Source organism: Anopheles funestus, unplaced genomic scaffold, assembly GCF_943734845.2.
Source record: "Anopheles funestus unplaced genomic scaffold, idAnoFuneDA-416_04 scaffold_19_ctg1, whole genome shotgun sequence".
Lineage (NCBI taxonomy): Eukaryota > Metazoa > Arthropoda > Insecta > Diptera > Culicidae > Anopheles > Anopheles funestus.
Genome location: NW_026045356.1, coordinates 11,684 through 145,291, shown reverse-complemented (window position 1 = coordinate 145,291; position 133,608 = coordinate 11,684). Strand labels below are relative to the sequence as shown.

The window sequence follows — 133,608 nt, the reverse complement described above, 5'->3', positions numbered from 1 at the left end:
CTAATGTGTCTTGGCTAAGGTGTCTTGGCTAATGTGTCTTGGCTAAGGTGTCTTGGCTAATGTGTCTTGGCTAATGTGTCTTGGCTAATGTGTCTTGGCTAATGTGTCTTGGCTACGGTGTCTGGGCTAAGGTGTCATGGCTAATGTGTCTTGGCTAATGTGTCTTGGCTAATGTGTCTTGGCTAAGGTGTCTTGGCTAAGGTGTCTCGGCTAATGTGTCTTGGCTAATGTGTCTTGGCTAATGTGTCTTGGCTAATGTGTCTTGGCTAATGTGTCTTGGCTAAGGTGTCTTGGCTAATGTGTCTCGGCTAATGTGTCTTGGCTAAGGTGTCTTGGCTAATGTGTCTTGGCTAATGTGTCTTGGCTAAGGTGTCTTGGCTAAGGTGTCTTGGCTAAGGTGTCTTGGCTAATGTGTCTTGGCTAATGTGTCTTGGCTAAGGTGTCTTGGCTAATGTGTCTTGGCTAATGTGTCTTGGCTAATGTGTCTTGGCTAATGTGTCTTGGCTACGGTGTCTGGGCTAAGGTGTCATGGCTAATGTGTCTTGGCTAATGTGTCTTGGCTAATGTGTCTTGGCTAATGTGTCTTGGCTAATGTGTCTCGGCTAATGTGTCTTGGCTAATGTGTCTTGGCTAATGTGTCTTGGCTAATGTGTCTTGGCTAATGTGTCTTGGCTAAGGTGTCTTGGCTAATGTGTCTCGGCTAATGTGTCTTGGCTAAGGTGTCTTGGCTAATGTGTCTTGGCTAATGTGTCTTGGCTAAGGTGTCTTGGCTAAGGTGTCTTGGCTAAGGTGTCTTGGCTAATGTGTCTTGGCTAATGTGTCTTGGCTAAGGTGTCTTGGCTAATGTGTCTTGGCTAATGTGTCTTGGCTAATGTGTCTTGGCTAAGGTGTCTTGGCTAAGGTGTCTTGGCTAAGGTGTCTTGGCTAATGTGTCTTGGCTAATGTGTCTTGGCTAATGTGTCTTGGCTAATGTGTCTTGGCTAAGGTGTCTCGGCTAATGTGTCTTGGCTAATGTGTCTTGGCTAAGGTGTCTTGGCTAATGCGTCTTGGCTAAGGTGTCTTGGCTAATGTGTCTTGGCTAATGTGTCTTGGCTAAGGTGTCTTGGCTAAGGTGTCTCGGCTAATGTGTCTTGGCTAATGTGTCTTGGCTAAGGTGTCTTTGCTAAGGTGTCTTGGCTAAGGTGTCTTGGCTAATGTGTCTTGGCTAAGGTGTCTTGGCTAATGTGTCTTGGCTAATGTGTCTTGGCTAATGTGTCTTGGCTAAGGTGTCTTGGCTAATGTGTCTTGGCTAAGGTGTCTTGGCTAATGTGTCTTGGCTAAGGTGTCTTGGCTAATGTGTCTTGGCTAAGGTGTCTTGGCTAATGTGTCTTGGCTAATGTGTCTTGGCTAAGGTGTCTTCGCTAATGTGTCTTGGCTAAAGTGTCTTGGCTATGGTGTCTTGGCTAAGGTGTCTTGGCTAATGTGTCTTGGCTAAGGTGTCTTGGCTAATGTGTCTTAGCTAAGGTGTCTTGGCTAATGTGTCTTGGCTAAGGTGTCTTGGCTAATGTGTCTTGGCTTATGTGTCTTGGCTAAGGTGTCTTGGCTAAGGTGTCTTGGCTAAGGTGTCTTGACTAATGTGTCTTGGCTAAGGTGTCTTGGCTAAGGTGTCTCGGCTAATGTGTCTTGGCTTATGTGTCTTGGCTAAGGTGTCTTGGCTAAGGTGTCTTGGCTAATGTGTCTTGGCTAATGTGTCTTGGCTAAGGTGTCTTGGCTAATGTGTCTTGGCTAATGTGTCTTGGCTAAGGTGTCTTGGCTAATGTGTCTTGGCTAATGTGTCTTGGCTAAGGTGTCTTGGCTAATGTGTCTTGGCTAATGTGTCTTGGCTAATGTGTCTTGGCTAAGGTGTCTTGGCTAAGGTGTCTTGGCTAAGGTGTCTTGGCTAAGGTGTCTTGGCTAATGTGTCTTGGCTAATGTGTCTTGGCTAAGGTGTCTTGGCTAATGTGTCTTGGCTAAGGTGTCTTGGCTAATGTGTCTTGGCTAATGTGTCTTGGCTAATGTGTCTTGGCTAATGTGTCTTGGCTACGGTGTCTGGGCTAAGGTGTCATGGCTAATGTGTCTTGGCTAATGTGTCTTGGCTAATGTGTCTTGGCTAAGGTGTCTTGGCTAAGGTGTCTCGGCTAATGTGTCTTGGCTAATGTGTCTTGGCTAATGTGTCTTGGCTAATGTGTCTTGGCTAATGTGTCTTGGCTAAGGTGTCTTGGCTAATGTGTCTCGGCTAATGTGTCTTGGCTAAGGTGTCTTGGCTAATGTGTCTTGGCTAATGTGTCTTGGCTAATGTGTCTTGGCTAATGTGTCTTGGCTAAGGTGTCTTGGCTAATGTGTCTTGGCTAATGTGTCTTGGCTAAGGTGTCTTGGCTAATGTGTCTTGGCTAAGGTGTCTCGGCTAATGTGTCTTGGCTAATGTGTCTTGGCTAAGGTGTCTTGGCTAATGTGTCTTGGCTAATGTGTCTTGGCTAATGTGTCTTGGCTAATGTGTCTTGGCTAAGGTGTCTTCGCTAATGTGTCTTGGCTAATGTGTCTTGGCTAATGTGTCTTGGCTAAGGTGTCTTGGCTAATGTGTCTCGGCTAATGTGTCTTGGCTAATGTGTCTTGGCTAAGGTGTCTTGGCTAACGTGTCTTGGCTAATGTGTCGTGGCTAAGGTGTCTTCGCTAATGTGTCTTGGCTAAGGTGTCTTGGCTAATGTGTCTTGGCTAAGGTGTCTTCGCTAATGTGTCTTGGCTAAGGTGTCTTGGCTAATGTGTCTTGGCTAATGTGTCTTGGCTAAGGTGTCTTGGCTAATGTGTCTTGGCTAAGGTGTCTTGGCTAATGTGTCTTGGCTAAGGTGTCTTGGCTAAGGTGTCTTGGCTAAGGTGTCTTGGCTAATGTGTCTTGGCTAATGTGTCTTGGCTAATGTGTCTTGGCTAAGGTGTCTTCGCTAATGTGTCTTGGCTAAGGTGTCTTGGCTAATGTGTCTTGGCTAAGGTGTCTTGGCTAATGTGTCTTGGCTAAGGTGTCTTGGCTAAGGTGTCTTGGCTAAGGTGTCTTGGCTAATGTGTCTTGGCTAAGGTGTCTTGGCTAAGGTGTCTTGGCTAAGGTGTCTTGGCTAATGTGTCTTGGCTAAGGTGTCTTGGCTAAGGTGTCTTGGCTAATGTGTCTTGGCTAATGTGTCTTGGCTAATGTGTCTTGGCTAAGGTGTCTTGGCTAAGGTGTCTTGGCTAAGGTGTCTTGGCTAATGTGTCTTGGCTAATGTGTCTTGGCTAAGGTGTCTTGGCTAAGGTGTCTTGGCTAAGGTGTCTTGGCTAAGGTGTCTTGGCTAATGTGTCTTGGCTAAGGTGTCTTCGCTAATGTGTCTTGGCTAAGGTGTCTTGGCTAATGTGTCTTGGCTAAGGTGTCTTGGCTAATGTGTCTTGGCTAAGGTGTCGTGGCTAAGGTGTCTTGGCTAAGGTGTCTTGGTTAATGTGTCTTGGCTAAGGTGTCTTGGCTAATGTGTCTTGGCTAAGGTGTCTTGGCTAAGGTGTCTTGGCTAATGTGTCTTGGCTAATGTGTCTTGGCTAATGTGTCTTGGCTAAGGTGTCTTGGCTAATGTGTCTTGGCTAAGGTGTCTTGGCTAAGGTGTCTTGGCTAATGTGTCTTGGCTAATGTGTCTTGGCTAATGTGTCTTGGCTAAGGTGTCTTGGCTAATGTGTCTTGGCTAATGTGTCTTGGCTAATGTGTCTTGGCTAAGGTGTCTTGGCTAAGGTGTCTTGGCTAATGTGTCTTGGCTAATGTGTCTTGGCTAATGTGTCTTGGCTAAGGTGTCTTGGCTAAGGTGTCTTGGCTAAGGTGTCTTGGCTAAGGTGTCTTGGCTAATGTGTCTTGGCTAATGTGTCTTGGCTAATGTGTCTTGGCTAAGGTGTCTTCGCTAATGTGTCTTGGCTAAGGTGTCTTGGCTAATGTGTCTTGGCTAAGGTGTCTTCGCTAATGTGTCTTGGCTAAAGTGTCTTGGCTATGGTGTCTTGGCTAAGGTGTCTTGGCTAATGTGTCTTGGCTAAGGTGTCTTGGCTAATGTGTCTTAGCTAAGGTGTCTTGGCTAATGTGTCTTGGCTAATGTGTCTTGGCTAAGGTGTCTTGGCTAAGGTGTCTTGGCTAAGGTGTCTTGGCTAAGGTGTCTCGGCTAATGTGTCTTGGCTAATGTGTCTTGACTAAGGTGTCTTGGCTAAGGTGTCTTGGCTAAGGTGTCTTGGCTAAGGTGTCTTGGCTAATGTGTCTTGGCTAATGTGTCTTGGCTAATGTGTCTTGGCTAAGGTGTCTTCGCTAAGGTGTCTTGGCTAATGTGTCTCGACTAATGTGTCTTGGCTAATGTGTCGTGGCTAATGCGTCTTGGCTAATGTGTCTTGGCTAATGTGTCTTGGCTAAGGTGTCTTGGCTAATGTGTCTTGGCTAAGGTGTCTTGGCTAATGTGTCTTGGCTAAGGTGTCTTGGCTAATGTGTCTTGGCTAAGGTGTCTTGGCTAAGGTGTCTTGGCTAATGTGTCTTGGCTAAGGTGTCTTGGCTAAGGTGTCTTGGCTAAGGTGTCTTGGCTAAGGTGTCTTGGCTAAGGTGTCTCGGCTAATGTGTCTTGGCTAAGGTGTCTTGGCTAAGGTGTCTTGGCTAAGGTGTCTTGGCTAAGGTGTCTTGGCTAATGTGTCTTGGCTAATGTGTCTTGGCTAAGGTGTCTTGGCTAATGTGTCTTGGCTAAGGTGTCTTGGCTAATGTGTCTTGGCTAAGGTGTCTTGGCTAAGGTGTCTTGGCTAATGTGTCTTGGCTAATGTGTCTTGGCTAAGGTGTCTTGGCTAAGGTGTCTTGGCTAATGTGTCTCAACTAATGTGTCTTGGCTAATGTGTCGTGGCTAATGCGTCTTGGCTAATGTGTCTTGGCTAATGTGTCTTGGCTAAGGTGTCTTGGCTAATGTGTCTTGGCTAAGGTGTCTTGGCTAATGTGTCTTGGCTAATGTGTCTTGGCTAAGGTGTCTTGGCTAAGGTGTCTTGGCTAATGTGTCTTGGCTAATGTGTCTTGGCTAAGGTGTCTTGGCTAATGTGTCTTGGCTAAGGTGTCTCGGCTAATGTGTCTTGGCTAATGTGTCTTGGCTAAGGTGTCTTGGCTAATGTGTCTTGGCTAATGTGTCTTGGCTAATGTGTCTTGGCTAAGGTGTCTTGGCTAAGGTGTCTTGGCTAATGTGTCTTGGCTAAGGTGTCTTGGCTAAGGTGTCTTGGCTAATGTGTCTTAGCTAAGGTGTCTTGGCTAATGTGTCTTGGCTAATGTGTCTTGGCTAAGGTGTCTTCGCTAATGTGTCTTGGCTAAGGTGTCTTGGCTAATGTGTCTTGGCTAAGGTGTCTTCGCTAATGTGTCTTGGCTAAGGTGTCTTGGCTAATGTGTCTTGGCTAATGTGTCTTGGCTAAGGTGTCTTGGCTAAGGTGTCTTGGCTAATGTGTCTTGGCTAATGTGTCTTGGCTAATGTGTCTTGGCTAAGGTGTGTTGGCTAAGGTGTCTTGGCTAAGGTGTCTTGGCTAAGGTGTCTTGGCTAATGTGTCTTGGCTAATGTGTCTTGGCTAATGTGTCTTGGCTAAGGTGTCTTCGCTAATGTGTCTTGGCTAAGGTGTCTTGGCTAATGTGTCTTGGCTAAGGTGTCTTGGCTAATGTGTCTTGGCTAAGGTGTCTTGGCTAAGGTGTCTTGGCTAAGGTGTCTTGGCTAATGTGTCTTGGCTAAGGTGTCTTGGCTAATGTGTCTTGGCTAAGGTGTCTTGGCTAAGGTGTCTTGGCTAAGGTGTCTTGGCTAATGTGTCTTGGCTAAGGTGTCTCGGCTAATGTGTCTTGGCTAAGGTGTCTTGGCTAAGGTGTCTTGGCTAATGTGTCTTGGCTAATGTGTCTTGGCTAATGTGTCTTGGCTAAGGTGTCTTCGCTAATGTGTCTTGGCTAAGGTGTCTTGGCTAATGTGTCTTGGCTAAGGTGTCTTGGCTAATGTGTCTTGGCTAAGGTGTCTCGGCTAAGGTGTCTTGGCTAAGGTGTCTTGGCTAATGTGTCTTGGCTAAGGTGTCTTGGCTAATGTGTCTTGGCTAAGGTGTCTTGGCTAAGGTGTCTTGGCTAATGTGTCTTGGCTAATGTGTCTTGGCTAATGTGTCTTGGCTAAGGTGTCTTCGCTAATGTGTCTTGGCTAAGGTGTCTTGGCTAATGTGTCTTGGCAAATGTGTCTTGGCTAAGGTGTCTTGGCTAATGTGTCTTGGCTAATGTGTCTTGGCTAAGGTGTCTTGGCTAAGGTGTCTTGGCTAAGGTGTCTTGGCTAATGTGTCTTGGCTAATGTGTCTTGGCTAATGTGTCTTGGCTAAGGTGTCTTCGCTAATGTGTCTTGGCTAAGGTGTCTTGGCTAATGTGTCTTGGCTAAGGTGTCTTGGCTAATGTGTCTTGGCTAAGGTGTCTTGGCTAAGGTGTCTTGGCTAAGGTGTCTTGGCTAATGTGTCTTGGCTAAGGTGTCTTGGCTAATGTGTCTTGGCTAATGTGTCTTGGCTAATGTGTCTTGGCTAAGGTGTCTTCGCTAATGTGTCTTGGCTAAGGTGTCTTGGCTAATGTGTCTTGGCTAAGGTGTCTTGGCTAAGGTGTCTTGGCTAAGGTGTCTTGGCTAAGGTGTCTTGGCTAATGTGTCTTGGCTAAGGTGTCTTGGCTAATGTGTCTCGGCTAATGTGTCTTGGCTAAGGTGTCTTGGCTAAGGTGTCTTGACTAAGGTGTCTTGGCTAAGGTGTCTCGGCTAATGTGTCTTGGCTAATGTGTCTTGGCTAAGGTGTCTTGGCTAAGGTGTCTTGGCTAAGGTGTCTTGGCTAAGGTGTCTTTGCTAAGGTGTCTTGGCTAATGTGTCTCGACTAATGTGTCTTGGCTAATGTGTCGTGGCTAATGCGTCTTGGCTAATGTGTCTTGGCTAATGTGTCTTGGCTAAGGTGTCTTGGCTAATGTGTCTTGGCTAAGGTGTCTTGGCTAATGTGTCTTGGCTAAGGTGTCTTGGCTAATGTGTCTTGGCTAAGGTGTCTTGGCTAAGGTGTCTTGGCTAATGTGTCTTGGCTAAGGTGTCTTGGCTAAGGTGTCTTGGCTAAGGTGTCTTGGCTAAGGTGTCTTGGCTAAGGTGTCTTGGCTAATGTGTCTTGGCTAATGTGTCTTGGCTAATGTGTCGTGGCTAATGCGTCTTGGCTAATGTGTCTTGGCTTATGTGTCTTGGCTAAGGTGTCTTGGCTAATGTGTCTTGGCTAAGGTGTCTTGGCTAATGTGTCTTGGCTAAGGTGTCTTGGCTAATGTGTCTTGGCTAATGTGTCTTGGCTAATGTGTCTTGGCTAAGGTGTCTTCGCTAATGTGTCTTGGCTAAGGTGTCTTGGCTAATGTGTCTTGGCTAAGGTGTCTTGGCTAATGTGTCTTGGCTAAGGTGTCTTGGCTAATGTGTCTTGGCTAATGTGTCTTGGCTAATGTGTCTTGGCTAAGGTGTCTTGGCTAATGTGTCTTGGCTAAGGTGTCTTGGCTAATGTGTCTTGGCTAATGTGTCTTGGCTAAGGTGTCTTGGCTAATGTGTCTTAGCTAAGGTGTCTTGGCTAAGGTGTCTTCGCTAATGTGTCTTGGCTAATGTGTCTTGGCTAATGTGTCTTGGCTAAGGTGTCTTGGCTAATGTGTCTCGGCTAATGTGTCTTGGCTAATGTGTCTTGGCTTATGTGTCTTGGCTAAGGTGTCTTGGCTAATGTGTCTTGGCTAAGGTGTCTTCGCTAATGTGTCTTGGCTAAGGTGTCTTGGCTAATGTGTCTTGGCTAAGGTGTCTTCGCTAATGTGTCTTGGCTAAGGTGTCTTGGCTTATGTGTCTTGGCTAATGTGGCTTGGTTAAGGTGTCTTGGCTAAGGTGTCTTGGCTAATGTGTCTTGGCTAATGTGTCTTGGCTAATGTGTCTTGGCTAAGGTGTCTTGGCTAATGTGTCTTGGCTAAGGTGTCTTGGCTAAGGTGTCTTGGCTAATGTGTCTTGGCTAATGTGTCTTGGCTAATGTGTCTTGGCTAAGGTGTCTTCGCTAATGTGTCTTGGCTAAGGTGTCTTGGCTAATGTGTCTTGGCTAAGGTGTCTTGGCTAAGGTGTCTTGGCTAATGTGTCTTGGCTAATGTGTCTTGGCTAATGTGTCGTGGCTAATGCGTCTTGGCTAATGTGTCTTGGCTAATGTGTCTTGGCTAATGTGTCGTGGCTAATGCGTCTTGGCTAATGTGTCTTGGCTAATGTGTCTTGGCTAAGGTGTCTTGGCTAATGTGTCTTGGCTAAGGTGTCTTGGCTAATGTGTCTTGGCTAAGGTGTCTTGGCTAATGTGTCTTGGCTAAGGTGTCTTGGCTAATGTGTCTTGGCTAAGGTGTCTTCGCTAATGTGTCTTGGCTAAGGTGTCTTGGCTAATGTGTCTTGGCTAAGGTGTCTTGGCTAATGTGTCTTGGCTAAGGTGTCTTGGCTAATGTGTCTTGGCTAATGTGTCTTGGCTAATGTGTCTTGGCTAAGGTGTCTTGGCTAATGTGTCTTGGCTAAGGTGTCTTGGCTAATGTGTCTTGGCTAATGTGTCTTGGCTAAGGTGTCTTGGCTAATGTGTCTTAGCTAAGGTGTCTTGGCTAAGGTGTCTTCGCTAATGTGTCTTGGCTAATGTGTCTTGGCTAAGGTGTCTTGGCTAATGTGTCTCGGCTAATGTGTCTTGGCTAATGTGTCTTGGCTTATGTGTCTTGGCTAAGGTGTCTTGGCTAATGTGTCTTGGCTAAGGTGTCTTCGCTAATGTGTCTTGGCTAAGGTGTCTTGGCTAATGTGTCTTGGCTAAGGTGTCTTCGCTAATGTGTCTTGGCTAAGGTGTCTTGGCTAATGTGTCTTGGCTAATGTGTCTTGGCTAAGGTGTCTTGGCTAAGGTGTCTTGGCTAATGTGTCTTGGCTAATGTGTCTTGGCTAAGGTGTCTTGGCTAAGGTGTCTTGGCTAAGGTGTCTTGGCTAAGGTGTCTTGGCTAATGTGTCTTGGCTAATGTGTCTTGGCTAATGTGTCTTGGCTAAGGTGTCTTCGCTAATGTGTCTTGGCTAAGGTGTCTTGGCTAATGTGTCTTGGCTAAGGTGTCTTGGCTAATGTGTCTTGGCTAAGGTGTCTTGGCTAATGTGTCTTGGCTAATGTGTCTTGGCTAATGTGTCTTGGCTAAGGTGTCTTGGCTAATGTGTCTTGGCTAATGTGTCTTGGCTAAGGTGTCTTGGCTAAGGTGTCTTGGCTAAGGTGTCTCGGCTAATGTGTCTTGGCTAATGTGTCTTGGCTAAGGTGTCTTGGCTAAGGTGTCTTGGCTAATGTGTCTTGGCTAATGTGGCTTGGCTAAGGTGTCTTGGCTAAGGTGTCTTGGCTAATGTGTCTTGGCTAATGTGTCGTGGCTAATGTGTCTTGGCTAATGTGTCTTGGCTAATGTGTCTTGGCTAAGGTGTCTTGGCTAATGTGTCTTGGCTAAGGTGTCTTGGCTAATGTGTCTTGGCTAAGGTGTCTTGGCTAATGTGTCTTGGCTAAGGTGTCTTGGCTAAGGTGTCTTGGCTAATGTGTCTTGGCTAAGGTGTCTTGGCTAAGGTGTCTTGGCTAAGGTGTCTTGGCTAAGGTGTCTTGGCTAAGGTGTCTCGGCTAATGTGTCTTGGCTAATGTGTCTTGGCTAAGGTGTCTTGGCTAAGGTGTCTTGGCTAAGGTGTCTTGGCTAATGTGTCTTGGCTAATGTGTCTTGGCTAAGGTGTCTTGGCTAATGTGTCTTGGCTAAGGTGTCTTGGCTAATGTGTCTTGGCTAATGTGTCTTGGCTAAGGTGTCTTGGCTAATGTGTCTTGGCTAATGTGTCTTGGCTAAGGTGTCTTGGCTAAGGTGTCTTGGCTAATGTGTCTTGGCTAAGGTGTCTTGGCTAAGGTGTCTTGGCTAATGTGTCTCGGCTAATGTGTCTTGGCTAAGGTGTCTTGTCTAAGGTGTCTTGACTAAGGTGTCTTGGCTAAGGTGTCTCGGCTAATGTGTCTTGGCTAATGTGTCTTGGCTAAGGTGTCTTGGCTAAGGTGTCTTGGCTAAGGTGTCTTGGCTAATGTGTCTTGGCTAATGTGTCTTGGCTAAGGTGTCTTGGCTAATGTGTCTTGGCTAAGGTGTCTCGGCTAATGTGTCTTGGCTAATGTGTCTTGGCTAAGGTGTCTTGGCTAATGTGTCTTGGCTAATGTGTCTTGGCTAATGTGTCTTGGCTAATGTGTCTTGGCTAAAGTGTCATGGCTAAGGTGTCTTGGCTAAGGTGTCTTGGCTAAGGTGTCTTGGCTAATGTGTCTTGGCTAAGGTGTCTTGGCTAATGTGTCTTGGCTTATGTGTCTTGGCTAAGGTGTCTTGGCTAAGGTGTCTTGGCTAATGTGTCTTGGCTAAGGTGTCTTGGCTAATGTGTCTTAGCTAAGGTGTCTTGGCTAATGTGTCTTGGCTAAGGTGTCTTGGCTAATGTGTCTTGGCTAATGTGTCTTGGCTAAGGTGTCTTGGCTAATGTGTCTTAGCTAAGGTGTCTTGGCTAAGGTGTCTTCGCTAATGTGTCTTGGCTAATGTGTCTTGGCTAATGTGTCTTGGCTAAGGTGTCTTGGCTAATGTGTCTTGGCTAATGTGTCTCGGCTAATGTGTCTTGGCTAAGGTGTCTTGGCTAATGTGTCTTGGCTAATGTGTCTTGGCTAAGGTGTCTTCGCTAATGTGTCTTGGCTAAGGTGTCTTGGCTAATGTGTCTTGGCTAAGGTGTCTTGGCTAATGTGTCTTGGCTAATGTGTCTTGGCTAATGTGTCTTGGCTAAGGTGTCTTGGCTAAGGTGTCTTGGCTAAGGTGTCTTGGCTAAGGTGTCTTGGCTAATGTGTCTTGGCTAATGTGTCTTGGCCAATGTGTCTTGGCTAAGGTGTCTTCGCTAATGTGTCTTGGCTAAGGTGTCTTCGCTAATGTGTCTTGGCTAAGGTGTCTTGGCTAATGTGTCTTGGCTAATGTGTCTTGGCTAAGGTGTCTTGGCTAAGGTGTTTTGGCTAATGTGTCTTGGCTAATGTGTCTTGGCTAATGTGTCTTGGCTAAGGTGTCTTGGCTAAGGTGTCTTGGCTAAGGTGTCTTGGCTAAGGTGTCTTGGCTAATGTGTCTTGGCTAACGTGTCTTGGCCAATGTGTCTTGGCTAAGGTGTCTTCGCTAATGTGTCTTGGCTAAGGTGTCTTGGCTAATGTGTCTTGGCTAATGTGTCTTGGCTAAGGTGTCTTGGCTAAGGTGTCTTGGCTAAGGTGTCTTGGCTAATGTGTCTTGGCTAAGGTGTCTTGGCTAATGTGTCTTGGCTAAGGTGTCTTGGCTAATGTGTCTTGGCTAAGGTGTCTTGGCTAAGGTGTCTTGGCTAAGGTGTCTTGGCTAATGTGTCTTGGCTAAGGTGTCTTGGCTAATGTGTCTTGGCTAAGGTGTCTTGGCTAAGGTGTCTTGGCTAATGTGTCTTGGCTAATGTGTCTTGGCTAATGTGTCTTGGCTAAGGTGTCTTCGCTAATGTGTCTTGGCTAAGGTGTCTTGGCTAATGTGTCTTGGCTAAGGTGTCTTGGCTAATGTGTCTTGGCTAATGTGTCTTGGCTAAAGTGTCATGGCTAAGGTGTCTTGGCTAAGGTGTCTTGGCTAAGGTGTCTTGGCTAATGTGTCTTGGCTAAGGTGTCTTGGCTAATGTGTCTTGGCTAATGTGTCTTGGCTAAGGTGTCTTGGCTAATGTGTCTTGGCTAATGTGTCTTGGCTAAGGTGTCTCGGCTAATGTGTCTTGGCTAAGGTGTCTTGGCTAAGGTGTCTTCGCTAATGTGTCTTGGCTAAGGTGTCTTGGCTAATGTGTCTTGGCTAAGGTGTCTTGGCTAATGTGTCTTGGCTAAGGTGTCTTGGCTAAGGTGTCTTGGCTAATGTGTCTTGGCTAAGGTGTCTTGGCTAATGTGTCTTGGCTAATGTGTCTTGGCTAAGGTGTCTTGGCTAATGTGTCTTGGCTAATGTGTCTTGGCTAAGGTGTCTCGGCTAATGTGTCTTGGCTAAGGTGTCTTGGCTAAGGTGTCTTCGCTAATGTGTCTTGGCTAAGGTGTCTTGGCTAAGGTGTCTTGGCTAATGTGTCTTGGCTAATGTGTCTTGGCTAAGGTGTCTTGGCTAAGGTGTCTTGGCTAATGTGTCTTGGCTAATGTGTCTTGGCTAATGTGTCTTGGCTAAGGTGTCTTGGCTAAGGTGTCTTGGCTAAGGTGTCTTGGCTAATGTGTCTTGGCTAATGTGTCTTGGCTAATGTGTCTTGGCTAAGGTGTCTTCGCTAATGTGTCTTGGCTAAGGTGTCTTGGCTAATGTGTCTTGGCTAAGGTGTCTTGGCTAAGGTGTCTTGGCTAAGGTGTCTTGGCTAAGGTGTCTTGGCTAAGGTGTCTTGGCTAATGTGTCTTGGCTAAGGTGTCTTGGCTAATGTGTCTTGGCTAAGGTGTCTTGGCTAATGTGTCTTGGCTAAGGTGTCTTGGCTAAGGTGTCTTGGCTAAGGTGTCTTGGCTAATGTGTCTTGGCTAATGTGTCTTGGCTAATGTGTCTTGGCTAATGTGTCTCGGCTAATGTGTCTTGGCTAAGGTGTCTTGGCTAAGGTGTCTTGACTAAGGTGTCTTGGCTAAGGTGTCTCGGCTAATGTGTCTTGGCTAATGTGTCTTGGCTAAGGTGTCTTGGCTAAGGTGTCTTGGCTAAGGTGTCTTGGCTAATGTGTCTTGGCTAAGGTGTCTTGGCTAATGTGTCTTGGCTAAGGTGTCTTGGCTAATGTGTCTTGGCTAATGTGTCTTGGCTAAGGTGTCTTGGCTAATGTGTCTTAGCTAAGGTGTCTTGGCTAAGGTGTCTTCGCTAATGTGTCTTGGCTAATGTGTCTTGGCTAATGTGTCTTGGCTAAGGTGTCTTGGCTAATGTGTCTCGGCTAATGTGTCTTGGCTAATGTGTCTTGGCTTATGTGTCTTGGCTAAGGTGTCTTGGCTTATGTGTCTTGGCTAAGGTGTCTTCGCTAATGTGTCTTGGCTAAGGTGTCTTGGCTAATGTGTCTTGGCTAATGTGTCTTCGCTAATGTGTCTTGGCTAAGGTGTCTTGGCTAATGTGTCTTGGCTAATGTGTCTTGGCTAAGGTGTCTTGGCTAAGGTGTCTTGGCTAATGTGTCTTGGCTAATGTGTCTTGGCTAATGTGTCTTGGCTAAGGTGTCTTGGCTAAGGTGTCTTGGCTAAGGTGTCTTGGCTAATGTGTCTTGGCTAATCCCAGTCATGCAAAAGCGAGTTCATGCGGTCGGTATTCTTTTGTTCTCATGGTCGGTAACGAGCCCGTATGGAATCCACCGCGGAGTCCCGCAGGAAGACATTTACCGACCTCACGCACACACTCAAACCGGGTTGGTATATAAAGCCCCGCGTAGCCACGCCCGCTTCAGTCGCCCGCGAGCGTTCGTAGCGTGAGGACCTACGCCGGATTTTAGCAAAAAAATTAATGAATTCCAGAAAATAAAAACGCCTGGGGGGTTCCTCAAATTCACTCTCTCGTGAGAGCGTGAGAGAATCTTTTTTGCCCATACAACTTCCTTGGAGCTTTTGCTGAAATGATAGAGAACATTGGATTAGAAATTGGTGTAGAAGAAAGTCATGCTTACATTTGCGCCATCCGACCAGTCGTTGAGGGGGTACGTTGTGTACCGTATATAAATGAAGCTGAATGGGAATGGATTTCACTGCCCGTATGATGCAAAAAATAATTCCTTCGTGCTTTTTGGTTTTTTTTTGGGAAAAAATATTGCATAACATGTTTGTTTCCTACCATCCAGCCGTTCCGATAAAAAATATTAGACCGCTGTTTGGTCCTTTTTAACTACCCTCAAGGTGTAGTTTTATGGAAAATCTCTTTAAACACACAGAAATACGAGGTAGCTGGTACACGTGCTATTTTTTCCCATGAGCGTTCAGACAGACGACAGGTAACTAGCACTGTTCGTTGTCGCTACGCGCCTATATATGCGGAAGGTGTTACTGGTTCTTGTAGGCAGGTAATGAACACAGGATGCTATGTAGGTGCGACTAGGGGAAACCGAATACCTCTGACAAGAATTGAGTCATACCACAAACCATTGCTTGGCCAAGAAATGCTTACCGGCTAAACACCGACTCGCGTACCAGTGATGCGTTCGGGTACATAGGTAAAGAATATGAATGTAAAAGGATGCGTCGATTAGGTGTCGCACGATGGGACTAGAGGCAGTGAACGATCAATTTAAAAACTGTTCAAAAGCCCTAAATTTTTCAAAACAATTGTTCATAAGTAGTTTTAACACTGTCCTTTACATCTTTATCCAATCTTTATCCATGTTTGAAAGAATTTAAAAATTAAATTTGTGACGCTGAAGCAATCTTCGACATATTAAATCAAATAACATGGTTAATTAACTGTTTAAAAATCTGCAAAAATCTTTAAAAGATACGAAATGTTATTCTTTACAACTTTGTAGAACATCATTTTCGTCTAGCTCTTCAACTTTTTTAGTTATTCGCTAAAAACCAAAGCCAGTACGTTACGGGCGGCCGCGAGGAAATAGCTAAAGCAAGGCATAGAATTGTAGCGAAAAATACCTCGTTTTTGTAATTGAATTTTAATACTATTTTATTTAAATATCTCACGGGAAAATCTTGCAACTATTAGCCCAAAGTGTGGCCAACATATTGTAATCGGTGGTTTGTAAATAAATAATAATTTTAATACAAATAAATGAAGAAAACTTAACGCGCTTTTGCACGCTACGCTACGACCATCGCGACCAAAACACCGTCCGCTGCGAGCGGCCTTGTAGCTTTCCACATTGACCCGTAAGCATTCATCATTCACCCGTACGCTGCGGACGCGTTGCTTTCCACATGGACTCATTCACCGACCTTAAACATTCACCCGTAAGGATCGAGCAAGCGCCCGTACGCTGCAGACGCGTTGCTTTCCACATGGACGCCGTGAGGATTCCACGTAAGGATTCCACATGGACTCGATAGCCGACTGGATCGTGCATGCGCCCGTACACATCGACCCGGGTCACGCCCCTAGGATCGTGCAGGCGCTCGTACGCTGTGTACACACATGGTGTCTTTGAATGTGTTAGTGTGTATCGACGCGCGATCCCAACACGCATTCTCGCTTTAGCAGGATGATCGTTAGTTAGGTAGAGGGAGAAAGGGCTAATTGGGATCGACAGCGTACCGTGTATATGCGTATGTGCACGTTTTTTATCTCACTTCGCCTGTAGGCCAGAACATAGCGGCAATAGTATTTATTAGCAGGCGTGGTTGAATTGCACATTGGGATGTGTCTTGGCTAATGTGTCTTGGCTAAGGTGTCTTCGCTAATGTGTCTTGGCTAAGGTGTCTTGGCTAATGTGTCTTGGCTAAGGTGTCTTGGCTAATGTGTCTTGGCTAAGGTGTCTTGGCTAAGGTGTCTTGGCTAAGGTGTCTTGGCTAATGTGTCTTGGCTAAGGTGTCTTGGCTAATGTGTCTTGGCTAAGGTGTCTTGGCTAATGTGTCTTGGCTAAGGTGTCTTGGCTAAGGTGTCTTGGCTAAGGTGTCTTGGCTAATGTGTCTCGACTAATGTGTCTTGGCTAATGTGTCTTGGCTAAGGTGTCTTGGCTTATGTGTCTTGGCTAAGGTGTCTCGGCTAATGTGTCTTGGCTAATGTGTCTTGGCTAAGGTGTCTTGGCTAAGGTGTCTTGGCTAATGTGTCTTGGCTAAGGTGTCTTGGCTAAGGTGTCTTGGCTAAGGTGTCTTGGCTAATGTGTCTTGGCTAATGTGTCGTGGCTAATGCGTCTTGGCTAATGTGTCTTGGCTAAGGTGTCTTGGCTAATGTGTCTTGGCTAAGGTGTCTTGGCTAATGTGTCTTGGCTAAGGTGTCTTGGCTAATGTGTCTTGGCTAAGGTGTCTTGGCTAAGGTGTCTTGGCTAATGTGTCTTGGCTAAGGTGTCTTGGCTAAGGTGTCTTGGCTAAGGTGTCTTGGCTAAGGTGTCTTGGCTAAGGTGTCTCGGCTAATGTGTCTTGGCTAATGTGTCTTGGCTAAGGTGTCTTGGCTAAGGTGTCTTGGCTAAGGTGTCTTGGCTAATGTGTCTTGGCTAAGGTGTCTTGGCTAAGGTGTCTTGGCTAATGTGTCTTGGCTAAGGTGTCTTGGCTAATGTGTCTTGGCTAAGGTGTCTTGGCTAAGGTGTCTTGGCTAATGTGTCTTGGCTAATGTGTCTTGGCTAATGTGTCTTGGCTAATGTGTCTTGGCTAAGGTGTCTTGGCTAATGTGTCTTGGCTAAGGTGTCTTGGCTAAGGTGTCTTGGCTAATGTGTCTCGGCTAATGTGTCTTGGCTAAGGTGTCTTGGCTAATGTGTCTTGGATAAGGTGTCTTGGCTAAGGTGTCTCGGCTAATGTGTCTTGGCTAATGTGTCTTGGCTAATGTGTCTTGGCTAAGGTGTCTTGGCTAATGTGTCTTGGCTAATGTGTCTTGGCTAAGGTGTCTTGGCTAAGGTGTCTTGGCTAAGGTGTCTCGGCTAATGTGTCTTGGCTAATGTGTCTTGGCTAAGGTGTCTTGGCTAAGGTGTCTTGGCTAATGTGTCTTGGCTAATGTGGCTTGGCTAAGGTGTCTTGGCTAAGGTGTCTTGGCTAATGTGTCTTGGCTAATGTGTCGTGGCTAATGCGTCTTGGCTAATGTGTCTTGGCTAATGTGTCTTGGCTAAGGTGTCTTGGCTAATGTGTCTTGGCTAAGGTGTCTTGGCTAATGTGTCTTGGCTAAGGTGTCTTGGCTAATGTGTCTTGGCTAAGGTGTCTTGGCTAAGGTGTCTTGGCTAATGTGTCTTGGCTAAGGTGTCTTGGCTAAGGTGTCTTGGCTAAGGTGTCTTGGCTAAGGTGTCTTGGCTAAGGTGTCTCGGCTAATGTGTCTTGGCTAATGTGTCTTGGCTAAGGTGTCTTGGCTAAGGTGTCTTGGCTAAGGTGTCTTGGCTAATGTGTCTTGGCTAATGTGTCTTGGCTAAGGTGTCTTGGCTAATGTGTCTTGGCTAAGGTGTCTTGGCTAATGTGTCTTGGCTAATGTGTCTTGGCTAAGGTGTCTTGGCTAATGTGTCTTGGCTAATGTGTCTTGGCTAAGGTGTCTTGGCTAAGGTGTCTTGGCTAATGTGTCTTGGCTAAGGTGTCTTGGCTAAGGTGTCTTGGCTAATGTGTCTCGGCTAATGTGTCTTGGCTAAGGTGTCTTGTCTAAGGTGTCTTGACTAAGGTGTCTTGGCTAAGGTGTCTCGGCTAATGTGTCTTGGCTAATGTGTCTTGGCTAAGGTGTCTTGGCTAAGGTGTCTTGGCTAAGGTGTCTTGGCTAATGTGTCTTGGCTAATGTGTCTTGGCTAAGGTGTCTTGGCTAATGTGTCTTGGCTAAGGTGTCTCGGCTAATGTGTCTTGGCTAATGTGTCTTGGCTAAGGTGTCTTGGCTAATGTGTCTTGGCTAATGTGTCTTGGCTAATGTGTCTTGGCTAATGTGTCTTGGCTAAAGTGTCATGGCTAAGGTGTCTTGGCTAAGGTGTCTTGGCTAAGGTGTCTTGGCTAATGTCTCTTGGCTAAGGTGTCTTGGCTAATGTGTCTTGGCTTATGTGTCTTGGCTAAGGTGTCTTGGCTAAGGTGTCTTGGCTAATGTGTCTTGGCTAAGGTGTCTTGGCTAATGTGTCTTAGCTAAGGTGTCTTGGCTAATGTGTCTTGGCTAAGGTGTCTTGGCTAATGTGTCTTGGCTAATGTGTCTTGGCTAAGGTGTCTTGGCTTATGTGTCTTAGCTAAGGTGTCTTGGCTAAGGTGTCTTCGCTAATGTGTCTTGGCTAAGGTGTCTTGGCTAATGTGTCTTGGCTAAGGTGTCTTGGCTAATGTGTCTCGGCTAATGTGTCTTGGCTAATGTGTCTTGGCTAAGGTGTCTTGGCTAATGTGTCTTGGCTAATGTGTCTTGGCTAAGGTGTCTTCGCTAATGTGTCTTGGCTAAGGTGTCTTGGCTAATGTGTCTTGGCTAAGGTGTCTTCGCTAATGTGTCTTGGCTAATGTGTCTTGGCTAATGTGTCTTGGCTAAGGTGTCTTGGCTAAGGTGTCTTGGCTAATGTGTCTTGGCTAAGGTGTCTTGGCTAATGTGTCTTGGCTAAGGTGTCTTGGCTAAGGTGTCTTGGCTAAGGTGTCTTGGCTAAGGTGTCTTGGCTAATGTGTCTTGGCTAATGTGTCTTGGCCAATGTGTCTTGGCTAAGGTGTCTTCGCTAATGTGTCTTGGCTAAGGTGTCTTGGCTAATGTGTCTTGGCTAATGTGTCTTGGCTAAGGTGTCTTGGCTAAGGTGTCTTGGCTAAGGTGTCTTGGCTAATGTGTCTTGGCTAAGGTGTCTTGGCTAATGTGTCTTGGCTAAGGTGTCTTGGCTAATGTGTCTTGGCTAAGGTGTCTTGGCTAAGGTGTCTTGGCTAAGGTGTCTTGGCTAATGTGTCTTGGCTAAGGTGTCTTGGCTAATGTGTCTTGGCTAAGGTGTCTTGGCTAAGGTGTCTTGGCTAATGTGTCTTGGCTAATGTGTCTTGGCTAATGTGTCTTGGCTAAGGTGTCTTCGCTAATGTGTCTTGGCTAAGGTGTCTTGGCTAATGTGTCTTGGCTAAGGTGTCTTGGCTAATGTGTCTTGGCTAATGTGTCTTGGCTAAAGTGTCATGGCTAAGGTGTCTTGGCTAAGGTGTCTTGGCTAAGGTGTCTTGGCTAATGTGTCTTGGCTAAGGTGTCTTGGCTAATGTGTCTTGGCTAATGTGTCTTGGCTAAGGTGTCTTGGCTAATGTGTCTTGGCTAATGTGTCTTGGCTAAGGTGTCTCGGCTAATGTGTCTTGGCTAAGGTGTCTTGGCTAAGGTGTCTTCGCTAATGTGTCTTGGCTAAGGTGTCTTGGCTAATGTGTCTTGGCTAATGTGTCTTGGCTAATGTGTCTTGGCTAAGGTGTCTTGGCTAAGGTGTCTTGGCTAATGTGTCTTGGCTAAGGTGTCTTGGCTAATGTGTCTTGGCTAATGTGTCTTGGCTAAGGTGTCTTGGCTAATGTGTCTTGGCTAATGTGTCTTGGCTAAGGTGTCTCGGCTAATGTGTCTTGGCTAAGGTGTCTTGGCTAAGGTGTCTTCGCTAATGTGTCTTGGCTAAGGTGTCTTGGCTAAGGTGTCTTGGCTAATGTGTCTTGGCTAATGTGTCTTGGCTAAGGTGTCTTGGCTAAGGTGTCTTGGCTAATGTGTCTTGGCTAATGTGTCTTGGCTAATGTGTCTTGGCTAAGGTGTCTTGGCTAAGGTGTCTTGGCTAAGGTGTCTTGGCTAATGTGTCTTGGCTAATGTGTCTTGGCTAATGTGTCTTGGCTAAGGTGTCTTCGCTAATGTGTCTTGGCTAAGGTGTCTTGGCTAATGTGTCTTGGCTAAGGTGTCTTGGCTAATGTGTCTTGGCTAAGGTGTCTTGGCTAAGGTGTCTTGGCTAAGGTGTCTTGGCTAATGTGTCTTGGCTAAGGTGTCTTGGCTAATGTGTCTTGGCTAAGGTGTCTTGGCTAATGTGTCTTGGCTAAGGTGTCTTGGCTAAGGTGTCTTGGCTAAGGTGTCTTGGCTAATGTGTCTTGGCCAAAGTGGGTATATAAGGAGGTGTAGTCATGTAGAACATTTGGTAGGAAAAAGAGGATCGACCCCAGTTGTCAAATCCCATCCGTTTGTTCATGTGTGTTGGTGAATGGCAAATGTTTACATCCGTATTTATATCGTTGCCACAATCAAAACACTGATGATCACATAAGCGGTAAATGCGTAGAGTAATGTGTAGGATCCAGAAGAACGACGACACGCCACATTCTTGGCCGAAGTTCCACTCAATACTTTACAATTATTGTGGGCACCTACTGTACTTACATGGATCGTCAACAATAACATCACTGTATGTGTGGCCTCCCCCGGTATACATATATCGACCCCTGCTGTCAAACTGAAATTCAAAATGGCAATATGTCAAATGCTATGAATACACCTCCTTATATACCCACTTTGGTCTTGGCTAAGGTGTCTTGGCTAAGGTGTCTTGACTAAGGTGTCTTGGCTAAGGTGTCTCGGCTAATGTGTCTTGGCTAATGTGTCTTGGCTAAGGTGTCTTGGCTAAGGTGTCTTGGCTAAGGTGTCTTGGCTAATGTGTCTTGGCTAATGTGTCTTGGCTAAGGTGTCTTGGCTAATGTGTCTTGGCTAAGGTGTCTCGGCTAATGTGTCTTGGCTAAGGTGTCTTGGCTAATGTGTCTTGGCTAAGGTGTCTTGGCTAATGTGTCTTGGCTAAGGTGTCTTGGCTAAGGTGTCTTGGCTAAGGTGTCTTGGCTAATGTGTCTCGGCTAATGTGTCTTGGCTAAGGTGTCTTGGCTAAGGTGTCTTGACTAAGGTGTCTTGGCTAAGGTGTCTCGGCTAATGTGTCTTGGCTAATGTGTCTTGGCTAAGGTGTCTTGGCTAAGGTGTCTTGGCTAAGGTGTCTTGGCTAATGTGTCTTGGCTAATGTGTCTTGGCTAAGGTGTCTTGGCTAATGTGTCTTGGCTAAGGTGTCTCGGCTAATGTGTCTTGGCTAATGTGTCTTGGCTAAGGTGTCTTGGCTAATGTGTTTTGGCTAATGTGTCTCGACTAATGTGTCTTGGCTAAGGTGTCTTGGCTAAGGTGTCTTGACTAAGGTGTCTTGGCTAAGGTGTCTCGGCTAATGTGTCTTGGCTAATGTGTCTTGGCTAAGGTGTCTTGGCTAAGGTGTCTTGGCTAAGGTGTCTTGGCTAAGGTGTCTTGGCTAATGTGTCTTGGCTAATGTGGCTTGGCTAAGGTGTCTTGGCTAAGGTGTCTTGGCTAATGTGTCTTGGCTAATGTGTCGTGGCTAATGCGTCTTGGCTAATGTGTCTTGGCTAATGTGTCTTGGCTAAGGTGTCTTGGCTAATGTGTCTTGGCTAAGGTGTCTTGGCTAATGTGTCTTGGCTAAGGTGTCTTGGCTAATGTGTCTTGGCTAAGGTGTCTTGGCTAAGGTGTCTTGGCTAATGTGTCTTGGCTAAGGTGTCTTGGCTAAGGTGTCTTGGCTAAGGTGTCTTGGCTAAGGTGTCTTGGCTAAGGTGTCTTGGCTAATGTGTCTTGGCTAAGGTGTCTTGGCTAATGTGTCTTGGCTAAGGTGTCTTGGCTAAGGTGTCTTGGCTAAGGTGTCTTGGCTAATGTGTCTCGACTAATGTGTCTTGGCTAATGTGTCTTGGCTAAGGTGTCTTGGCTAAGGTGTCTTGGCTAAGGTGTCTTGGCTAATGTGTCTTGGCTAAGGTGTCTTGGCTAATGTGTCTTGGCTAAGGTGTCTTGGCTAAGGTGTCTTGGCTAAGGTGTCTTGGCTAATGTGTCTTGGCTAAGGTGTCTTGGCTAATGTGTCTTGGCTAAGGTGTCTTGGCTAATGTGTCTTGGCTAAGGTGTCTTGGCTAATGTGTCTTGGCTAAGGTGTCTTGGCTAAGGTGTCTTGGCTAATGTGTCTCGGCTAATGTGTCTTGGCTAAGGTGTCTTGTCTAAGGTGTCTTGACTAAGGTGTCTTGGCTAAGGTGTCTCGGCTAATGTGTCTTGGCTAATGTGTCTTGGCTAAGGTGTCTTGGCTAAGGTGTCTTGGCTAAGGTGTCTTGGCTAATGTGTCTTGGCTAATGTGTCTTGGCTAAGGTGTCTTGGCTAATGTGTCTTGGCTAAGGTGTCTCGGCTAATGTGTCTTGGCTAATGTGTCTTGGCTAAGGTGTCTTGGCTAATGTGTCTTGGCTAATGTGTCTTGGCTAATGTGTCTTGGCTAAGGTGTCTTGGCTAATGTGTCTTGGCTAAGGTGTCTTGGCTAAGGTGTCTTGGCTAAGGTGTCTTGGCTAATGTGTCTTGGCTAAGGTGTCTTGGCTAATGTGTCTCGGCTAATGTGTCTTGGCTAATGTGTCTTGGCTAAGGTGTCTTGGCTAAGGTGTCTTGGCTAATGTGTCTTGGCTAAGGTGTCTTGGCTAATGTGTCTTGGCTAAGGTGTCTTGGCTAATGTGTCTTGGCTAAGGTGTCTTGGCTAATGTGTCTTGGCTAAGGTGTCTTGGCTAAGGTGTCTTGGCTAATGTGTCTTGGCTAAGGTGTCTTGGCTAAGGTGTCTTGGCTAAGGTGTCTTGGCTAAGGTGTCTTGGCTAAGGTGTCTTGGCTAATGTGTCTTGGCTAATGTGTCTTGGCTAATGTGTCTTGGCTAAGGTGTCTTCGCTAATGTGTCTTGGCTAAGGTGTCTTGGCTAATGTGTCTTGGCTAAGGTGTCTTGGCTAAGGTGTCTTGGCTAATGTGTCTTGGCTAAGGTGTCTTGGCTAAGGTGTCTTGGCTAAGGTGTCTTGGCTAAGGTGTCTTGGCTAATGTGTCTTGGCTAAGGTGTCTTGGCTAAGGTGTCTTGGCTAAGGTGTCTTGGCTAAGGTGTCTTGGCTAAGGTGTCTTGGCTAATGTGTCTTGGCTAAGGTGTCTTGGCTAATGTGTCTTGGCTAAGGTGTCTTGGCTAATGTGTCTTGGCTAAGGTGTCTTGGCTAAGGTGTCTTGGCTAAGGTGTCTTGGCTAATGTGTCTTGGCTAAGGTGTCTTGGCTAATGTGTCTTGGCTAAGGTGTCTTGGCTAATGTGTCTTGGCTAAGGTGTCTTGGCTAAGGTGTCTTGGCTAAGGTGTCTTGGCTAATGTGTCTCGACTAATGTGTCTTGGCTAATGTGTCTTGGCTAAGGTGTCTTGGCTTATGTGTCTTGGCTAAGGTGTCTCGGCTAATGTGTCTTGGCTAATGTGTCTTGGCTAAGGTGTCTTGGCTAAGGTGTCTTGGCTAATGTGTCTTGGCTAAGGTGTCTTGGCTAAGGTGTCTTGGCTAAGGTGTCTTGGCTAATGTGTCTTGGCTAATGTGTCGTGGCTAATGCGTCTTGGCTAATGTGTCTTGGCTAAGGTGTCTTGGCTAATGTGTCTTGGCTAAGGTGTCTTGGCTAATGTGTCTTGGCTAAGGTGTCTTGGCTAATGTGTCTTGGCTAAGGTGTCTTGGCTAAGGTGTCTTGGCTAATGTGTCTTGGCTAAGGTGTCTTGGCTAAGGTGTCTTGGCTAAGGTGTCTTGGCTAAGGTGTCTTGGCTAAGGTGTCTCGGCTAATGTGTCTTGGCTAATGTGTCTTGGCTAAGGTGTCTTGGCTAAGGTGTCTTGGCTAAGGTGTCTTGGCTAATGTGTCTTGGCTAAGGTGTCTTGGCTAAGGTGTCTTGGCTAATGTGTCTTGGCTAAGGTGTCTTGGCTAATGTGTCTTGGCTAAGGTGTCTTGGCTAAGGTGTCTTGGCTAATGTGTCTTGGCTAATGTGTCTTGGCTAATGTGTCTTGGCTAATGTGTCTTGGCTAAGGTGTCTTGGCTAATGTGTCTTGGCTAAGGTGTCTTGGCTAAGGTGTCTTGGCTAATGTGTCTCGGCTAATGTGTCTTGGCTAAGGTGTCTTGGCTAATGTGTCTTGGATAAGGTGTCTTGGCTAAGGTGTCTCGGCTAATGTGTCTTGGCTAATGTGTCTTGGCTAATGTGTCTTGGCTAAGGTGTCTTGGCTAATGTGTCTTGGCTAATGTGTCTTGGCTAAGGTGTCTTGGCTAAGGTGTCTTGGCTAAGGTGTCTCGGCTAATGTGTCTTGGCTAATGTGTCTTGGCTAAGGTGTCTTGGCTAAGGTGTCTTGGCTAATGTGTCTTGGCTAATGTGGCTTGGCTAAGGTGTCTTGGCTAAGGTGTCTTGGCTAATGTGTCTTGGCTAATGTGTCGTGGCTAATGCGTCTTGGCTAATGTGTCTTGGCTAATGTGTCTTGGCTAAGGTGTCTTGGCTAATGTGTCTTGGCTAAGGTGTCTTGGCTAATGTGTCTTGGCTAAGGTGTCTTGGCTAATGTGTCTTGGCTAAGGTGTCTTGGCTAAGGTGTCTTGGCTAATGTGTCTTGGCTAAGGTGTCTTGGCTAAGGTGTCTTGGCTAAGGTGTCTTGGCTAAGGTGTCTTGGCTAAGGTGTCTCGGCTAATGTGTCTTGGCTAATGTGTCTTGGCTAAGGTGTCTTGGCTAAGGTGTCTTGGCTAAGGTGTCTTGGCTAATGTGTCTTGGCTAATGTGTCTTGGCTAAGGTGTCTTGGCTAATGTGTCTTGGCTAAGGTGTCTTGGCTAATGTGTCTTGGCTAATGTGTCTTGGCTAAGGTGTCTTGGCTAATGTGTCTTGGCTAATGTGTCTTGGCTAAGGTGTCTTGGCTAAGGTGTCTTGGCTAATGTGTCTTGGCTAAGGTGTCTTGGCTAAGGTGTCTTGGCTAATGTGTCTCGGCTAATGTGTCTTGGCTAAGGTGTCTTGTCTAAGGTGTCTTGACTAAGGTGTCTTGGCTAAGGTGTCTCGGCTAATGTGTCTTGGCTAATGTGTCTTGGCTAAGGTGTCTTGGCTAAGGTGTCTTGGCTAAGGTGTCTTGGCTAATGTGTCTTGGCTAATGTGTCTTGGCTAAGGTGTCTTGGCTAATGTGTCTTGGCTAAGGTGTCTCGGCTAATGTGTCTTGGCTAATGTGTCTTGGCTAAGGTGTCTTGGCTAATGTGTCTTGGCTAATGTGTCTTGGCTAATGTGTCTTGGCTAATGTGTCTTGGCTAAAGTGTCATGGCTAAGGTGTCTTGGCTAAGGTGTCTTGGCTAAGGTGTCTTGGCTAATGTCTCTTGGCTAAGGTGTCTTGGCTAATGTGTCTTGGCTTATGTGTCTTGGCTAAGGTGTCTTGGCTAAGGTGTCTTGGCTAATGTGTCTTGGCTAAGGTGTCTTGGCTAATGTGTCTTAGCTAAGGTGTCTTGGCTAATGTGTCTTGGCTAAGGTGTCTTGGCTAATGTGTCTTGGCTAATGTGTCTTGGCTAAGGTGTCTTGGCTTATGTGTCTTAGCTAAGGTGTCTTGGCTAAGGTGTCTTCGCTAATGTGTCTTGGCTAAGGTGTCTTGGCTAATGTGTCTTGGCTAAGGTGTCTTGGCTAATGTGTCTCGGCTAATGTGTCTTGGCTAATGTGTCTTGGCTAAGGTGTCTTGGCTAATGTGTCTTGGCTAATGTGTCTTGGCTAAGGTGTCTTCGCTAATGTGTCTTGGCTAAGGTGTCTTGGCTAATGTGTCTTGGCTAAGGTGTCTTCGCTAATGTGTCTTGGCTAATGTGTCTTGGCTAATGTGTCTTGGCTAATGTGTCTTGGCTAAGGTGTCTTGGCTAAGGTGTCTTGGCTAATGTGTCTTGGCTAAGGTGTCTTGGCTAATGTGTCTTGGCTAAGGTGTCTTGGCTAAGGTGTCTTGGCTAAGGTGTCTTGGCTAAGGTGTCTTGGCTAATGTGTCTTGGCTAATGTGTCTTGGCCAATGTGTCTTGGCTAAGGTGTCTTCGCTAATGTGTCTTGGCTAAGGTGTCTTGGCTAATGTGTCTTGGCTAATGTGTCTTGGCTAAGGTGTCTTGGCTAAGGTGTCTTGGCTAAGGTGTCTTGGCTAATGTGTCTTGGCTAAGGTGTCTTGGCTAATGTGTCTTGGCTAAGGTGTCTTGGCTAATGTGTCTTGGCTAAGGTGTCTTGGCTAAGGTGTCTTGGCTAAGGTGTCTTGGCTAATGTGTCTTGGCTAAGGTGTCTTGGCTAATGTGTCTTGGCTAAGGTGTCTTGGCTAAGGTGTCTTGGCTAATGTGTCTTGGCTAATGTGTCTTGGCTAATGTGTCTTGGCTAAGGTGTCTTCGCTAATGTGTCTTGGCTAAGGTGTCTTGGCTAATGTGTCTTGGCTAAGGTGTCTTGGCTAATGTGTCTTGGCTAATGTGTCTTGGCTAAAGTGTCATGGCTAAGGTGTCTTGGCTAAGGTGTCTTGGCTAAGGTGTCTTGGCTAATGTGTCTTGGCTAAGGTGTCTTGGCTAATGTGTCTTGGCTAATGTGTCTTGGCTAAGGTGTCTTGGCTAATGTGTCTTGGCTAATGTGTCTTGGCTAAGGTGTCTCGGCTAATGTGTCTTGGCTAAGGTGTCTTGGCTAAGGTGTCTTCGCTAATGTGTCTTGGCTAAGGTGTCTTGGCTAATGTGTCTTGGCTAATGTGTCTTGGCTAATGTGTCTTGGCTAAGGTGTCTTGGCTAAGGTGTCTTGGCTAATGTGTCTTGGCTAAGGTGTCTTGGCTAATGTGTCTTGGCTAATGTGTCTTGGCTAAGGTGTCTTGGCTAATGTGTCTTGGCTAATGTGTCTTGGCTAAGGTGTCTCGGCTAATGTGTCTTGGCTAAGGTGTCTTGGCTAAGGTGTCTTCGCTAATGTGTCTTGGCTAAGGTGTCTTGGCTAAGGTGTCTTGGCTAATGTGTCTTGGCTAATGTGTCTTGGCTAAGGTGTCTTGGCTAAGGTGTCTTGGCTAATGTGTCTTGGCTAATGTGTCTTGGCTAATGTGTCTTGGCTAAGGTGTCTTGGCTAAGGTGTCTTGGCTAAGGTGTCTTGGCTAATGTGTCTTGGCTAATGTGTCTTGGCTAAGGTGTCTTGGCTAAGGTGTCTTCGCTAATGTGTCTTGGCTAAGGTGTCTTGGCTAATGTGTCTTGGCTAAGGTGTCTTGGCTAATGTGTCTTGGCTAAGGTGTCTTGGCTAAGGTGTCTTGGCTAAGGTGTCTTGGCTAATGTGTCTTGGCTAAGGTGTCTTGGCTAATGTGTCTTGGCTAAGGTGTCTTGGCTAATGTGTCTTGGCTAAGGTGTCTTGGCTAAGGTGTCTTGGCTAAGGTGTCTTGGCTAATGTGTCTTGGCCAAAGTGGGTATATAAGGAGGTGTAGTCATGTAGAACATTTGGTAGGAAAAAGAGGATCGACCCCAGTTGTCAAATCCCATCCGTTTGTTCATGTGTGTTGGTGAATGGCAAATGTTTACATCCGTATTTATATCGTTGCCACAATCAAAACACTGATGATCACATAAGCGGTAAATGCGTAGAGTAATGTGTAGGATCCAGAAGAACGACGACACGCCACATTCTTGGCCGAAGTTCCACTCAATACTTTACAATTATTGTGGGCACCTACTGTACTTACATGGATCGTCAACAATAACATCACTGTATGTGTGGCCTCCCCCGGTATACATATATCGACCCCTGCTGTCAAACTGAAATTCAAAATGGCAATATGTCAAATGCTATGAATACACCTCCTTATATACCCACTTTGGTCTTGGCTAAGGTGTCTTGGCTAAGGTGTCTTGACTAAGGTGTCTTGGCTAAGGTGTCTCGGCTAATGTGTCTTGGCTAATGTGTCTTGGCTAAGGTGTCTTGGCTAAGGTGTCTTGGCTAAGGTGTCTTGGCTAATGTGTCTTGGCTAATGTGTCTTGGCTAAGGTGTCTTGGCTAATGTGTCTTGGCTAAGGTGTCTCGGCTAATGTGTCTTGGCTAAGGTGTCTTGGCTAATGTGTCTTGGCTAAGGTGTCTTGGCTAATGTGTCTTGGCTAAGGTGTCTTGGCTAAGGTGTCTTGGCTAAGGTGTCTTGGCTAATGTGTCTCGGCTAATGTGTCTTGGCTAAGGTGTCTTGGCTAAGGTGTCTTGACTAAGGTGTCTTGGCTAAGGTGTCTCGGCTAATGTGTCTTGGCTAATGTGTCTTGGCTAAGGTGTCTTGGCTAAGGTGTCTTGGCTAAGGTGTCTTGGCTAATGTGTCTTGGCTAATGTGTCTTGGCTAAGGTGTCTTGGCTAATGTGTCTTGGCTAAGGTGTCTCGGCTAATGTGTCTTGGCTAATGTGTCTTGGCTAAGGTGTCTTGGCTAATGTGTTTTGGCTAATGTGTCTCGACTAATGTGTCTTGGCTAAGGTGTCTTGGCTAAGGTGTCTTGACTAAGGTGTCTTGGCTAAGGTGTCTCGGCTAATGTGTCTTGGCTAATGTGTCTTGGCTAAGGTGTCTTGGCTAAGGTGTCTTGGCTAAGGTGTCTTGGCTAATGTGTCTTGGCTAATGTGTCTTGGCTAAGGTGTCTTGGCTAATGTGTCTTGGCTAAGGTGTCTCGGCTAATGTGTCTTGGCTAATGTGTCTTGGCTAAGGTGTCTTGGCTAATGTGTCTTGGCTAATGTGTCTTGGCTAAGGTGTCTTGGCTAATGTGTCTTGGCTAATGTGTCTTGGCTAAGGTGTCTTGGCTAAGGTGTCTTGGCTAATGTGTCTTGGCTAATGTGTCTTGGCTAAGGTGCCTTCGCTAATGTGTCTTGGCTAAGGTGTCTTGGCTAATGTGTCTTGGCTAAGGTGTCTTGGCTAATGTGTCTTGGCTAAGGTGTCTTGGCTAAGGTGTCTTGGCTAAGGTGTCTTGGCTAATGTGTCTTGGCTAAGGTGTCTTGGCTAATGTGTCTTGGCTAAGGTGTCTTGGCTAATGTGTCTTGGCTAAGGTGTCTTGGCTAAGGTGTCTTGGCTAAGGTGTCTTGGCTAATGTGTCTTGGCTAAGGTGTCTTGGCTAATGTGTCTTGGCTAAGGTGTCTTGGCTAAGGTGTCTTGGCTAATGTGTCTTGGCTAATGTGTCTTGGCTAATGTGTCTTGGCTAATGTGTCTCGGCTAATGTGTCTTGGCTAAGGTGTCTTGGCTAAGGTGTCTTGACTAAGGTGTCTTGGCTAAGGTGTCTCGGCTAATGTGTCTTGGCTAATGTGTCTTGGCTAAGGTGTCTTGGCTAAGGTGTCTTGGCTAAGGTGTCTTGGCTAATGTGTCTTGGCTAAGGTGTCTTGGCTAATGTGTCTTGGCTAAGGTGTCTTGGCTAATGTGTCTTGGCTAATGTGTCTTGGCTAAGGTGTCTTGGCTAATGTGTCTTAGCTAAGGTGTCTTCGCTAATGTGTCTTGGCTAAGGTGTCTTGGCTAATGTGTCTTGGCTAAGGTGTCTTGGCTAATGTGTCTCGGCTAATGTGTCTTGGCTAATGTGTCTTGGCTTATGTGTCTTGGCTAAGGTGTCTTGGCTTATGTGTCTTGGCTAAGGTGTCTTCGCTAATGTGTCTTGGCTAAGGTGTCTTGGCTAATGTGTCTTGGCTAAGGTGTCTTCGCTAATGTGTCTTGGCTAATGTGTCTTGGCTAATGTGTCTTGGCTAAGGTGTCTTGGCTAATGTGTCTTGGCTAAGGTGTCTTGGCTAATGTGTCTTGGCTAAGGTGTCTTGGCTAATGTGTCTTGGCTAAGGTGTCTTGGCTAAGGTGTCTTGGCTAATGTGTCTTGGCTAAGGTGTCTTGGCTAAGGTGTCTTGGCTAAGGTGTCTTGGCTAAGGTGTCTTGGCTAAGGTGTCTCGGCTAATGTGTCTTGGCTAATGTGTCTTGGCTAAGGTGTCTTGGCTAAGGTGTCTTGGCTAAGGTGTCTTGGCTAATGTGTCTTGGCTAAGGTGTCTTGGCTAAGGTGTCTTGGCTAATGTGTCTTGGCTAAGGTGTCTTGGCTAATGTGTCTTGGCTAAGGTGTCTTGGCTAAGGTGTCTTGGCTAATGTGTCTTGGCTAATGTGTCTTGGCTAATGTGTCTTGGCTAAGGTGTCTTGGCTAATGTGTCTTGGCTAAGGTGTCTTGGCTAAGGTGTCTTGGCTAATGTGTCTCGGCTAATGTGTCTTGGCTAAGGTGTCTTGGCTAATGTGTCTTGGATAAGGTGTCTTGGCTAAGGTGTCTCGGCTAATGTGTCTTGGCTAATGTGTCTTGGCTAAGGTGTCTTGGCTAAGGTGTCTTGGCTAAGGTGTCTTGGCTAATGTGTCTTGGCTAATGTGTCTTGGCTAAGGTGTCTTGGCTAATGTGTCTTGGCTAAGGTGTCTCGGCTAATGTGTCTTGGCTAATGTGTCTTGGCTAAGGTGTCTTGGCTAATGTGTCTTGGCTAATGTGTCTTGGCTAATGTGTCTTGGCTAATGTGTCTTGGCTAAAGTGTCATGGCTAAGGTGTCTTGGCTAAGGTGTCTTGGCTAAGGTGTCTTGGCTAATGTGTCTTGGCTAAGGTGTCTTGGCTAATGTGTCTTGGCTTATGTGTCTTGGCTAAGGTGTCTTGGCTAAGGTGTCTTGGCTAATGTGTCTTGGCTAAGGTGTCTTGGCTAATGTGTCTTAGCTAAGGTGTCTTGGCTAATGTGTCTTGGCTAAGGTGTCTTGGCTAATGTGTCTTGGCTAATGTGTCTTGGCTAAGGTGTCTTGGCTAATGTGTCTTGGCTAAGGTGTCTTGGCTAAGGTGTCTTCGCTAATGTGTCTTGGCTAATGTGTCTTGGCTAAGGTGTCTTGGCTAATGTGTCTCGGCTAATGTGTCTTGGCTAATGTGTCTTGGCTAAGGTGTCTTGGCTAATGTGTCTTGGCTAATGTGTCTTGGCTAAGGTGTCTTCGCTAATGTGTCTTGGCTAAGGTGTCTTGGCTAATGTGTCTTGGCTAAGGTGTCTTCGCTAATGTGTCTTGGCTAAGGTGTCTTGGCTAATGTGTCTTGGCTAATGTGTCTTGGCTAAGGTGTCTTGGCTAAGGTGTCTTGGCTAATGTGTCTTGGCTAATGTGTCTTGGCTAAGGTGTCTTGGCTAAGGTGTCTTGGCTAAGGTGTCTTGGCTAAGGTGTCTTGGCTAATGTGTCTTGGCTAATGTGTCTTGGCTAATGTGTCTTGGCTAAGGTGTCTTGGCTAATGTGTCTTGGCTAAGGTGTCTTGGCTAAGGTGTCTTGGCTAAGGTGTCTTGGCTAATGTGTCTTGGCTAAGGTGTCTTGGCTAATGTGTCTTGGCTAATGTGTCTTGGCTAAGGTGTCTTGGCTAATGTGTCTTGGCTAATGTGTCTTGGCTAAGGTGTCTCGGCTAATGTGTCTTGGCTAAGGTGTCTTGGCTAAGGTGTCTTCGCTAATGTGTCTTGGCTAAGGTGTCTTGGCTAATGTGTCTTGGCTAAGGTGTCTTGGCTAATGTGTCTTGGCTAAGGTGTCTTGGCTAAGGTGTCTTGGCTAATGTGTCTTGGCTAAGGTGTCTTGGCTAATGTGTCTTGGCTAATGTGTCTTGGCTAAGGTGTCTTGGCTAATGTGTCTTGGCTAATGTGTCTTGGCTAAGGTGTCTCGGCTAATGTGTCTTGGCTAAGGTGTCTTGGCTAAGGTGTCTTCGCTAATGTGTCTTGGCTAAGGTGTCTTGGCTAAGGTGTCTTGGCTAATGTGTCTTGGCTAATGTGTCTTGGCTAAGGTGTCTTGGCTAAGGTGTCTTGGCTAATGTGTCTTGGCTAATGTGTCTTGGCTAAGGTGTCTTGGCTAAGGTGTCTTGGCTAAGGTGTCTTGGCTAATGTGTCTTGGCTAATGTGTCTTGGCTAATGTGTCTTGGCTAAGGTGTCTTCGCTAATGTGTCTTGGCTAAGGTGTCTTGGCTAATGTGTCTTGGCTAAGGTGTCTTGGCTAATGTGTCTTGGCTAAGGTGTCTTGGCTAAGGTGTCTTGGCTAAGGTGTCTTGGCTAATGTGTCTTGGCTAAGGTGTCTTGGCTAATGTGTCTTGGCTAAGGTGTCTTGGCTAAGGTGTCTTGGCTAAGGTGTCTTGGCTAATGTGTCTTGGCTAAGGTGTCTTGGCTAAGGTGTCTTGGCTAAGGTGTCTTGACTAAGGTGTCTTGGCTAAGGTGTCTCGGCTAATGTGTCTTGGCTAATGTGTCTTGGCTAAGGTGTCTTGGCTAAGGTGTCTTGGCTAATGTGTCTTGGCTAATGTGTCTTGGCTAATGTGTCTTGGCTAATGTGTCTTGGCTAAGGTGTCTCGGCTAATGTGTCTTGGCTAAGGTGTCTTGGCTAATGTGTCTTGGCTAAGGTGTCTTGGCTAATGTGTCTTGGCTAAGGTGTCTTGGCTAAGGTGTCTTGGCTAAGGTGTCTTGGCTAATGTGTCTCGGCTAATGTGTCTTGGCTAAGGTGTCTTGGCTAAGGTGTCTTGACTAAGGTGTCTTGGCTAAGGTGTCTCGGCTAATGTGTCTTGGCTAAAGTGTCTTGGCTAAGGTGTCTTGGCTAAGGTGTCTTGGCTAAGGTGTCTTGGCTAATGTGTCTTGGCTAATGTGTCTTGGCTAAGGTGTCTTGGCTAATGTGTCTTGGCTACGGTGTCTCGGCTAATGTGTCTTGGCTAATGTGTCTTGGCTAAGGTGTCTTGGCTAAGGTGTCTTGGCTAATGTGTCTCGGCTAATGTGTCTTGGCTAAGGTGTCTTGGCTAAGGTGTCTTGACTAAGGTGTCTTGGCTAAGGTGTCTCGGCTAATGTGTCTTGGCTAATGTGTCTTGGCTAAGGTGTCTTGGCTAAGGTGTCTTGGCTAAGGTGTCTTGGCTAATGTGTCTTGGCTAATGTGTCTTGGCTAAGGTGTCTTGGCTAATGTGTCTTGGCTAAGGTGTCTCGGCTAATGTGTCTTGGCTAATGTGTCTTGGCTAAGGTGTCTTGGCTAATGTGTCTTGGCTAATGTGTCTTGGCTAAGGTGTCTTGGCTAATGTGTCTTGGCTAATGTGTCTTGGCTAAGGTGTCTTGGCTAAGGTGTCTTGGCTAATGTGTCTTGGCTAATGTGTCTTGGCTAAGGTGTCTTCGCTAATGTGTCTTGGCTAAGGTGTCTTGGCTAATGTGTCTTGGCTAAGATGTCTTGGCTAATGTGTCTTGGCTAAGGTGTCTTGGCTAAGGTGTCTTGGCTAAGGTGTCTTGGCTAATGTGTCTTGGCTAAGAAGTCTTGGCTAATGTGTCTTGGCTAAGGTGTCTTGGCTAATGTGTCTTGGCTAAGGTGTCTTGGCTAAGGTGTCTTGGCTAATGTGTCTTGGCTAATGTGTCTTGGCTAATGTGTCTTGGCTAAGGTGTCTTCGCTAATGTGTCTTGGCTAAGGTGTCTTGGCTAATGTGTCTTGGCTAAGGTGTCTTGGCTAATGTGTCTTGGCTAAGGTGTCTTGGCTAAGGTGTCTTGGCTAAGGTGTCTTGGCTAATGTGTCTTGGCTAAGGTGTCTTGGCTAATGTGTCTTGGCTAAGGTGTCTTGGCTAAGGTGTCTTGGCTAATGTGTCTTGGCTAATGTGTCTTGGCTAATGTGTCTTGGCTAAGGTGTCTTGGCTAATGTGTCTTGGCTAAGGTGCCTTGGCTAATGTGTCTTGGCTAATGTGTCTTGGCTAAGGTGTCTTGGCTAAGGTGTCTTGGCTAATGTGTCTTGGCTAATGTGTCTTGGCTAAGGTGTCTTGGCTAAGGTGTCTTGGCTAAGGTGTCTTGGCTAATGTGTCTTGGCTAATGTGTCTTGGCTAATGTGTCTTGGCTAAGGTGTCTTCGCTAATGTGTCTTGGCTAAGGTGTCTTGGCTAATGTGTTTTGGCTAAGGTGTCTTGGCTAATGTGTCTTGGCTAGGGTGTCTTGGCTAAGGTGTCTTGGCTAAGGTGTCTTGGCTAATGTGTCTTGGCTAAGGTGTCTTGGCTAATGTGTCTTGGCTAAGGTGTCTTGGCTAATGTGTCTTGGCTAAGGTGTCTTGGCTAAGGTGTCTTGGCTAAGGTGTCTTGGCTAATGTGTCTTGGCTAAGGTGTCTTGGCTAATGTGTCTTGGCTAAGGTGTCTTGGCTAAGGTGTCTTGGCTAATGTGTCTTGGCTAAGGTGTCTTGGCTAAGGTGTCTTGGCTAATGTGTCTCGACTAATGTGTCTTGGCTAAGGTGTCTTGGCTAAGGTGTCTTGGCTAAGGTGTCTTGGCTAAGGTGTCTCGGCTAATGTGTCTTGGCTAATGTGTCTTGGCTAAGGTGTCTTGGCTAAGGTGTCTTGGCTAATGTGTCTTGGCTAAGGTGTCTTGGCTAATGTGTCTTAGCTAAGGTGTCTTGGCTAATGTGTCTTGGCTAAGGTGTCTTGGCTAATGTGTCTTGGCTAATGTGTCTTGGCTAAGGTGTCTTGGCTAATGTGTCTTAGCTAAGGTGTCTTGGCTAAGGTGTCTTCGCTAATGTGTCTTGGCTAATGTGTCTTGGCTAATGTGTCTTGGCTAAGGTGTCTTGGCTAATGTGTCTCGGCTAATGTGTCTTGGCTAATGTGTCTTGGCTAAGGTGTCTTGGCTAAGGTGTCTTGGCTAATGTGTCTTGGCTAAGGTGTCTTCGCTAATGTGTCTTGGCTAAGGTGTCTTGGCTAATGTGTCTTGGCTAAGGTGTCTTCGCTAATGTGTCTTGGCTAAGGTGTCTTGGCTAATGTGTCTTGGCTAATGTGTCTTGGCTAAGGTGTCTTGGCTAAGGTGTCTTGGCTAATGTGTCTTGGCTAATGTGTCTTGGCTAAGGTGTCTTGGCTAATGTGTCTTGGCTAAGGTGTCTTCGCTAATGTGTCTTGGCTAAGGTGTCTTGGCTAATGTGTCTTGGCTAAGGTGTCTTGGCTAATGTGTCTTGGCTAATGTGTCTTGGCTAAAGTGTCATGGCTAAGGTGTCTTGGCTAAGGTGTCTTGGCTAAGGTGTCTTGGCTAATGTGTCTTGGCTAAGGTGTATTGGCTAATGTGTCTTGGCTAATGTGTCTTGGCTAAGGTGTCTTGGCTAATGTGTCTTGGCTAATGTGTCTTGGCTAAGGTGTCTCGGCTAATGTGTCTTGGCTAAGGTGTCTTCGCTAATGTGTCTTGGCTAAGGTGTCTTGGCTAATGTGTCTTGGCTAAGGTGTCTTGGCTAATGTTTCTTGGCTAAGGTGTCTTGGCTAAGGTGTCTTGGCTAATGTGTCTTGGCTAAGGTGTCTTGGCTAATGTGTCTTGGCTAATGTGTCTTGGCTAAGGTGTCTTGGCTAATGTGTCTTGGCTAATGTGTCTTGGCTAAGGTGTCTCGGCTAATGTGTCTTGGCTAAGGTGTCTTGGCTAAGGTGTCTTCGCTAATGTGTCTTGGCTAAGGTGTCTTGGCTAAGGTGTCTTGGCTAATGTGTCTTGGCTAATGTGTCTTGGCTAAGGTGTCTTGGCTAAGGTGTCTTGGCTAATGTGTCTTGGCTAATGTGTCTTGGCTAATGTGTCTTGGCTAATGTGTCTTGGCTAAGGTGTCTTGGCTAAGGTGTCTTGGCTAATGTGTCTTGGCTAATGTGTCTTGGCTAATGTGTCTTGGCTAAGGTGTCTTCGCTAATGTGTCTTGGCTAAGGTGTCTTGGCTATTGTGTCTTGGCTAAGGTGTCTTGGCTAATGTGTCTTGGCTAAGGTGTCTTGGCTAAGGTGTATTGGCTTAGGTGTCTTGGCTAATGTGTCTTGGCTAAGGTGTCTTGGCTAATGTGTCTTGGCTAAGGTGTCTTGGCTAATGTGTCTTGGCTAAGGTGTCTTGGCTAAGGTGTCTTGGCTAAGGTGTCTTGGCTAATGTGTCTTGGCTAAGGTGTCTTGGCTAAGGTGTCTTGGCTAATGTGTCTTGGCTAAGGTGTCTTGGCTAAGGTGTCTTGGCTAATGTGTCTTGGCTAAGGTGTCTTGGCTAATGTTTCTTGGCTAAGGTGTCTTGGCTAAGGTGTCTTGGCTAATGTGTCTTGGCTAAGGTGTCTTGGCTAATGTGTCTTGGCTAAGGTGTCTCGGCTAATGTGTCTTGGCTAAGGTGTCTTGGCTAATGTGTCTTGGCTAAGGTGTCTTGGCTAAGGTGTCTTGGCTAAGGTGTCTTGGCTAATGTGTCTCGGCTAATGTGTCTTGGCTAAGGTGTCTTGGCTAAGGTGTTTTGACTAAGGTGTCTTGGCTAAGGTGTCTCGGCTAATGTGTCTTGGCTAATGTGTCTTGGCTAAGGTGTCTTGGCTAAGGTGTCTTGGCTAAGGTGTCTTGGCTAATGTGTCTTGGCTAATGTGTCTTGGCTAAGGTGTCTTGGCTAAGGTGTCTTGGCTAAGGTGTCTTGGCTAAGGTGTCTTGGCTAATGTGTCTTGGCTAATGTGTCTTGGCTAATGTGTCTTGGCTTAGGTGTCTTGGCTAATGTGTCTTGGCTAAGGTGTCTCGGCTAATGTGTCTTGGCTAATGTGTCTTGGCTAAGGTGTCTTGGCTAATGTGTCTTGGCTAAGGTGTCTTGGCTAAGGTGTCTTCGCTAATGTGTCTTAGCTAAGGAGTCTTGGCTAAGGTGTCTTGGCTAAGGTGTCTTGGCTAAGGTGTCTTGGCTAAGGTGTCTCGGCTAAGGTGTCTTGGCTAAGGTGTCTTGGCTAATGTGTCTTGGCTAAGGTGTCTTGGCTAATGTGTCTTGGCTAATGTGTCTTGGCTAAGGTGTCTTGGCTAATGTGTCTTGGCTAAGGTGTCTTGGCTAATGTGTCTTGGCTAAGGTGTCTTGGCTAAGGTGTCTTGGCTAATGTGTCTTGGCTAATGTGTCTTGGCTAAGGTGTCTTGGCTAAGGTGTCTTGGCTAATGTGTCTTGGCTAATGTGTCTTGGCTAAGGTGTCTTGGCTAAGGTGTCTTGGCTAATGTGTCTTGGCTAAGGTGTCTTGGCTAATGTGTCTTGGCTAAGGTGTCTTGGCTAAGGTGTCTTGGCTAATGTGTCTTGGCTAAGGTGTCTTGGCTAATGTGTCTTAGCTAAGGTGTCTTGGCTAATGTGTCTTGGCTAAGGTGTCTTGGCTAATGTGTCTTGGCTAATGTGTCTTGGCTAAGGTGTCTTGGCTAATGTGTCTTAGCTAAGGTGTCTTGGCTAAGGTGTCTTCGCTAATGTGTCTTGGCTAATGTGTCTTGGCTAATGTGTCTTGGCTAAGGTGTCTTGGCTAATGTGTCTCGGCTAATGTGTCTCGGCTAATGCGTCTTGGCTATTGTGTCTTGGCTAATGTGTCTTGGCTAAGGTGTCTTGGCTAATGTGTCTTGGCTAAGGTGTCTTGGCTAATGTGTCTTGGCTAAGGTGTCTTGGCTAATGTGTCTTGGCTAAGGTGTCTTGGCTAATGTGTCTTGGCTAAGGTGTCTTGGCTAAGGTGTCTTGGCTAAGGTGTCTTGGCTAATGTGTCTTGGCTAAGGTGTCTTGGCTAAGGTGTCTTGGCTAAGGTGTCTTGACTAAGGTGTCTTGGCTAAGGTGTCTCGGCTAATGTGTCTTGGCTAATGTGTCTTGGCTAAGGTGTCTTGGCTAAGGTGTCTTGGCTAAGGTGTCTTGGCTAATGTGTCTTGGCTAATGTGTCTTGGCTAAGGTGTCTTGGCTAATGTGTCTTGGCTAAGGTGTCTCGGCTAATGTGTCTTGGCTAAGGTGTCTTGGCTAATGTGTCTTGGCTAAGGTGTCTTGGCTAATGTGTCTTGGCTAAGGTGTCTTGGCTAAGGTGTCTTGGCTAAGGTGTCTTGGCTAATGTGTTTCGGCTAATGTGTCTTGGCTAAGGTGTCTTGGCTAAGGTGTTTTGACTAAGGTGTCTTGGCTAAGGTGTCTCGGCTAATGTGTCTTGGCTAATGTGTCTTGGCTAAGGTGTCTTGGCTAATGTGTCTTGGCTAAGGTGTCTTGGCTAATGTGTCTTGGCTAATGTGTCTTGGCTAAGGTGTCTTGGCTAAGGTGTCTTGGCTAAGGTGTCTTGGCTAAGGTGTCTTGGCTAATGTGTCTTGGCTAATGTGTCTTGGCTAATGTGTCTTGGCTTAGGTGTCTTGGCTAATGTGTCTTGGCTAAGGTGTCTCGGCTAATGTGTCTTGGCTAATGTGTCTTGGCTAAGGTGTCTTGGCTAATGTGTCTTGGCTAAGGTGTCTTGGCTAAGGTGTCTTCGCTAATGTGTCTTAGCTAAGGTGTCTTGGCTAAGGTGTCTTGGCTAAGGTGTCTTGGCTAAGGTGTCTTGGCTAAGGTGTCTCGGCTAAGGTGTCTTGGCTAAGGTGTCTTGGCTAATGTGTCTTGGCTAAGGTGTCTTGGCTAATGTGTCTTGGCTAATGTGTCTTGGCTAAGGTGTCTTGGCTAATGTGTCTTGGCTAAGGTGTCTTGGCTAATGTGTCTTGGCTAAGGTGTCTTGGCTAAGGTGTCTTGGCTAAGGTGTCTTGGCTAATGTGTCTTGGCTAAGGTGTCTTGGCTAAGGTGTCTTGGCTAATGTGTCTTGGCTAATGTGTCTTGGCTAAGGTGTCTTGGCTAAGGTGTCTTGGCTAATGTGTCTTGGCTAAGGTGTCTTGGTTAATGTGTCTTGGCTAAGGTGTCTTGGCTAAGGTGTCTTGGCTAAGGTGTCTTGGCTAATGTGTCTTAGCTAAGGTGTCTTGGCTAATGTGTCTTGGCTAAGGTGTCTTGGCTAATGTGTCTTGGCTAATGTGTCTTGGCTAAGGTGTCTTGGCTAATGTGTCTTAGCTAAGGTGTCTTGGCTAAGGTGTCTTCGCTAATGTGTCTTGGCTAATGTGTCTTGGCTAATGTGTCTTGGCTAAGGTGTCTTGGCTAATGTGTCTCGGCTAATGTGTCTCGGCTAATGCGTCTTGGCTATTGTGTCTTGGCTTATGTTTCTTGGCTAAGGTGTCTTGGCTAATGTGTCTTGGCTAAGGTGTCTTGGCTAATGTGTCTTGGCTAAGGTGTCTTGGCTAATGTGTCTTGGCTAAGGTGTCTTGGCTAAGGTGTCTTGGCTAATGTGTCTTGGCTAAGGTGTCTTGGCTAAGGTGTCTTGGCTAAGGTGTCTTGGCTAAGGTGTCTTGGCTAAGGTGTCTTGGCTAAGGTGTCTTGGCTAAAGTGTCTTGGCTAAGGTGTCTTGGCTAAGGTGTCTTGGCTAAGGTGTCTTGGCTAATGTGTCTTGGCTAATGTGTCTTGGCTAAGGTGTCTTGGCTAATGTGTCTTGGCTACGGTGTCTCGGCTAATGTGTCTTGGCTAATGTGTCTTGGCTAAGGTGTCTTGGCTAAGGTGTCTTGGCTAATGTGTCTCGGCTAATGTGTCTTGGCTAAGGTGTCTTGGCTAAGGTGTCTTGACTAAGGTGTCTTGGCTAAGGTGTCTCGGCTAATGTGTCTTGGCTAATGTGTCTTGGCTAAGGTGTCTTGGCTAAGGTGTCTTGGCTAAGGTGTCTTGGCTAATGTGTCTTGGCTAATGTGTCTTGGCTAAGGTGTCTTGGCTAATGTGTCTTGGCTAAGGTGTCTCGGCTAATGTGTCTTGGCTAATGTGTCTTGGCTAAGGTGTCTTGGCTAATGTGTCTTGGCTAATGTGTCTTGGCTAAGGTGTCTTGGCTAATGTGTCTTGGCTAAGGTGTCTTGGCTAAGGTGTCTTGGCTAATGTGTCTTGGCTAAGGTGTCTCGGCTAATGTGTCTTGGCTAATGTGTCTTGGCTAAGGTGTCTTGGCTAATGTGTCTTGGCTAATGTGTCTTGGCTAAGGTGTCTTGGCTAATGTGTCTTGGCTAATGTGTCTTGGCTAAGGTGTCTTGGCTAAGGTGTCTTGGCTAATGTGTCTTGGCTAATGTGTCTTGGCTAAGGTGTCTTCGCTAATGTGTCTTGGCTAAGGTGTCTTGGCTAATGTGTCTTGGCTAAGATGTCTTGGCTAATGTGTCTTGGCTAAGGTGTCTTGGCTAAGGTGTCTTGGCTAAGGTGTCTTGGCTAATGTGTCTTGGCTAAGAAGTCTTGGCTAATGTGTCTTGGCTAAGGTGTCTTGGCTAATGTGTCTTGGCTAAGGTGTCTTGGCTAAGGTGTCTTGGCTAAGGTGTCTTGGCTAAGGTGTCTTGGCTAAGGTGTCTTGGCTAATGTGTCTTGGCTAAGGTGTCTTGGCTAAGGTGTCTTGGCTAAGGTGTCTTGGCTAATGTGTCTTGGCTAATGTGTCTTGGCTAAGGTGTCTTCGCTAATGTGTCTTGGCTAAGGTGTCTTGGCTAATGTGTCTTGGCTAAGGTGTCTTGGCTAATGTGTCTTGGCTAAGGTGTCTTGGCTAAGGTGTCTTGGCTAAGGTGTCTTGGCTAATGTGTCTTGGCTAAGGTGTCTTGGCTAATGTGTCTTGGCTAAGGTGTCTTGGCTAAGGTGTCTTGGCTAATGTGTCTTGGCTAATGTGTCTTGGCTAATGTGTCTTGGCTAAGGTGTCTTGGCTAATGTGTCTTGGCTAAGGTGCCTTGGCTAATGTGTCTTGGCTAATGTGTCTTGGCTAAGGTGTCTTGGCTAAGGTGTCTTGGCTAATGTGTCTTGGCTAATGTGTCTTGGCTAAGGTGTCTTGGCTAAGGTGTCTTGGCTAAGGTGTCTTGGCTAATGTGTCTTGGCTAATGTGTCTTGGCTAATGTGTCTTGGCTAAGGTGTCTTCGCTAATGTGTCTTGGCTAAGGTGTCTTGGCTAATGTGTTTTGGCTAAGGTGTCTTGGCTAATGTGTCTTGGCTAGGGTGTCTTGGCTAAGGTGTCTTGGCTAAGGTGTCTTGGCTAATGTGTCTTGGCTAAGGTGTCTTGGCTAATGTGTCTTGGCTAAGGTGTCTTGGCTAATGTGTCTTGGCTAAGGTGTCTTGGCTAAGGTGTCTTGGCTAAGGTGTCTTGGCTAATGTGTCTTGGCTAAGGTGTCTTGGCTAATGTGTCTTGGCTAAGGTGTCTTGGCTAAGGTGTCTTGGCTAATGTGTCTTGGCTAAGGTGTCTTGGCTAAGGTGTCTTGGCTAATGTGTCTCGACTAATGTGTCTTGGCTAAGGTGTCTTGGCTAAGGTGTCTTGGCTAAGGTGTCTTGGCTAATGTGTCTTAGCTAAGGTGTCTTGGCTAATGTGTCTTGGCTAAGGTGTCTTGGCTAATGTGTCTTGGCTAATGTGTCTTGGCTAAGGTGTCTTGGCTAATGTGTCTTAGCTAAGGTGTCTTGGCTAAGGTGTCTTCGCTAATGTGTCTTGGCTAATGTGTCTTGGCTAATGTGTCTTGGCTAAGGTGTCTTGGCTAATGTGTCTCGGCTAATGTGTCTTGGCTAATGTGTCTTGGCTAAGGTGTCTTGGCTAATGTGTCTTGGCTAATGTGTCTTGGCTAAGGTGTCTTCGCTAATGTGTCTTGGCTAAGGTGTCTTGGCTAATGTGTCTTGGCTAAGGTGTCTTCGCTAATGTGTCTTGGCTAAGGTGTCTTGGCTAATGTGTCTTGGCTAATGTGTCTTGGCTAAGGTGTCTTGGCTAAGGTGTCTTGGCTAATGTGTCTTGGCTAATGTGTCTTGGCTAATATGTCTTGGCTAATGTGTCTTGGCTAAGGTGTCTTCGCTAATGTGTCTTGGCTAAGGTGTCTTGGCTAATGTGTCTTGGCTAAGGTGTCTTGGCTAATGTGTCTTGGCTAATGTGTCTTGGCTAAAGTGTCATGGCTAAGGTGTCTTGGCTAAGGTGTCTTGGCTAAGGTGTCTTGGCTAATGTGTCTTGGCTAAGGTGTATTGGCTAATGTGTCTTGGCTAATGTGTCTTGGCTAAGGTGTCTTGGCTAATGTGTCTTGGCTAATGTGTCTTGGCTAAGGTGTCTCGGCTAATGTGTCTTGGCTAAGGTGTCTTCGCTAATGTGTCTTGGCTAAGGTGTCTTGGCTAATGTGTCTTGGCTAAGGTGTCTTGGCTAATGTTTCTTGGCTAAGGTGTCTTGGCTAAGGTGTCTTGGCTAATGTGTCTTGGCTAAGGTGTCTTGGCTAATGTGTCTTGGCTAATGTGTCTTGGCTAAGGTGTCTTGGCTAATGTGTCTTGGCTAATGTGTCTTGGCTAAGGTGTCTCGGCTAATGTGTCTTGGCTAAGGTGTCTTGGCTAAGGTGTCTTCGCTAATGTGTCTTGGCTAAGGTGTCTTGGCTAAGGTGTCTTGGCTAATGTGTCTTGGCTAATGTGTCTTGGCTAAGGTGTCTTGGCTAAGGTGTCTTGGCTAATGTGTCTTGGCTAATGTGTCTTGGCTAATGTGTCTTGGCTAATGTGTCTTGGCTAAGGTGTCTTGGCTAAGGTGTCTTGGCTAATGTGTCTTGGCTAATGTGTCTTGGCTAATGTGTCTTGGCTAAGGTGTCTTCGCTAATGTGTCTTGGCTAAGGTGTCTTGGCTATTGTGTCTTGGCTAAGGTGTCTTGGCTAATGTGTCTTGGCTAAGGTGTCTTGGCTAAGGTGTATTGGCTTAGGTGTCTTGGCTAATGTGTCTTGGCTAAGGTGTCTTGGCTAATGTGTCTTGGCTAAGGTGTCTTGGCTAAGGTGTCTTGGCTAAGGTGTCTTGGCTAATGTGTCTTGGCTAAGGTGTCTTGGCTAAGGTGTCTTGGCTAATGTGTCTTGGCTAAGGTGTCTTGGCTAAGGTGTCTTGGCTAAGGTGTCTTGGCTAAGGTGTCTTGGCTAATGTGTCTTGGCTAAGGTGTCTTGGCTAAGGTGTCTTGGCTAAGGTGTCTTGGCTAATGTGTCTTGGCTAAGGTGTCTTGGCTAATGTGTCTTGGCTAAGGTGTCTCGGCTAATGTGTCTTGGCTAAGGTGTCTTGGCTAATGTGTCTTGGCTAAGGTGTCTTGGCTAAGGTGTCTTGGCTAAGGTGTCTTGGCTAATGTGTCTCGGCTAATGTGTCTTGGCTAAGGTGTCTTGGCTAAGGTGTTTTGACTAAGGTGTCTTGGCTAAGGTGTCTCGGCTAATGTGTCTTGGCTAATGTGTCTTGGCTAAGGTGTCTTGGCTAAGGTGTCTTGGCTAAGGTGTCTTGGCTAATGTGTCTTGGCTAATGTGTCTTGGCTAAGGTGTCTTGGCTAAGGTGTCTTGGCTAAGGTGTCTTGGCTAAGGTGTCTTGGCTAATGTGTCTTGGCTAATGTGTCTTGGCTAATGTGTCTTGGCTTAGGTGTCTTGGCTAATGTGTCTTGGCTAAGGTGTCTCGGCTAATGTGTCTTGGCTAATGTGTCTTGGCTAAGGTGTCTTGGCTAATGTGTCTTGGCTAAGGTGTCTTGGCTAAGGTGTCTTCGCTAATGTGTCTTAGCTAAGGAGTCTTGGCTAAGGTGTCTTGGCTAAGGTGTCTTGGCTAAGGTGTCTTGGCTAAGGTGTCTCGGCTAAGGTGTCTTGGCTAAGGTGTCTTGGCTAATGTGTCTTGGCTAAGGTGTCTTGGCTAATGTGTCTTGGCTAATGTGTCTTGGCTAAGGTGTCTTGGCTAATGTGTCTTGGCTAAGGTGTCTTGGCTAATGTGTCTTGGCTAAGGTGTCTTGGCTAAGGTGTCTTGGCTAATGTGTCTTGGCTAATGTGTCTTGGCTAAGGTGTCTTGGCTAAGGTGTCTTGGCTAATGTGTCTTGGCTAATGTGTCTTGGCTAAGGTGTCTTGGCTAAGGTGTCTTGGCTAATGTGTCTTGGCTAAGGTGTCTTGGCTAATGTGTCTTGGCTAAGGTGTCTTGGCTAAGGTGTCTTGGCTAATGTGTCTTGGCTAAGGTGTCTTGGCTAATGTGTCTTAGCTAAGGTGTCTTGGCTAATGTGTCTTGGCTAAGGTGTCTTGGCTAATGTGTCTTGGCTAATGTGTCTTGGCTAAGGTGTCTTGGCTAATGTGTCTTAGCTAAGGTGTCTTGGCTAAGGTGTCTTCGCTAATGTGTCTTGGCTAATGTGTCTTGGCTAATGTGTCTTGGCTAAGGTGTCTTGGCTAATGTGTCTCGGCTAATGTGTCTCGGCTAATGCGTCTTGGCTATTGTGTCTTGGCTAATGTGTCTTGGCTAAGGTGTCTTGGCTAATGTGTCTTGGCTAAGGTGTCTTGGCTAATGTGTCTTGGCTAAGGTGTCTTGGCTAATGTGTCTTGGCTAAGGTGTCTTGGCTAAGGTGTCTTGGCTAAGGTGTCTTGGCTAATGTGTCTTGGCTAAGGTGTCTTGGCTAAGGTGTCTTGGCTAAGGTGTCTTGACTAAGGTGTCTTGGCTAAGGTGTCTCGGCTAATGTGTCTTGGCTAATGTGTCTTGGCTAAGGTGTCTTGGCTAAGGTGTCTTGGCTAAGGTGTCTTGGCTAATGTGTCTTGGCTAATGTGTCTTGGCTAAGGTGTCTTGGCTAATGTGTCTTGGCTAAGGTGTCTCGGCTAATGTGTCTTGGCTAAGGTGTCTTGGCTAATGTGTCTTGGCTAAGGTGTCTTGGCTAATGTGTCTTGGCTAAGGTGTCTTGGCTAATGTGTTTCGGCTAATGTGTCTTGGCTAAGGTGTCTTGGCTAAGGTGTTTTGACTAAGGTGTCTTGGCTAAGGTGTCTCGGCTAATGTGTCTTGGCTAATGTGTCTTGGCTAAGGTGTCTTGGCTAATGTGTCTTGGCTAAGGTGTCTTGGCTAATGTGTCTTGGCTAATGTGTCTTGGCTAAGGTGTCTTGGCTAAGGTGTCTTGGCTAAGGTGTCTTGGCTAAGGTGTCTTGGCTAATGTGTCTTGGCTAATGTGTCTTGGCTAATGTGTCTTGGCTTAGGTGTCTTGGCTAATGTGTCTTGGCTAAGGTGTCTCGGCTAATGTGTCTTGGCTAATGTGTCTTGGCTAAGGTGTCTTGGCTAATGTGTCTTGGCTAAGGTGTCTTGGCTAAGGAGTCTTCGCTAATGTGTCTTAGCTAAGGTGTCTTGGCTAAGGTGTCTTGGTTAAGGTGTCTTGGCTAAGGTGTCTTGGCTAAGGTGTCTCGGCTAAGGTGTCTTGGCTAAGGTGTCTTGGCTAATGTGTCTTGGCTAAGGTGTCTTGGCTAATGTGTCTTGGCTAATGTGTCTTGGCTAAGGTGTCTTGGCTAATGTGTCTTGGCTAAGGTGTCTTGGCTAATGTGTCTTGGCTAAGGTGTCTTGGCTAAGGTGTCTTGGCTAATGTGTCTTGGCTAATGTGTCTTGGCTAAGGTGTCTTGGCTAAGGTGTCTTGGCTAATGTGTCTTGGCTAATGTGTCTTGGCTAAGGTGTCTTGGCTAAGGTGTCTTGGCTAATGTGTCTTGGCTAAGGTGTCTTGGTTAATGTGTCTTGGCTAAGGTGTCTTGGCTAAGGTGTCTTGGCTAATGTGTCTTGGCTAAGGTGTCTTGGCTAATGTGTCTTAGCTAAGGTTTCTTGGCTAATGTGTCTTGGCTAAGGTGTCTTGGCTAATGTGTCTTGGCTAATGTGTCTTGGCTAAGGTGTCTTGGCTAATGTGTCTTAGCTAAGGTGTCTTGGCTAAGGTGTCTTCGCTAATGTGTCTTGGCTAATGTGTCTTGGCTAATGTGTCTTGGCTAAGGTGTCTTGGCTAATGTGTCTCGGCTAATGTGTCTCGGCTAATGCGTCTTGGCTATTGTGTCTTGGCTTATGTGTCTTGGCTAAGGTGTCTTGGCTAATGTGTCTTGGCTAATGTGTCTTGGCTAATGTGTCTTGGCTAAGGTGTCTTGGCTAATGTGTCTTGGCTAAGGTGTCTTGGCTAAGGTGTCTTGGCTAATGTGTCTTGGCTAAGGTGTCTTGGCTAAGGTGTCTTGGCTAAGGTGTCTTGGCTAAGGTGTCTTGGCTAAGGTGTCTTGGCTAAGGTGTCTCGGCTAATGTGTCTTGGCTAATGTGTCTTGGCTAATGTGTCTTGGCTAAGGTGTCTTGGCTAAGGTGTCTTGGCTAATGTGTCTTGGCTAATGTGTCTTGGCTAAGGTGTCTTGGCTAATGTGTCTTGGCTAATGTGTCTTGGCTAATGTGTCTTGGCTAATGTGTCTTGGCTAATGTGTCTTGGCTAAGGTGTCTTGGCTAATGTGTCTTGGTTAATGTGTCTTGGCTAAGGTGTCTTGGCTAATGTGTCTTGGCTAAGGTGTCTTTGCTAATGTGTCTTGGCTAATGTGTCTTGGCTAATGTGTCTTGGCTAAGGTGTCTTGGCTAATGTGTCTTGGCTAAGGTGTCTTGGCTAAGGTGTCTTGGCTAATGTGTCTTGGCTAAAGTGTCTTGGCTAAGGTGTCTTGGCTAAGGTGTCTTGGCTAATGTGTCTTGGCTAAGGTGTCTTGGCTAAGGTGTCTTGGCTAATGTGTCTTGGCTAATGTGTCTTGGCTAATGTGTCTTGGCTAAGGTGTCTTGGCTAATGTGTCTTGGCTAAGGTGTCTCGGCTAATGTGTCTTGGCTAATGTGTCTTGGCTAAGGTGTCTTGGCTAAGGTGTCTTGGCTAATGTGTCTTGGCTAAGGTGTCTTGGCTAATGTGTCTTGGCTAAAGTGTCTTGGCTAAGGTGTCTTGGCTAAGGTGTCTTGGCTAAGGTGTCTTGGCTAATGTGTCTTGGCTAAGGTGTCTTGGCTAATGTGTCTTGGCTAATGTGTCTTGGCTAAGGTGTCTTGGCTAATGTGTCTTGGCTAATGTGTCTTGGCTAAGGTGTCTTGGCTAATGTGTCTTAGCTAAGGTGTCTTGGCTAAGGTGTCTTGGCTAATGTGTCTTGGCTAAGGTGTCTTGGCTTAGGTGTCTTGGCTAAGGTGTCTCGGCTAATGTGTCTTGGCTAATGTGTCTTGGCTAAGGTGTCTTGGCTAATGCGTCTTGGCTAAGGTGTCTTGGCTAATGTGTCTTGGCTAATGTGTCTTGGCTAAGGTGTCTTGGCTAAGGTGTCTCGGCTAATGTGTCTTGGCTAATGTGTCTTGGCTAAGGTGTCTTTGCTAAGGTGTCTTGGCTAAGGTGTCTTGGCTAATGTGTCTTGGCTAAGGTGTCTTGGCTAATGTGTCTTGGCTAATGTGTCTTGGCTAATGTGTCTTGGCTAAGGTGTCTTGGCTAATGTGTCTTGGCTAAGGTGTCTTGGCTAATGTGTCTTGGCTAATGTGTCTTGGCTAAGGTGTCTTGGCTAATGTGTCTTGGCTAAGGTGTCTTGGCTTAGGTGTCTTGGCTAAGGTGTCTCGGCTAATGTGTCTTGGCTAATGTGTCTTGGCTAAGGTGTCTTGGCTAATGCGTCTTGGCTAAGGTGTCTTGGCTAATGTGTCTTGGCTAATGTGTCTTGGCTAAGGTGTCTTGGCTAAGGTGTCTCGGCTAATGTGTCTTGGCTAATGTGTCTTGGCTAAGGTGTCTTTGCTAAGGTGTCTTGGCTAAGGTGTCTTGGCTAAGGTGTCTTGGCTAATGTGTCTTGGCTAAGGTGTCTTGGCTAATGTGTCTTGGCTAATGTGTCTTGGCTAAGGTGTCTTGGCTAAGGTGTCTTGGCTAATGTGTCTCGACTAATGTGTCTTGGCTAATGTGTCGTGGCTAATGCGTCTTGGCTAATGTGTCTTGGCTAATGTGTCTTGGCTAAGGTGTCTTGGCTAATGTGTCTTGGCTAAGGTGTCTTGGCTAATGTGTCTTGGCTAAGGTGTCTTGGCTAAGGTGTCTTGGCTAAGGTGTCTTGGCTAATGTGTCTTGGCTAATGTGTCTTGGCTAAGGTGTCTTGGCTAATGTGTCTTGGCTAAGGTGTCTCGGCTAATGTGTCTTGGCTAATGTGTCTTGGCTAATGTGTCTTGGCTAATGTGTCTTGGCTAATGTGTCTTGGCTAAGGTGTCTTGGCTAAGGTGTCTTGGCTAATGTGTCTTGGCTAAGGTGTCTTGGCTAAGGTGTCTTGGCTAATGTGTCTTGGCTAAGGTGTCTTGGCTAATGTGTCTTGGCTAAGGTGTCTTGGCTAAGGTGTCTTCGCTAATGTGTCTTGGCTAAGGTGTCTTGGCTAATGTGTCTTGGCTAAGGTGTCTTCGCTAATGTGTCTTGGCTAAGGTGTCTTGGCTAATGTGTCTTGGCTAATGTGTCTTGGCTAAGGTGTCTTGGCTAAGGTGTCTTGGCTAATGTGTCTTGGCTAATGTGTCTTGGCTAATGTGTCTTGGCTAAGGTGTCTTGGCTAAGGTGTCTTGGCTAAGGTGTCTTGGCTAAGGTGTCTTGGCTAATGTGTCTTGGCTAATGTGTCTTGGCTAATGTGTCTTGGCTAAGGTGTCTTCGCTAATGTGTCTTGGCTAAGGTGTCTTGGCTAATGTGTCTTGGCTAAGGTGTCTTGGCTAATGTGTCTTGGCTAAGGTGTCTTGGCTAAGGTGTCTTGGCTAAGGTGTCTTGGCTAATGTGTCTTGGCTAATGTGTCTTGGCTAATGTGTCTTGGCTAATGTGTCTTGGCTAAGGTGTCTTGGCTAAGGTGTCTTGGCTAATGTGTCTTGGCTAAGGTGTCTCGGCTAATGTGTCTTGGCTAAGGTGTCTTGGCTAAGGTGTCTTGGCTAATGTGTCTTGGCTAATGTGTCTTGGCTAATGTGTCTTGGCTAAGGTGTCTTGGCTAATGTGTCTTGGCTTATGTGTCTTGGCTAATGTGTCTTGGATAAGGTGTCTTGGCTAATGTGTCTTGGCTAAGGTGTCTCGGCTAAGGTGTCTTGGCTAAGGTGTCTTGGCTAATGTGTCTTGGCTAAGGTGTCTTGGCTAATGTGTCTTGGCTAAGGTGTCTTGGCTAATGTGTCTTGGTTAATGTGTCTTGGCTAATGTGTCTTGGCTAATGTGTCTTGGCTAAGGTGTCTTCGCTAATGTGTCTTGGCTAAGGTGTCTTGGCTAATGTGTCTTGGCAAATGTGTCTTGGCAAATGTGTCTTGGCTAAGGTGTCTTGGCTAATGTGTCTTGGCTAATGTGTCTTGGCTAATGTGTCTTGGCTAAGGTGTCTTGGCTAAGGTGTCTTGGCTAAGGTGTCTTGGCTAATGTGTCTTGGCTAATGTGTCTTGGCTAATGTGTCTTGGCTAAGGTGTCTTGGCTAATGTGTCTTGGCTAAGGTGTCTTGGCTAATGTGTCTTGGCTAAGGTGTCTTGGCTAATGTGTCTTGGCTAAGGTGTCTTGGCTAAGGTGTCTTGGCTAAGGTGTCTTGGCTAATGTGTCTTGGCTAAGGTGTCTTGGCTAATGTGTCTTGGCTAATGTGTCTTGGCTAATGTGTCTTGGCTAAGGTGTTTTCGCTAATGTGTCTTGGCTAAGGTGTCTTGGCTAATGTGTCTTGGCTAAGGTGTCTTGGCTAAGGTGTCTTGGCTAAGGTGTCTTGGCTAAGGTGTCTTGGCTAATGTGTCTTGGCTAAGGTGTCTTGGCTAATGTGTCTCGGCTAATGTGTCTTGGCTAAGGTGTCTTGGCTAAGGTGTCTTGACTAAGGTGTCTTGGCTAAGGTGTCTCGGCTAATGTGTCTTGGCTAATGTGTCTTGGCTAAGGTGTCTTGGCTAAGGTGTCTTGGCTAAGGTGTCTTGGCTAATGTGTCTTGGCTAAGGTGTCTTGGCTAAGGTGTCTTGGCTAAGGTGTCTTGGCTAATGTGTCTCGACTAATGTGTCTTGGCTAATGTGTCGTGGCTAATGCGTCTTGGCTAATGTGTCTTGGCTAATGTGTCTTGGCTAAGGTGTCTTGGCTAATGTGTCTTGGCTAAGGTGTCTTGGCTAATGTGTCTTGGCTAAGGTGTCTTGGCTAATGTGTCTTGGCTAAGGTGTCTTGGCTAAGGTGTCTTGGCTAATGTGTCTTGGCTAAGGTGTCTTGGCTAAGGTGTCTTGGCTAAGGTGTCTTGGCTAAGGTGTCTTGGCTAAGGTGTCTTGGCTAATGTGTCTTGGCTAATGTGTCTTGGCTAATGTGTCGTGGCTAATGCGTCTTGGCTAATGTGTCTTGGCTTATGTGTCTTGGCTAAGGTGTCTTGGCTAATGTGTCTTGGCTAAGGTGTCTTGGCTAATGTGTCTTGGCTAAGGTGTCTTGGCTAATGTGTCTTGGCTAATGTGTCTTGGCTAAGGTGTCTTCGCAGATGTGTCTTGGCTAAGGTGTCTTGGCTAATGTGTCTTGGCTAAGGTGTCTTGGCTAATGTGTCTTGGCTAAGGTGTCTTGGCTAATGTGTCTTGGCTAATGTGTCTTGGCTAATGTGTCTTGGCTAAGGTGTCTTGGCTAATGTGTCTTGGCTAAGGTGTCTTGGCTAATGTGTCTTGGCTAATGTGTCTTGGCTAAGGTGTCTTGGCTAATGTGTCTTAGCTAAGGTGTCTTGGCTAAGGTGTCTTCGCTAATGTGTCTTGGCTAATGTGTCTTGGCTAATGTGTCTTGGCTAAGGTGTCTTGGCTAATGTGTCTCGGCTAATGTGTCTTGGCTAATGTGTCTTGGCTTATGTGTCTTGGCTAAGGTGTCTTGGCTAATGTGTCTTGGCTAAGGTGTCTTCGCTAATGTGTCTTGGCTAAGGTGTCTTGGCTAATGTGTCTTGGCTAAGGTGTCTTCGCTAATGTGTCTTGGCTAATGTGTCTTGGCTAATGTGGCTTGGCTAAGGTGTCTTGGCTAAGGTGTCTTGGCTAATGTGTCTTGGCTAATGTGTCTTGGCTAATGTGTCTTGGCTAAGGTGTCTTGGCTAAGGTGTCTTGGCTAAGGTGTCTTGGCTAAGGTGTCTTGGCTAATGTGTCTTGGCTAATGTGTCTTGGCTAATGTGTCTTGGCTAAGGTGTCTTCGCTAATGTGTCTTGGCTAAGGTGTCTTGGCTAATGTGTCTTGGCTAAGGTGTCTTGGCTAAGGTGTCTTGGCTAATGTGTCTTGGCTAATGTGTCTTGGCTAATGTGTCGTGGCTAATGCGTCTTGGCTAATGTGTCTTGGCTAATGTGTCTTGGCTAAGGTGTCTTGGCTAATGTGTCTTGGCTAAGGTGTCTTGGCTAATGTGTCTTGGCTAAGGTGTCTTGGCTAATGTGTCTTGGCTAATGTGTCTTGGCTAATGTGTCTTGGCTAAGGTGTCTTCGCTAATGTGTCTTGGCTAAGGTGTCTTGGCTAATGTGTCTTGGCTAAGGTGTCTTGGCTAATGTGTCTTGGCTAAGGTGTCTTGGCTAATGTGTCTTGGCTAATGTGTCTTGGCTAATGTGTCTTGGCTAAGGTGTCTTGGCTAATGTGTCTTGGCTAAGGTGTCTTGGCTAATGTGTCTTGGCTAATGTGTCTTGGCTAAGGTGTCTTGGCTAATGTGTCTTAGCTAAGGTGTCTTGGCTAAGGTGTCTTCGCTAATGTGTCTTGGCTAATGTGTCTTGGCTAATGTGTCTTGGCTAAGGTGTCTTGGCTAATGTGTCTTGGCTAATGTGTCTTGGCTAATGTGTCTTGGCTTATGTGTCTTGGCTAAGGTGTCTTGGCTAATGTGTCTTGGCTAAGGTGTCTTCGCTAATGTGTCTTGGCTAAGGTGTCTTGGCTAATGTGTCTTGGCTAAGGTGTCTTCGCTAATGTGTCTTGGCTAAGGTGTCTTGGCTAATGTGTCTTGGCTAATGTGTCTTGGCTTAGGTGTCTTGGCTAAGGTGTCTTGGCTAATGTGTCTTGGCTAATGTGTCTTGGCTAATGTGTCTTGGCTAAGGTGTCTTGGCTAAGGTGTCTTGGCTAAGGTGTCTTGGCTAAGGTGTCTTGGCTAATGTGTCTTGGCTAATGTGTCTTGGCTAATGTGTCTTGGCTAAGGTGTCTTCGCTAATGTGTCTTGGCTAAGGTGTCTTGGCTAATGTGTCTTGGCTAAGGTGTCTTGGCTAATGTGTCTTGGCTAAGGTGTCTTGGCTAATGTGTCTTGGCTAAGGTGTCTTGGCTAATGTGTCTTGGCTAAGGTGTCTTGGCTAATGTGTCTTGGCTAATGTGTCTTGGCTAAGGTGTCTTGGCTAAGGTGTCTTGGCTAAGGTGTCTCGGCTAATGTGTCTTGGCTAATGTGTCTTGGCTAAGGTGTCTTGGCTAAGGTGTCTTGGCTAATGTGTCTTGGCTAATGTGGCTTGGCTAAGGTGTCTTGGCTAAGGTGTCTTGGCTAATGTGTCTTGGCAAATGTGTCGTGGCTAATGCGTCTTGGCTAATGTGTCTTGGCTAATGTGTCTTGGCTAAGGTGTCTTGGCTAATGTGTCTTGGCTAATGTGTCTTGGCTAATGTGTCTTGGCTAAGGTGTCTTGGCTAATGTGTCTTGGCTAAGGTGTCTTCGCTAAGGTGCCTTGGCTAATGTGTCTTGGCTAAGGTGTCTTGGCTAAGGTGTCTTGGCTAAGGTGTCTTGGCTAAGGTGTCTTGGCTAAGGTGTCTCGGCTAATGTGTCTTGGCTAATGTGTCTTGGCTAAGGTGTCTTGGCTAAGGTGTCTTGGCTAAGGTGTCTTGGCTAATGTGTCTTGGCTAATGTGTCTTGGCTAAGGTGTCTTGGCTAATGTGTCTTGGCTAAGGTGTCTTGGCTAATGTGTCTTGGCTAAGGTGTCTTGGCTAAGGTGTCTTGGCTAATGTGTCTTGGCTAATGTGTCTTGGCTAAGGTGTCTTGGCTAAGGTGTCTTGGCTAATGTGTCTTGGCTAAGGTGTCTTGGCTAAGGTGTCTTGGCTAATGTGTCTCGGCTAATGTGTCTTGGCTAAGGTGTCTTGTCTAAGGTGTCTTGACTAAGGTGTCTTGGCTAAGGTGTCTCGGCTAATGTGTCTTGGCTAATGTGTCTTGGCTAAGGTGTCTTGGCTAAGGTGTCTTGGCTAAGGTGTCTTGGCTAATGTGTCTTGGCTAATGTGTCTTGGCTAAGGTGTCTTGGCTAATGTGTCTTGGCTAAGGTGTCTCGGCTAATGTGTCTTGGCTAATGTGTCTTGGCTAAGGTGTCTTGGCTAATGTGTCTTGGCTAATGTGTCTTGGCTAATGTGTCTTGGCTAATGTGTCTTGGCTAAAGTGTCATGGCTAAGGTGTCTTGGCTAAGGTGTCTTGGCTAAGGTGTCTTGGCTAATGTGTCTTGGCTAAGGTGTCTTGGCTAATGTGTCTTGGCTTATGTGTCTTGGCTAAGGTGTCTTGGCTAAGGTGTCTTGGCTAATGTGTCTTGGCTAAGGTGTCTTGGCTAATGTGTCTTAGCTAAGGTGTCTTGGCTAATGTGTCTTGGCTAAGGTGTCTTGGCTAATGTGTCTTGGCTAATGTGTCTTGGCTAAGGTGTCTTGGCTAATGTGTCTTAGCTAAGGTGTCTTGGCTAAGGTGTCTTCGCTAATGTGTCTTGGCTAATGTGTCTTGGCTAATGTGTCTTGGCTAAGGTGTCTTGGCTAATGTGTCTCGGCTAATGTGTCTTGGCTAATGTGTCTTGGCTAAGGTGTCTTGGCTAATGTGTCTTGGCTAATGTGTCTTGGCTAAGGTGTCTTCGCTAATGTGTCTTGGCTAAGGTGTCTTGGCTAATGTGTCTTGGCTAAGGTGTCTTCGCTAATGTGTCTTGGCTAAGGTGTCTTGGCTAATGTGTCTTGGCTAATGTGTCTTGGCTAAGGTGTCTTGGCTAAGGTGTCTTGGCTAATGTGTCTTGGCTAATGTGTCTTGGCTAATGTGTCTTGGCTAAGGTGTCTTGGCTAAGGTGTCTTGGCTAAGGTGTCTTGGCTAAGGTGTCTTGGCTAATGTGTCTTGGCTAATGTGTCTTGGCTAATGTGTCTTGGCTAAGGTGTCTTCGCTAATGTGTCTTGGCTAAGGTGTCTTGGCTAATGTGTCTTGGCTAAGGTGTCTTGGCTAATGTGTCTTGGCTAAGGTGTCTTGGCTAAGGTGTCTTGGCTAAGGTGTCTTGGCTAATGTGTCTTGGCTAAGGTGTCTTGGCTAATGTGTCTTGGCTAAGGTGTCTTGGCTAATGTGTCTTGGCTAAGGTGTCTTGGCTAAGGTGTCTTGGCTAAGGTGTCTTGGCTAATGTGTCTTGGCTAAGGTGTCTTGGCTAATGTGTCTTGGCTAAGGTGTCTTGGCTAAGGTGTCTTGGCTAATGTGTCTTGGCTAATGTGTCTTGGCTAATGTGTCTTGGCTAAGGTGTCTTCGCTAATGTGTCTTGGCTAAGGTGTCTTGGCTAATGTGTCTTGGCTAAGGTGTCTTGGCTAATGTGTCTTGGCTAATGTGTCTTGGCTAAAGTGTCATGGCTAAGGTGTCTTGGCTAAGGTGTCTTGGCTAAGGTGTCTTGGCTAATGTGTCTTGGCTAAGGTGTCTTGGCTAATGTGTCTTGGCTAATGTGTCTTGGCTAAGGTGTCTTGGCTAATGTGTCTTGGCTAATGTGTCTTGGCTAAGGTGTCTCGGCTAATGTGTCTTGGCTAAGGTGTCTTGGCTAAGGTGTCTTCGCTAATGTGTCTTGGCTAAGGTGTCTTGGCTAATGTGTCTTGGCTAAGGTGTCTTGGCTAATGTGTCTTGGCTAAGGTGTCTTGGCTAAGGTGTCTTGGCTAATGTGTCTTGGCTAAGGTGTCTTGGCTAATGTGTCTTGGCTAATGTGTCTTGGCTAAGGTGTCTTGGCTAATGTGTCTTGGCTAATGTGTCTTGGCTAAGGTGTCTCGGCTAATGTGTCTTGGCTAAGGTGTCTTGGCTAAGGTGTCTTCGCTAATGTGTCTTGGCTAAGGTGTCTTGGCTAAGGTGTCTTGGCTAATGTGTCTTGGCTAATGTGTCTTGGCTAAGGTGTCTTGGCTAAGGTGTCTTGGCTAATGTGTCTTGGCTAATGTGTCTTGGCTAATGTGTCTTGGCTAAGGTGTCTTGGCTAAGGTGTCTTGGCTAAGGTGTCTTGGCTAATGTGTCTTGGCTAATGTGTCTTGGCTAATGTGTCTTGGCTAAGGTGTCTTCGCTAATGTGTCTTGGCTAAGGTGTCTTGGCTAATGTGTCTTGGCTAAGGTGTCTTGGCTAATGTGTCTTGGCTAAGGTGTCTTGGCTAAGGTGTCTTGGCTAAGGTGTCTTGGCTAATGTGTCTTGGCTAAGGTGTCTTGGCTAATGTGTCTTGGCTAAGGTGTCTTGGCTAATGTGTCTTGGCTAAGGTGTCTTGGCTAAGGTGTCTTGGCTAAGGTGTCTTGGCTAATGTGTCTTGGCTAAGGTGTCTTGGCTAAGGTGTCTTGGCTAAGGTGTCTTGACTAAGGTGTCTTGGCTAAGGTAACTCGGCTAATGTGTCTTGGCTAATGTGTCTTGGCTAAGGTGTCTTGGCTAAGGTGTCTTGGCTAAGGTGTCTTGGCTAATGTGTCTTGGCTAATGTGTCTTGGCTAAGGTGTCTTGGCTAATGTGTCTTGGCTAAGGTGTCTCGGCTAATGTGTCTTGGCTAAGGTGTCTTGGCTAATGTGTCTTGGCTAAGGTGTCTTGGCTAAGGTGTCTTGGCTAATGTGTCTCGGCTAATGTGTCTTGGCTAAGGTGTCTTGGCTAAGGTGTCTTGACTAAGGTGTCTTGGCTAAGGTGTCTCGGCTAATGTGTCTTGGCTAATGTGTCTTGGCTAAGGTGTCTTGGCTAAGGTGTCTTGGCTAAGGTGTCTTGGCTAATGTGTCTTGGCTAATGTGTCTTGGCTAAGGTGTCTTGGCTAATGTGTCTTGGCTAAGGTGTCTCGGCTAATGTGTCTTGGCTAATGTGTCTTGGCTAAGGTGTCTTGGCTAATGTGTTTTGGCTAATGTGTCTCGACTAATGTGTCTTGGCGAAGGTGTCTTGGCTAAGGTGTCTTGACTAAGGTGTCTTGGCTAAGGTGTCTCGGCTAATGTGTCTTGGCTAATGTGTCTTGGCTAAGGTGTCTTGGCTAAGGTGTCTTGGCTAAGGTGTCTTGGCTAATGTGTCTTGGCTAATGTGTCTTGGCTAAGGTGTCTTGGCTAATGTGTCTTGGCTAAGGTGTCTCGGCTAATGTGTCTTGGCTAATGTGTCTTGGCTAAGGTGTCTTGGCTAATGTGTCTTGGCTAATGTGTCTTGGCTAAGGTGTCTTGGCTAATGTGTCTTGGCTAATGTGTCTTGGCTAAGGTGTCTTGGCTAAGGTGTCTTGGCTAATGTGTCTTGGCTAATGTGTCTTGGCTAAGGTGCCTTCGCGAATGTGTCTTGGCTAAGGTGTCTTGGCTAATGTGTCTTGGCTAAGGTGTCTTGGCTAATGTGTCTTGGCTAAGGTGTCTTGGCTAAGGTGCCTTGGCTAAGGTGTCTTGGCTAATGTGTCTTGGCTAAGGTGTCTTGGCTAATGTGTCTTGGCTAAGGTGTCTTGGCTAATGTGTCTTGGCTAAGGTGTCTTGGCTAAGGTGTCTTGGCTAAGGTGTCTTGGCTAATGTGTCTCGGCTAAGGTGTCTTGGCTAATGTGTCTTGGCTAAGGTGTCTTGGCTAAGGTGTCTTGGCTAATGTGTCTTGGCTAATGTGTCTTGGCTAATGTGTCTTGGCTAATGTGTCTCGGCTAATGTGTCTTGGCTAAGGTGTCTTGGCTAAGGTGTCTTGACTAAGGTGTCTTGGCTAAGGTGTCTCGGCTAATGTGTCTTGGCTAATGTGTCTTGGCTAAGGTGTCTTGGCTAAGGTGTCTTGGCTAAGGTGTCTTGGCTAATGTGTCTTGGCTAAGGTGTCTTGGCTAATGTGTCTTGGCTAATGTGTCTTGGCTAAGGTGTCTTGGCTAATGTGTCTTAGCTAAGGTGTCTTGGCTAAGGTGTCTTCGCTAATGTGTCTTGGCTAATGTGTCTCGGCTAATGTGTCTTGGCTAATGTGTCTTGGCTTATGTGTCTTGGCTAAGGTGTCTTGGCTTATGTGTCTTGGCTAAGGTGTCTTCGCTAATGTGTCTTGGCTAAGGTGTCTTGGCTAATGTGTCTTGGCTAAGGTGTCTTGGCTAATGTGTCTTGGCTAAGGTGTCTTGGCTAATGTGTCTTGGCTAATGTGTCTTGGCTAAGGTGTCTTGGCTAAGGTGTCTTGGCTAATGTGTCTTGGCTAATGTGTCTTGGCTAATGTGTCTTGGCTAAGGTGTCTTGGCTAAGGTGTCTTGGCTAAGGTGTCTTGGCTAAGGTGTCTTGGCTAATGTGTCTTGGCTAATGTGTCTTGGCTAATGTGTCTTGGCTTAGGTGTCTTGGCTAATGTGTCTTGGCTAAGGTGTCTTGGCTAATGTGTCTTGGCTAAGGTGTCTTGGCTAATGTGTCTTGGCTAAGGTGTCTTGGCTAAGGTGTCTTGGCTAAGGTGTCTTGGCTAATGTGTCTTGGCTGAGGTGTCTTGGCTAATGTGTCTTGGCTAAGGTGTCTTGGCTAATGTGTCTTGGCTAAGGTGTCTTGGCTAAGGTGTCTTGGCTAAGGTGTCTTGGCTAATGTGTCTCGACTAATGTGTCTTGGCTAATGTGTCTTGGCTAAGGTGTCTTGGCTTATGTGTCTTGGCTAAGGTGTCTCGGCTAATGTGTCTTGGCTAATGTGTCTTGGCTAAGGTGTCTTGGCTAATGTGTCTTGGCTAAGGTGTCTTGGCTAAGGTGTCTTGGCTAATGTGTCTTGGCTAAGGTGTCTTGGCTAATGTGTCGTGGCTAATGCGTCTTGGCTAATGTGTCTTGGCTAATGTGTCTTGGCTAAGGTGTCTTGGCTAATGTGTCTTGGCTAAGGTGTCTTGGCTAATGTGTCTTGGCTAAGGTGTCTTGGCTAATGTGTCTTGGCTAAGGTGTCTTGGCTAAGGTGTCTTGGCTAATGTGGCTTGGCTAAGGTGTCTTGGCTAAGGTGTCTTGGCTAAGGTGTCTTGGCTAAGGTGTCTTGGCTAAGGTGTCTCGGCTAATGTGTCTTGGCTAATGTGTCTTGGCTAAGGTGTCTTGGCTAAGGTGTCTTGGCTAAGGTGTCTTGGCTAATGTGTCTTGGCTAAGGTGTCTTGGCTAAGGTGTCTTGGCTAATGTGTCTTGGCTAAGGTGTCTTGGCTAATGTGTCTTGGCTAAGGTGTCTTGGCTAAGGTGTCTTGGCTAATGTGTCTTGGCTAATGTGTCTTGGCTAATGTGTCTTGGCTAAGGTGTCTTGGATAATGTGTCTTGGCTAAGGTGTCTTGGCTAAGGTGTCTTGGCTAATGTGTCTCGGCTAATGTGTCTTGGCTAAGGTGTCTTGGCTAAGGTGTCTTGACTAAGGTGTCTTGGCTAAGGTGTCTCGGCTAATGTGTCTTGGCTAATGTGTCTTGGCTAAGGTGTCTTGGCTAAGGTGTCTTGGCTAAGGTGTCTTGGCTAATGTGTCTTGGCTAATGTGTCTTGGCTAAGGTGTCTTGGCTAATGTGTCTTGGCTAAGGTGTCTCGGCTAATGTGTCTTGGCTAATGTGTCTTGGCTAAGGTGTCTTGGCTAATGTGTCTTGGCTAATGTGTCTTGGCTAATGTGTCTTGGCTAATGTGTCTTGGCTAAAGTGTCATGGCTAAGGTGTCTTGGCTAAGGTGTCTTGGCTAAGGTGTCTTGGCTAATGTGTCTTGGCTAAGGTGTCTTGGCTTATGTGTCTTGGCTTATGTGTCTTGGCTAAGGTGTCTTGGCTAAGGTGTCTTGGCTAATGTGTCTTGGCTAAGGTGTCTTGGCTAATGTGTCTTAGCTAAGGTGTCTTGGCTAATGTGTCTTGGCTAAGGTGTCTTGGCTAATGTGTCTTGGCTAATGTGTCTTGGCTAAGGTGTCTTGGCTAATGTGTCTTGGCTAAGGTGTCTTGGCTAAGGTGTCTTGGCTAATGTGTCTTGGCTAATGTGTCTTGGCTAAGGTGTCTTGGCTAATGTGTCTCGGCTAATGTGTCTTGGCTAATGTGTCTTGGCTAAGGTGTCTTGGCTAATGTGTCTTGGCTAATGTATCTTGGCTAAGGTGTCTTCGCTAATGTGTCTTGGCTAAGGTGTCTTGGCTAATGTGTCTTGGCTAAGGTGTCTTCGCTAATGTGTCTTGGCTAAGGTGTCTTGGCTAATGTGTCTTGGCTAATGTGTCTTGGCTAAGGTGTCTTGGCTAAGGTGTCTTGGCTAATGTGTCTTGGCTAATGTGTCTTGGCTAATGTGTCTTGGCTAAGGTGTCTTGGCTAAGGTGTCTTGGCTAAGGTGTCTTGGCTAAGGTGTCTTGGCTAATGTGTCTTGGCTAATGTGTCTTGGCTAATGTGTCTTGGCTAAGGTGTCTTCGCTAAGGTGTCTTCGCTAATGTGTCTTGGCTAAGGTGTCTTGGCTAATGTGTCTTGGCTAAGGTGTCTTGGCTAATGTGTCTTGGCTAAGGTGTCTTGGCTAAGGTGTCTTGGCTAAGGTGTCTTGGCTAATGTGTCTTGGCTAAGGTGTCTTGGCTAATGTGTCTTGGCTAAGGTGTCTTGGCTAATGTGTCTTGGCTAAGGTGTCTTGGCTAAGGTGTCTTGGCTAAGGTGTCTTGGCTAATGTGTCTTGGCTAAGGTGTCTTGGCTAATGTGTCTTGGCTAAGGTGTCTTGGCTAAGGTGTCTTGGCTAATGTGTCTTGGCTAATGTGTCTTGGCTAATGTGTCTTGGCTTAAGTGTCTTCGCTAATGTGTCTTGGCTAAGGTGTCTTGGCTAATGTGTCTTGGCTAAGGTGTCTTGGCTAATGTGTCTTGGCTAATGTGTCTTGGCTAAAGTGTCATGGCTAAGGTGTCTTGGCTAAGGTGTCTTGGCTAAGGTGTCTTGGCTAATGTGTCTTGGCTAAGGTGTCTTGGCTAATGTGTCTTGGCTAATGTGTCTTGGCTAAGGTGTCTTGGCTAATGTGTCTTGGCTAATGTGTCTTGGCTAAGGTGTCTCGGCTAATGTGTCTTGGCTAAGGTGTCTTGGCTAAGGTGTCTTCGCTAATGTGTCTTGGCTAAGGTGTCTTGGCTAATGTGTCTTGGCTAAGGTGTCTTGGCTAATGTGTCTTGGCTAAGGTGTCTTGGCTAATGTGTCTTGGCTAAGGTGTCTTGGCTAATGTGTCTTGGCTAATGTGTCTTGGCTAAGGTGTCTTGGCTAATGTGTCTTGGCTAATGTGTCTTGGCTAAGGTGTCTCGGCTAATGTGTCTTGGCTAAGGTGTCTTGGCTAAGGTGTCTTCGCTAATGTGTCTTGGCTAAGGTGTCTTGGCTAAGGTGTCTTGGCTAATGTGTCTTGGCTAATGTGTCTTGGCTAAGGTGTCTTGGCTAAGGTGTCTTGGCTAAGGTGTCTTGGCTAATGTGTCTTGGCTAATGTGTCTTGGCTAAGGTGTCTTCGCTAATGTGTCTTGGCTAAGGTGTCTTGGCTAATGTGTCTTGGCTAAGGTGTCTTGGCTAATGTGTCTTGGCTAAGGTGTCTTGGCTAAGGTGTCTTGGCTAAGGTGTCTTGGCTAATGTGTCTTGGCTAAGGTGTCTTGGCTAATGTGTCTTGGCTAAGGTGTCTTGGCTAAGGTGTCTTGGCTAAGGTGTCTTGGCTAATGTGTCTTGGCTAAGGTGTCTTGGCTAAGGTGTCTTGGCTAAGGTGTCTTGACTAAGGTGTCTTGGCTAAGGTGTCTCGGCTAATGTGTCTTGGCTAATGTGTCTTGGCTAAGGTGTCTTGGCTAAGGTGTCTTGGCTAAGGTGTCTTGGCTAATGTGTCTTGGCTAATGTGTCTTGGCTAATGTGTCTTGGCTAATGTGTCTTGGCTAAGGTGTCTCGGCTAATGTGTCTTGGCTAAGGTGTCTTGGCTAATGTGTCTTGGCTAAGGTGTCTTGGCTAATGTGTCTTGGCTAAGGTGTCTTGGCTAAGGTGTCTTGGCTAAGGTGTCTTGGCTAATGTGTCTTGGCTAAGGTGTCTTGGCTAAGGTGTCTTGGCTAAGGTGTCTTGGCTAATGTGTCTTGGCTAAGGTGTCTTGGCTAATGTGTCTTGGCTAAGGTGTCTTGGCTAATGTGTCTTGGCTAAGGTGTCTTGGCTAAGGTGTCTTGGCTAAGGTGTCTTGGCTAAGGTGTCTTGGCTAAGGTGTCTTGGCTAATGTGTCTTGGCTAAGGTGTCTTGGCTAATGTGTCTTGGCTAAGGTGTCTTGGCTAATGTGTCTTGGCTAAGGTGTCTTGGCTAAGGTGTCTTGGCTAAGGTGTCTTGGCTAATGTGTCTTGGCTAAGGTGTCTTGGCTAATATGTCTTGGCTAAGGTGTCTTGGCTAAGGTGTCTTGGCTAATGTGTCTTGGCTAAGGTGTCTTGGCTAAGGTGTCTTGGCTAATGTGTCTCGACTAATGTGTCTTGGCTAATGTGTCTTGGCTAAGGTGTCTTGGCTAAGGTGTCTTGGCTAAGGTGTCTCGGCTAATGTGTCTTGGCTAATGTGTCTTGGCTAAGGTGTCTTGGCTAAGGTGTCTTGGCTAATGTGTCTTGGCTAAGGTGTCTTGGCTAAGGTGTCTTGGCTAATGTGTCTTGGCTAATGTGTCTCGACTAATGTGTCTTGGCTAATGTGTCGTGGCTAATGCGTCTTGGCTGTTGTGTCTTGGCTAATGTGTCTTGGCTAAGGTGTCTTGGCTAATGTGTCTTGGCTAATGTGTCTTGGCTAAGGTGTCTAGGCTAAGGTGTCTTGGCTAAGGTGTCTCGGCTAATGTGTCTTGGCTAATGTGTCTTGGCTAAGGTGTCTTGGCTAATGTGTCTTGGCTAAGGTGTCTTGGCTAAGGTGTCTTGGCTAATGTGTCTAGGCTAAGGTGTCTTGGCTAAGGTGTCTTGGCTAATGTGTCTTGGCTAATGTGTCGTGGCTAATGCGTCTTGGCTGTTGTGTCTTGGCTAATGTGTCTTGGCTAAGGTGTCTTGGCTAATGTGTCTTGGCTAAGGTGTCTTGGCTAAGGTGTCTTGGCTAAGGTGTCTCGGCTAATGTGTCTTGGCTAATGTGTCTTGGCTAAGGTGTCTTGGCTAAGGTGTCTTGGCTAATGTGTCTTGGCTAAGGTGTCTTGGCTAAGGTGTCTTGGCTAATGTGTCTTGGCTAATGTGTCTCGACTAATGTGTCTTGGCTAATGTGTCGTGGCTAATGCGTCTTGGCTGTTGTGTCTTGGCTAATGTGTCTTGGCTAAGGTGTCTTGGCTAATGTGTCTTGGCTAATGTGTCTTGGCTAAGGTGTCTAGGCTAAGGTGTCTTGGCTAAGGTGTCTCGGCTAATGTGTCTTGGCTAATGTGTCTTGGCTAAGGTGTCTTGGCTAATGTGTCTTGGCTAAGGTGTCTTGGCTAAGGTGTCTTGGCTAATGTGTCTTGGCTAAGGTGTCTTGGCTAAGGTGTCTTGGCTAAGGTGTCTTGGCTAAGGTGTCTTGGCTAAGGTGTCTTGGCTAAGGTGTCTCGGCTAATGTGTCTTGGCTAATGTGTCTTGGCTAAGGTGTCTTGGCTAAGGTGTCTTGGCTAAGGTGTCTTGGCTAATGTGTCTTGGCTAATGTGTCTTGGCTAAGGTGTCTTGGCTAATGTGTCTTGGCTAAGGTGTCTTGGCTAATGTGTCTTGGCTAAGGTGTCTTGGCTAAGGTGTCTTGGCTAATGTGTCTTGGCTAATGTGTCTTGGCTAAGGTGTCTTGGCTAAGGTGTCTTGGCTAATGTGTCTTGGCTAAGGTGTCTTGGCTAAGGTGTCTTGGCTAATGTGTCTCGGCTAATGTGTCTTGGCTAAGGTGTCTTGGCTAAGGTGTCTTGACTAAGGTGTCTTGGCTAAGGTGTCTCGGCTAATGTGTCTTGGCTAATGTGTCTTGGCTAAGGTGTCTTGGCTAAGGTGTCTTGGCTAAGGTGTCTTGGCTAATGTGTCTTGGCTAATGTGTCTTGGCTAAGGTGTCTTGGCTAATGTGTCTTGGCTAATGTGTCTTGGCTAATGTGTCTTGGCTAATGTGTCTTGGCTAAAGTGTCATGGCTAAGGTGTCTTGGCTAAGGTGTCTTGGCTAATGTGTCTTGGCTAAGGTGTCTTGGCTAATGTGTCTTGGCTAAGGTGTCTTGGCTAAGGTGTCTTGGCTAAGGTGTCTTGGCTAATGTGTCTTGGCTAAGGTGTCTTGGCTAATGTGTCTTGGCTAATGTGTCTTGGCTAATGTGTCTTGGCTAAGGTGTCTTGGCTAATGTGTCTTGGCTAATGTGTCTTGGCTAAGGTGTCTTGGCTAATGTGTCTTAGCTAAGGTGTCTTGGCTAAGGTGTCTTCGCTAATGTGTCTTGGCTAATGTGTCTTGGCTAATGTGTCTTGGCTAAGGTGTCTTGGCTAATGTGTCTCGGCTAATGTGTCTTGGCTAATGTGTCTTGGCTAAGGTGTCTTGGCTAATGTGTCTTGGCTAATGTGTCTTGGCTAAGGTGTCTTCGCTAATGTGTCTTGGCTAAGGTGTCTTGGCTAATGTGTCTTGGCTAAGGTGTCTTCGCTAATGTGTCTTGGCTAAGGTGTCTTGGCTAATGTGTCTTGGCTAATGTGTCTTGGCTAAGGTGTCTTGGCTAAGGTGTCTTGGCTAATGTGTCTTGGCTAATGTGTCTTGGCTAATATGTCTTGGCTAATATGTCTTGGCTAAGGTGTCTTCGCTAATGTGTCTTGGCTAAGGTGTCTTGGCTAATGTGTCTTGGCTAAGGTGTCTTGGCTAATGTGTCTTGGCTAATGTGTCTTGGCTAAAGTGTCATGGCTAAGGTGTCTTGGCTAAGGTGTCTTGGCTAAGGTGTCTTGGCTAATGTGTCTTGGCTAAGGTGTCTTGGCTAATGTGTCTTGGCTAATGTGTCTTGGCTAAGGTGTCTTGGCTAATGTGTCTTGGCTAATGCGTCTTGGCTAAGGTGTCTCGGCTAATGTGTCTTGGCTAAGGTGTCTTGGCTAAGGTGTCTTCGCTAATGTGTCTTGGCTAAGGTGTCTTGGCTAATGTGTCTTGGCTAAGGTGTCTTGGCTAAGGTGTCTTGGCTAAGGTGTCTTGGCTAAGGTGTCTTGGCTAATGTGTCTTGGCTAAGGTGTCTTGGCTAATGTGTCTTGGCTAATGTGTCTTGGCTAAGGTGTCTTGGCTAATGTGTCTTGGCTAATGTGTCTTGGCTAAGGTGTCTCGGCTAATGTGTCTTGGCTAAGGTGTCTTGGCTAAGGTGTCTTCGCTAATGTGTCTTGGCTAAGGTGTCTTGGCTAAGGTGTCTTGGCTAATGTGTCTTGGCTAATGTGTCTTGGCTAAGGTGTCTTGGCTAAGGTGTCTTGGCTAATATGTCTTGGCTAATGTGTCTTGGCTAATGTGTCTTGGCTAATGTGTCTTGGCTAAGGTGTCTTGGCTAAGGTGTCTTGGCTAATGTGTCTTGGCTAATGTGTCTTGGCTAATGTGTCTTGGCTAAGGTGTCTTCGCTAATGTGTCTTAGCTAAGGTGTCTTGGCTATTGTGTCTTGGCTAAGGTGTCTTGGCTAATGTGTCTTGGCTAAGGTGTCTTGGCTAAGGTGTCTTGGCTAAGGTGTCTTGGCTAATGTGTCTTGGCTAAGGTGTCTTGGCTAATGTGTCTTGGCTAAGGTGTCTTGGCTAATGTGTCTTGGCTAAGGTGTCTTGGCTAAGGTGTCTTGGCTAAGGTGTCTTGGCTAATGTGTCTTGGCTAAGGTGTCTTGGCTAAGGTGTCTTGGCTAAGGTGTCTTGACTAAGGTGTCTTGGCTAAGGTGTCTTGGCTAATGTGTCTTGGCTAATGTGTCTTGGCTAAGGTGTCTTGGCTAAGGTGTCTTGGCTAAGGTGTCTTGGCTAATGTGTCTTGGCTAATGTGTCTTGGCTAAGGTGTCTTGGCTAATGTGTCTTGGCTAAGGTGTCTCGGCTAATGTGTCTTGGCTAAGGTGTCTTGGCTAATGTGTCTTGGCTAAGGTGTCTTGGCTAATGTGTCTTGGCTAAGGTGTCTTGGCTAAGGTGTCTTGGCTAAGGTGTCTTGGCTAATGTGTCTCGGCTAATGTGTCTTGGCTAAGGTGTCTTGGCTAAGGTGTCTTGACTAAGGTGTCTTGGCTAAGGTGTCTCGGCTAATGTGTCTTGGCTAATGTGTCTTGGCTAAGGTGTCTTGGCTAAGGTGTCTTGGCTAAGGTGTCTTGGCTAATGTGTCTTGGCTAATGTGTCTTGGCTAAGGTGTCTTGGCTAATGTGTCTTGGCTAAGGTGTCTCGGCTAATGTGTCTTGGCTAATGTGTCTTGGCTAAGGTGTCTTGGCTAATGTGTCTTGGCTAATGTGTCTCGGCTAATGTGTCTTGGCTAAGGTGTCTTGGCTAAGGTGTCTTGACTAAGGTGTCTTGGCTAAGGTGTCTCGGCTAATGTGTCTTGGCTAATGTGTCTTGACTAAGGTGTCTTGGCTAAGGTGTCTTGGCTAAGGTGTCTTGGCTAATGTGTCTTGGCTAATGTGTCTTGGCTAAGGTGTCTTGGCTAATGTGTCTTGGCTAAGGTGTCTCGGCTAATGTGTCTTGGCTAATGTGTCTTGGCTAAGGTGTCTTGGCTAATGTGTCTTGGCTAATGTGTCTTGGCTAAGGTGTCTTGGCTAATGTGTCTTGGCTAATGTGTCTTGGCTAAGGTGTCTTGGCTAAGGTGTCTTGGCTAATGTGTCTTGGCTAAGGTGTCTTGGCTAAGGTGTCTTGGCTAATGTGTCTTGGCTAAGGTGTCTTGGCTAATGTGTCTTGGCTAAGGTGTCTTGGCTAATGTGTCTTGGCTAAGGTGTCTTGGCTAAGGTGTCTTGGCTAAGGTGTCTTGGCTAATGTGTCTTGGCTAAGGTGTCTTGGCTAATGTGTCTTGGCTAAGGTGTCTTGGCTAATGTGTCTTGGCTAAGGTGTCTTGGCTAAGGTGTCTTGGCTAAGGTGTCTTGGCTAATGTGTCTTGGCTAAGGTGTCTTGGCTAATGTGTCTTGGCTAAGGTGTCTTGGCTAAGGTGTCTTGGCTAATGTGTCTTGGCTAATGTGTCTTGGCTAATGTGTCTTGGCTAAGGTGTCTTCGCTAATGTGTCTTGGCTAAGGTGTCTTGGCTAATGTGTCTTGGCTAAGGTGTCTTGGCTAATGTGTCTTGGCTAAGGTGTCTTGGCTAAGGTGTCTTGGCTAAGGTGTCTTGGCTAATGTGTCTTGGCTAAGGTGTCTTGGCTAATGTGTCTTGGCTAAGGTGTCTTGGCTAATGTGTCTTGGCTAATGTGTCTTGGCTAATGTGTCTTGGCTAATGTGTCTTAGCTAAGGTGTCTTGGCTAATGTGTCTTGGCTAAGGTGCCTTGGCTAATGTGTCTTGGCTAATGTGTCTTGGCTAAGGTGTCTTGGCTAAGGTGTCTTGGCTAATGTGTCTTGGCTAATGTGTCTTGGCTAAGGTGTCTTGGCTAAGGTGTCTTGGCTAATGTGTCTTGGCTAATGTGTCTTGGCTAATGTGTCTTGGCTAAGGTGTCTTCGCTAATGTGTCTTGGCTAAGGTGTCTTGGCTAATGTGTTTTGGCTAAGGTGTCTTGGCTAATGTGTCTTGGCTAAGGTGTCTTGGCTAAGGTGTCTTGGCTAAGGTGTCTTGGCTAATGTGTCTTGGCTAAGGTGTCTTGGCTAATGTGTCTTGGCTAAGGTGTCTTGGCTAAGGTGTCTTGGCTAAGGTGTCTTGGCTAATGTGTCTTGGATAAGGTGTCTTGGCTAATGTGTCTTGGCTAAGGTGTCTTGGCTAAGGTGTCTTGGCTAATGTGTCTTGGCTAAGGTGTCTTGGCTAAGGTGTCTTGGCTAATGTGTCTCGACTAATGTGTCTTGGCTAATGTGTCTTGGCTAAGGTGTCTTGGCTAAGGTGTCTTGGCTAAGGTGTCTCGGCTAATGTGTCTTGGCTAATGTGTCTTGGCTAAGGTGTCTTGGCTAAGGTGTCTTGGCTAATGTGTCTTGGCTAAGGTGTCTTGGCTAAGGTGTCTTGGCTAATGTGTCTTGGCTAATGTGTCTCGACTAATGTGTCTTGGCTAATGTGTCGTGGCTAATGCGTCTTGGCTATTGTGTCTTGGCTAATGTGTCTTGGCTAAGGTGTCTTGGCTAAAGTGTCTTGGCTAAGGTGTCTTGGCTAATGTGTCTTGGCTAAGGTGTCTTGGCTAATGTGTCTTGGCTAAGGTGTCTTGGCTAAGGTGTCTTGGCTAATGTGTCTCGGCTAATGTGTCTTGGCTAATGTGTCTTGGCTAAGGTGTCTTGGCTAAGGTGTCTTGGCTAAGGTGTCTCGGCTAATGTGTCTTGGCTAATGTGTCTTGGCTAAGGTGTCTTGGCTAAGGTGTCTTGGCTAAGGTGTCTTGGCTAAAGTGTCTTGGCTAATGTGTCTTGGCTAAGGTGTCTTGGCTAATGTGTCTTGGCTAAGGTGTCTTGGCTAATGTGTCTTGGCTAAGGTGTCTTGGCTAAGGTGTCTTGGCTAATGTGTCTTGGCTAATGTGTCTTGGCTAAGGTGTCTTGGCTAAGGTGTCTTGGCTAATGTGTCTTGGCTAAGGTGTCTTGGCTAAGGTGTCTTGGCTAATGTGTCTCGGCTAATGTGTCTTGCCTAAGGTGTCTTGGCTAAGGTGTCTTGACTAAGGTGTCTTGGCTAAGGTGTCTCGGCTAATGTGTCTTGGCTAATGTGTCTTGGCTAAGGTGTCTTGGCTAAGGTGTCTTGGCTAAGGTGTCTTGGCTAATGTGTCTTGGCTAATGTGTCTTGGCTAAGGTGTCTTGGCTAATGTGTCTTGGCTAAGGTGTCTCGGCTAATGTGTCTTGGCTAATGTGTCTTGGCTAATGTGTCTTGGCTAATGTGTCTTGGCTAATGTGTCTTGGCTAAAGTGTCATGGCTAAGGTGTCTTGGCTAAGGTGTCTTGGCTAAGGTGTCTTGGCTAATGTGTCTTGGCTAAGGTGTCTTGGCTAATGTGTCTTGGCTAATGTGTCTTGGCTAATGTGTCTTGGCTAATGTGTCTTGGCTAATGTGTCTTGGCTAATGTGTCTTGGCTAAAGTGTCATGGCTAAGGTGTCTTGGCTAAGGTGTCTTGGCTAAGGTGTCTTGGCTAATGTGTCTTGGCTAAGGTGTCTTGGCTAATGTGTCTTGGCTAATGTGTCTTGGCTAATGTGTCTTGGCTAATGTGTCTTGGCTAAGGTGTCTTGGCTAATGTGTCTTAGCTAAGGTGTCTTGGCTAAGGTGTCTTGGCTAATGTGTCTTGGCTAAGGTGTCTTGGCTAAGGTGTCTTGGCTAAGGTGTCTCGGCTAATGTGTCTTGGCTAATGTGTCTTGGCTAAGGTGTCTTGGCTAAGGTGTCTTGGCTAAGGTGTCTTGGCTAATGTGTCTTGGCTAATATGTCTTGGCTAATGTGTCTTGGCTAAGGTGTCTTGGCTAAGGTGTCTTGGCTAAGGTGTCTTGGCTAATGTGTCTCGGCTAAGGTGTCTTGGCTAATTTGTCTTGGCTAATGTGTCTTGGCTAAGGTGCCTTGGCTAAGGTGTCTTGGCTAAGGTGTCTTGGCTAATGTGTCTTGGCTAATGTGTCTTGGCTAAGGTGTCTTGGCTAAGGTGTCTTAGCTAAGGTGTCTTGTCTAAGGTGTCTTGGCTAAGGTGTCTTGGCTAAGGTGTCTTGGCTAATGTGTCTTGGCTAAGGTGTCTTGGCTAAGGTGTCTTGGCTAATGTGTCTTGGCTAAAGTGTCTTGGCTAAGGTGTCTTGGCTAAGATGTCTTGGCTAATGTGTCTTGGCTAAGGTGTCTTGGCTAATGTGTCTTGGCTAATGTGTCTTGGCTAAGGTGTCTTGGCTAATGTGTCTTAGCTAAGGTGTCTTGGCTAAGGTGTCTTGGCTAATGTGTCTTGGCTAAGGTGTCTTGGCTAAGGTGTCTCGGCTATTGTGTCTTGGCTAAGGTGTCTTGGCTAAGGTGTCTTGGCTAAAGTGTCTTGGCTTATGTGTCTTGGCTAAGGTGTCTTGGCTAATGTGTCTTGGCTAATGTGTCTTGGCTAAGGTGTCTTGGCTAATGTGTCTTGGCTAAGGTGTCTTGGCTAAGGTGCCTTGGCTAAGGTGTCTTGGCTAAGGTGTCTTGGCTAAGGTGTCTTGGCTAAGGTGTCTTGGCTAAGGTGTCTTGGCTAATGTGTCTTGGCTAATGTGTCTTGGCTAATGTGTCTTCTCTAATGTGTCTTGGCTAAGGTGTCTTGGCTAATGTGTCTTGGCTAATGTGTCTTGGCTAATGTGTCTTGGCTAAGGTGTCTCGGCTAATGTGTCTTGGCTAATGTGTCTTGGCTAAGGTGTCTTGGCTAATGTGTCTTAGCTAAGGTGTCTTGGCTAAGGTGTCTTGGCTAATGTGTCTTGGCTAAGGTGTCTTGGCTAAGGTGTCTCGGCTAAGGTGTCTTGGCTAATGTGTCTTGGCTAAGGTGTCTTGGCTAAGGTGCCTTGGCTAAGGTGTCTTGGCTAAGGTGTCTTGGCTAAGGTGTCTTGGCTAATGTGTCTTGGCTAATGTGTCTTGGCTAATGTGTCTTGGCTAAGGTGTCTTGGCTAAGGTGTCTTGGCTAAGGTGTCTTGGCTAAGGTGTCTTGGCTAATGTGTCTTGGCTAAGGTGTCTTGGCTAAGGTGTCTTGGCTAATGTATCTTGGCTAATGTGTCTTGGCTAATGTGTCTTTGCTAAGGTGTCTTGGCTAAGGTGTCATGGCTAATGTGTCTTGGCTAAGGTGTCTTGGCTAATGTGTCTTGGCTAAGGTGTCTTGGCTAATGTGTCTTGGCTAATGTGTCTTGGCTAAGGTGTCTTGGCTAATGTGTCTTGGCTAAAGTGTCTTGGCTAAGGTGTCTTGGCTAAGTTGTCTTGGCTAAGGTGTCTTGGCTAATGTGTCTTGGCTAAGGTGTCTTGGCTAAGGTGTCTCGGCTAAGGTGTCTTGGCTAATGTGTCTTGGCTAAGGTGTCTTGGCTAATGTGTCTTGGCTAATGTGTCTTGGCTAATGTGTCTTGGCTAATGTGTCTTGGCTAAGGTGTCTTGGCTAATGTGTCTTGGCTAATGTATCTTGGCTAATGTGTCTTGGCTAATGTGTCTTGGCTAATGTGTCTTGGCTAAGGTGTCTTGGCTAATGTGTCTTAGCTAAGGTGTCTTAGCTAATGTGTCTTGGCTAAGGTGTCTTGGCTAAGGTGTCTCGGCTAAGGTGTCTTGGCTAATGTGTCTTGGCTAAGGTGTCTTGGCTAAGGTGCCCTGGCTAAGGTGTCTTGGCTAAGGTGTCTTGGCTAAGGTGTCTTGGCTAATGTGTCTTGGCTAATGTGTCTTGGCTAAAGTGTCTTTGCTTATGTGTCTTGGCTAAGGTGTCTTGGCTTATGTGTCTTGGCTAATGTGTCTTGGCTAAGGTGTCTTGGCTAATGTGTCTTGGCTAAGGTGTCTTGGCTAATGTGTCTTGGCTAATGTGTCTCGGCTAAGGTGTCTTGGCTAATGTGTCTTGGCTAAGGTGTCTTGGCTAAGGTGCCTTGGCTAAGGTGTCTTGGCTAATGTGTCTTGGCTAAGGTGTCTTGGCTAATGTGTCTTGGCTAAGGTGTCTTGGCTAATGTGTCTTGGCTAAAGTGTCTTGGCTAATGTATCTTGGCTAATGTGTCTTGGCTAATGTGTCTTGGCTAATGTGTCTTGGCTAAGGTGTCTTGGCTAATGTGTCTTAGCTAAGGTGTCTTAGCTAATGTGTCTTGGCTAAGGTGTCTTGGCTAAGGTGTCTCGGCTAAGGTGTCTTGGCTAATGTGTCTTGGCTAAGGTGTCTTGGCTAAGGTGCCTTGGCTAAGGTGTCTTGGCTAAGGTGTCTTGGCTAAGGTGTCTTGGCTAATGTGTCTTGGCTAAGGTGTCTTGGCTAATGTGTCTTGGCTAAGGTGTCTTGGCTAATGTGTCTTAGCTAAGGTGTCTTAGCTAATGTGTCTTGGCTAAGGTGTCTTGGCTAAGGTGTCTCGGCTAAGGTGTCTTGGCTAATGTATCTTGGCTAATGTGTCTTGGCTAATGTGTCTTTGCTAAGGTGTCTTGGCTAAGGTGTCATGGCTAATGTGTCTTGGCTAAGGTGTCTTGGCTAATGTGTCTTGGCTAAGGTGTCTTGGCTAATGTGTCTTGGCTAATGTGTCTTGGCTAAGGTGTCTTGGCTAATGTGTCTTGGCTAAAGTGTCTTGGCTAAGGTGTCTTGGCTAAGTTGTCTTGGCTAAGGTGTCTTGGCTAATGTGTCTTGGCTAAGGTGTCTTGGCTAAGGTGTCTCGGCTAAGGTGTCTTGGCTAATGTGTCTTGGCTAAGGTGTCTTGGCTAAGGTGCCTTGGCTAAGGTGTCTTGGCTAAGGTGTCTTGGCTAATGTGTCTTGGCTAATGTGTCTTGGCTAATGTGTTTTGGGTAATGTATCTTGGCTAATGTGTCTTGGCTAATGTGTCTTGGCTAATGTGTCTTGGCTAAGGTGTCTTGGCTAATGTGTCTTAGCTAAGGTGTCTTAGCTAATGTGTCTTGGCTAAGGTGTCTTTGCTAAGGTGTCTCGGCTAAGGTGTCTTGGCTAATGTGTCTTGGCTAAGGTGTCTTGGCTAAGGTGCCTTGGCTAAGGTGTCTTGGCTAAGGTGTCTTGGCTAAGGTGTCTTGGCTAATGTGTCTTGGCTAATGTGTCTTGGCTAAAGTGTCTTGGCTTATGTGTCTTGGCTAAGGTGTCTTGGCTTATGTGTCTTGGCTAATGTGTCTTGGCTAAGGTGTCTTGGCTAATGTGTCTTGGCTAAGGTGTCTTGGCTAATGTGTCTTGGCTAATGTGTCTCGGCTAAGGTGTCTTGGCTAATGTGTCTTGGCTAATGTGTCTTAGCTAAGGTGTCTTGGCTAAGGTGTCTTGGCTAATGTGTCTTGGCTAAGGTGTCTTGGCTAAGGTGTCTCGGCTAAGGTGTCTTGGCTAATGTGTCTTGGCTCAGGTGTCTTGGCTAATGTGTCTTAGCTAAGGTGTCTTGGCTAAGGTGTCTTGGCTAATGTGTCTTGGCTAAGGTGTCTTGGCTAAGGTGTCTTGGCTAAGGTTTCTCGGCTAATGTGTCTTGGCTAATGTGTCTTGGCTAAGTTGTCTTGGCTAATGCGTCTTGGCTAAGGTGTCTTGGCTAATGTGTCTTGGCTAAGGTGTCTTGGCTAAGGTGCCTTGGCTAAGGTGTCTTGGCTAAGGTGTCTTGGCTAAGGTGTCTTGGCTAATGTGTCTTGGCTAATGTGTCTTGGCTAATGTGTCTTGACTAATGTGTCTTGGCTAAAGTGTTTTGGCTAAGGTGTCTTGGCTAAGGTGTCTTGGCTAAGGTGTCTTGGCTAATGTGTCTTGGCTAAGGTGTCTTGGCTAATGTGTCTTGGCTAATGTGTCTTGGCTAAGGTGTCTCGGCTAATGTGTCTTGGCTAATGTGTCTTGGCTCAGGTGTCTTGGCTAATGTGTCTTAGCTAAGGTGTCTTGGCTAAGGTGTCTTGGCTAATGTGTCTTGGCTAAGGTGTCTTGGCTAAGGTGTCTTGGCTAAGGTTTCTTGGCTAATGTGTCTTGGCTAATGTGTCTTGGCTAAGGTGTCTTGGCTAATGCGTCTTGGCTAAGGTGTCTTGGCTAAGGTGTCTTGGCTAATGTGTCTTGGCTAAGGAGTCTTGGCTAAGGTGTCTTGGCTAATGTGTCTTGGCTAATGTGTCTTGGCTAATGTGTCTTGGCTAAGGTGTCTTCGCTAATGTGTCTTGGCTAAGGTGTCTTGGCTAAGGTGTCTTGGCTAATGTGTCTCGGCTAATGTGTCTTGGCTAATGTGTCTTGGCTAAGGTGTCTTGGCTAAGGTGTCTTGGCTAAGGTGTCTTGGCTAATGTGTCTTGGCTAAGGTGTCTTGGCTAAGGTGTCTTGGCTAATGTGTCTTGGCTAATGTGTCTTGGCTAATGTGTCTTGGCTAAAGTGTCTTGGCTATGGTGTCTTGGCTAAGGTGTCTTGGCTAATGTGTCTTGGCTAAGGTGTCTTGGCTAATGTGTCTTGGCTAAGGTGTCTTGGCTAATGTGTCTTGGCTAAGGTGTCTTGGCTAATGTGTCTTGGCTAATGTGTCTTGGCTAAGGTGTCTTGGCTAAGGTGTCTTGGCTAAGGTGTCTTGGCTAATGTGTCTTGGCTAAGGTGTCTTGGCTAAGGTGTCTCGGCTAATGTGTCTTGGCTAATGTGTCTTGGCTAAGGTGTCTTGGCTAAGGTGTTTGGCTAAGGTGTCTTGGCTAATGTGTCTTGGCTAAGGTGTCTTGGCTAATGTGTCTTGGCTAAGGTGTCTTGGCTAATGTGTCTTGGCTAAGGTGTCTTGGCTAAGGTGTCTTGGCTAATGTGTCTCGGCAAATGTGTCTTGGCTAATGTGTCTTGGCTAATGTGTCTTGGCTAATGTGTCTTGGCTAAGGTGTCTTGGCTAAGGTGTCTTGGCTAAGGTGTCTCGGCTAATGTGTCTTGGCTAATGTGTCTTGGCTAATGTGTCTTGGCTAATGTGTCTTGGCTAATGTGTCTTGGCTAAGGTGTCTCGGCTAATGTGTCTTGGCTAAGGTGTCTTGGCTAATGTGTCTTGGCTAATGTGTCTTGGCTAATGTGTCTTGGCTAAGGTGTCTTGGCTAATGTGTCTTGGCTAATGTGTCTTGGCTAAGGTGTCTTGGCTAAGGTGTCTTCGCTAAGGTGTCTTGGCTAATGTGTCTTGGCTAAGGTGTCTTGGCTAAGGTGTCTTGGCTAAGATGTCTTGGCTAAGGTGTCTTGGCTAATGTGTCTTGGCTAATGTGTCTTGGCTAATGTGTCTTGGCTAAGGTGTCTTCGCTAATGTGTCTTGGCTAAGGTGTCTTGGCTAATGTGTCTTGGCTAAGGTGTCTTGGCTAATGTGTCTTGGCTAAGGTGTCTTGGCTAAGGTGTCTTGGCTAAGGTGTCTTGGCTAAGGTGTCTTGGCTAATGTGTCTTGGCTAAGGTGTCTTGGCTAAGGTGTCATGGCTAATGTGTCTTGGCTAAGGTGTCTTGGCTAAGGTGTCTTGGCTAATGTGTCTTGGCTAAGGTGTCTTGGCTAAGGTGTCTCGGCTAATGTGTCTTGGCTAATGTGTCTTGGCTAAGGTGTCTTGGCTAAGGTGTCTAGGCTAATGTATCTTGGCGAATGTGTCTTGGCTAATGTGTCTTGGCTAAGGTGTCTTGGCTAATGTGTCTTGGCTAAGGTGTCTTGGCTAAGGTGTCTTGGCTAATGTGTCTCGACTAATGTGTCTTGGCTAATGTGTCTTGGCTAAGGTGTCTTGGCTAAGGTGTCTTGGCTAAGGTGTCTTGGCTAATGTGTCTTGGCTAATGTGTCTTGGCTAAGGTGTCTTGGCTAAGGTGTCTTGGCTAATGTGTCTTGGCTAAGGTGTCTTGGCTAAGGTGTCTTGGCTAATGTGTCTCGACTAATGTGTCTTGGCTAATGTGTCTTGGCTAATGCGTCTTGGCTAATGTGTCTTGGCTAATGTGTCTTGGCTAAGGTGTCTTGGCTAAGATGTCTTGGCTAAGGAGTCTTGGCTAATGTGTCTTGGCTAAGGTGTCTTGGCTAAGGTGTCTTGGCTAATGTGTCTTGGCTAAGGTGTCTTGGCTAAGGTGTCTTGGCTAAGGTGTCTTGGCTAATGTGTCTCGGCTAATGTGTCTTGGCTAAGGTGTCTTGGCTAAGGTGTCTTGGCTAAGGTGTCTTGGCTAAGGTGTCTCGGCTAATGTGTCTTGGCTAATGTGTCTTGGCTAATGTGTCTTGGCTAAGGTGTCTTGGCTAATGTGTCTTGGCTAAGGTGTCTTGGCTAATGTGTCTTGGCTAATGTGTCTTGGCTAATGTGTCTTGGCTAAGGTGTCTCGGCTAATGTGTCTTGGCTAATGTGTCTCGGCTAATGTGTCTTGGCTAATGTGTCTTGGCTAATGTGTCTTGGTTAATGGGTCTTGGCTAATGTGTCTTGGCTAATGTGTCTTGGCTAATGTGTCTTGGCTAAAGTGTCTTGGCTAAGGTGTCTTGGCTAAGGTGTCTTGGCTGATGTGTCTTGGCTAAGGTGTCTTGGCTAATGTGTCTTGGCTAATGTGTCTTGGCTAAGGTGTCTTGGCTAATGTGTCTTGGCTAAGGTGCCTTGGCTAATGTGTCTTGGCTAAGGTGTCTCGGCTAAGGTGTCTTGGCTAATGTGTCTTGGCTAATGTGTCTTGGCTAAGGTGCCTTGGCTAAGGTGTCTTGGCTAAGGTGTCTTGGCTAATGTGTCTTGGCTAATGTGTCTTGGCTAAGGTGTCTTGGCTAATGTGTCTTGGCTAAGGTGTCTTGGCTAAGGTGTCTTGGCTAATGTGTCTTGGCTAAGGTGTCTTGGCTAATGTGTCTTGGCTAAAGTGTCTTGGCTAATGTGTCTTGGCTAAGGTGTCTTGGCTAAGGTGTCTTGGCTAATGTGTCTTGGCTAAGGTGTCTTGGCTAAGGTGTCTTGGCTAATGTGTCTTGGCTAATGTGTCTTGGCTAATGTGTCTTGGCTAAGGTGTCTCGGCTAATGTGTCTTGGCTAATGTGTCTTGGCTAAGGTGTCTTGGCTAATGTGTCTTGGCTAATGTGTCTTGGCTAAGGTGTCTTGGCTAAGGTGTCTTGGCTAATGTGTCTTGGCTAATGTGTCTTGGCTAATGTGTCTTGGCTAAGGTGTCTTGGCTAATGTGTCTTGGCTAATGTGTCTTGGCTAAGGTGTCTTGGCTAATGTGTCTTAGCTAAGGTGTCTTGGCTAATGTGTCTTGGCTAATGTGTCTTGGCTAAGGTGTCTTGGCTAAGGTGTCTTGGCTAAGGTGTCTTGGCTAAGGTGTCTTGGCTAATGTGTCTTGGCTAATGTGTCTTGGCTAATGTGTCTTGGCTAAGGTGTCTTGGCTAATGTGTCTTGGCTAAGGTGTCTCGGCTAATGTGTCTTGGCTAATGTGTCTTGGCTAAGGTGTCTTGGCTAATGTGTCTTGGCTAAGGTGTCTTGGCTAATGTGTCTTGGCTAAGGTGTCTTGGCTAAGGTGTCTTGGCTAAGGTGTCTCGGCTAATGTGTCTTGGCTAATGTGTCTTGGCTAATGTGTCTTGGCTAAGGTGTCTTGGCTAAGGTGTCTTGGCTAAGGTGTCTTGGCTAATGTGTCTTGGCTAAGGTGTCTTGGCTAATGTGTCTTGGCTAAGGTGTCTTGGCTAAGGTGTCTTGGCTAAGGTGTCTTGGCTAATGTGTCTTGGCTAAGGTGTCTTGGCTAATGTGTCTTGGCTAAGGTGTCTTGGCTAATGTGTCTTGGCTAAGGTGTCTTGGCTAATGTGTCTTGGCTAAGGTGTCTTGGCTAATGTGTCTTGGCTAAGGTGTCTTGGCTAAGGTGTCTCGGCTAATGTGTCTTGGCTAATGTGTCTTGGCTAAGGTGTCTTGGCTAAGGTGTCTTGGCTAAGGTGTCTTGGCTAAGGTGTCTTGGCTAAGGTGTCTTGGCTAATGTGTCTCGACTAATGTGTCTTGGCTAATGTGTCTTGGCTAAGGTGTCTTGGCTAAGGTGTCTTGGCTAAGGTGTCTCGGCTAATGTGTCTTGGCTAATGTGTCTTGGCTAAGGTGTCTTGGCTAAGGTGTCTTGGCTAAGGTGTCTTGGCTAAGGTTTCTTGGCTAATGTGTCTTGGCTAAGGTGTCTTGGCTAATGTGTCTTGGCTAATGTGTCTTGGCTAAGGTGTCTTGGCTAATGTGTCTTGGCTAATGTGTCTTGGCTAAGGTGTCTTGGCTAATGTGTCTTAGCTAAGGTGTCTTGGCTAAGGTGTCTTGGCTAATGTCTCTTGGCTAAGGTGTCTTGGCTAAGGTGTCTTGGCTAAGGTGTCTTGGCTAAGGTGTCTTGGCTAATGTGTCTTGGCTAATGTGTCTTGGCTAATGTGTCTTGGCTAAGGTGTCTTGGCTAATGTGTATTGGCTAAGGTGTCTCGGCTAATGTGTCTTGGCTAATGTGTCTTGGCTAAGGTGTCTTGGCTAATGTGTCTTGGCTAATGTGTCTTGGCTAATGTGTCTTGGCTAAGGTGTCTTGGCTAAGGTGTCTTGGCTAAGGTGTCTTGGCTAAGGTGTCTTGGCTAATGTGTCTTGGCTAATGTGTCTTGGCTAATGTGTCTCGGCTAAGGTGTCTTCGCTAATGTGTCTTGGCTAAGGTGTCTTGGCTAATGTGTCTTGGCTAAGGTGTCTTGGCTAATGTGTCTTGGCTAAGGTGTCTTGGCTAAGGTGTCTTGGCTAAGGTGTCTTGGCTAAGGTGTCTTGGCTAATGTGTCTTGGCTAAGGTGTCTTAGCTAATGTGTCTTGGCTAAGGTGTCTTGGCTAATGTGTCTTGGCTAAGGTGTCTTGGCTAATGTGTCTTGGCTAAGGTGTCTTTTCTAAGGTGTCTTGGCTAAGGTGTCTTGGCTAATGTGTCTTGGCTAATATGTCTTGGCTAATGTGTCTTGGCTAAGGTGTCTTGGCTAATGTGTCTTGGCTAAGGTGTCTTGGCTAAGGTGTCTTGGCTAATGTGTCTCGGCTAAGGTGGCTTGGCTAATTTGCCTTGGCTAATGTGTCTTGACTAAGGTGTCTTGGCTAAGGTGTCTCGGCTAATGTGTCTTGGCTAATGTGTCTTGGCTAAGGTGTCTTGGCTAAGGTGTCTTGGCTAATGTGTCTTGGCTAATGTGTCTTGGCTAATGTGTCTTGGCTAAGGTGTCTTGGCTAATGTGTCTTGGCTAAGGTGTCTCGGCTAATGTGTCTTGGCTAATGTGTCTTGGCTAAGGTGTCTTGGCTAATGTGTCTTGGCTAATGTGTCTTGGCTAAGGTGTCTTGGCTAATGTGTCTTAGCTAAGGTGTCTTGGCTAAGGTGTCTTGGCTAATGTGTCTTGGCTAAGGTGTCTTGGCTAAGGTGTCTTGGCTAAGGTGTCTCGGCTAATGTGTCTTGGCTAATGTGTCTTGGCTAAGGTGTCTTGGCTAAGGTGTCTTGGCTAAGGTGTCTTGGCTAATGTGTCTTGGCTAATATGTCTTGGCTAATGTGTCTTGGCTAAGGTGTCTTGGCTAATGTGTCTTGGCTAAGGTGTCTTGGCTAAGGTGTCTTGGCTAATGTGTCTTGGCTAAGGTGTCTTGGCTAATTTGTCTTGGCTAATGTGTCTTGGCTAAGGTGCCTTGGCTAAGGTGTCTTGGCTAAGGTGTCTTGGCTAATGTGTCTTGGCTAATGTGTCTTGGCTAAGGTGTCTTGGCTAATGTGTCTTGGCTAAGGTGTCTTGTCTAAGGTGTCTTGGCTAAGGTGTCTTGGCTAAGGTGTCTTGGCTAATGTGTCTTGGCTAAGGTGTCTTGGCTAAGGTGTCTTGGCTAATGTGTCTTGGCTAAAGTGTCTTGGCTAAGGTGTCTTGGCTAATGTGTCTTGGCTAAGGTGTCTTGGCTAATGTGTCTTAACTAAGGTGTCTTGGCTAATGTGTCTTGGCTAAGGTGTCTTGGCTAATGTGTCTTGGCTAATGTGTCTTGGCTAATGTGTCTTAGCTAAGGTGTCTTGGCTAAGGTGTCTTGGCTATTGTGTCTTGGCTAAGGTGTCTTGGCTAAGGTGTCTTGGCTAAGGTGTCTCGGCTATTGTGTCTTGGCTAATGTGTCTTGGCTAAGGTGTCTTGGCTAAAGTGTCTTGGCTTATGTGTCTTGGCTAAGGTGTCTTGGCTAAGGTGTCTTGGCTAAGGTGTCTTGGCTAATGTGTCTTGGCTAAGGTGTCTTGGCTAATGTGTCTTGGCTAAGGTGTCTTGGCTAATGTGTCTTGGCTAATGTGTCTCGGCTAAGGTGTCTTGGCTAATGTGTCTTGGCTAATGTGTCTTGGCTAAGGTGCCTTGGCTAAGGTGTCTTGGCTAAGGTGTCTTGGCTAATGTGTCTTGGCTAATGTGTCTTGGCTAAGGTGTCTTGGCTAATGTGTCTTGGCTAAGGTGTCTTGGCTAATGTGTCTTGGCTAAGGTGTCTTGGCTAAGGTGTCTTGGCTAAGGTGTCTTGGCTAAGGTGTCTTGGCTAAGGTGTCTTAGCTAATGTGTCTTGGCTAAAGTGTCTTGGCTAAGGTGTCTTGGCTAAGGTGTCTTGGCTAATGTGTCTTGGCTAAGGTGTCTTGGCTAAGGTGTCTTGGCTAATGTGTCTTGGCTAATGTGTCTTGGCTAATGTGTCTTGGCTAAGGTGTCTTGGCTAATGTGTCTTGGCTAAGGTGTCTCGGCTAATGTGTTTTGGCTAATGTGTCTTGGCTAAGGTGTCTTGGCTTATGTGTCTTGGCTAAGGTGTCTTGGTTAATGTGTCTTGGCTAAGGTGTCTTGGCTAAGGTGTCTTGGCTAAGGTGTCTTGGCTAAGGTGTCTTGGCTAATGTGTCTTGGCTAATGTGTCTTGGCTAAGGTGTCTTGGCTAATGTGTCTTGGCTAAAGTGTCTTGGCTAAGGTGTCTTGGCTAAGGTGTCTTGGCTAATGTGTCTTGGCTAAGGTGTCTTGGCTAAGGTGTATTGGCTAATGTGTCTTGGCTAAGGTGTCTTGGCTAATGTGTCTTGGCTAAGGTGTCTTGGCTAAGGTGTCTTGGCTAATGTGTCTTGGCTAAGGTGTCTCGGCTAATGTGTCTTGGCTAATGTGTCTTGGCTAAGGTGTCTTGGCTAATGTGTCTTGGCTAATGTGTCTTTTCTAATGTGTCTTGGCTAATGTGTCTTGGCTAAAGTGTCTTGGCTAAGGTGTCTTGGCTAAGGTGTCTTGGCTAAGGTGTCTTGGCTAATGTGTCTTGGCTAAGGTGTCTTGGCTAATGTGTCTTGGCTAATGTGTCTTGGCTAAGGTGTCTTGGCTAATGTGTCTTGGCTAAGGTGTCTTGGCTAATGTGTCTTGGCTAAGGTGTCTTGGCTAAGGTGTCTTGGCTAATGTGTATTGGCTAATGTGTCTTGGCTAATGTATCTTGGCTAAGGTGTCTTGGCTAATGTGTCTTGGCTAAGGTGTCTCGGCTAATGTGTTTTGGCTAATGTGTCTTGGCTAAGGTGTCTTGGCTAATGTGTCTTGGCTAAGGTGTCTTGGTTAATGTGTCTTGGCTAAGGTGTCTTGGCTAAGGTGTCTTGGCTAAGGTGTCTTGGCTAAGGTGTCTTGGCTAATGTGTCTTGGCTAATGTGTCTTGGCTAAGGTGTCTTGGCTAATGTGTCTTGGCTAAAGTGTCTTGGCTAAGGTGTCTTGGCTAAGGTGTCTTGGCTAATGTGTCTTGGCTAAGGTGTCTTGGCTAATGTGTCTTGGCTAAGGTGTCTTGGCTAATGTGTCTTGGCTAAGGTGTCTTGGCTAATGTGTCTTGGCTAATGTGTCTCGGCTAAGGTGTCTTGGCTAATGTGTCTTGGCTAATGTGTCTTGGCTAAGGTGCCTTGGCTAAGGTGTCTTGGCTAAGGTGTCTTGGCTAAGGTGTCTTGGCTAATGTGTCTTGGCTAAGGTGTCTTGGCTAATGTGTCTTGGCTAAGGTGTCTTGGCTAATGTGTCTTGGCTAAGGTGTCTTGGCTAAGGTGTCTTGGCTAGGGTGTCTTGGCTAAGGTGTCTTGGCTAATGTGTCTTGGCTAAGGTGTCTTGGCTAAGGTGTCTTAGCTAATGTGTCTTGGCTAAAGTGTCTTGGCTATGGTGTCTTGGCTATGGTGTCTTGGCTAAGGTGTCTTGGCTAATGTGTCTTGGCTAAGGTGTCTTGGCTAATGTGTCTTGGCTAAGGTGTCTTGGCTAATGTGTCTTGGCTAAGGTGTCTTGGCTAAGGTGTCTTGGCTAATGTGTCTTGGCTAAGGTGTCTTGGCTAATGTGTCTTAGCTAAGGTGTCTTGGCTAAGGTGTCTTGGCTATTGTGTCTTGGCTAAGGTGTCTTGGCTAAGGTGTCTTGGCTAAGGTGTCTCGGCTATTGTGTCTTGGCTAATGTGTCTTGGCTAAGGTGTCTTGGCTAAAGTGTCTTGGCTTATGTGTCTTGGCTAAGGTGTCTTGGCTAAGGTGTCTTGGCTAATGTGTCTTGGCTAAGGTGTCTTGGCTAATGTGTCTTGGCTAAGGTGTCTTGGCTAATGTGTCTTGGCTAATGTGTCTCGGCTAAGGTGTCTTGGCTAATGTGTCTTGGCTAATGTGTCTTGGCTAAGGTGCCTTGGCTAAGGTGTCTTGGCTAAGGTGTCTTGGCTAAGGTGTCTTGGCTAATGTGTCTTGGCTAAGGTGTCTTGGCTAATGTGTCTTGGCTAAGGTGTCTTGGCTAATGTGTCTTGGCTAAGGTGTCTTGGCTAAGGTGTCTTGGCTAAGGTGTCTTGGCTAAGGTGTCTTGGCTAATGTGTCTTGGCTAAGGTGTCTTGGCTAAGGTGTCTTAGCTAATGTGTCTTGGCTAAAGTGTCTTGGCTAAGGTGTCTTGGCTAAGGTGTCTTGGCTAATGTGTCTTGGCTAAGGTGTCTTGGCTAAGGTGTCTTGGCTAATGTGTCTTGGCTAATGTGTCTTGGCTAATGTGTCTTGGCTAAGGTGTCTTGGCTAATGTGTCTTTGCTAAGGTGTCTCGGCTAATGTGTTTTGGCTAATGTGTCTTGGCTAAGGTGTCTTGGCTAATGTGTCTTGGCTAAGGTGTCTTGGTTAATGTGTCTTGGCTAAGGTGTCTTGGCTAAGGTGTCTTGGCTAAGGTGTCTTGGCTAAGGTGTCTTGGCTAATGTGTCTCGGCTAATGTGTCTTGGCTAAGGTGTCTTGGCTAATGTGTCTTGGCTAAAGTGTCTTGGCTAAGGTGTCTTGGCTAAGGTGTCTTGGCTAATGTGTCTTGGCTAAGGTGTCTTGGCTAAGGTGTCTTGGCTAATGTGTCTTGGCTAAGGTGTCTTGGCTAATGTGTCTTGGCTAAGGTGTCTTGGCTAAGGTGTCTTGGCTAATGTGTCTTGGCTAAGGTGTCTCGGCTAATGTGTCTTGGCTAATGTGTCTTGGCTAAGGTGTCTTGGCTAATGTGTCTTGGCTAATGTGTCTTTTCTAATGTGTCTTGGCTAAGGTGTCTTGGCTAAAGTGTCTTGGCTAAGGTGTCTTGGCTAAGGTGTCTTGGCTAAGGTGTCTTGGCTAATGTGTCTTGGCTAAGGTGTCTTGGCTAATGTGTCTTGGCTAATGTGTCTTGGCTAAGGTGTCTTGGCTAATGTGTCTTGGCTAAGGTGTCTTGGCTAATGTGTCTTGGCTAAGGTGTCTTGGCTAAGGTGTCTTGGCTAATGTGTATTGGCTAATGTGTCTTGGCTAATGTGTCTTGGCTAAGGTGTCTTGGCTAATGTGTCTTGGCTAAGGTGTCTCGGCTAATGTGTTTTGGCTAATGTGTCTTGGCTAAGGTGTCTTGGCTAATGTGTCTTGGCTAAGGTGTCTTGGTTAATGTGTCTTGGCTAAGGTGTCTTGGCTAAGGTGTCTTGGCTAAGGTGTCTTGGCTAAGGTGTCTTGGCTAATGTGTCTTGGCTAATGTGTCTTGGCTAAGGTGTCTTGGCTAATGTGTCTTGGCTAAAGTGTCTTGGCTAAGGTGTCTTGGCTAAGGTGTCTTGGCTAATGTGTCTTGGCTAAGGTGTCTTGGCTAAGGTGTTTTGGCTAATGTGTCTTGGCTAATGTGTCTTGGCTAATGTGTCTTGGCTAAGGTGTCTTGGCTAAGGTGTCTTGGCTAATGTGTCTTGGCTAAGGTGTCTCGGCTAATGTGTCTTGGCTAATGTGTCTTGGCTAAGGTGTCTTGGCTAATGTGTCTTGGCTAATGTGTCTTTTCTAATGTGTCTTGGCTAATGTGTCTTGGCTAAAGTGTCTTGGCTAAGGTGTCTTGGCTAAGGTGTCTTGGCTAAGGTGTCTTGGCTAATGTGTCTTGGCTAAGGTGTCTTGGCTCATGTGTCTTGGCTAATGTGTCTTGGCTAAGGTGTCTTGTCTAATGTGTCATGGCTAATGTGTCTTGGCTCAGGTGTCTTGGCTAATGTGTCTTAGCTAAGGTGTCTTGGCTAAGGTGTCTTGGCTAATGTGTCTTGGCTAAGGTGTCTTGGCTAATGTGTCTTGGCTAAGGTGTCTCGGCTAATGTGTCTTGGCTAATGTGTCTTGGCTAAGGTGTCTTGGCTAATGCGTCTTGGCTAAGGTGTCTTGGCTAAGGTGTCTTGGCTAATGTGTCTTGGCTAAGGTGTCTTGGCTAATGTGTCTTGGCTAAGGTGTCTTGGCTAATGTGTCTTGGCTAAGGTGTCTTCGCTAATGTGTCTTGGCTAAGGTGTCTTGGCTAAGGTGTCTTGGCTAATGTGTCTCGGCTAATATGTCTTGGCTAATGTGTCTTGGCTAAGGTGTCTTGGCTAAGGTGTCTTGGCTAAGGTGTCTTGGCTAATGTGTCTTGGCTAAGGTGTCTTGGCTAAGGTGTCTTGGCTAATGTGTCTTGGCTAATGTGTCTTGGCTAATGTGTCTTGGCTAAAGTGTCTTGGCTATGGTGTCTTGGCTAAGGTGTCTTGGCTAATGTGTCTTGGCTAAGGTGTCTTGGCTAATGTGTCTTGGCTAAGGTGTCTTGGCTAATGTGTCTTGGCTAAGGTGTCTTGGCTAAGGTGTCTTGGCTAATGTGTCTTGGCTAAGGTGTCTTGGCTAATGTGTCTTGGCTAATGTGTCTTGGCTAAGGTGTCTTGGCTAATGTGTCTTGGCTAAGGTGTCTTGGCTAATGTGTCTTGGCTAAGGTGTCTTGGCTAAGGTGTCTTGGCTAATGTGTATTGGCTAATGTGTCTTGGCTAATGTGTCTTGGCTAAGGTGTCTTGGCTAATGTGTCTTGGCTAAGGTGTCTCGGCTAATGTGTTTTGGCTAATGTGTCTTGGCTAAGGTGTCTTGGCTAATGTGTCTTGGCTAAGGTGTCTTGGTTAATGTGTCTTGGCTAAGGTGTCTTGGCTAAGGTGTCTTGGCTAAGGTGTCTTGGCTAAGGTGTCTTGGCTAATGTGTCTTGGCTAATGTGTCTTGGCTAAGGTGTCTTGGCTAATGTGTCTTGGCTAAAGTGTCTTGGCTAAGGTGTCTTGGCTAAGGTGTCTTGGCTAATGTGTCTTGGCTAAGGTGTCTTGGCTAAGGTGTATTGGCTAATGTGTCTTGGCTAATGTGTCTTGGCTAATGTGTCTTGGCTAAGGTGTCTTGGCTAAGGTGTCTTGGCTAATGTGTCTTGGCTAAGGTGTCTCGGCTAATGTGTCTTGGCTAATGTGTCTTGGCTAAGGTGTCTTGGCTAATGTGTCTTGGCTAATGTGTCTTTTCTAATGTGTCTTGGCTAATGTGTCTTGGCTAAAGTGTCTTGGCTAAGGTGTCTTGGCTAAGGTGTCTTGGCTAAGGTGTCTTGGCTAATGTGTCTTGGCTAAGGTGTCTTGGCTCATGTGTCTTGGCTAATGTGTCTTGGCTAAGGTGTCTTGGCTAATGTGTCATGGCTAATGTGTCTTGGCTCAGGTGTCTTGGCTAATGTGTCTTAGCTAAGGTGTCTTGGCTAAGGTGTCTTGGCTAATGTGTCTTGGCTAAGGTGTCTTGGCTAATGTGTCTTGGCTAAGGTGTCTCGGCTAATGTGTCTTGGCTAATGTGTCTTGGCTAAGGTGTCTTGGCTAATGCGTCTTGGCTAAGGTGTCTTGGCTAAGGTGTCTTGGCTAATGTGTCTTGGCTAAGGTGTCTTGGCTAATGTGTCTTGGCTAAGGTGTCTTGGCTAATGTGTCTTGGCTAATGTGTCTTCGCTAATGTGTCTTGGCTAAGGTGTCTTGGCTAAGGTGTCTTGGCTAATGTGTCTCGGCTAATATGTCTTGGCTAATGTGTCTTGGCTAAGGTGTCTTGGCTAAGGTGTCTTGGCTAAGGTGTCTTGGCTAATGTGTCTTGGCTAAGGTGTCTTGGCTAAGGTGTCTTGGCTAATGTGTCTTGGCTAATGTGTCTTGGCTAATGTGTCTTGGCTAAAGTGTCTTGGCTATGGTGTCTTGGCTAAGGTGTCTTGGCTAATGTGTCTTGGCTAAGGTGTCTTGGCTAATGTGTCTTGGCTAAGGTGTCTTGGCTAATGTGTCTTGGCTAAGGTGTCTTGGCTAATGTGTCTTGGCTAATGTGTCTTGGCTAAGGTGTCTTGGCTAAGGTGTCTTGGCTAAGGTGTCTTGGCTAATGTGTCTTGGCTAAGGTGTCTTGGCTAAGGTGTCTCGGCTAATGTGTCTTGGCTAATGTGTCTTGGCTAAGGTGTCTTGGCTAAGGTGTCTTGGCTAAGGTGTCTTGGCTAATGTGTCTTGGCTAATGTGTCTTGGCTAATGTGTCTTGGCTAAGGTGTCTTGGCTAATGTGTCTTGGCTAAGGTGTCTTCGCTAAGGTGTCTTGGCTAATGTGTCTCGGCAAATGTGTCTTGGCTAATGTGTCTTGGCTAAGGTGTCTTGGCTAATGTGTCTTGGCTAATGTTTCTTGGCTAAGGTGTCTTGGCTAATGTGTCTTGGCTAATGTGTCTTGGCTAAGGTGTCTTGGCTAATGTGTCTTGGCTAATGTGTCTTGGCTAAGGTGTCTTGGCTAAGGTGTCTTGGCTGATGTGTCTTGGCTAAGGTGTCTTGGCTAAGGTGTCTTGGCTAAGGTGTCTTGGCTAAGGTGTCTTGGCTAATGTGTCTTGGCTAATGTGTCTTGGCTAAGGTGTCTTGGCTAATGTGTCTTGGCTAAGGTGTCTTGGCTAATGTGTCTTGGCAAAAGTGTCTTGGCTAAGGTGTCTTGGCTAAGGTGTCTTGGCTAAGGTGTCTTGGCTAAGGTGTCATGGCTAATGTGTCTTGGCTAATGTGTCTTGGCTAATGTGTCTTGGCTAAGGTGTCTTGGCTAACGTGTCTTGGCTAATGTGTCTCGGCTAATGTGTCTTGGCTAATGTGTCTTGGCTAATGTGTCTTGGCTAATGTGTCTTGGCTAATGTGTCTTGGCTAAGGTGTCTCGGCTAATGTGTCTTGGCTAAGGTGTCTTGGCTAATGTGTCTTGGCTAATGTGTCTTGGCTAATGTGTCTTGGCTAATGTGTCTTGGCTAAGGTGTCTTGGCTAATGTGTCTTGGCTAAGGTGTCTTGGCTAAGGTGTCTTGGCTAAGGTGTCTTGGATAAGGTGTCTTGGCTAATGTGTCTTGGCTAATGTGTCTTGGCTAATGTAACTTGGCTAATGTGTCTTGGCTAAGGTGTCTTGGCTAAGGTGTCTTGGCTAAAGTGTCTCGGATAATGTGTCTTTTTTAAGGTGTCTTGGCTAATGTGTCTTGGCTAAGGTGTCTTGGCTAATGTGTCTTGGCAAATGTGTCTTGGCTAAGGTGTCTTGGCTAAGGTGTCTTGGCTAATGTGTCTTGGCTAATGTGTCTTGGCTAATGTGTCTTTGGTAAGGTGTCTTGGCTAAGGTGTCTTGGCTAATGTGTCTTGGCTAAGGTGTCTTGGCTAATGTGTCTTGGCTAAGGTGTCTTGGCTAAGGTGTCTTGGCTAAGGTGTCTCGGCTAATGTGTCTTGGCTAATGTGTCTTGGCTAAGGTGTCTTGGCTAAGGTGTCTTGGCTAATGTGTCTTGGCTAAGGTGTCTTGGCTAAGGTGTCTTGGCTAATGTGTCTCGACTAATGTGTCTTGGCTAATGTGTATTGGCTAATGCGTCTTGGCTAATGTGTCTTGGCTAATGTGTCTTGGCTAAGGTGTCTTGGCTAAGATGTCTTGGCTAAGGAGTCTTGGCTAATGTGTCTTGGCTAATTTGTCTTGGCTAAGGTGTCTTGGCTAATGTGTCTTGGCTAAGGTGTCTTGGCTAAGGTGTCTTGGCTAAGGTGTCTTGGCTAATGTGTCTCGGCTAATGTGTCTTGGCTAAGGTGTCTTGGCTAAGGTGTCTTGGCTAAGGTGTCTCGGCTAATGTGTCTTGGCTAATGTGTCTTGGCTAATGTGTCTTGGCTAAGGTGTCTTGGCTAATGTGTCTTGGCTAAGGTGTCTTGGCTAATGTGTCTTGGCTAATGTGTCTTGGCTAATGTGTCTTGGCTAAGGTGTCTTGGCTAATATGTCTTGGGTAAGGTGTCTCGGCTAATGTGTCTTGGCTAATGTGTCTTGGCTAAGGTGTCTTGGCTAATGTGTCTTGGCTAAGGTGCCTTGGCTAAGGTGTCTTGGCTAAGGTGTCTCGGCTTAGGTGTCTTGGCTAATGTGTCTTGGCTAATGTGTCTTGGCTAAGGTGCCTTGGCTAAGGTGTCTTGGCTAAGGTGTCTTGGCTAAGGTGTCTTGGCTAATGTGTCTTGGCTAATGTGTCTTGGCTAATGTGTCTTGGCTAAGGTGTCTTGGCTAAGGTGTCTTGGCTAATGTGTCTTGGCTAAGGTGTCTTGGCTAATGTGTCTTGGCTAAAGTGTCTTGGCTAAGGTGTCTTGGCTAAGGTGTCTTGGCTAAGGTGTCTTGGCTAAGGTGTCTTGGCTAAGGTGTCTTGGCTAATGTGTCTTGGCTAATGTGTCTTGGCTAATGTGTCTTGGCTAAGGTGTCTTGGCTACTGTGTCTTGGCTAAGGTGTCTCGGCTAATGTGTCTTGGCTAATGTGTCTTGGCTAAGGTGTCTTGGCTAATGTGTCTTGGCTAAAGTGTCTTGGCTAACGTGTCTTGGCTAAGGTGTCTTGGCTAAGGTGTCTTGGCTAAGGTGTCTTGGCTAATGTGTCTTGGCTAAGGTGTCTTGGCTAATGTGTCTTGACTAATGTGTCTTGGCTAAGGTGTCTTGGCTAATGTGTCTTGGCTAATGTGTCTTGGCTAAGGTGTCTTGGCTAATGTGTCTTAGCTAAGGTGTCTTGGCTAAGGTGTCTTGGCTAATGTGTCTTGGCTAAGGTGTCTTGGCTAAGGTGTCTTGGCTAAGGTGTCTCGGTTAATGTGTCTTGGCTAATGTGTCTTGGCTAATGTGTCTTGGCTAAGGTGTCTTGGCTAACGTGTCTTGGCTAAGGTGTCTTGGCTAATGTGTCTTGGCTAATGTGTCTTGGCTAAGGTGTCTTGGCTAAGGTGTCTTGGCTAAGGTGTCTTGGCTAATGTGTCTTGGCTAATGTGTCTTGGCTAATGTGTCTTGGCTAATGTGTCTTGGCTAATGTGTCTTGGCTAAGGTGTCTTGGCTAATGCGTCTTGGCTAAGGTGTCTTGGCTAAGGTGTCTTGGCTAATGTGTCTTGGCTAAGGTGTCTTGGCTAAGGTGTCTTGGCTAATGTGTCTTGGCTAATGTGTCTTGGCTAATGTGTCTTGGCTAAGGTGTCTTCGCTAATGTGTTTTGGCTAAGGTGTCTTGGCTAAGGTGTCTTGGCTAATGTGTCTTGGCTAATGTGTCTTGGCTAAGGTGTCTTGGCTAAGGTGTCTTGGCTAAGGTGTCTTGGCTAATGTGTCTTGGCTAAGGTGTCTTGGCTAAGGTGTCTTGGCTAAGGTGTCTTGGCTAATGTGTCTTGGCTAATGTGTCTTGGCTAAAGTGTCTTGGCTATGGTGTCTTGGCTAAGGTGTCTTGGCTAATGTGTCTTGGCTAATGTGTCTTGGCTAAGGTGTCTTGGCTAAGGTGTCATGGCTAAGGTGTCTTGGCTAATGTGTCTTGGCTAAGGTGTCTTGGCTAAGGTGTCTTGGCTAATGTGTCTTGGCTAATGTGTCTTGGCTAATGTGTCTTGGCTAAGGTGTCTTGGCTAAGGTGTCTTGGCTAAGGTGTCTTGGCTAATGTGTCTTGGCTAAGGTGTCTTGGCTAAGGTGTCTTGGCTAAGGTGTCTTGGCTAATGTGTCTTGGCTAATGTGTCTTGGCTAAAGTGTCTTGGCTATGGTGTCTTGGCTAAGGTGTCTTGGCTAATGTGTCTTGGCTAATGTGTCTTGGCTAAGGTGTCTTGGCTAAGGTGTCATGGCTAAGGTGTCTTGGCTAATGTGTCTTGGCTAAGGTGTCTTGGCTAATGTGTCTTGGCTAATGTGTCTTGGCTAAGGTGTCTTGGCTAATGTGTCTTGGCTAAGGTGTCTTGGCTAATGTGTCTTGGCTAAGGTGTCTTGGCTAAGGTGTCTTGGCTAATGTGTATTGGCTAATGTGTCTTGGCTAATGTGTCTTGGCTAAGGTGTCTTGGCTAATGTGTCTTGGCTAAGGTGTCTCGGCTAATGTGTTTTGGCTAATGTGTCTTGGCTAAGGTGTCTTGGCTAATGTGTCTTGGCTAAGGTGTCTTGGTTAATGTGTCTTGGCTAAGGTGTCTTGGCTAAGGTGTCTTGGCTAAGGTGTCTTGGCTAATGTGTCTTAGCTAAGGTGTCTTGGCTAAGGTGTCTTGGCTATTGTGTCTTGGCTAAGGTGTCTTGGCTAAGGTGTCTTGGCTAAGGTGTCTCGGCTATTGTGTCTTGGCTAATGTGTCTTGGCTAAGGTGTCTTGGCTAAAGTGTCTTGGCTTATGTGTCTTGGCTAATGTGTCTTGGCTAAGGTGTCTTGGCTAATGTGTCTTGGCTAAGGTGTCTCGGCTAATGTGTTTTGGCTAATGTGTCTTGGCTAAGGTGTCTTGGCTAAGGTGTCTTGGCTAATGTGTCTTGGCTAAGGTGTCTTGGCTAAGGTGTCTTGGCTAAGGTGTCTTGGCTAAGGTGTCTTGGCTAATGTGTCTTGGCTAAGGTGTCTTGGCTAAGGTGTCTTAGCTAATGTGTCTTGGCTAAAGTGTCTTGGCTAAGGTGTCTTGGCTAAGGTGTCTTGGCTAATGTGTCTTGGCTAAGGTGTCTTGGCTAAGGTGTCTTGGCTAATGTGTCTTGGCTAATGTGTCTTGGCTAATGTGTCTTGGCTAAGGTGTCTTGGCTAATGTGTCTTGGCTAAGGTGTCTCGGCTAATGTGTTTTGGCTAATGTGTCTTGGCTAAGGTGTCTTGGCTAATGTGTCTTGGCTAAGGTGTCTTGGTTAATGTGTCTTGGCTAAGGTGTCTTGGCTAAGGTGTCTTGGCTAAGGTGTCTTGGCTAAGGTGTCTTGGCTAATGTGTCTTGGCTAATGTGTCTTGGCTAAGGTGTCTTGGCTAATGTGTCTTGGCTAAAGTGTCTTGGCTAAGGTGTCTTGGCTAAGGTGTCTTGGCTAATGTGTCTTGGCTAAGGTGTCTTGGCTAAGGTGTATTGGCTAATGTGTCTTGGCTAAGGTGTCTTGGCTAATGTGTCTTGGCTAAGGTGTCTTGGCTAAGGTGTCTTGGCTAATGTGTCTTGGCTAAGGTGTCTCGGCTAATGTGTCTTGGCTAATGTGTCTTGGCTAAGGTGTCTTGGCTAATGTGTCTTGGCTAATGTGTCTTTTCTAATGTGTCTTGGCTAATGTGTCTTGGCTAAAGTGTCTTGGCTAAGGTGTCTTGGCTAAGGTGTCTTGGCTAAGGTGTCTTGGCTAATGTGTCTTGGCTAAGGTGTCTTGGCTAATGTGTCTTGGCTAATGTGTCTTGGCTAAGGTGTCTTGGCTAATGTGTCTTGGCTAAGGTGTCTTGGCTAATGTGTCTTGGCTAAGGTGTCTTGGCTAAGGTGTCTTGGCTAATGTGTATTGGCTAATGTGTCTTGGCTAATGTGTCTTGGCTAAGGTGTCTTGGCTAATGTGTCTTGGCTAAGGTGTCTCGGCTAATGTGTTTTGGCTAATGTGTCTTGGCTAAGGTGTCTTGGCTAATGTGTCTTGGCTAAGGTGTCTTGGTTAATGTGTCTTGGCTAAGGTGTCTTGGCTAAGGTGTCTTGGCTAAGGTGTCTTGGCTAAGGTGTCTTGGCTAATGTGTCTTGGCTAATGTGTCTTGGCTAAGGTGTCTTGGCTAATGTGTCTTGGCTAAAGTGTCTTGGCTAAGGTGTCTTGGCTAAGGTGTCTTGGCTAATGTGTCTTGGCTAAGGTGTCTTGGCTAAGGTGTATTGGCTAATGTGTCTTGGCTAATGTGTCTTGGCTAATGTGTCTTGGCTAAGGTGTCTTGGCTAAGGTGTCTTGGCTAATGTGTCTTGGCTAAGGTGTCTCGGCTAATGTGTCTTGGCTAATGTGTCTTGGCTAAGGTGTCTTGGCTAATGTGTCTTGGCTAATGTGTCTTTTCTAATGTGTCTTGGCTAATGTGTCTTGGCTAAAGTGTCTTGGCTAAGGTGTCTTGGCTAAGGTGTCTTGGCTAAGGTGTCTTGGCTAATGTGTCTTGGCTAAGGTGTCTTGGCTCATGTGTCTTGGCTAATGTGTCTTGGCTAAGGTGTCTTGTCTAATGTGTCATGGCTAATGTGTCTTGGCTCAGGTGTCTTGGCTAATGTGTCTTAGCTAAGGTGTCTTGGCTAAGGTGTCTTGGCTAATGTGTCTTGGCTAAGGTGTCTTGGCTAATGTGTCTTGGCTAAGGTGTCTCGGCTAATGTGTCTTGGCTAATGTGTCTTGGCTAAGGTGTCTTGGCTAATGCGTCTTGGCTAAGGTGTCTTGGCTAAGGTGTCTTGGCTAATGTGTCTTGGCTAAGGTGTCTTGGCTAATGTGTCTTGGCTAAGGTGTCTTGGCTAATGTGTCTTGGCTAAGGTGTCTTCGCTAATGTGTCTTGGCTAAGGTGTCTTGGCTAAGGTGTCTTGGCTAATGTGTCTCGGCTAATATGTCTTGGCTAATGTGTCTTGGCTAAGGTGTCTTGGCTAAGGTGTCTTGGCTAAGGTGTCTTGGCTAATGTGTCTTGGCTAAGGTGTCTTGGCTAAGGTGTCTTGGCTAATGTGTCTTGGCTAATGTGTCTTGGCTAATGTGTCTTGGCTAAAGTGTCTTGGCTATGGTGTCTTGGCTAAGGTGTCTTGGCTAATGTGTCTTGGCTAAGGTGTCTTGGCTAATGTGTCTTGGCTAAGGTGTCTTGGCTAATGTGTCTTGGCTAAGGTGTCTTGGCTAAGGTGTCTTGGCTAATGTGTCTTGGCTAAGGTGTCTTGGCTAATGTGTCTTGGCTAATGTGTCTTGGCTAAGGTGTCTTGGCTAATGTGTCTTGGCTAAGGTGTCTTGGCTAATGTGTCTTGGCTAAGGTGTCTTGGCTAAGGTGTCTTGGCTAATGTGTATTGGCTAATGTGTCTTGGCTAATGTGTCTTGGCTAAGGTGTCTTGGCTAATGTGTCTTGGCTAAGGTGTCTCGGCTAATGTGTTTTGGCTAATGTGTCTTGGCTAAGGTGTCTTGGCTAATGTGTCTTGGCTAAGGTGTCTTGGTTAATGTGTCTTGGCTAAGGTGTCTTGGCTAAGGTGTCTTGGCTAAGGTGTCTTGGCTAAGGTGTCTTGGCTAATGTGTCTTGGCTAATGTGTCTTGGCTAAGGTGTCTTGGCTAATGTGTCTTGGCTAAAGTGTCTTGGCTAAGGTGTCTTGGCTAAGGTGTCTTGGCTAATGTGTCTTGGCTAAGGTGTCTTGGCTAAGGTGTATTGGCTAATGTGTCTTGGCTAATGTGTCTTGGCTAATGTGTCTTGGCTAAGGTGTCTTGGCTAAGGTGTCTTGGCTAATGTGTCTTGGCTAAGGTGTCTCGGCTAATGTGTCTTGGCTAATGTGTCTTGGCTAAGGTGTCTTGGCTAATGTGTCTTGGCTAATGTGTCTTTTCTAATGTGTCTTGGCTAATGTGTCTTGGCTAAAGTGTCTTGGCTAAGGTGTCTTGGCTAAGGTGTCTTGGCTAAGGTGTCTTGGCTAATGTGTCTTGGCTAAGGTGTCTTGGCTCATGTGTCTTGGCTAATGTGTCTTGGCTAAGGTGTCTTGGCTAATGTGTCATGGCTAATGTGTCTTGGCTCAGGTGTCTTGGCTAATGTGTCTTAGCTAAGGTGTCTTGGCTAAGGTGTCTTGGCTAATGTGTCTTGGCTAAGGTGTCTTGGCTAATGTGTCTTGGCTAAGGTGTCTCGGCTAATGTGTCTTGGCTAATGTGTCTTGGCTAAGGTGTCTTGGCTAATGCGTCTTGGCTAAGGTGTCTTGGCTAAGGTGTCTTGGCTAATGTGTCTTGGCTAAGGTGTCTTGGCTAATGTGTCTTGGCTAAGGTGTCTTGGCTAATGTGTCTTGGCTAATGTGTCTTCGCTAATGTGTCTTGGCTAAGGTGTCTTGGCTAAGGTGTCTTGGCTAATGTGTCTCGGCTAATATGTCTTGGCTAATGTGTCTTGGCTAAGGTGTCTTGGCTAAGGTGTCTTGGCTAAGGTGTCTTGGCTAAGGTGTCTTGGCTAAGGTGTCTTGGCTAAGGTGTCTTGGCTAATGTGTCTTGGCTAATGTGTCTTGGCTAATGTGTCTTGGCTAAAGTGTCTTGGCTATGGTGTCTTGGCTAAGGTGTCTTGGCTAATGTGTCTTGGCTAAGGTGTCTTGGCTAATGTGTCTTGGCTAAGGTGTCTTGGCTAATGTGTCTTGGCTAAGGTGTCTTGGCTAATGTGTCTTGGCTAATGTGTCTTGGCTAAGGTGTCTTGGCTAAGGTGTCTTGGCTAAGGTGTCTTGGCTAATGTGTCTTGGCTAAGGTGTCTTGGCTAAGGTGTCTCGGCTAATGTGTCTTGGCTAATGTGTCTTGGCTAAGGTGTCTTGGCTAAGGTGTCTTGGCTAAGGTGTCTTGGCTAATGTGTCTTGGCTAATGTGTCTTGGCTAATGTGTCTTGGCTAAGGTGTCTTGGCTAATGTGTCTTGGCTAAGGTGTCTTCGCTAAGGTGTCTTGGCTAATGTGTCTCGGCAAATGTGTCTTGGCTAAGGTGTCTTGGCTAAGGTGTCTTGGCTAATGTGTCTTGGCTAATGTTTCTTGGCTAAGGTGTCTTGGCTAATGTGTCTTGGCTAATGTGTCTTGGCTAAGGTGTCTTGGCTAATGTGTCTTGGCTAATGTGTCTTGGCTAAGGTGTCTTGGCTAAGGTGTCTTGGCTGATGTGTCTTGGCTAAGGTGTCTTGGCTAAGGTGTCTTGGCTAAGGTGTCTTGGCTAAGGTGTCTTGGCTAATGTGTCTTGGCTAATGTGTCTTGGCTAAGGTGTCTTGGCTAATGTGTCTTGGCTAAGGTGTCTTGGCTAATGTGTCTTGGCAAAAGTGTCTTGGCTAAGGTGTCTTGGCTAAGGTGTCTTGGCTAAGGTGTCTTGGCTAAGGTGTCATGGCTAATGTGTCTTGGCTAATGTGTCTTGGCTAATGTGTCTTGGCTAAGGTGTCTTGGCTAACGTGTCTTGGCTAATGTGTCTCGGCTAATGTGTCTTGGCTAATGTGTCTTGGCTAATGTGTCTTGGCTAATGTGTCTTGGCTAATGTGTCTTGGCTAAGGTGTCTCGGCTAATGTGTCTTGGCTAAGGTGTCTTGGCTAATGTGTCTTGGCTAATGTGTCTTGGCTAATGTGTCTTGGCTAATGTGTCTTGGCTAAGGTGTCTTGGCTAATGTGTCTTGGCTAAGGTGTCTTGGCTAAGGTGTCTTGGCTAAGGTGTCTTGGATAAGGTGTCTTGGCTAATGTGTCTTGGCTAATGTGTCTTGGCTAATGTAACTTGGCTAATGTGTCTTGGCTAAGGTGTCTTGGCTAAGGTGTCTTGGCTAAAGTGTCTCGGATAATGTGTCTTTTTTAAGGTGTCTTGGCTAATGTGTCTTGGCTAAGGTGTCTTGGCTAATGTGTCTTGGCAAATGTGTCTTGGCTAAGGTGTCTTGGCTAAGGTGTCTTGGCTAATGTGTCTTGGCTAATGTGTCTTGGCTAATGTGTCTTTGGTAAGGTGTCTTGGCTAAGGTGTCTTGGCTAATGTGTCTTGGCTAAGGTGTCTTGGCTAATGTGTCTTGGCTAAGGTGTCTTGGCTAAGGTGTCTTGGCTAAGGTGTCTCGGCTAATGTGTCTTGGCTAATGTGTCTTGGCTAAGGTGTCTTGGCTAAGGTGTCTTGGCTAATGTGTCTTGGCTAAGGTGTCTTGGCTAAGGTGTCTTGGCTAATGTGTCTCGACTAATGTGTCTTGGCTAATGTGTCTTGGCTAATGCGTCTTGGCTAATGTGTCTTGGCTAATGTGTCTTGGCTAAGGTGTCTTGGCTAAGATGTCTTGGCTAAGGAGTCTTGGCTAATGTGTCTTGGCTAATTTGTCTTGGCTAAGGTGTCTTGGCTAATGTGTCTTGGCTAAGGTGTCTTGGCTAAGGTGTCTTGGCTAAGGTGTCTTGGCTAATGTGTCTCGGCTAATGTGTCTTGGCTAAGGTGTCTTGGCTAAGGTGTCTTGGCTAAGGTGTCTCGGCTAATGTGTCTTGGCTAATGTGTCTTGGCTAATGTGTCTTGGCTAAGGTGTCTTGGCTAATGTGTCTTGGCTAAGGTGTCTTGGCTAATGTGTCTTGGCTAATGTGTCTTGGCTAATGTGTCTTGGCTAAGGTGTCTTGGCTAATATGTCTTGGGTAAGGTGTCTCGGCTAATGTGTCTTGGCTAATGTGTCTTGGCTAAGGTGTCTTGGCTAATGTGTCTTGGCTAAGGTGCCTTGGCTAAGGTGTCTTGGCTAAGGTGTCTCGGCTAAGGTGTCTTGGCTAATGTGTTTTGGCTAATGTGTCTTGGCTAAGGTGCCTTGGCTAAGGTGTCTTGGCTAAGGTGTCTTGGCTAATGTGTCTTGGCTAATGTGTCTTGGCTAATGTGTCTTGGCTAATGTGTCTTGGCTAAGGTGTCTTGGCTAAGGTGTCTTGGCTAATGTGTCTTGGCTAAGGTGTCTTGGCTAATGTGTCTTGGCTAAAGTGTCTTGGCTAAGGTGTCTTGGCTAAGGTGTCTTGGCTAAGGTGTCTTGGCTAAGGTGTCTTTTCTAAGGTGTCTTGGCTAATGTGTCTTGGCTAATGTGTCTTGGCTAATGTGTCTTGGCTAAGGTGTCTTGGCTACTGTGTCTTGGCTAAGGTGTCTCGGCTAATGTGTCTTGGCTAATGTGTCTTGGCTAAGGTGTCTTGGCTAATGTGTCTTGGCTAAAGTGTCTTGGCTAACGTGTCTTGGCTAAGGTGTCTTGGCTAAGGTGTCTTGGCTAAGGTGTCTTGGCTAATGTGTCTTGGCTAAGGTGTCTTGGCTAATGTGTCTTGACTAATGTGTCTTGGCTAAGGTGTCTTGGCTAATGTGTCTTGGCTAATGTGTCTTGGCTAAGGTGTCTTGGCTAATGTGTCTTAGCTAAGGTGTCTTGGCTAAGGTGTCTTGGCTAATGTGTCTTGGCTAAGGTGTCTTGGCTAAGGTGTCTTGGCTAAGGTGTCTCGGTTAATGTGTCTTGGCTAATGTGTCTTGGCTAATGTGTCTTGGCTAAGGTGTCTTGGCTAACGTGTCTTGGCTAAGGTGTCTTGGCTAATGTGTCTTGGCTAATGTGTCTTGGCTAAGGTGTCTTGGCTAAGGTGTCTTGGCTAAGGTGTCTTGGCTAATGTGTCTTGGCTAATGTGTCTTGGCTAATGTGTCTTGGCTAATGTGTCTTGGCTAATGTGTCTTGGCTAAGGTGTCTTGGCTAATGCGTCTTGGCTAAGGTGTCTTGGCTAAGGTGTCTTGGCTAATGTGTCTTGGCTAAGGTGTCTTGGCTAAGGTGTCTTGGCTAATGTGTCTTGGCTAATGTGTCTTGGCTAATGTGTCTTGGCTAAGGTGTCTTCGCTAATGTGTTTTGGCTAAGGTGTCTTGGCTAAGGTGTCTTGGCTAATGTGTCTTGGCTAATGTGTCTTGGCTAAGGTGTCTTGGCTAAGGTGTCTTGGCTAAGGTGTCTTGGCTAATGTGTCTTGGCTAAGGTGTCTTGGCTAAGGTGTCTTGGCTAAGGTGTCTTGGCTAATGTGTCTTGGCTAATGTGTCTTGGCTAAAGTGTCTTGGCTATGGTGTCTTGGCTAAGGTGTCTTGGCTAATGTGTCTTGGCTAATGTGTCTTGGCTAAGGTGTCTTGGCTAAGGTGTCATGGCTAAGGTGTCTTGGCTAATGTGTCTTGGCTAAGGTGTCTTGGCTAAGGTGTCTTGGCTAAGGTGTCTTGGCTAATGTGTCTTGGCTAAGGTGTCTTGGCTAAGGTGTCTCGGCTAAGGTGTCTTGGCTAATGTGTCTTGGCTAATGTGTCTTGGCTAAGGTGCCTTGGCTAAGGTGTCTTGGCTAAGGTGTCTTGGCTAATGTGTCTTGGCTAATGTGTCTTGGCTAATGTGTCTTGGCTAAGGTGTCTTGGCTAAGGTGTCTTGGCTAATGTGTCTTGGCTAAGGTGTCTTGGCTAATGTGTCTTGGCTAAAGTGTCTTGGCTAAGGTGTCTTGGCTAAGGTGTCTTGGCTAAGGTGTCTTGGCTAAGGTGTCTTGGCTAAGGTGTCTTGGCTAATGTGTCTTGGCTAATGTGTCTTGGCTAATGTGTCTTGGCTAAGGTGTCTTGGCTACTGTGTCTTGGCTAATGTGTCTCGGCTAATGTGTCTTGGCTAATGTGTCTTGGCTAAGGTGTCTTGGCTAAGGTGTCTTGGCTAATGTGTCTTGGCTAAGGTGTCTTGGCTAAGGTGTCTTGGCTAAGGTGTCTTGGCTAATGTGTCTTGGCTAATGTGTCTTGGCTAAAGTGTCTTGGCTATGGTGTCTTGGCTAAGGTGTCTTGGCTAATGTGTCTTGGCTAATGTGTCTTGGCTAAGGTGTCTTGGCTAAGGTGTCATGGCTAAGGTGTCTTGGCTAATGTGTCTTGGCTAAGGTGTCTTGGCTAAGGTGTCTTGGCTAATGTGTCTTGGCTAAGGTGTCTTGGCTAAGGTGTCTTGGCTAATGTGTCTTGGCTAAGGTGTCTTGGCTAAGGTGTCTTGGCTAAGGTGTCTTGGCTTATGTGTCTTGGCTAATGTGTCTCGGCTAATGTGTCTTGGCTAAGGTGTCTTGGCTAAGGTGTCTTGGCTAAGGTGTCTTGGCTAAGGTGTCTCGGCTAATGTGTCTTGGCTAATGTGTCTTGGCTAAGGTGTCTTGGCTAATGTGTCTTGGCTAATGTGTCTTGGCTAAGGTGTCTTGGCTAAGGTGTCATGGCTAATGTGTCTTGGCTAAGGTGTCTTGGCTAATGTGTCTTGGCTAAGGTGTCTTGGCTAAGGTGTCTTGGCTAATGTGTCTTGGCTAATGTGTCTTGGCTAATGTGTCTTGGCTAAGGTGTCTTCGCTAATGTGTCTTGGCTAAGGTGTCTTGGCTAAGGTGTCTTGGCTAATGTGTCTCGGCTAATGTGTCTTGGCTAATGTGTCTTGGCTAAGGTGTCTTGGCTAAGGTGTCTTGGCTAATGTGTCTTGGCTAAGGTGTCATGGCTAAGGTGTCTTGGCTAATGTGTCTTGGCTAAGGTGTCTTGGCTAAGGTGTCTTGGCTAATGTGTCTTGGCTAAGGTGTCTTGGCTAATGTGTCTTGGCTAATGTGTCTTGGCTAATGTGTCTTGGCTAAGGTGTCTTGGCTAAGGTGTCTTGGCTAAGGTGTCTTGGCTAATGTGTCTTGGCTAATGTGTCTTGGCTAAGGTGTCTTGGCTAAGGTGTCTTGGCTAAGGTGTCTTGGCTAAGGTGTCTTGGCTAAGGTGTCTTGGCTAATGTGTCTTGGCTAAGGTGTCTTGGCTAATGTGTCTTGGCTAATGTGTCTTGGCTAAGGTGTCTTGGCTAAGGTGTCTTGGCTAAGGTGTCTTGGCTAATGTGTCTTGGCTAATGTGTCTTGGCTAAGGTGTCTTGGCTAAGGTGTCTTGGCTAATGTGTCTCGGCTAATGTGTCTTGGATAATGTGTCTTGGCTAAGGTGTCTTGGCTAAGGTGTCTTGGCTAAGGTGTCTCGGCTAATGTGTCTTGGCTAATGTGTCTTGGCTAAGGTGTCTTGGCTAAGGTGTCTTGGCTAATGTGTCTTGGCTAAGGTGTCTTGGCTAATGTGTCTTGGCTAAGGTGTCTTGGCTAAGGTGTCTTGGCTAATGTGTCTTGGCTAAGGTGTCTTGGCTAAGGTGTCTTGGCTAATGTGTCTTGGCTAATGTGTCTTGGCTAAGGTGTCTCGGCTAATGTGTCTTGGCTAATGTGTCTTGGCTAATGTGTCTCGGCTAATGTGTCTTGGCTAATGTAACTTGGCTAAGGTGTCTTGGCTAATGTGTCTTGGCTAAGGTGTCTTGGCTAAGGTGTCTTGGCTAATGTGTCTTGGCTAATGTGTCTTGGCTAATGTGTCTTGGCTAAGGTGTCTTGGCTAATGTGTCTTGGCTAAGGTGTCTTGGCTAAATTGTCTAGGCTAACGTGTCTTGACTAAGGTGTCTTGGCTAAGGTGTCTTGGCTAAGGTGTCTTGGCTAAGGTGTCTTGGCTAATGTGTCTTGGCTAAGGTGTCTTGGCTAAGGTGTCTTGGCTAATGTGTCTTGGCTAAGGTGTCTTGGCTAATGTGTCGTGGCTAATTTGTCTTGGCTAAGGTGTCTTGGCTAATGTGTCTTGGCTAATGTGTCTTGGCTAATGTGTCTTGGCTAAGGTGTCTTGGCTAAGGTGTCTTGGCTAATGTGTCTTGGCTAATGTGTCTTGGCTAATGTGTCTTGGCTAAGGTGTCTTGGCTAAGGTGTCTCGGCTAATGTGTCTTGGCTAATGTGTCTTGGCTAATGTGTCTTGGCTAAGGTGTCTTGGCTAAGGTGTCTTGGCTAATGTGTCTCGGCTAATGTGTCTTGGATAATGTGTCTTGGCTAAGGTGTCTTGGCTAATGTGTCTTGGCTAAGGTGTCTCGGCTAATGTGTCTTGGCTAATGTGTCTCGGCTAATGTGTCTTGGCTAATGTGTCTTGGCTAAGGTGTCTTGGCTAAGGTGTCTTGGCTAAAGTGTCTAGGATAATGTGTCTTTTTTAAGGTGTCTTGGCTAATGTGTCTTGGCTAAGGTGTCTTGGCTAATGTGTCTTGGCAAATGTGTCTTGGCTAAGGTGTCTTGGCTAAGGTGTCTTGGCTAATGTGTCTTGGCTAATGTGTCTTGGCTAATGTGTCTTTGGTAAGGTGTCTTGGCTAAGGTGTCTTGGCTAATGTGTCTTGGCTAAGGTGTCTTGGCTAATGTGTCTTGGGTAAGGTGTCTTGGCTAAGGTGTCTTGGCTAAGGTGTCTTGGCTAATGTGTCTTGGCTAAGGTGTCTTGGCTAAGGTGTCTTGGCTAAGGTGTCTTGGCTAATGTGTCTTGGCTAAGGTGTCTTGGCTAAGGTGTCTTGGCTAAGGTGTCTTGGCTAAGGTGTCTTGGCTAATGTGTCTTGGCTAATGTGTCTTGGGTAAGGTGTCTTGGCTAATGTGTCTTGGCTAAGGTGTCTTGGCTAAGGTGTCTTGGCTAATGTGTCTTGGCTAATGTGTCTCGGCTAAGGTGTCTTGGCTAAGGTGTCTTGGCTAATGTGTCTTGGTTAATGTGTCTTGGCTAAGGTGTCTTGGCTAAGGTGTCTTGGCTAAGGTGTCTTGGCTAATGTGTCTTGGCTAATGTGTCTTGGCTAATGTGTCTTGGCTAATGTGTCTTGGCTAAGGTGTCTTGGCTAATGTGTCTTGGCTAAGGTGTCTTGGCTTATGTGTCTTGGCTAATGTGTCTTGGCTAAGGTGTCTTGGCTAATGTGTCTCGGCTAATGTGTCTTGGCTAATGTGTCTTGGCTAATGTGTCTTGGCTAAGGTGTCTTGGCTAAGGTGTCTTGGCTAATGTGTCTTGGCTAATGTGTCTTGGCTAAGGTGTCTTGGCTAAGGTGTCTTCGCTAATGTGTCTTGGCTAAGGTGTCTTGGCTAATGTGTCTTGGCTAAGGTGTCTTGGCTAATGTGTCTTGGCTAAGGTGTCTTGGCTAAGGTGTATTGGCTAAGGTGTCTTGGCTCAGGTGTCTTGGCTAAGGTGTCTTGGCTAAGGTGTCTTGGCTAAGGTGTCTTGGCTAATGTGTCTTGGCTAATGTGTCTTGGCTAATGTGTCTTGGCTAATGTGTCTTGGCTAAGGTGTCTCGGCTAATGTGTCTTGGCTAAGGTGTCTTGGCTAATGTGTCTTGGCTAAGGTGTCTTGGCTAAGGTGTCTTCGCTAATGTGTCTTGGCTAAGGTGTCTTGGCTAATGTGTCTTGGCTAAGGTGTCTTGGCTAAGGTGTCTTGGCTAATGTGTCTTGGCTAAGGTGTCTTGGCTAAGGTGTCTTGGCTAAGGTGTCTTGGCTAATGTGTCTTGGCTAAGGTGTCTTGGCTAAGGTGTCTCGGCTAATGTGTCTTGGCTAATGTGTCTTGGCTAAGGTGTCTTGGCTAATGTGTCTTGGCTAATGTGTCTTGGCTAATGTGTCTTGGCTAAGGTGTCTTGGCTAATGTGTCTTGGCTAAGGTGTCTTGGCTAATGTGTCTTGGCTAAGGTGTCTTGGCTAAGGTGTCTTGGCTAAGGTGTGTTGGCTAAGGTGTCTTGGCTAAGGTGTCTTGGCTAAGGTGTCTTGGCTAAGGTGTCTTGGCTAATGTGTCTTGGCTAAGGTGTCTTGGCTAATGTGTCTTGGCTAAGGTGTCTTGGCTAAGGTGTCTTGGCTAATGTGTCTCGGCTAATGTGTCTTGGATAATGTGTCTTGGCTAAGGTGTCTCGGCTAAGGTGTCTTGGCTAAGGTGTCTCGGCTAATGTGTCTTGGCTAATGTGTCTTGGCTAAGGTGTCTTGGCTAAGGTGTCTTGGCTAAGGTGTCTTGGCTAATGTGTCTTGGCTAAGGTGTCTTGGCTAAGGTGTCTTGGCTAATGTGTCTCGGCTAATGTGTCTTGGATAATGTGTCTTGGCTAAGGTGTCTTGGCTAAGGTGTCTCGGCTAATGTGTCTTGGCTAATGTGTCTTGGCTAATGTGTCTTGGCTAAGGTGTCTTGGCTAAGGTGTCTTGGCTAATGTGTCTCGGCTAATGTGTCTTGGCTAATGTGTCTTGGCTAAGGTGTCTTGGCTAAGGTGTCTCGGCTAATGTGTCTTGGCTAATGTGTCTTGGCTAATGTGTCTTGGCTAAGGTGTCTTGGCTAAGGTGTCTTGGCTAAGGTGTCTTGGCTAAGGTGTCTTGGCTAAGGTGTCTTGGCTAAGGTGTCTTGACTAAGGTGTCTTGGCTAAGGTGTCTTGGCTAATGTGTCTTGGCTATTGTGTCTTGGCTAAGGTGTCTTGGCTAAGGTGTCTTGGCTAATGTGTCTTGGCTAATGTGTCTTGGATAATGTGTCTTGGCTAAGGTGTCTTGGCTAAGGTGTCTTGGCTAAGGTGTCTTGGCTAATGTGTCTTGGCTAATGTGTCTTGGCTAATGTGTCTTGGCTAAGGTGTCTTGGCTAAGGTGTCTTGACTAATGTGTCTTGGCTAAGGTGTCTTGGCTAAGGTGTCTTGGCTAATGTGTCTTGGCTAATGTGTCTTGGCTTAGGTGTCTTGGCTAATGTGTCTTGGCTAATGTGTCTTGGCTAATGTGTCTCGGCTTATGTGTCTTGGCTAATGTGTCTTGGCTAATGTGTCTTGGCTAAGGTGTCTTGGCTAAGGTGTCTTGACTAATGTGTCTTGGCTAAGGTGTCTTGGCTAAGGTGTCTTGGCTAATGTGTCTTGGCTAATGTGTCTTGGCTTAGGTGTCTTGGCTAATGTGTCTTGGCTAATGTGTCTTGGCTAATGTGTCTCGGCTAATGTGTCTTGGCTAATGTGTCTTGGCTAATGTGTCTTGGCTAAGGTGTCTTGGCTAAGGTGTCTTGGCTAATGTGTCTTGGCTAAGGTGTCTTGGCTAATGTGTCTTGGCTAATGTGTCTTGGCTAAGGTGTCTCGGCTAATGTGTCTTGGCTAATGTGTCTTGGCTAATGTGTCTTGGCTAAGGTGTCTTGGCTAAGGTGTCTTGGCTAATGTGTCTCGGCTAATGTGTCTTGGATAATGTGTCTTGGCTAAGGTGTCTTGGCTAAGGTGTCTTGGCTAAGGTGTCTCAGCTAAGTTGTCTTGGCTAAGGTGTCTCGGCTAATGTGTCTTGGCTAATGTGTCTTGGCTAAGGTGTCTTGGCTAAGATGTCTTGGCTAAAGTGTCTTGGCTAATGTGTCTTGGTTAAGGTGTCTTGGCTAATGTGTCTTGGCTAAGGTGTCTTGGCTAATGTGTCTTGGCTAAGGTGTCTTGGCTAAGGTGTCTTGGCTAATGTGTCTTGGCTAAGGTGTCTTGGCTAATGTGTCTTGGCTAATTTGTCTTGGCTAATGTGTCTTGGCTAAGGTGTCTTGGCTAATGTGTCTTGGCTAATGTGTCTTGGCTAAGGTGTCTTGGCTAATGTGTCTTGGCTAAGGTGTCTTGGCTAAGGTGTCTTGACTAAGGTGTCTTGGCTAAGGTGTCTTGGCTAATGTGTCTTGGCTAATGTGTCTTGGCTAAGGTGTCTTGGCTAAGGTGTCTTGGCTAATGTGTCTCGGCTAATGTGCCTTGGATAATGTGTCTTGGTTAAGGTGTCTTGGCTAATGTGTCTTGGCTAAGGTGTCTAGGCTAATGTGTCTTGGCTAAGGTGTCTTGGCTAAGGTGTCTTGGCTAATGTGTCTTGGCTAAGGTGTCTTGGCTAAGGTGTCATGGCTAAGGTGTCTTGGCTAATGTGTCTTGGCTAAGGTGTCTTGGCTAATGTGTCTTGGCTAATGTGTCTTGGCTAATGTGTCTCGGCTAATGTGTCTTGGCTAATGTGTCTTGGCTAATGTAACTTGGCTAATGTGTCTTGGCTAATGTGTCTTGGCTAAGGTGTCTTGGCTAAGGTGTCTTGGCTAAGGTGTCTTGGCTAAGGTGTCTTGACTAAGGTGTCTTGGCTAAGGTGTCTTGGCTAATGTGTCTTGGCTAATGTGTCTTGGCTAAGGTGTCTTGGCTAAGGTGTCTTGGCTAATGTGTCTCGGCTAATGTGTCTTGGATAATGTGTCTTGGCTAAGGTGTCTTGGCTAAGGTGTCTTGGCTAAGGTGTCTCGGCTAATGTGTCTTGGCTAATGTGTCTTGGCTAATGTGTCTTGGCTAAGGTGTCTTGGCTAAGGTGTCTTGGCTAAGGTGTCTCGGCTAATGTGTCTTGGCTAATGTGTCTTGGCTAATGTGTCTTGGCTAAGGTGTCTTGGCTAAGGTATCTTGGCTAATGTGTCTCGGCTAATGTGTCTTGGATAATGTGTCTTGGCTAAGGTGTCTTGGCTAAGGTGTCTTGGCTAAGGTGTCTCGGCTAATGTGTCTTGGCTAATGTGTCTTGGCTAATGTGTCTTGGCTAAGGTGTCTTGGCTAAGGTGTCTTGGCTAAGGTGTCTCGGCTAATGTGTCTTGGCTAAGGTGTCTTGGCTAATGTGTCTTGGCTAAGGTGTCTTGGCTAAGGTGTCTTGGCTAAGGTGTCTTGGCTAATGTGTCTTGGCTAATGTGTCTTGGCTAAGGTGTCTTGGCTAAGGTGTCTTGGCTAATGTGTCTCGGCTAATGTGTCTTGGCTAATGTGTCTTGGCTAAGGTGTCTTGGCTAAGGTGTCTTGGCTAAGGTGTCTCGGCTAATGTGTCTTGGCTAATGTGTCTTGGCTAATGTGTCTTGGCTAAGGTGTTTTGGCTAAGGTGTCTTGGCTAAGGTGTCTTGGCTAAGGTGTCTTGGCTAAGGTGTCTTGGCTAAGGTGTCTTGGCTAAGGTGTCTTGGCTAAGGTGTCTTGGCTAAGGTGTCTTGGCTAATGTGTCTTGGCTATTGTGTATTGGCTAAGGTGTCTTGGCTAAGGTGTCTTGGCTAATGTGTCTCGGCTAATGTGTCTTGGATAATGTGTCTTGGCTAAGGTGTCTTGGCTAAGGTGTCTTAGCTAAGGTGTCTTGGCTAATGTGTCTTGGCTAATGTGTCTTGGCTAATGTGTCTTGGCTAAGGTGTCTTGGCTAAGGTGTCTTGACTAATGTGTCTTGGCTAAGGTGTCTTGGCTAAGGTGTCTTGGCTAATGTGTCTTGGCTAATGTGTCTTGGCTTAGGTGTCTTGGCTAATGTGTCTTGGCTAATGTGTCTTGGCTAATGTGTCTCGGCTAATGTGTCTTGGCTAATGTGTCTTGGCTAATGTGTCTTGGCTAAGGTGTCTTGGCTAAGGTGTCTTGACTAATGTGTCTTGGCTAAGGTGTCTTGGCTAAGGTGTCTTGGCTAATGTGTCTTGGCTAATGTGTCTTGGCTAAGGTGTCTTGGCTAATGTGTCTTGGCTAATGTGTCTTGGCTAATGTGTCTCGGCTAATGTGTCTTGGCTAATGTGTCTTGGCTAATGTGTCTTGGCTAAGGTGTCTTGGCTAAGGTGTCTTGGCTAATGTGTCTTGGCTAAGGTGTCTTGGCTAATGTGTCTTGGCTAATGTGTCTTGGCTAAGGTGTCTCGGCTAATGTGTCTTGGCTAATGTGTCTTGGCTAATGTGTCTTGGCTAAGGTGTCTTGGCTAAGGTGTCTTGGCTAATGTGTCTCGGCTAATGTGTCTTGGCTAAGGTGTCTTGGCTAAGGTGTCTTGGCTAAGGTGTCTTGGCTAAGGTGTCTCAGCTAAGTTGTCTTGGCTAAGGTGTCTCGGCTAATGTGTCTTGGCTAATGTATCTTGGCTAAGGTGTCTTGGCTAAGGTGTCTTGGCTAAAGTGTCTTGGCAAATGTGTCTTGGTTAAGGTGTCTTGGCTAATGTGTCTTGGCTAAGGTGTCTTGGCTAATGTGTCTTGGCTAAGGTGTCTTGGCTAAGGTGTCTTGGCTAATGTGTCTTGGCTAAGGTGTCTTGGCTAATGTGTCTTGGCTAATTTGTCTTGGCTAATGTGTCTTGGCTAAGGTGTCTTGGCTAATGTGTCTTGGCTAATGTGTCTTGGCTAAGGTGTCTTGGCTAATGTGTCTTGGCTAAGGTGTATTGGCTAAGGTGTCTTGACTAAGGTGTCTTGGCTAAGGTGTCTTGGCTAATGTGTCTTGGCTAATGTGTCTTGGCTAAGGTGTCTTGGCTAAGGTGTCTTGGCTAAGGTGTCTTGGCTAAAGTGTCTTGGCTAATGTGTCTTGGTTAAGGTGTCTTGGCTAATGTGTCTTGGCTAAGGTGTCTAGGCTAATGTGTCTTGGCTAAGGTGTCTTGGCTAAGGTGTCTTGGCTAATGTGTCTTGGCTAAGGTGTCTTGGCTAAGGTGTTTTGGCTAATGTGTCTTGGCTAATGTGTCTTGGCTAAGGTGTCTTGGCTAATGTGTCTTGGCTAATGTGTCTTGGCTAATGTGTCTCGGCTAATGTGTCTTGGCTAATGTGTCTTGGCTAATGTAATTTGGCTAATGTGTCTTGGCTAATGTGTCTTGGCTAAGGTGTCTTGGCTAAGGTGTCTTGGCTAAGGTGTCTTGGCTAAGGTGTCTTGACTAAGGTGTCTTGGCTAAGGTGTCTTGGCTAATGTGTCTTGGCTAATGTGTCTTGGCTAAGGTGTCTTGGCTAAGGTGTCTTGGCTAAGGTGTCTTGGCTAATGTGTCTCGGCTAATGTGTCTTGGATAATGTGTCTTGGCTAAGGTGTCTTGGCTAAGGTGTCTTGGCTAAGGTGTCTCGGCTAATGTGTCTTGGCTAATGTGTCTTGGCTAATGTGGCTTGGCTAAGGTGTCTTGGCTAAGGTGTCTTGACTAATGTGTCTTGGCTAAGGTGTCTTGGCTAAGGTGTCTTGGCTAATGTGTCTTGGCTAATGTGTCTTGGCTAAGGTGTCTTGGCTAATGTGTCTTGGCTAATGTGTCTTGGCTAATGTGTCTTGGCTAATGTGTCTCGGCTAATGTGTCTCGGCTAATGTGTCTTGGCTAATGTGTCTTGGCTAAGGTGTCTTGGCTAAGGTGTCTCGGCTAATGTGTCTTGGCTAATGTGTCTTGGCTAAGGTGTCTTGGCTAAGGTGTCTTGGCTAATGTGTCTTGGCTAATGTGTCTTGGATAATGTGTCTTGGCTAAGGTGTCTTGGCTAAGGTGTCTTGGCTAAGGTGTCTCGGCTAATGTGTCTTGGCTAAGGTGTCTCGGCTAATGTGTCTTGGCTAAGGTGTCTTGGCTAAGGTGTCTCGGCTAATGTGTCTTGGCTAATGTGTCTTGGCTAAGGTGTCTTGGCTAAGGTGTCTTGGCTAAAGTGTCTTGGCTAATGTGTCTTGGTTAAGGTGTCTTGGCTTATGTGTCTTGGCTAAGGTGTCTTGGCTAATGTGTTTTGGCTAAGGTGTCTTGGCTAATGTGTCTTGGCTAATGTGTCTTGGCTAAGGTGTCTTGGCTAAGGTGTCTTGGCTAATTTGTCTTGGCTAAGGTGTCTTGGCTAAGGTGTCTTGGCTAATGTGTCTTGGCTAATGTGTCTTGGCTAATGTGTCTTGGCTAAGGTGTCTTGGCTAATGTGCCTTGGCTAAGGTGTCTTGGCTAAAGTGTCTTGGCTAACGTGTCTTGGCTAAGGTGTCTTGGCTAAGGTGTCTTGGCTAAGGTGTCTTGGCTAAGGTGTCTTGGCTAATGTGTCTTGGCTAATGTGTCTTGGCTAAGGTGTCTTGGCTAATGCGTCTTGGCTAAGGTGTCTTGGCTAAGGTGTCTTGGCTAATGTGTCTTGGCTAAGGTGTCTTGGCTAAGGTGTCTTGGCTAATGTGTCTTGGCTAATGTGTCTTGGCTAATGTGTCTTGGCTAAGGTGTCTTCGCTTATGTGTCTTGGCTAAGGTGTCTTGGCTAATGTGTCTTGGCTAAGGTGTCTTGGCTAAGGTGTCTTGGCTAATGTGTCTTGGCTAAGGTGTCTTGGCTAATGTGTCTTGGCTAAGGTGTCTTGGCTAATGTGTCTTGGCTAAGGTGTCTTGGCTAATGTGTCTTGGCTAAGGTGTCTTGGCTAATGTGTCTTGGCTAAGGTGTCTTGGCTAATGTGTCTTGGCTAAGGTATCTTGGCTAAGGTGTCTTGGCTAATGTGTCTTGGCTAAGGTGTCTTGGCTAATGTGTCTTGGCTAAGGTGTCTTGGCTAAGGTGTCTTGGCTAAGGTGTCTTGGCTAATGTGTCTTGGCTAATGTGTCTTGGCTAAGGTGTATTGGCTAAGGTGTCTTGGCTAATGTGTCTTGGCTAAGGTGTCTTGGCTAAGGTGTCTTGGCTAATGTGTCTTGGCTAATGTGTCTTGGCTAAGGTGTCTTGGCTAATGTGTCTTGGCTAATGTGTCTTGGCTAATGTGTCTCGGCTAATGTGTCTTGGCTAATGTGTCTTGGCTAATGTAACTTGGCTTAGGTGTCTTGGCTAATGTGTCTTGGCTAAGGTGTCTTGGCTAAGGTGTCTTGGCTAATGTGTCTTGGCTAATGTGTCTTGGCTAATGTGTCTTGGCTAATGTGTCTTGGCTAAGGTGTCTTGGCTAAGGTGTCTTGGCTAAAGTGTCTTGGCTAATGTGTCTTGGCTAAGGTGTCTTGGCTAAGGTGTCTTGGCTAATGTGTCTTGGCTAATGTGTCTTGGCTAAGGTGTCTTGGCTAATGTGTCTTGGCTAATGTGTCTTGGCTAATGTGTCTCGGCTAATGTGTCTTGGCTAATGTGTCTTGGCTAATGTAACTTGGCTAATGTGTCTTGGCTAATGTGTCTTGGCTAAGGTGTCTTGGCTAAGGTGTCTTGGCTAATGTGTCTTGGCTAAGGTGTCTTGGCTAATGTGTCTTGGCTAAGGTGTCTTGGCTAATGTGTCTTGGCTAAGGTGTCTTGGCTAAAGTGTCTTTGCTAACGTGTCTTGGCTAAGGTGTCTTGGCTAAGGTGTCTTGGCTAAGGTGTCTTGGCTAAGGTGTCTTGGCTAATGTGTCTCGGCTAATGTGTCTTGGCTAATGTGTCTTGGCTAATGTAACTTGGCTAAGGTGTCTTGGCTAATGTGTCTTGGCTAAGGTGTCTTGGCTAAGGTGTCTTGGCTAATGTGTCTTGGCTAATGTGTCTTGGCTAATGTGTCTTGGCTAATGTGTCTTGGCTAATGTGTCTTGGCTAATGTGTCTTGGCTAAGGTGTCTTGGCTAAGGTGTCTTGGCTAATGTGTCTTGGCTAATGTGTCTTGGCTAAGGTGTCTTGGCTAAGGTGTCTCGGCTAATGTGTCTTGGCTAAGGTGTCTTGGCTAATGTGTCTTGGCTAATTTGTCTTGGCTAATGTGTCTTGGCTAAGGTGTCTTGGCTAATGTGTCTTGGCTAATGTGTCTTGGCTAAGGTGTCTTGGCTAATGTGTCTTGGCTAAGGTGTCTTGGCTAATGTGTCTTGGCTAAGGTGTCTTGGCTAATGTGTCTTGGCTAATGTGTCTTGGCTAAGGTGTCTTGGCTAATGTGCCTTGGCTAATGTGTCTTGGCTAAGGTGTCTTGGCTAAGGTGTCTTGGCTAATGTGTCTTGGCTAAGGTGTCTTGGCTAAGGTGTCTTGGCTAATGTGTCTTGGCTAAGGTGTCTTGGCTAAGGTGTCTTGGCTAATGTGTCTTGGCTAATGTGTCTTGGCTAAGGTGTCTTGGCTAAGGTGTCTTGGCTAAGGTGTCTTGGCTAAGGTGTCTTGGCTAATGTGTCTTGGCTAATGTGTCTTGGATGAGGTGTCTTGGCTAAGGTGTCTTGGCTAAGGTGTCTTGGCTAATGTGTCTTGGCTAATGTGTCTTGGCTAAGGTGTCTTGGCTAATGTGTCTTGGCTAATGTGTCTTGGCTAAGGTGTCTTGGCTAAGGTGTCTCGGCTAATGTGTCTTGGCTAATGTGTCTTGGCTAAGGTGTCTTGGCTAAAGTGTCTTGGCTAAAGTGTCTTGGCTAATGTGTCTTGGCTAATGTGTCTTGGCTAATGTGTCTTGGCTAATGTGTCTTGGCTAAGGTGTCTTGGCTAAGGTGTCTTGGCTAAGGTGTCTTGGCTAATGTGTCTTGGCTAAGGTGTCTTGGCTAATGTGTCTTGGCTAAGGTGTCTTGGCTAATGTGTCTTGGCTAATGTGTCTTGGCTAATGTGTCTTGGCTAAGGTGTCTTCGCTAATGTGTCTTGGCTAAGGTGTCTTGGCTAATGTTTTGGCTAAGGTGTCTTTTCTAATGTGTCTTGGCTAAGGTGTCTTGGCTAATGTGTCTTGGCTAATGTGTCTTGGCTAAGGTGTCTTGGCTAAGGTGTCTTGGCTAAGGTGTCTTGGCTAATGTGTCTTGGCTAATGTGTCTTGGCTAAGGTGTCTTGGCTAATGTGTCTTGGCTAATGTGTCTTGGCTAAGGTGTCTTGGCTAATGTGTCTTGGCTAATGTGTCTTGGCTAAGGTGTCTTGGCTAATGTGTCTTGGCTAAGGTGTCTTGGCTAATGTGTCTTGGCTAATGTGTCTTGGCTAATGTGTCTTGGCTAATGTGTCTTGGCTAAGGTGTCTTGGCTAATGTGTCTTGGCTAATGTGTCTTGGCTAAGGTGTCTTGGCTAATGTGTCTTGGCTAATGTGTCTTGGCTAATGTGTCTTGGCTAAGGTGTCTTGGCTAAGGTGTCTTGGCTAAGGTGTCTTGGCTAATGTGTCTTGGCTAAGGTGTCTTGGCTAATGTGTCTTGGCTAAGGTGTCTTGGCTAATGTGTCTTGGCTAATGTGTCTTGGCTAATGTGTCTTGGCTAAGGTGTCTTGGCTAAGGTGTCATGGCTAATGTGTCTTGGCTAATGTGTCTTGGCTAATGTGTCTTGGCTAAGGTGTCTTGGCTAAGGTGTCTTGGCTAATGTGTCTCGGCTTATGTGTCTTGGCTAATGTGTCTTGGCTAATGTGTCTTGGCTAATGTGTCTTGGCTAAGGTGTCTTGGCTAAGGTGTCTTGGCTAATGTGTCTCGGCTAATGTGTCTTGGCTAATGTGTCTTGGCTAAGGTGTCTTGGCTAATGTGTCTTGGCTAATGTGTCTTGGCTAAGGTGTCTTGGCTAATGTGTCTTGGCTAATGTGTCTTGGCTAAGGTGTCTTGGCTAATGTGTCTTGGCTAAGGTGTCTTGGCTAAGGTGTCTTGGCTAAGGTGTCATGGCTAATGTGTCTTGGCTAAGGTGTCTTGGCTAATGTGTCTTGGCTAATGTGTCTTGGCTAAGGTGTCTTGGCTAATGTGTCTTGGCTAATGTGTCTTGGCTAATGTGTCTTGGCTAAGGTGTCTTGGCTAATGTGTCTTGGCTAAGGTGTCTTGGCTAATGTGTCTTGGCTAATGTGTCTTGGCTAAGGTGTCTTGGCTAATGTGCCTTGGCTAATGTGTCTTGGCTAAGGTGTCTTGGCTAATGTGTCTTGGCTAAGGTGTCTTGGCTAAGGTGTCTTGGCTAATGTGTCTTGGCTAATGTGTCTTGGCTAATGTGTCTTGGCTAAGGTGTCTTGGCTAATGTGTCTTGGCTAATGTGTCTTGGCTAAGGTGTCTTGGCTAAGGTGTCTTGGCTAATGTGTCTTGGCTAATGTGTCTTGGCTAAGGTGTCTTGGCTAATGTGTCTTGGCTAAGGTGTCTTGGCTAATGTGTCTTGGCTAATGTGTCTTGGCTAATGTGTCTTGGCTAAGGTGTCTTGGCTAAGGTGTCTTGGCTAATGTGTCTTGGCTAATGTGTCTTGGCTAATGTGTCTTGGCTAAGGTGTCTTGGCTAAGGTGTCTTGGCTAATGTGTCTCGGCTTATGTGTCTTGGCTAATGTGTCTTGGCTAAGGTGTCTTGGCTAAGGTGTCTTGGCTAATGTGTCTTGGCTAAGGTGTCTTGGCTAATGTGTCTTGGCTAATGTGTCTTGGCTAAGGTGTCTTGGCTAATGTGTCTTGGCTAAGGTGTCTTGGCTAAGGTGTCTTGGCTAATGTGCCTTGGCTAATGTGTCTTGGCTAAGGTGTCTTGGCTAATGTGTCTTGGCTAAGGTGTCTTGGCTAAGGTGTCTTGGCTAATGTGTCTTGGCTAATGTGTCTTGGCTAATGTGTCTTGGCTAAGGTGTCTTGGCTAATGTGTCTTGGCTAAGGTGTCTTGGCTAAGGTGTCTTGGCTAATGTGTCTTGGCTAATGTGTCTTGGCTAAGGTGTCTTGGCTAATGTGTCTTGGCTAAGGTGTCTTGGCTAATGTGTCTTGGCTAATGTGTCTTGGCTAATGTGTCTTGGCTAAGGTGTCTTGGCTAAGGTGTCATGGCTAATGTGTCTTGGCTAATGTGTCTTGGCTAATGTGTCTTGGCTAAGGTGTCTTGGCTAAGGTGTCTTGGCTAATGTGTCTCGGCTTATGTGTCTTGGCTAATGTGTCTTGGCTAAGGTGTCTTGGCTAAGGTGTCTTGGCTAATGTGTCTTGGCTAAGGTGTCTTGGCTAATGTGTCTTGGCTAATGTGTCTTGGCTAAGGTGTCTTGGCTAATGTGTCTCGGCTAATGTGTCTTGGCTAAGGTGTCTTGACTAATGTGTCTTGGCTAAGGTGTCTTGGCTAAGGTGTCTTGGCTAATGTGTCTTGGCTAAGGTGTCTTGGCTAATGTGTCTTGGCTAATGTGTCTTGGCTAATGTGTCTTGGCTAATGTGTCTTGGCTAATGTGTCTTGGCTAAGGTGTCTTGGCTAAGGTGTCTCGGCTATTGTGTCTTGGCTAATGTGTCTTGGCTAATGTGTCTTGGCTAAGGTGTCTTGGCTAAGGTGTCTTGGCTAATGTGTCTTGGCTAATGTGTCTTGGCTAAGGTGTCTTGGCTAAGGTGTCTTGGCTAAGGTGTCTTGGCTAAGGTGTCTCGGCTAATGTGTCTTGGCTAAGGTGTCTCGGCTAATGTGTCTTGGCTAAGGTGTCTTGGCTAATGTGTCTTGGCTAAGGTGTCTTGGCTAAAGTGTCTTGGCTAATGTGTCTTGGCTAAGGTGTCTTGGCTAAGGTGTCTCGGCTAATGTGTCTTGGCTAAGGTGTCTTGGCTAAGGTGTCTTGGCTAAGGTGTCTTGGCTAAGGTGTCTTGGCTAATGTGTCTTGGCTAATGTGTCTTGGCTAATGTGTCTTGGCTAAGGTGTCTTGGCTAAGGTGTCTTGGCTAATGTGTCTCGGCTTATGTGTCTTGGCTAATGTGTCTTGGCTAAGGTGTCTTGGCTAAGGTGTCTTGGCTAATGTGTCTTGGCTAAGGTGTCTTGGCTAATGTGTCTTGGCTAAGGTGTCTTGGCTAAGGTGTCTTGGCTAAGGTGTCATGGCTAATGTGTCTTGGCTAAGGTGTCTTGGCTAATGTGTCTTGGCTAATGTGTCTTGGCTAAGGTGTCTTGGCTAATGTGTCTTGGCTAATGTGTCTTGGCTAATGTGTCTTGGCTAAGGTGTCTTGGCTAATGTGTCTTGGCTAAGGTGTCTTGGCTAATGTGTCTTGGCTAATGTGTCTTGGCTAAGGTGTCTTGGCTAATGTGCCTTGGCTAATGTGTCTTGGCTAAGGTGTCTTGGCTAATGTGTCTTGGCTAAGGTGTCTTGGCTAAGGTGTCTTGGCTAATGTGTCTTGGCTAATGTGTCTTGGCTAATGTGTCTTGGCTAAGGTGTCTTGGCTAATGTGTCTTGGCTAATGTGTCTTGGCTAAGGTGTCTTGGCTAAGGTGTCTTGGCTAATGTGTCTTGGCTAATGTGTCTTGGCTAAGGTGTCTTGGCTAATGTGTCTTGGCTAAGGTGTCTTGGCTAATGTGTCTTGGCTAATGTGTCTTGGCTAATGTGTCTTGGCTAAGGTGTCTTGGCTAAGGTGTCTTGGCTAATGTGTCTTGGCTAATGTGTCTTGGCTAATGTGTCTTGGCTAAGGTGTCTTGGCTAAGGTGTCTTGGCTAATGTGTCTCGGCTTATGTGTCTTGGCTAATGTGTCTTGGCTAAGGTGTCTTGGCTAAGGTGTCTTGGCTAATGTGTCTTGGCTAAGGTGTCTTGGCTAATGTGTCTTGGCTAATGTGTCTTGGCTAAGGTGTCTTGGCTAATGTGTCTTGGCTAAGGTGTCTTGGCTAAGGTGTCTTGGCTAATGTGCCTTGGCTAATGTGTCTTGGCTAAGGTGTCTTGGCTAATGTGTCTTGGCTAAGGTGTCTTGGCTAAGGTGTCTTGGCTAATGTGTCTTGGCTAATGTGTCTTGGCTAATGTGTCTTGGCTAAGGTGTCTTGGCTAATGTGTCTTGGCTAAGGTGTCTTGGCTAAGGTGTCTTGGCTAATGTGTCTTGGCTAATGTGTCTTGGCTAAGGTGTCTTGGCTAATGTGTCTTGGCTAAGGTGTCTTGGCTAATGTGTCTTGGCTAATGTGTCTTGGCTAATGTGTCTTGGCTAAGGTGTCTTGGCTAAGGTGTCATGGCTAATGTGTCTTGGCTAATGTGTCTTGGCTAATGTGTCTTGGCTAAGGTGTCTTGGCTAAGGTGTCTTGGCTAATGTGTCTCGGCTTATGTGTCTTGGCTAATGTGTCTTGGCTAAGGTGTCTTGGCTAAGGTGTCTTGGCTAATGTGTCTTGGCTAAGGTGTCTTGGCTAATGTGTCTTGGCTAATGTGTCTTGGCTAAGGTGTCTTGGCTAATGTGTCTCGGCTAATGTGTCTTGGCTAAGGTGTCTTGACTAATGTGTCTTGGCTAAGGTGTCTTGGCTAAGGTGTCTTGGCTAATGTGTCTTGGCTAATGTGTCTTGGCTAAGGTGTCTTGGCTAATGTGTCTTGGCTAATGTGTCTTGGCTAATGTGTCTTGGCTAATGTGTCTTGGCTAATGTGTCTTGGCTAAGGTGTCTTGGCTAAGGTGTCTCGGCTATTGTGTCTTGGCTAATGTGTCTTGGCTAATGTGTCTTGGCTAAGGTGTCTTGGCTAAGGTGTCTTGGCTAATGTGTCTTGGCTAATGTGTCTTGGCTAAGGTGTCTTGGCTAAGGTGTCTTGGCTAAGGTGTCTTGGCTAAGGTGTCTCGGCTAATGTGTCTTGGCTAAGGTGTCTCGGCTAATGTGTCTTGGCTAATGTGTCTTGGCTAAGGTGTCTTGGCTAAGGTGTCTTGGCTAAAGTGTCTTGGCTAATGTGTCTTGGTTAAGGTGTCTTGGCTTATGTGTCTTGGCTAAGGTGTCTTGGCTAATGTGTCTTGGCTAAGGTGTCTTGGCTAATGTGTCTTGGCTAATGTGTCTTGGCTAAGGTGTCTTGGCTAAGGTGTCTTGGCTAATTTGTCTTGGCTAATGTGTTTTGGCTAAGGTGTCTTGGCTAATGTGTCTTGGCTAATGTGTCTTGGCTAAGGTGTCTTGGCTAACGTGTCTTGGCTAAGGTGTCTTGGCTAAGGTGTCTTGGCTAAGGTGTCTTGGCTAATGTGTCTTGGCTAATGTGTCTTGGCTAAGGTGTCTTGGCGAAGGTGTCTTGGCTAATGTGTCTTGGCTAAGGTGTCTTGGCTAATGTGTCTTGGCTAATGTGTCTTGGCTAAGGTGTCTTGGCTAATGTGTCTTGGCTAATGTGTCTTGGCTAAGGTGTCTTGGCTAATGTGTCTTGGCTAATGTGTCTTGGCTAAGGTGTCTTGGCTAATGTGTCTTGGCTAAGGTGTCTTGGCTAATGTGTCTTGGCTAATGTGTCTTGGCTAAGGTGTCTTGGCTAATGTGCCTTGGCTAATGTGTCTTGGCTAAGGTGTCTTGGCTAATGTGTCTTGGCTAAGGTGTCTTGGCTAAGGTGTCTTGGCTAATGTGTCTTGGCTAATGTGTCTTGGCTAATGTGTCTTGGCTAAGGTGTCTTGGCTAATGTGTCTTGGCTAATGTGTCTTGGCTAAGGTGTCTTGGCTAAGGTGTCTTGGCTAATGTGTCTTGGCTAATGTGTCTTGGCTAAGGTGTCTTGGCTAATGTGTCTTGGCTAAGGTGTCTTGGCTAATGTGTCTTGGCTAATGTGTCTTGGCTAATGTGTCTTGGCTAAGGTGTCTTGGCTAAGGTGTCTTGGCTAATGTGTCTTGGCTAATGTGTCTTGGCTAATGTGTCTTGGCTAAGGTGTCTTGGCTAAGGTGTCTTGGCTAATGTGTCTCGGCTTATGTGTCTTGGCTAATGTGTCTTGGCTAAGGTGTCTTGGCTAAGGTGTCTTGGCTAATGTGTCTTGGCTAAGGTGTCTTGGCTAATGTGTCTTGGCTAATGTGTCTTGGCTAAGGTGTCTTGGCTAATGTGTCTTGGCTAAGGTGTCTTGGCTAAGGTGTCTTGGCTAATGTGCCTTGGCTAATGTGTCTTGGCTAAGGTGTCTTGGCTAATGTGTCTTGGCTAAGGTGTCTTGGCTAAGGTGTCTTGGCTAATGTGTCTTGGCTAATGTGTCTTGGCTAATGTGTCTTGGCTAAGGTGTCTTGGCTAATGTGTCTTGGCTAAGGTGTCTTGGCTAAGGTGTCTTGGCTAATGTGTCTTGGCTAATGTGTCTTGGCTAAGGTGTCTTGGCTAATGTGTCTTGGCTAAGGTGTCTTGGCTAATGTGTCTTGGCTAATGTGTCTTGGCTAATGTGTCTTGGCTAAGGTGTCTTGGCTAAGGTGTCATGGCTAATGTGTCTTGGCTAATGTGTCTTGGCTAATGTGTCTTGGCTAAGGTGTCTTGGCTAAGGTGTCTTGGCTAATGTGTCTCGGCTTATGTGTCTTGGCTAATGTGTCTTGGCTAAGGTGTCTTGGCTAAGGTGTCTTGGCTAATGTGTCTTGGCTAAGGTGTCTTGGCTAATGTGTCTTGGCTAATGTGTCTTGGCTAAGGTGTCTTGGCTAATGTGTCTCGGCTAATGTGTCTTGGCTAAGGTGTCTTGACTAATGTGTCTTGGCTAAGGTGTCTTGGCTAAGGTGTCTTGGCTAATGTGTCTTGGCTAATGTGTCTTGGCTAAGGTGTCTTGGCTAATGTGTCTTGGCTAATGTGTCTTGGCTAATGTGTCTTGGCTAATGTGTCTTGGCTAATGTGTCTTGGCTAATGTGTCTTGGCTAATGTGTCTTGGCTAAGGTGTCTTGGCTAAGGTGTCTCGGCTATTGTGTCTTGGCTAATGTGTCTTGGCTAATGTGTCTTGGCTAAGGTGTCTTGGCTAAGGTGTCTTGGCTAATGTGTCTTGCCTAATGTGTCTTGGCTAAGGTGTCTTGGCTAAGGTGTCTTGGCTAAGGTGTCTTGGCTAAGGTGTCTCGGCTAATGTGTCTTGGCTAAGGTGTCTCGGCTAATGTGTCTTGGCTAATGTGTCTTGGCTAAGGTGTCTTGGCTAAGGTGTCTTGGCTAAAGTGTCTTGGCTAATGTGTCTTGGTTAAGGTGTCTTGGCTTATGTGTCTTGGCTAAGGTGTCTTGGCTAATGTGTTTTGGCTAAGGTGTCTTGGCTAATGTGTCTTGGCTAATGTGTCTTGGCTAAGGTGTCTTGGCTAAGGTGTCTTGGCTAATTTGTCTTGGCTAATGTGTTTTGGCTAAGGTGTCTTGGCTAATGTGTCTTGGCTAATGTGTCTTGGCTAAGGTGTCTTGGCTAACGTGTCTTGGCTAAGGTGTCTTGGCTAAGGTGTCTTGGCTAAGGTGTCTTGGCTAATGTGTCTTGGCTAATGTGTCTTGGCTAAGGTGTCTTGGCGAAGGTGTCTTGGCTAATGTGTCTTGGCTAAGGTGTCTTGGCTAAGGTGTCTTGGCTAATGTGTCTTGGCTAATGTGTCTTGGATAAGGTGTCTTGGCTAATGTGTCTTGGCTAATGTGTCTTGGCTAATGTGTCTCGGCTAATGTGTCTTGGCTAATGTGTCTTGGCTAATGTAACTTGGCTAAGGTGTCTTGGCTAATGTGTCTTGGCTAATGTGTCTTGGCTAAGGTGTCTTGGCTAATGTGTCTTGGCTAATGTGTCTTGGCTAAGGTGTCTTGGCTAATGTGTCTTGGCTAAGGTGTCTTGGCTAATGTGTCTTGGCTAATGTGTCTTGGCTAATGTGTCTTGGCTAAGGTGTCTTGGCTAAGGTGTCATGGCTAATGTGTCTTGGCTAATGTGTCTTGGCTAATGTGTCTTGGCTAAGGTGTCTTGGCTAAGGTGTCTTGGCTAATGTGTCTTGGCTAAGGTGTCTTGGCTAATGTGTCTTGGCTAATGTAACTTGGCTAAGGTGTCTTGGCTAATGTGTCTTGGCTAAGGTGTCTTGGCTAAGGTGTCTTGGCTAATGTGTCTTGGCTAATGTGTCTTGGCTAATGTGTCTTGGCTAAGGTGTCTTGGCTAATGTGCCTTGGCTAAGGTGTCTTGGCTAAAGTGTCTTGGCTAACGTGTCTTGGCTAAGGTGTCTTGGCTAAGGTGTCTTGGCTAAAGTGTCTTGGCTAACGTGTCTTGGCTAAGGTGTCTTGGCTAAGGTGTCTTGGCTAAGGTGTCTTGGCTAAGGTGTCTTGGCTAATGTGTCTTGGCTAAGGTGTCTTGGCTAATGTGTCTTGGCTAAGGTGTCTTGGCTAAGGTGTCTTGGCTAATGTGTCTTGGCTAATGTGTCTTGGCTAATGTGTCTTGGCTAAGGTGTCTTCGCTTATGTGTCTTGGCTAAGGTGTCTTGGCTAATGTGTCTTGGCTAAGGTGTCTTGGCTAAGGTGTCTTGGCTAATGTGTCTTGGCTAAGGTGTCTTGGCTAATGTGTCTTGGCTAAGGTGTCTTGGCTAATGTGTCTTGGCTAAGGTGTCTTGGCTAAGGTGTCTTGGCTAATGTGTCTTGGCTAAGGTGTCTTGGCTAATGTGTCTTGGCTAAGGTGTCTTGGCTAAGGTGTCTTGGCTAAGGTGTCTTGGCTAATGTGTCTTGGCTAATGTGTCTTGGCTAAGGTGTCTTGGCTAAGGTGTCTTGGCTAATGTGTCTTGGCTAAGGTGTCTTGGCTAAGGTGTCTTGGCTAATGTGTCTTGGCTAATGTGTCTTGGCTAAGGTGTCTTGGCTAATGTGTCTTGGCTAATGTGTCTTGGCTAATGTGTCTCGGCTAATGTGTCTTGGCTAATGTGTCTTGGCTAATGTAACTTGGCTAAGGTGTCTTGGCTAATGTGTCTTGGCTAAGGTGTCTTGGCTAAGGTGTCTTGGCTAATGTGTCTTGGCTAATGTGTCTTGGCTAAGGTGTCTTGGCTAAGGTGTCTTGGCTAATGTGCCTTGGCTAAGGTGTCTTGGCTAAAGTGTCTTGGCTAACGTGTCTTGGCTAAGGTGTCTTGGCTAAGGTGTCTTGGCTAAGGTGTCTTGGCTAAGGTGTCTTGGCTAATGTGTCTTGGCTAATGTGTCTTGGCTAAGGTGTCTTGGCTAATGCGTCTTGGCTAAGGTGTCTTGGCTAAGGTGTCTTGGCTAATGTGTCTTGGCTAATGTGTCTTGGCTAAGGTGTCTTGGCTAAGGTGTCTTGGCTAATGTGTCTTGGCTAAGGTGTCTTGGCTAATGTGTCTTGGCTAAGGTGTCTTGGCTAATGTGTCTTGGCTAAGGTGTCTTGGCTAAAGTGTCTTTGCTAACGTGTCTTGGCTAAGGTGTCTTTGCTAACGTGTCTTGGCTAAGGTGTCTTGGCTAAGGTGTCTTGGCTAATGTGTCTCGGCTAATGTGTCTTGGCTAATGTGTCTTGGCTAATGTAACTTGGCTAAGGTGTCTTGGCTAATGTGTCTTGGCTAAGGTGTCTTGGCTAAGGTGTCTTGGCTAATGTGTCTTGGCTAAGGTGTCTTGGCTAATGCGTCTTGGCTAAGGTGTCTTGGCTAATGTGCCTTGGCTAAGGTGTCTTGGCTAAAGTGTCTTGGCTAACGTGTCTTGGCTAAGGTGTCTTGGCTAAGGTGTCTTGGCAAAGGTGTCTTGGCTAAGGTGTCTTGGCTAATGTGTCTTGGCTAAGGTGTCTTGGCTAAGGTGTCTCGGCTAATGTGTCTTGGCTAAGGTGTCTTGGCTAATGTGTCTTGGCTAATTTGTCTTGGCTAATGTGTCTTGGCTAAGGTGTCTTGGCTAATGTGTCTTGGCTAATGTGTCTTGGCTAAGGTGTCTTGGCTAATGTGTCTTGGCTAAGGTGTCTTGGCTAATGTGTCTTGGCTAAGGTGTCTTGGCTAATGTGTCTTGGCTAATGTGTCTTGGCTAAGGTGTCTTGGCTAAGGTGTCTTCGCTAATGTGTCTTGGCTAAGGTGTCTTGGCTAATGTGTCTTGGCTAATGTGTCTTGGCTAATGTGTCTTGGCAAAGGTGTCTTGGCTAAGGTGTCTTTTCAAAGGTGTCTTGGCTAAGGTGTCTTGGCTAAGGTGTCTTGGCTAACGTGTCTTGGCTAAGGTGTCTTGGCTAAGGTGTCTTGGCTAAGGTGTCTTGGCTAATGTGTCTTGGCTAATGTGTCTTGCCTAAGGTGTCTTGGCTAACGTGTCTTCGCTAATGTGTCTTGGCTAAGGTGTCTTGGCTAATGTGTCTTGGCTAATGTGTCTTGGCTAATGTGTCTTGGCAAAGGTGTCTTGGCTAAGGTGTCTTTTCTAAGGTGTCTTGGCTAAGGTGTCTTGGCTAAAGTGTCTTGGCTAACGTGTCTTGGCTAAGGTGTCTTGGCTAAGGTGTCTTGGCTAAGGTGTCTTGGCTAAGGTGTCTTGGCTAATGTGTCTTGGCTAATGTGTCTTGGCTAAGGTGTCTTGGCTAATGCGTCTTGGCTAAAGTGTCTTGGCTAACGTGTCTTGGCTAAGGTGTCTTGGCTAAGGTGTCTTGGCTAAGGTGTCTTGGCTAAGGTGTCTTGGCTAATGTGTCTTGGCTAAGGTGTCTTGGCTAATGTGTCTTGGCTAATGTGTCTTGGCTAATGTGTCTTGGCTAAGGTGTCTCGGCTAATGTGTCTTGGCTAATGTGTCTTGGCTAATGTGTCTTGGCTAAGGTGTCTTGGCTAAGGTGTCTTGGCTAATGTGTCTTGGCTAATGTGTCTTGGATAATGTGTCTTGGCTAAGGTGTTTTGGCTAAGGTGTCTTGGCTAAGGTGTCTTGGCTAATGTGTCTTGGCTAAGGTGTCTTGGCTAATGTGTCTTGGCTAATGTGTCTTGGCTAATGTGTCTTGGCTAAGGTGTCTTGGCTAAGGTGTCTTGGCTAATGTGTCTTGGCTAAGGTGTCTTGGCTAATGTGTCTTGGCTAAGGTGTCTTGGCTAAGGTGTCTTGGCTAAGGTGTCTTGGCTAATGTGTCTTGGCTAATGTGTCTTGGCTAAGGTGTCTTGGCTAAGGTGTCTTGGCTAATGTGTCTTGGCTAAGGTGTCTTGGCTAAGGTGTCTTGGCTAATGTGTCTTGGCTAATGTGTCTTGGCTAAGGTGTCTTGGCTAATGTGTCTTGGCTAATGTGTCTTGGCTAATGTGTCTCGGCTAATGTGTCTTGGCTAATGTGTCTTGGCTAATGTAACTTGGCTAAGGTGTCTTGGCTAATGTGTCTTGGCTAAGGTGTCTTGGCTAAGGTGTCTTGGCTAATGTGTCTTGGCTAATGTGTCTTGGCTAATGTGTCTTGGCTAATGTGTCTTGGCTAAGGTGTCTTGGCTAAGGTGTCTTGGCTAATGTGTCTTGGCTAATGTGTCTTGGCTAAGGTGTCTTGGCTAAGGTGTCTTGGCTAATGTGTCTTGGCTAATGTGTCTTGGCTAAGGTGTCTTGGCTAATGTGTCTTGGCTAATGTGTCTTGGCTAATGTGTCTCGGCTAATGTGTCTTGGCTAATGTGTCTTGGCTAATGTAACTTGGCTAATGTGTCTTGGCTAATGTGTCTTGGCTAAGGTGTCTTGGCTAAGGTGTCTTGGCTAATGTGTCTTGGCTAAGGTGTCTTAGCTAAGGTGTCTTGGCTAAGGTGTCTTGGCTAATGTGTCTTGGCTAAGGTGTCTTGGCTAAAGTGTCTTTGCTAACGTGTCTTGGCTAAGGTGTCTTGGCTAAGGTGTCTTGGCTAAGGTGTCTTGGCTAAGGTGTCTTGGCTAATGTGTCTCGGCTAATGTGTCTTGGCTAATGTGTCTTGGCTAATGTAACTTGGCTAAGGTGTCTTGGCTAATGTGTCTTGGCTAAGGTGTCTTGGCTAAGGTGTCTTGGCTAATGTGTCTTGGCTAAGGTGTCTTGGCTAATGTGTCTTGGCTAATGTGTCTTGGCTAATGTGTCTTGGCTAAGGTGTCTTGGCTAAGGTGTCTTGGCTAATGTGTCTTGGCTAATGTGTCTTGGCTAAGGTGTCTTGGCTAAGGTGTCTCGGCTAATGTGTCTTGGCTAAGGTGTCTTGGCTAATGTGTCTTGGCTAATTTGTCTTGGCTAATGTGTCTTGGCTAAGGTGTCTTGGCTAATGTGTCTTGGCTAATGTGTCTTGGCTAAGGTGTCTTGGCTAATGTGTCTTGGCTAAGGTGTCTTGGCTAATGTGTCTTGGCTAAGGTGTCTTGGCTAATGTGTCTTGGCTAATGTGTCTTGGCTAATGTGTCTTGGCTAATGTGCCTTGGCTAATGTGTCTTGGCTAAGGTGTCTTGGCTAAGATGTCTTGGCTAATGTGTCTTGGCTAATGTGTCTTGGATGAGGTGTCTTGGCTAAGGTGTCTTGGCTAAGGTGTCTTGGCTAATGTGTCTTGGCTAAGGTGTCTTGGCTAAGGTGTCTTGGCTAATGTGTCTTGGCTAATGTGTCTTGGCTAAGGTGTCTTGGCTAAGGTGTCTCGGCTAATGTGTCTTGGCTAATGTGTCTTGGCTAAGGTGTCTTGGCTAAAGTGTCTTGGCTAAAGTGTCTTGGCTAATGTGTCTTGGCTAATGTGTCTTGGCTAATGTGTCTTGGCTAATGTGTCTTGGCTAAGGTGTCTTGGCTAAGGTGTCTTGGCTAAGGTGTCTTGGCTAATGTGTCTTGGCTAAGGTGTCTTGGCTAATGTGTCTTGGCTAAGGTGTCTTGGCTAATGTGTCTTGGCTAATGTGTCTTGGCTAATGTGTCTTGGCTAAGGTGTCTTCGCTAATGTGTCTTGGCTAAGGTGTCTTGGCTAATGTTTTGGCTAAGGTGTCTTTTCTAATGTGTCTTGGCTAAGGTGTCTTGGCTAATGTGTCTTGGCTAAGGTGTCTTGGCTAAGGTGTCTTGGCTAAGGTGTCTTGGCTGAAGTGTCTTGGCTAACGTGTCTTGGCTAAGGTGTCTTGGCTAATGTGTCATGGCTAATGTGTCTTGGCTAAGGTGTCTTGGCTAAGGTGTCTTGGCTAAGGTGTCTTGGCTTATGTGTCTTGGCTAATGTGTCTTGGCTAAGGTGTCTTGGCTAATGTGTCTTGGCTAATGTGTCTTGGCTAAGGTGTCTTGGCTAATGTGTCTTGGCTAATGTGTCTTGGCTAAGGTGTCTTGGCTAATGTGTCTTGGCTAAGGTGTCTTGGCTAATGTGTCTTGGCTAATGTGTCTTGGCTAAGGTGTCTTGGCTAATGTGTCTTGGCTAATGTGTCTTGGCTAAGGTGTCTTGGCTAATGTGTCTTGGCTAATGTGTCTTGGCTAAGGTGTCTTGGCTAATGTGTCTTGGCTAATGTGTCTTGGCTAATGTGTCTTGGCTAATGTGTCTTGGCTAAGGTGTCTTGGCTAAGGTGTCTTGGCTAATGTGTCTTGGCTAAGGTGTCTTGGCTAATGTGTCTTGGCTAAGGTGTCTTGGCTAATGTGTCTTGGCTAATGTGTCTTGGCTAATGTGTCTTGGCTAAGGTGTCTTGGCTAAGGTGTCATGGCTAATGTGTCTTGGCTAATGTGTCTTGGCTAATGTGTCTTGGCTAAGGTGTCTTGGCTAAGGTGTCTTGGCTAATGTGTCTCGGCTTATGTGTCTTGGCTAATGTGTCTTGGCTAATGTGTCTTGGCTAATGTGTCTTGGCTAAGGTGTCTTGGCTAAGGTGTCTTGGCTAATGTGTCTCGGCTAATGTGTCTTGGCTAATGTGTCTTGGCTAAGGTGTCTTGGCTAATGTGTCTTGGCTAATGTGTCTTGGCTAAGGTGTCTTGGCTAATGTGTCTTGGCTAATGTGTCTTGGCTAAGGTGTCTTGGCTAATGTGTCTTGGCTAATGTGTCTTGGCTAAGGTGTCTTGGCTAAGGTGTCATGGCTAATGTGTCTTGGCTAAGGTGTCTTGGCTAATGTGTCTTGGCTAATGTGTCTTGGCTAAGGTGTCTTGGCTAATGTGTCTTGGCTAATGTGTCTTGGCTAAGGTGTCTTGGCTAATGTGTCTTGGCTAATGTGTCTTGGCTAATGTGTCTTGGCTAATGTGTCTTGGCTAAGGTGTCTTGGCTAATGTGTCTTGGCTAATGTGTCTTGGCTAAGGTGTCTTGGCTAATGTGCCTTGGCTAATGTGTCTTGGCTAAGGTGTCTTGGCTAATGTGTCTTGGCTAAGGTGTCTTGGCTAAGGTGTCTTGGCTAATGTGTCTTGGCTAATGTGTCTTGGCTAATGTGTCTTGGCTAAGGTGTCTTGGCTAATGTGTCTTGGCTAAGGTGTCTTGGCTAAGGTGTCTTGGCTAATGTGTCTTGGCTAATGTGTCTTGGCTAAGGTGTCTTGGCTAATGTGTCTTGGCTAAGGTGTCTTGGCTAATGTGTCTTGGCTAAGGTGTCTTGGCTAATGTGTCTTGGCTAATGTGTCTTGGCTAATGTGTCTTGGCTTAGGTGTCTTGGCTAAGGTGTCATGGCTAATGTGTCTTGGCTAATGTGTCTTGGCTAATGTGTCTTGGCTAATGTGTCTTGGCTAAGGTGTCTTGGCTAAGGTGTCTAGGCTAATGTGTCTCGGCTTATGTGTCTTGGCTAATGTGTCTTGGCTAAGGTGTCTTGGCTAAGGTGTCTTGGCTAATGTGTCTTGGCTAAGGTGTCTTGGCTAATGTGTCTTGGCTAATGTGTCTTGGCTAAGGTGTCTTGGCTAATGTGTCTCGGTTAATGTGTCTTGGCTAATGTGTCTTGGCTAAGGTGTCTTGGCTAAGGTGTCTTGGCTAAGGTGTCTTGGCTAATGTGTCTTGGCTAATGTGTCTTGGCTAAGGTGTCTTGGCTAATGTGTCTTGGCTAATGTGTCTTGGCTAAGGTGTCTTGGCTAATGTGTCTTGGCTAATGTGTCTTGGCTAAGGTGTCTTGGCTAATGTGTCTTGGCTAAGGTGTCTTGGCTAAGGTGTCTTGGCTAATGTGTCTTGGCTAAGGTGTCTTGGCTAAGGTGTCTTGGCTAATGTGTCTTGGCTAATGTGTCTTGGCTAATGTGTCTTGGCTAAGGTGTCTTGGCTAATGTGTCTTGGCTAATGTGTCTTGGCTAATGTGTCTTGGCTAAGGTGTCTTGGCTAAGGTGTCTTGGCTAAGGTGTCTCGGCTAATGTGTCTTGGCTAATGTGTCTTGGCTAAGGTGTCTTGGCTAATGTGTCTTGGCTAATGTGTCTTGGCTAATGTGTCTTGGCTAATGTGTCTTGGCTAAGGTGTCTTGGCTAAGGTGTCATGGCTAATGTGTCTTGGCTAATGTGTCTTGGCTAATGTGTCTTGGCTAAGGTGTCTTGGCTAAGGTGTCTTGGCTAATGTGTCTCGGCTTATGTGTCTTGGCTAAGGTGTCTTGGCTAAGGTGTCTTGGCTAATGTGTCTTGGCTAATGTGTCTTGGCTAAGGTGTCTTGGCTAATGTGTCTTGGCTAATGTGTCTTGGCTAAGGTGTCTTGGCTAATGTGTCTTGGCTAATGTGTCTTGGCTAAGGTGTCTTGGCTAATGTGTCTTGGTTAATGTGTCTTGGCTAAGGTGTCTTGGCTAATGTGTCTTGGCTAAGGTGTCTTGGCTAAGGTGTCTTGGCTAAGGTGTCTTGGCTAATGTGTCTTGGCTAATGTGTCTTGGCTAATGTGTCTTGGCTAATGTGTCTTGGCTAAGGTGTCTTGGCTAAGGTGTCTTGGCTAATGTGTCTTGGCTAATGTGTCTTGGCTAAGGTGTCTTGGCTAATGTGTCTTGGCTAATATGTCTTGGCTAAGGTGTCTTGGCTAATGTGTCTTGGCTAATGTGTCTTGGCTAATGTGTCTTGGCTAAGGTGTCTTGGCTAAGGTGTCTTGGCTAAGGTGTCTTGGCTAAGGTGTCTTGGCTAATGTGTCTTGGCTAATGTGTCTTGGCTAAGGTGTCTTGGCTAATGTGTCTTTTCTAAGGTGTCTTGGCTAATGTGTCTTGGCTAATGTGTCTTGGCTAATGTGTCTTGGCTAATGTGTCTTGGCTAAGGTGTCTTGGCTAAGGTGTCATGGCTAATGTGTCTTGGCTAATGTGTCTTGGCTAATGTGTCTTGGCTAAGGTGTCTTGGCTAAGGTGTCTCGGCTAATGTGTCTTGGCTAATGTGTCTTGGCTAATGTGTCTTAGCTAATGTGTCTTGGCTAATGCGTCTTGGCTAAGGTGTCTTGGCTAATGTGTCTCGGATAATGTGTCTTGGCTAAGGTGTCTTGGCTAATGTGTCTTGGCTAATGTGTCTTGGCTAAGGTGTCTTGGCTAAGGTGTCTTGGCTAAGGTGTCTTGGCTAATGTGTCTTGGCTAAGGTGTCTTGGCTAATGTGTCTTGGCTAAGGTGTCTTGGCTAATGTGTCTTGGCTAAGGTGTCTCGGCTAATGTGTCTTGGCTAATGTGTCTTGGCTAAGGTGTCTTGGCTAATGTGTCTTGGCTAATGTGTCTTGGCTAATGTGTCTTGGCTAATGTGTCTTGGCTAAGGTGTCTTCGCTAATGTGTCTTGGCTAATGTGTCTTGGCTAATGTGTCTTGGCTAAGGTGTCTTGGCTAATGTGTCTCGGCTAATGTGTCTTGGCTAATGTGTCTTGGCTAAGGTGTCTTGGCTAATGTGTCTCGGCTAATGTGTCTTGGCTAAGGTGTCTTCGCTAATGTGTCTTGGCTAAGGTGTCTTGGCTAATGTGTCTTGGCTAAGGTGTCTTCGCTAATGTGTCTTGGCTAAGGTGTCTTGGCTAATGTGTCTTGGCTAATGTGTCTTGGCTAAGGTGTCTTGGCTAATGTGTCTTGGATAATGTGTCTTGGCTAAGGTGTCTTGGCTAATGTGTCTTGGCTAAGGTGTCTTGGCTAAGGTGTCTTGGCTAAGGTGTCTTGGCTAAGGTGTCTTGGCTAATGTGTCTTGGCTAATGTGTCTTGGCTAAGGTGTCTTGGCTAAGGTGTCTTCGCTAATGTGTCTTGGCTAAGGTGTCTTGGCTAATGTGTCTTGGCTAAGGTGTCTTGGCTAATGTGTCTTGGCTAAGGTGTCTTGGCTAAGGTGTCTTGGCTAAGGTGTCTTGGCTAATGTGTCTTGGCTAAGGTGTCTTGGCTAATGTGTCTTGGCTAAGGTGTCTTGGCTAATGTGTCTTGGCTAAGGTGTCTTGGCTAAGGTGTCTTGGCTAAGGTGTCTTGGCTAATGTGTCTTGGCTAAGGTGTCTTGGCTAAGGTGTCTCGGCTAATGTGTCTTGGCTAATGTGTCTTGGCTAAGGTGTCTTGGCTAAGGTGTCTTGGCTAATGTGTCTTGGCTAAGGTGTCTTGGCTAAGGTGTCTTGGCTAATGTGTCTCGACTAATGTGTCTTGGCTAATGTGTCTTGGCTAAGGTGTCTTGGCTAAGGTGTCTTGGCTAATGTGTCTTGGCTAATGTGTCTTGGCTAAGGTGTCTTGGCTAATGTGTCTTGGCTAAGGTGTCTTGGCTAAGGTGTCTTGGCTAAGGTGTCTTGGCTAATGTGTCTCGACTAATGTGTCTTGGCTAATGTGTCTTGGCTAATGTGTCTTGGCTAAGGTGTCTTGGCTAAGGTGTCTCGGCTAATGTGTCTTGGCTAATGTGTCTTGGCTAATGTGTCTTGGCTAATGTGTCTTGGCTAATGTGTCTTGGCTAAGGTGTCTTGGCTAATGTGTCTCGACTAATGTGTCTTGGCTAATGTGTCTTGGCTAAGGTGTCTTGGCTAAGGTGTCTTGGCTAAGGTGTCTCGGCTAATGTGTCTTGGCTAATGTGTCTTGGCTAAGGTGTCTTGGCTAAGGTGTCTTGGCTAATGTGTCTTGGCTAAGGTGTCTTGGCTAAGGTGTCTTGGCTAATGTGTCTTGGCTAAGGTGTCTTGGCTAATGTGTCTTGGCTAATGTGTCTTGGCTAAGGTGTCTTGGCTAATGTGTCTTGGCTAATGTGTCTTGGCTAAGGTGTCTTGGCTAATGTGTCTTGGCTAAGGTGTCTTGGCTAATGTGTCTTGGCTAAGGTGTCTTGGCTAATGTGTCTTGGCTAAGGTGTCTTGGCTAAGGTGTCTTGGCTAATGTGTCTTGGCTAAGGTGTCTTGGCTAAGGTGTCTTGGCTAAGGTGTCTCGGCTAATGTGTCTTGGCTAATGTGTCTTGGCTAAGGTGTCTTGGCTAAGGTGTCTTGGCTAAGGTGTCTTGGCTAATGTGTCTTGGCTAATGTGTCTTGGCTAATGTGTCTTGGCTAAGGTGTCTTGGCTAATGTGTCTTGGCTAAGGTGTCTTGGCTAATGTGTCTTGGCTAAGGTGTCTTGGCTAAGGTGTCTTGGCTAATGTGTCTTGGCTAATGTGTCTTGGCTAAGGTGTCTTGGCTAATGTGTCTTGGCTAATGTGTCTTGGCTAATGTGTCTTGGCTAAGGTGTCTTGGCTAAGGTGTCTTGGCTAATGTGTCTCGGCTAATGTGTCTTGGCTAAGGTGTCTTGGCTAAGGTGTCTTGACTAAGGTGTCTTGGCTAAGGTGTCTCGGCTAATGTGTCTTGGCTAATGTGTCTTGGCTAAGGTGTCTTGGCTAATGTGTCTTGGCTAATGTGTCTTGGCTAATGTGTCTTGGCTAATGTGTCTTGGCTAATGTGTCTTGGCTAAAGTGTCTTGGCTAAGGTGTCTTGGCTAAGGTGTCTTGGCTAAGGTGTCTTGGCTAATGTGTCTTGGCTAAGGTGTCTTGGTTAATGTGTCTTGGCTAATGTGTCTTGGCTAATGTGTCTTGGCTAATGTGTCTTGGCTAATGTGTCTTGGCTAAAGTGTCTTGGCTAAGGTGTCTTGGCTAAGGTGTCTTGGCTAAGGTGTCTTGGCTAATGTGTCTTGGCTAAGGTGTCTTGGCTAATGTGTCTTGGCTAATGTGTCTTGGCTAAGGTGTCTTGGCTAATGTGTCTTGGCTAATGTGTCTTGGCTAAGGTGTCTTGGCTAATGTGTCTTAGCTAAGGTGTCTTGGCTTAGGTGTCTTGGCTAATGTGTCTTGGCTAAGGTGTCTTGGTTAAGGTGTCTTGGCTAAGGTGTCTCGGCTAATGTGTCTTGGCTAATGTGTCTTGGCTAAGGTGTCTTGGCTAAGGTGTCTTGGCTAAGGTGTCTTGGCTAATGTGTCTTGGCTAATATGTCTTGGCTAATGTGTCTTGGCTGAGGTGTCTTGGCTAATGTGTCTTGGCTAAGGTGTCTTGGCTAAGGTGTCTTGGCTAATGTGTCTCGGCTAAGGTGTCTTGGCTAATGTGTCTTGGCTAATGTGTCTTGGCTAAGGTGCCTTGGCTAAGGTGTCTTGGCTAAGGTGTCTTGGCTAATGTGTCTTGGCTAATGTGTCTTGGCTAAGGTGTCTTGGCTAATGTGTCTTGGCTAAGGTGTCTTGTCTAAGGTGTCTTGGCTAAGGTGTCTTGGCTAAGGTGTCTTGGCTAATGTGTCTTGGCTAAGGTGTCTTGGCTAAGGTGTCTTGGCTAATGTGTCTTAGCTAAAGTGTCTTGGCTAAGGTGTCTTGGCTAAGGTGTCTTGGCTAAGGTGTCTTGGCTAATGTGTCTTGGCTAATGTGTCTTGGCTAAGGTGTCTTGGCTAATGTGTCTTAGCTAAGGTGTCTTGGCTAAGGTGTCTTGGCTAATGTGTCTTGGCTAAGGTGTCTTGGCTAAGGTGTCTTGGCTAAGGTGTCTCGGCTATTGTGTCTTGGCTAATGTGTCTTGGCTAAGGTGTCTTGGCTAAAGTGTCTTGGCTTATGTGTCTTGGCTAATGTGTCTTGGCTAAGGTGTCTTGGCTAATGTGTCTTGGCTAAGGTGTCTTGGCTAAAGTGTCTTGGCTAAGGTGTCTTGGCTAAGGTGTCTTGGTTAATGTGTCTTGGCTAAGGTGTCTTGGCTAAGGTGTCTTGGCTAATGTGTCTTGGCTAATGTGTCTTGGCTAATGTGTCTTGGCTAATGTGTCTTGGCTAATGTGTCTTGGCTAAGGTGTCTTGGCTAAGGTGTCTTGGCTAAGGTGTCTTGGCTAATGTGTCTTGGCTAATGTGTCTTGGCTAAGGTGTCTTGGCTAAGGTGTCTTGGCTAATGTGTCTTGGCTAAAGTGTCTTGGCTAAGGTGTCTTGGCTAAGGTGTCTTGGCTAAGGTGTCTTGGCTAAGGTGTCTTGGCTAATGTGTCTTGGCTAATATGTCTTGGCTAATGTGTCTTGACTAATGTGTCTTGGCTAAGGTGTCTTGGCTAAGGTGTCTTGGCTAAGGTGTCTTGGCTAAGGAGTCTTGGCTAATGTGTCTTGGCTAATGTGTCTTGGCTAATGTGTCTTGGCTAATGTGTCTTGGCTAAGGTGTCTTGGCTAAGGTGTCTTGGCTAATATGTCTTGGCTAATGTGTCTTGGTTAATGTGTCTTGGCTAAGGTGTCTTTACTAATGTGTCTTGGCTAATGTGTCTTGGCTAATGTGTCTTGGCTAATGTGTCTTGGCTAAAGTGTCTTGGCTAAGGTGTCTTGGCTAAGGTGTCTTGGCTAAGGTGTCTTGGCTAATGTGTCTTGGCTAAGGTGTCTTGGCTAATGTGTCTTGGCTAATGTGTCTTGGCTAAGGTGTCTTGGCTAATGTGTCTTGCCTAATGTGTCTTGGCTCAGGTGTCTTGGCTAAGGTGTCTTAGCTAAGGTGTCTTGGCTAAGGTGTCTTGGCTAATGTGTCTTGGCTAAGGTGTCTTGGCTAATGTGTCTTGGCTAAGGTGTCTCGGCTAATGTGTCTTGGCTAATGTGTCTTGGCTAAGGTGTCTTGGCTAAGGTGTCTTGGCTAAGGTGTCTTGGCTAATATGTCTTGGCTAATGTGTCTTGGCTAATGTGTCTTGGCTAAGGTGTCTTTACTAATGTGTCTTGGCTAATGTGTCTTGGCTAATGTGTCTTGGCTAAAGTGTCTTGGCTAAGGTGTCTTGGCTAAGGTGTCTTGGCTAAGGTGTCTTGGCTAATGTGTCTTGGCTAAGGTGTCTTGGCTAAGGTGTCTTGGCTAATGTGTCTTGGCTAAAGTGTCTTGGCTAAGGTGTCTTGGCTAAGGTGTCTTGGCTAAGGTGTCTTAGCTAAGGTGTCTTGGCTAAGGTGTCTTGGCTAATGTGTCTTGGCTAAGGTGTCTTGGCTAAGGTGTCTTGGCTAAGGTGTCTTGGCTAATGTGTCTTGGCTAATGTGTCTTGGCTAAGGTGTCTTGGCTAATGTGTCTTGGCTAATGTGTCTTGGCTAATGTGTCTTGGCTAAGGTGTCTTGGCTAAGGTGTCTTGGCTAATGTGTCTCGGCTAATGTGTCTTGGCTAAGGTGTCTTGGCTAAGGTGTCTTGACTAAGGTGTCTTGGCTAAGGTGTCTCGGCTAATGTGTCTTGGCTAATGTGTCTTGGCTAAGGTGTCTTGGCTAAGGTGTCTTGGCTAATGTGTCTTGGCTAATGTGTCTTGGCTAATGTGTCTTGGCTAAAGTGTCTTGGCTAAGGTGTCTTGGCTAAGGTGTCTTGGCTAAGGTGTCTTGGCTAATGTGTCTTGGCTAAGGTGTCTTGGCTAATGTGTCTTGGCTAATGTGTCTTGGCTAATGTGTCTTGGCTAATGTGTCTTGGCTAATGTGTCTTGGCTAAAGTGTCTTGGCTAAGGTGTCTTGGCTAAGGTGTCTTGGCTAAGGTGTCTTGGCTAATGTGTCTTGGCTAAGGTGTCTTGGCTAATGTGTCTTGGCTAATGTGTCTTGGCTAATGTGTCTTGGCTAAGGTGTCTTGGCTAAGGTGTCTTGGCTAAGGTGTCTTGGCTAATATGTCTTGGCTAATGTGTCTTGGCTAATGTGTCTTGGCTAAGGTGTCTTTACTAATGTGTCTTGGCTAATGTGTCTTGGCTAATGTGTCTTGGCTAATGTGTCTTGGCTAAAGTGTCTTGGCTAAGGTGTCTTGGCTAAGGTGTCTTGGCTAAGGTGTCTTGGCTAATGTGTCTTGGCTAAGGTGTCTTGGCTAAGGTGTCTTGGCTAATGTGTCTTGGCTAAAGTGTCTTGGCTAAGGTGTCTTGGCTAAGGTGTCTTGGCTAAGGTGTCTTGGCTAAGGTGTCTTGGCTAAGGTGTCTTGGCTAATGTGTCTTGGCTAATGTGTCTTGGCTAAGGTGTCTTGGCTAATGTGTCTTGGCTAATGTGTCTTGGCTAATGTGTCTTGGCTAATATGTCTTGGCTAATGTGTCTTGGCTAATGTGTCTTGGCTAAGGTGTCTTGGCTAAGGTGTCTTGGCTAAGGTGTCTTGGCTAAGGAGTCTTGGCTAATGTGTCTTGGCTAATGTGTCTTGGCTAATGTGTCTTGGCTAATGTGTCTTGGCGAAGGTGTCTTGGCTAAGGTGTCTTGGCTAATATGTCTTGGCTAATGTGTCTTGGCTAAGGTGTCTTTACTAATGTGTCTTGGCTAATGTGTCTTGGCTAATGTGTCTTGGCTAATGTGTCTTGGCTAAAGTGTCTTGGCTAAGGTGTCTTGGCTAAGGTGTCTTGGCTAAGGTGTCTTGGCTAATGTGTCTTGGCTAAGGTGTCTTGGCTAATGTGTCTTGGCTAATGTGTCTTGGCTAAGGTGTCTTGGCTAATGTGTCTTGGCTAATGTGTCTTGGCTAATGTGTCTTGGCTAAGGTGTCTTGGCTAAGGTGTCTTGGCTAATGTGTCTCGGCTAATGTGTCTTGGCTAAGGTGTCTTGGCTAAGGTGTCTTGACTAAGGTGTCTTGGCTAAGGTGTCTCGGCTAATGTGTCTTGGCTAATGTGTCTTGGCTAAGGTGTCTTGGCTAAGGTGTCTTGGCTAATGTGTCTTGGCTAATGTGTCTTGGCTAATGTGTCTTGGCTAATGTGTCTTGGCTAAAGTGTCTTGGCTAAGGTGTCTTGGCTAAGGTGTCTTGGCTAAGGTGTCTTGGCTAAGGTGTCTTGGCTAAGGTGTCTTGGCTAAGGTGTCTTGGCTAAGGTGTCTTGGCTAATGTGTCTTGGCTAATGTGTCTTGGCTAAGGTGTCTTGGCTAATGTGTCTTGGCTAAGGTGTCTTGGCTAAGGTGTCTTGGCTAAGGTGTCTTGGCTAATGTGTCTTGGCTAAGGTGTCTTGGCTAATGTGTCTTGGCTAAGGTGTCTTGGCTAAGGTGTCTTGGCTAATGTGTCTTGGCTAAGGTGTCTTGGCTAAGGTGTCTTGGCTAATGTGTCTCGACTAATGTGTCTTGGCTAAGGTGTCTTGGCTAATGTGTCTTGGCTAATGTGTCTTGGCTAATGTGTCTTGGCTAAAGTGTCTTGGCTAAGGTGTCTTGGCTAAGGTGTCTTGGCTAAGGTGTCTTGGCTAATGTGTCTTGGCTAAGGTGTCTTGGCTAATGTGTCTTGGCTAATGTGTCTTGGCTAAGGTGTCTTGGCTAATGTGTCTTGCCTAATGTGTCTTGGCTCAGGTGTCTTGGCTAAGGTGTCTTAGCTAAGGTGTCTTGGCTAAGGTGTCTTGGCTAATGTGTCTTGGCTAAGGTGTCTTGGCTAAGGTGTCTTGGCTAAGGTGTCTTGGCTAATGTGTCTTGGCTAATGTGTCTTGGCTAAGGTGTCTTGGCTAATGTGTCTTGGCTAATGTGTCTTGGCTAATGTGTCTTGGCTAAGGTGTCTTGGCTAAGGTGTCTTGGCTAATGTGTCTTGGCTAAGGTGTCTTGGCTAAGGTGTCTTGACTAAGGTGTCTTGGCTAAGGTGTCTCGGCTAATGTGTCTTGGCTAATGTGTCTTGGCTAAGGTGTCTTGGCTAAGGTGTCTTGGCTAATGTGTCTTGGCTAAAGTGTCTTGGCTAAGGTGTCTTGGCTAAGGTGTCTTGGCTAAGGTGTCTTGGCTAAGGTGTCTTGGCTAATGTGTCTTGGCTAATATGTCTTGGCTAATGTGTCTTGGCTAATGTGTCTTGGCTAATGTGTCTTGGCTAATGTGTCTTGGCTAATGTGTCTTGGCTAATGTGTCTTGGCTAATGTGTCTTGGCTAAAGTGTCTTGGCTAAGGTGTCTTGGCTAAGGTGTCTTGGCTAAGGTGTCTTGGCTTATGTGTCTTGGCTAAGGTGTCTTGGCTAATGTGTCTTGGCTAATGTGTCTTGGCTAAGGTGTCTTGGCTAATGTGTCTTGGCTAATGTGTCTTGGCTAAGGTGTCTTGGCTAATGTGTCTTAGCTAAGGTGTCTTGGCTTAGGTGTCTTGGCTAATGTGTCTTGGCTAAGGTGTCTTGGTTAAGGTGTCTTGGCTAAGGTGTCTCGGCTAATGTGTCTTGGCTAATGTGTCTTGGCTAAGGTGTCTTGGCTAAGGTGTCTTGGCTAAGGTGTCTTGGCTAAGGTGTCTTGGCTAATGTGTCTTGGCTAATATGTCTTGGCTAATGTGTCTTGGCTGAGGTGTCTTGGCTAATGTGTCTTGGCTAAGGTGTCTTGGCTAAGGTGTCTTGGCTAATGTGTCTCGGCTAAGGTGTCTTGGCTAATTTGTCTTGGCTAATGTGTCTTGGCTAAGGTGCCTTGGCTAAGGTGTCTTGGCTAAGGTGTCTTGGCTAATGTGTCTTGGCTAATGTGTCTTGGCTAAGGTGTCTTGGCTAATGTGTCTTGGCTAAGGTGTCTTGTCTAATGTGTCTTGGCTAAGGTGTCTTGGCTAAGGTGTCTTGGCTAATGTGTCTTGGCTAAGGTGTCTTGGCTAAGGTGTCTTGGCTAATGTGTCTTAGCTAAAGTGTCTTGGCTAAGGTGTCTTGGCTAAGGTGTCTTGGCTAAGGTGTCTTGGCTAAGGTGTCTTGGCTAATGTGTCTTGGCTAATGTGTCTTGGCTAAGGTGTCTTGGCTAATGTGTCTTAGCTAAGGTGTCTTGGCTAAGGTGTCTTGGCTAATGTGTCTTGGCTAAGGTGTCTTGGCTAAGGTGTCTTGGCTAAGGTGTCTCGGCTATTGTGTCTTGGCTAATGTGTCTTGGCTAAGGTGTCTTGGCTAAGGTGTCTTGGCTTATGTGTCTTGGCTAATGTGTCTTGGCTAAGGTGTCTTGGCTAATGTGTCTTGGCTAAGGTGTCTTGGCTAAAGTGTCTTGGCTAAGGTGTCTTGGCTAAGGTGTCTTGGCTAATGTGTCTTGGCTAAGGTGTCTTGGCTAAGGTGTCTTGGCTAATGTGTCTTGGCTAATGTGTCTTGGCTAATGTGTCTTGGCTAATGTGTCTTGGCTAATGTGTCTTGGCTAAGGTGTCTTGGCTAAGGTGTCTTGGCTAAGGTGTCTTGGCTAATGTGTCTTGGCTAATGTGTCTTGGCTAAGGTGTCTTGGCTAAGGTGTCTTGGCTAATGTGTCTTGGCTAAAGTGTCTTGGCTAAGGTGTCTTGGCTAAGGTGTCTTGGCTAAGGTGTCTTGGCTAAGGTGTCTTGGCTAATGTGTCTTGGCTAATATGTCTTGGCTAATGTGTCTTGGCTAATGTGTCTTGGCTAAGGTGTCTTGGCTAAGGTGTCTTGGCTAAGGTGTCTTGGCTAAGGAGTCTTGGCTAATGTGTCTTGGCTAATGTGTCTTGGCTAATGTGTCTTGGCTAATGTATCTTGGCTAAGGTGTCTTGGCTAAGGTGTCTTGGCTAATATGTCTTGGCTAATGTGTCTTGGCTAATGTGTCTTTTCTAAGGTGTCTTTACTAATGTGTCTTGGCTAATGTGTCTTGGCTAATGTGTCT

General features: G+C 46.4%; 2 long non-coding RNA genes across 3 annotated transcripts; both read left to right on the top strand.

Moving 5' to 3' along the window:
• The first annotated feature begins 58,039 nt into the window (after positions 1-58,039).
• LOC125774534 (uncharacterized) lies at positions 58,040-121,300 on the top strand. Of its 2 annotated transcripts, none has more exons than XR_007421018.1 (3): positions 58,040-58,231; positions 98,355-98,928; positions 121,115-121,300. It is a non-coding gene; the product is annotated as an uncharacterized LOC125774534 (long non-coding RNA). The 2 variants fall into 2 exon arrangements; XR_007421017.1 differs by lacking the exon at positions 121,115-121,300 and adding an exon at positions 104,935-105,166 and having other exon boundaries at positions 98,355-98,718.
• On the top strand, positions 65,302-97,527 carry LOC125774536 (uncharacterized). Its single transcript, XR_007421020.1, has 3 exons — positions 65,302-65,553; positions 79,231-79,272; positions 97,347-97,527. It is a non-coding gene; the product is annotated as an uncharacterized LOC125774536 (long non-coding RNA).
• Positions 121,301-133,608: the final 12,308 nt, after the last annotated feature.